General features: G+C 45.2%; 1 protein-coding gene across 2 annotated transcripts; it reads left to right on the top strand.

Moving 5' to 3' along the window:
- The first annotated feature begins 42487 nt into the window (after positions 1 to 42487).
- Positions 42488 to 139288, top strand: ZNF395 (zinc finger protein 395). 2 transcript variants are annotated; one of them, XM_085613067.1, is made up of 10 exons: positions 42488 to 42619; positions 79773 to 80028; positions 81750 to 81982; positions 84511 to 84620; positions 89074 to 89309; positions 89487 to 89587; positions 97050 to 97308; positions 103531 to 103623; positions 104874 to 104977; positions 133001 to 139288. In XM_085613067.1, the coding sequence occupies exons 2-10, from the start codon at positions 79783 to 79785 to the stop codon at positions 133110 to 133112; spliced, it is 1494 nt and encodes a 497-aa protein (XP_085469193.1). In that variant the 5' UTR covers positions 42488 to 42619; positions 79773 to 79782; the 3' UTR covers positions 133113 to 139288. The 2 variants fall into 2 exon arrangements, with proteins under 2 accessions (XP_085469193.1, XP_085469194.1); XM_085613068.1 differs by lacking the exon at positions 42488 to 42619 and adding an exon at positions 42965 to 43089 and having other exon boundaries at positions 133001 to 133413.
- Positions 139289 to 144179: the final 4891 nt, after the last annotated feature.

Genomic DNA, 144179 nt, shown 5'->3' with positions numbered 1-144179 from the left:
GTACCATCCTCTGATCGCTACCGTAACTCTTTGATTGTCCTTTTCAACATTTGTCAATGATCCACACAAATGAACTCCTTGTGTGACTTGTCTTGATCTCAGCGAGGTTCGTCAATGTTGGACAGGCAATCATCAGATTCAAAATTAATTTGCGCAAGGTTTGTCCAATCCAGGCCTGATACTTTTGGGTGACCTTTCTCTGTCTTTTGGTTCCTTTGGAAGTAGTCAAGTCAAGGATTTCATCCACAACGCCAGCTCTGGTTCTTCTAACTTCTAACTTCCCTTATTGTCTCTGATCTTTTTCTAGTTGTCAATAGTCTCTTGGGTTGCTGTAGTCCTTGGCCAGCCTTTCTCAGTCGAGCCTCAATTCTTCTAAGTATTTGAGATTTCTGGTTCTGATGAAGGTGATTCACTTTCAGGGGTGGAACTTCCTTTTACCATGCAACCCTCTGATTCTTGCAATCTTGACTTTGGCAGGTTTGTTTCCCCTTTCCATGAGTTCTTACTATCTTCATGAATGTGTATTCTTAATACAGTGGTTGGTATCACAGAGGTTGCTGGAATGACAATGCATCTACTTGGCTTTTGTTGGAAACTGTTGACCCTCGAGCTGGTCTTCTTCTTCAGAAGCCTAAGAAACTTCAAATCTAGGGTGAATTGAGGAGTTAGTGGATCATCTTCCTCTTCTCGTCCTACCCTCTTGGTGTGGGAGACATGTATCCAGTTTGGCAGACCAGCACACTTGACTGCAGTGATGGTAACCAAGTTTACCTGATAAAGGCCTCTGCAGCCCTCCCATAGACAGGACTTACAAACATGTTTGCTTATAAGAACCCAATCACCAGAGTTCAGATCAAATCCTGGAGATTCTCTGACAGCTGGAGTAGCAGCATTAATCTGATGAGAGATAGAACACTCCACATAAGCCCGTCTCTTGAAGTAATTGAGAACTAGGTCATCTGTGATATTCACACGAACAGCTACAGGAACAGAAGGAATTTGCATCGCTGTCTAATACAACAGCTTGTAAAGAGACAATCCTGTTGGCTTGCATGGGGTACCTCAGATTCTCATCATCACCAAAGGAAGAGTGTTTGGCCATTTAAGTGAAGTGGAGGGACAGGCCTTGCCCAATTTAGCTTTGATTGTTCCATTCAATTTCTCTACAATACCCACCACCTCGGGCCTTTAGCTAGAATGGAATTTCTGGTCGATCCCTTATGCTGTACATAGCAACTGCATCACCTCACTCTTGAATTGAGTACCATGGTCAGATTCAAGATGAATGTCCATCTTGAATCGTGGTATTAACTCCTGCAGCAATAGTTTGGCTACTGTTAGACTGTCACATCTCCTGGTGGAATATGCCTCAACCCATTGTAAGAACAAGCATACGATGACGAGTATATACCTCAATTGATTACATCGGGGCGTCTCCACAAAGTTAATCTGGAGATGGTTGAAAGGACCTTCAGACTTTCGAGTGTGGCTCTTGGTCACCACAATCTTTTTGCCCACATTCTTTTTCTGAATCACAACTTTGACACAAACTATATGCTATTGATAGGAAATAGGGATTCTATCTATAAAACTTGAAAATGGATACCATTCCGTCTCTACCCACATGCGCTGGGCCATGCATGTGCCGTACCATCGCAGGTAAGAATCAGGGAGAACTAGCTTTACATCACTCGATACTCAAATGTCACTGGCATCTTTCAAACATCCCATCTTTTCCCATTTGGCCATCTCTATCTTTGGGGCAGTATGTTGCAGTTCTCTGAGCTCATTGAAGGCATGTACAGTGTTCAGTAGCATGATGGAAATAGTCAATCCCTCTGCATTACATGGTTCACCAGTGTGAACGGTGCTAGACAATTTCATCTGCATAACGATTGCCCCTGGTGACAAAAATCACTGCCACCCCTGTGTGCAGCACACTTCAATACAGCAATTTCCTTTGGCAATTGTAAAGCTTCTAATAGATTTGAGGTATACAGTTCATTTCAAACAGAGGATCCAGCAGATGTCATTAAACCTTGACTGCCCAAAGTCACGCACAACTCCGAACCCATAATAGTTGTCAGTGTAAATGATGACTCATGGGTCTTCTGAAGTACAGCAGGCTATGGTAGGGGCAGTCTGTTCAGCCATGTGTGCAGACATTATATGGCATTGGTAGGACACTTTCACAACCCCACTTAGTGTATATACAACACAAGTGGCTCTTAAAATACTTCATTGGTCTCTCAAACAGGACCCATCAACCAAAAGAGTATGGTCAGATTCAGGAAGGGGTACATCCAATAGGTTGGGTCTCGGTTTCATGCACAACTCGGTGACACTAATGAGAATCTCATTGGAGTGAGGGACCATTACAATAAGGGAGTAAACCCTTCACTGTCACCTTGGTTTGCTGAATGCTAAAGCTCCCCACTGCAGCCATTTTGAGAGAACCTGGCAATGGTGCTGCCACCGGATCAAGAGTAGCTGAGAAGTACCCAGTGGGGTGCTTAGTCTCCCCAGGGTCTTTTGTTAGTACAGACAACGCACACCAGTCTCTTTCATGGCAAAAGAGTACACATTCTTTAGTATAGTCTGGCATTCCAAGAGTGGGTGTATTGCAAAGTAAAGTTTTGAGCTCCTGGAAGGCTTCCATGCTTTCATCATCTCTCGGTACCAGGTCACTGACATGAGTATGCATCAGCCTCAGTAAAGGAAAAGTTTGGGATCTATTGTCAGCAGTAGCCAAACATGCCCAGGAACATTCACACTTCTCTCTCTGTAGTTAGAAAGTTAATTTAAAGGACGGTTTCTGTGCGTTTATGGGATACTCGTCATATTCCCTTCTCTATCTCATTTCCCAGATACATGACTTCCTTCTGACAGTACTTTAATTTCTCAGGAGAAACTTTATGGCTATTCTCAGAAAGGTGGTTGAGCAGAGAAATGGTTTCTTGTTTACAAGCTTCCTTTGTCATTGATGCAATCAAAAAATTGTCAGTGTACCAATTTAAGGTCGAACTGCATGGTAACTGCAGACATTCGAGATTCTTTGTGAGTATCTAGTTGAAATAAGATGGACTTTCAGTATACACTTGTGGAGCGTGACACTACACAAGAGTCTTCTTTTGGATTCCGGAACGCAAACAAAAAGTGTCTCTCTTTGTATAAGGGAACAGAGAAGAGAGCCTAACAAACCAGAAACTGGTGTTGTTCTCTGATGTCTCCTATTTTTACTGGTGAAAACTATAGAATTAGGATGCACACCTTTTATGTTCAGTTTTTTCAAGTTTGTCCAACTCTTCCCAGAATGCGTGCAGGCTGGTATGGTGTCATGCCCAAACGACACCAGGAATACAAGCACGTTACAAAGTGGGGCGTCATCTCGTCCCAACCAGTCGCACTGCTGAATCATGCCATGTTGGCTATTATTATATACATGTTTCCACAGTAATCCATCTAATCCGTTTAATCAAACTCTTTTTCTCCTCACTTCACTTAAATGTTGAGTGTTTTGGGTCACACGCGGATCAATATGCCAATTTTCCAAATTTCTTCTGTTCAAACTGTGCCCATCCGGACCTCTTGTAAGAACGTGATTAATGCAGAGTTCATTAAAAGGCAGTGTTTATTCATTACACCCAATGCATTTCGGGCTGGGAAGCCCTTCGTCAGGGGTCACTACAAATCACAATGAAACAATAGTCAATTGTTACTTATAAGTATTATAAAGTTTCTCATTTAGATGAACATAGCAAATTTTGTATCAAATTACAATGCCAATTGTCCGTTGCAAGTTGTATATCTGTATTCACAATTAACCTCTAAGTCAATGGTATAGTTGAAGCACCCCCATAACATTTACTAAGCACTACATTATCTCGCACCCGAATACCCCAGTGCTATCCCTCTGTGAATTTGGTTCACTTTTAACAAACCCTTCTTTTCACTTGCTACCAATATCAAAATATCACAAGCTGTCATGTATCCCCATTCTCTCCCTTTTTCGTACCCACCTCTCCTTGCACGTAATTTTCGAACCCACTATACTTTCCACAAACGTGTTCTAGAAATCAAGTTCCCTCTTTCTCTCTCCCCCTTCCTCTCCGTTCTTTCGTATACATTCATAATTTCTAACTCACACAAGCCATCATTCACACTTATTAAATTCACACATTTTTTAGCTCAAACATTCGTTACCTCCTTCCCCACCAAATGTCATTCACTCTCTTTACTTTCATTCTGCTCTGAAAAGACGTTCTAATGTTTCCCATACCTGCCGCAAGTTTCCACAACCGTTGATCCTCATCTCCAAAAAGACGAAAGAAGCGTTCGTTTTTCCCATGTTACCTCCCGCTTTTAACTGAATCAAACTTCCATCAAGGCGCCCGATTGGCCCATTTCTTGGCTTTTCCCGCCGTCCAATCTGCAGCCATTTGTGCTAATTAGATGCTAACAACACTCCATCTCCCATGATGCACTGTTTCAGTAAAAACCCACTGGTACAATCACTAAACATATTACTCAGTTTTCTACATTTTTAAAATTAGATAAAATAAAATGTGACTGATTTTGAAGTTCATTTCCTTTGTCATAAACACAGTCTATTTTAATGAACCGGGATGTTTTACGCCGTCCGTGTGAACACATCAACTTCACCTTGCTTTTTCTTCTTACTCCGTTGTCATCTGGCGGGTGCTATCCTGTGTAGGGGCATCATTGTCCAATGAAAACTATAGAATTAGGATGCACACCTTTTATGTTCAGTTTTTTCAAGTTTGTCCAACTCTTCCCAGAATGCGTGCAGGCTGGTATGGTGTCATGCCCAAACGACACCAGGAATACAAGCACGTTACAAAGTGGGGCGTCATCTCGTCCCAACCAGTCGCACTGCTGAATCATGCCATGTTGGCTATTATTATATACATGTTTCCACAGTAATCCATCTAATCCGTTTAATCAAACTCTTTTTCTCCTCACTTCACTTAAATGTTGAGTGTTTTGGGTCACACGCGGATCAATATGCCAATTTTCCAAATTTCTTCTGTTCAAACTGTGCCCATCCGGACCTCTTGTAAGAACGTGATTAATGCAGAGTTCATTAAAAGGCAGTGTTTATTCATTACACCCAATGCATTTCGGGCTGGGAAGCCCTTCGTCAGGGGTCACTACAAATCACAATGAAACAATAGTCAATTGTTACTTATAAGTATTATAAAGTTTCTCATTTAGATGAACATAGCAAATTTTGTATCAAATTACAATGCCAATTGTCCGTTGCAAGTTGTATATCTGTATTCACAATTAACCTCTAAGTCAATGGTATAGTTGAAGCACCCCCATAACATTTACTAAGCACTACATTATCTCGCACCCGAATACCCCAGTGCTATCCCTCTGTGAATTTGGTTCACTTTTAACAAACCCTTCTTTTCACTTGCTACCAATATCAAAATATCACAAGCTGTCATGTATCCCCATTCTCTCCCTTTTTCGTACCCACCTCTCCTTGCACGTAATTTTCGAACCCACTATACTTTCCACAAACGTGTTCTAGAAATCAAGTTCCCTCTTTCTCTCTCCCCCTTCCTCTCCGTTCTTTCGTATACATTCATAATTTCTAACTCACACAAGCCATCATTCACACTTATTAAATTCACACATTTTTTAGCTCAAACATTCGTTACCTCCTTCCCCACCAAATGTCATTCACTCTCTTTACTTTCATTCTGCTCTGAAAAGACGTTCTAATGTTTCCCATACCTGCCGCAAGTTTCCACAACCGTTGATCCTCATCTCCAAAAAGACGAAAGAAGCGTTCGTTTTTCCCATGTTACCTCCCGCTTTTAACTGAATCAAACTTCCATCAAGGCGCCCGATTGGCCCATTTCTTGGCTTTTCCCGCCGTCCAATCTGCAGCCATTTGTGCTAATTAGATGCTAACAACACTCCATCTCCCATGATGCACTGTTTCAGTAAAAACCCACTGGTACAATCACTAAACATATTACTCAGTTTTCTACATTTTTAAAATTAGATAAAATAAAATGTGACTGATTTTGAAGTTCATTTCCTTTGTCATAAACACAGTCTATTTTAATGAACCGGGATGTTTTACGCCGTCCGTGTGAACACATCAACTTCACCTTGCTTTTTCTTCTTACTCCGTTGTCATCTGGCGGGTGCTATCCTGTGTAGGGGCATCATTGTCCAATGAAAACTATAGAATTAGGATGCACACCTTTTATGTTCAGTTTTTTCAAGTTTGTCCAACTCTTCCCAGAATGCGTGCAGGCTGGTATGGTGTCATGCCCAAACGACACCAGGAATACAAGCACGTTACAAAGTGGGGCGTCATCTCGTCCCAACCAGTCGCACTGCTGAATCATGCCATGTTGGCTATTATTATATACATGTTTCCACAGTAATCCATCTAATCCGTTTAATCAAACTCTTTTTCTCCTCACTTCACTTAAATGTTGAGTGTTTTGGGTCACACGCGGATCAATATGCCAATTTTCCAAATTTCTTCTGTTCAAACTGTGCCCATCCGGACCTCTTGTAAGAACGTGATTAATGCAGAGTTCATTAAAAGGCAGTGTTTATTCATTACACCCAATGCATTTCGGGCTGGGAAGCCCTTCGTCAGGGGTCACTACAAATCACAATGAAACAATAGTCAATTGTTACTTATAAGTATTATAAAGTTTCTCATTTAGATGAACATAGCAAATTTTGTATCAAATTACAATGCCAATTGTCCGTTGCAAGTTGTATATCTGTATTCACAATTAACCTCTAAGTCAATGGTATAGTTGAAGCACCCCCATAACATTTACTAAGCACTACATTATCTCGCACCCGAATACCCCAGTGCTATCCCTCTGTGAATTTGGTTCACTTTTAACAAACCCTTCTTTTCACTTGCTACCAATATCAAAATATCACAAGCTGTCATGTATCCCCATTCTCTCCCTTTTTCGTACCCACCTCTCCTTGCACGTAATTTTCGAACCCACTATACTTTCCACAAACGTGTTCTAGAAATCAAGTTCCCTCTTTCTCTCTCCCCCTTCCTCTCCGTTCTTTCGTATACATTCATAATTTCTAACTCACACAAGCCATCATTCACACTTATTAAATTCACACATTTTTTAGCTCAAACATTCGTTACCTCCTTCCCCACCAAATGTCATTCACTCTCTTTACTTTCATTCTGCTCTGAAAAGACGTTCTAATGTTTCCCATACCTGCCGCAAGTTTCCACAACCGTTGATCCTCATCTCCAAAAAGACGAAAGAAGCGTTCGTTTTTCCCATGTTACCTCCCGCTTTTAACTGAATCAAACTTCCATCAAGGCGCCCGATTGGCCCATTTCTTGGCTTTTCCCGCCGTCCAATCTGCAGCCATTTGTGCTAATTAGATGCTAACAACACTCCATCTCCCATGATGCACTGTTTCAGTAAAAACCCACTGGTACAATCACTAAACATATTACTCAGTTTTCTACATTTTTAAAAATTAGATAAAATAAAATGTGACTGATTTTGAAGTTCATTTCCTTTGTCATAAACACAGTCTATTTTAATGAACCGGGATGTTTTACGCCGTCCGTGTGAACACATCAACTTCACCTTGCTTTTTCTTCTTACTCCGTTGTCATCTGGCGGGTGCTATCCTGTGTAGGGGCATCATTGTCCAATGAAAACTATAGAATTAGGATGCACACCTTTTATGTGGGTACGAAAAAGGGAGAGAATGGGGATACATGACAGCTTGTGATATTTTGATATTGGTAGCAAGTGAAAAGAAGGGTTTGTTAAAAGTGAACCAAATTCACAGAGGGATAGCACTGGGGTATTCGGGTGCGAGATAATGTAGTGCTTAGTAAATGTTATGGGGGTGCTTCAACTATACCATTGACTTAGAGGTTAATTGTGAATACAGATATACAACTTGCAACGGACAATTGGCATTGTAATTTGATACAAAATTTGCTATGTTCATCTAAATGAGAAACTTTATAATACTTATAAGTAACAATTGACTATTGTTTCATTGTGATTTGTAGTGACCCCTGACGAAGGGCTTCCCAGCCCGAAATGCATTGGGTGTAATGAATAAACACTGCCTTTTAATGAACTCTGCATTAATCACGTTCTTACAAGAGGTCCGGATGGGCACAGTTTGAACAGAAGAAATTTGGAAAATTGGCATATTGATCCGCGTGTGACCCAAAACACTCAACATTTAAGTGAAGTGAGGAGAAAAAGAGTTTGATTAAACGGATTAGATGGATTACTGTGGAAACATGTATATAATAATAGCCAACATGGCATGATTCAGCAGTGCGACTGGTTGGGACGAGATGACGCCCCACTTTGTAACGTGCTTGTATTCCTGGTGTCGTTTGGGCATGACACCATACCAGCCTGCACGCATTCTGGGAAGAGTTGGACAAACTTGAAAAAACTGAACATAAAAGGTGTGCATCCTAATTCTATAGTTTTCATTGGACAATGATGCCCCTACACAGGATAGCACCCGCCAGATGACAACGGAGTAAGAAGAAAAAGCAAGGTGAAGTTGATGTGTTCACACGGACGGCGTAAAACATCCCGGTTCATTAAAATAGACTGTGTTTATGACAAAGGAAATGAACTTCAAAATCAGTCACATTTTATTTTATCTAATTTTAAAAATGTAGAAAACTGAGTAATATGTTTAGTGATTGTACCAGTGGGTTTTTACTGAAACAGTGCATCATGGGAGATGGAGTGTTGTTAGCATCTAATTAGCACAAATGGCTGCAGATTGGACGGCGGGAAAAGCCAAGAAATGGGCCAATCGGGCGCCTTGATGGAAGTTTGATTCAGTTAAAAGCGGGAGGTAACATGGGAAAAACGAACGCTTCTTTCGTCTTTTTGGAGATGAGGATCAACGGTTGTGGAAACTTGCGGCAGGTATGGGAAACATTAGAACGTCTTTTCAGAGCAGAATGAAAGTAAAGAGAGTGAATGACATTTGGTGGGGAAGGAGGTAACGAATGTTTGAGCTAAAAAATGTGTGAATTTAATAAGTGTGAATGATGGCTTGTGTGAGTTAGAAATTATGAATGTATACGAAAGAACGGAGAGGAAGGGGGAGAGAGAAAGAGGGAACTTGATTTCTAGAACACGTTTGTGGAAAGTATAGTGGGTTCGAAAATTACGTGCAAGGAGAGGTGGGTACGAAAAAGGGAGAGAATGGGGATACATGACAGCTTGTGATATTTTGATATTGGTAGCAAGTGAAAAGAAGGGTTTGTTAAAAGTGAACCAAATTCACAGAGGGATAGCACTGGGGTATTCGGGTGCGAGATAATGTAGTGCTTAGTAAATGTTATGGGGGTGCTTCAACTATACCATTGACTTAGAGGTTAATTGTGAATACAGATATACAACTTGCAACGGACAATTGGCATTGTAATTTGATACAAAATTTGCTATGTTCATCTAAATGAGAAACTTTATAATACTTATAAGTAACAATTGACTATTGTTTCATTGTGATTTGTAGTGACCCCTGACGAAGGGCTTCCCAGCCCGAAATGCATTGGGTGTAATGAATAAACACTGCCTTTTAATGAACTCTGCATTAATCACGTTCTTACAAGAGGTCCGGATGGGCACAGTTTGAACAGAAGAAATTTGGAAAATTGGCATATTGATCCGCGTGTGACCCAAAACACTCAACATTTAAGTGAAGTGAGGAGAAAAAGAGTTTGATTAAACGGATTAGATGGATTACTGTGGAAACATGTATATAATAATAGCCAACATGGCATGATTCAGCAGTGCGACTGGTTGGGACGAGATGACGCCCCACTTTGTAACGTGCTTGTATTCCTGGTGTCGTTTGGGCATGACACCATACCAGCCTGCACGCATTCTGGGAAGAGTTGGACAAACTTGAAAAAACTGAACATAAAAGGTGTGCATCCTAATTCTATAGTTTTCATTGGACAATGATGCCCCTACACAGGATAGCACCCGCCAGATGACAACGGAGTAAGAAGAAAAAGCAAGGTGAAGTTGATGTGTTCACACGGACGGCGTAAAACATCCCGGTTCATTAAAATAGACTGTGTTTATGACAAAGGAAATGAACTTCAAAATCAGTCACATTTTATTTTATCTAATTTTAAAAATGTAGAAAACTGAGTAATATGTTTAGTGATTGTACCAGTGGGTTTTTACTGAAACAGTGCATCATGGGAGATGGAGTGTTGTTAGCATCTAATTAGCACAAATGGCTGCAGATTGGACGGCGGGAAAAGCCAAGAAATGGGCCAATCGGGCGCCTTGATGGAAGTTTGATTCAGTTAAAAGCGGGAGGTAACATGGGAAAAACGAACGCTTCTTTCGTCTTTTTGGAGATGAGGATCAACGGTTGTGGAAACTTGCGGCAGGTATGGGAAACATTAGAACGTCTTTTCAGAGCAGAATGAAAGTAAAGAGAGTGAATGACATTTGGTGGGGAAGGAGGTAACGAATGTTTGAGCTAAAAAATGTGTGAATTTAATAAGTGTGAATGATGGCTTGTGTGAGTTAGAAATTATGAATGTATACGAAAGAACGGAGAGGAAGGGGGAGAGAGAAAGAGGGAACTTGATTTCTAGAACACGTTTGTGGAAAGTATAGTGGGTTCGAAAATTACGTGCAAGGAGAGGTGGGTACGAAAAAGGGAGAGAATGGGGATACATGACAGCTTGTGATATTTTGATATTGGTAGCAAGTGAAAAGAAGGGTTTGTTAAAAGTGAACCAAATTCACAGAGGGATAGCACTGGGGTATTCGGGTGCGAGATAATGTAGTGCTTAGTAAATGTTATGGGGGTGCTTCAACTATACCATTGACTTAGAGGTTAATTGTGAATACAGATATACAACTTGCAACGGACAATTGGCATTGTAATTTGATACAAAATTTGCTATGTTCATCTAAATGAGAAACTTTATAATACTTATAAGTAACAATTGACTATTGTTTCATTGTGATTTGTAGTGACCCCTGACGAAGGGCTTCCCAGCCCGAAATGCATTGGGTGTAATGAATAAACACTGCCTTTTAATGAACTCTGCATTAATCACGTTCTTACAAGAGGTCCGGATGGGCACAGTTTGAACAGAAGAAATTTGGAAAATTGGCATATTGATCCGCGTGTGACCCAAAACACTCAACATTTAAGTGAAGTGAGGAGAAAAAGAGTTTGATTAAACGGATTAGATGGATTACTGTGGAAACATGTATATAATAATAGCCAACATGGCATGATTCAGCAGTGCGACTGGTTGGGACGAGATGACGCCCCACTTTGTAACGTGCTCCTATTTTTACTGGGACAGGGTCAGTAATGTGGTTGGTACGTTGCTGATTACTGATGCCTATAACTTGGACTTCTTTTGCCGAGAGTGGTAGGTTAGGGATCTCAACTGTTTTAACAGTCGAGCGAGTGGCTCCTGTGTCTTTTAGGAAAGATACAAGGTGTTCGCTATGTTCGCCATCCACATACGGTCCACATCCAGGACTTTGCCAAGTACGCATTCCTCCCTCCCCACCCCACCGGCATGTCAATGATCCTGATCAAAATTTGGGGAAGTCTCAAACATCGTAGGGACTGGGCCGGTTTGAGACATAATCGGATTGTAGTGTATATCGTTATTCAGTTGGAAATATGTAATCCGTCTGCATTGGGTTGAGGAATTTTGTGGCATGCCAGACTTTGCGAACTTCAGGGCTGACATAGGGAGCCTATATATCGGGGGAAACTCTCCTTGTACGGCAGGATCCGCAATTTGGGTAGTGGTCATGACTGGATCTGGGTTATAACGACACTCCCACTTCCAGTGCCTCATCATGTTGCAAATGTCGCAAGGGGTAACCTTCTTCACAGCACTTATGCTGGTTCTGACATATTACCTCGACCTCTTACCTTCGCAGGGGCATTCCCTTCATATGCCATGAAAACTCCTTGTATTGTCATCCTGTAACTGGGATCTACTTCAGGCCTTGAGGATGCGCTTTTAATCCCTTTGTCCCTCCACTCTGTGCTAGCTGGGTTTGGGCTATCTTATATTTCTCCTTAAGCCCTCTGGGGGAATTTTCTCCTTTTTATTTACACCCTCCTTTTTTGACAAAGGTTTTCCCATACTGATTAATTCTAAGTCACTCTCAATTATGATCTCTCACACTCTTCGCTCTATTGGGCTCACGATCTGTCCACCAATACGAGCACATCTCTCTCAAAGGTCACCTTATTGCAGCACGGCTATGGCCTCCGCTGGCAAATCCCTACACGGCACCCTGATAACGAAACACGCAAATATTGTCCGGACTCCCTGAACCACTTCTCATTATAATTCTTCATTGTCTGCTTCATCTAAAGAGAAATCTCTACAACAACAAGAGCACTTTCACACAATGGTAGACCTTCGATCTACAGAGTTCAGCGCACTCAGTACGCTCACTTCCGTGCATCAAGGAATAAACCGCCACTTAGTCCAATTAATACAACCATACAAAAGAAAAGTTAAGTCCCTATCTTCGTGTGACTGATAGCGCCTCATAGTATACCTCACCTTAGCAGACAAGTTGAACAGTTCAATACTCTAACTTGAGGTACCTCTGTTCAGCTCTATGTATAACAATTTGTACATTTATTGATTTAAAAAATCAAAGATTTCGAGACCCAAAAAACTCAAGCCAAACACCCCTTCTTTAACCTCTCCAGAGAAGAGTTGGATTGCCTTAAATCACTTGCTTCTTACAAAGATATTGTCATAAAACCAGCTGATAAGGGGAGAGCCAGACTTACCAGGAAGAATTCCTCCGCCAACTGAGTGACACAAAATACTATAGCCCATTGCAGAGAGACCCTAATCTCAGACTATAGAAGACCATCAGTTGTCTGGTGGAAAAAGGTAGGGATGCTGATTGGATCACTAAAGGTGAAGCCAAATTCCTAATTAGTACCCACCGAGGACTCCCTACTTCTATATCCATCAGAAGATTCATAAACCAAGAAGGCCCCCGCAATGAAGACCCATTGTCTCTGGCATTGGCTCTCTTTTAGAACCTCTCCCACAATTCGTTGACCGGTCAATGAGACCAATGGTTATTGAGATGCTCTCATATTTACAGGACACTGAGCATGTACTTACCGTTTCGGCTGATATTTCTTTTGGCCCTAAGATGCACTACCTGGTATCCCGATGTTGAATCACTTAACACGAATATCCCGCAAGATGACAACTTACATACAGTTAAGGAACTACTTGAATACAGGAAGCTGGATTATCTGACCACCACTTTGATTCTTATGAAGTGAGCATCAATTACGGCATTCATGTGAACTTGGACCCTGCCCAAATTATCCGCTTGAATTATGGTCAAGCAATTAGTATGCTAGAGGCACAAGTGGATAGATGGCTGCGGTTACCGTTGTCAATTGCTGGAAGAGTTGCGTTACTTAAGATGGTAGTGCTCCCTACATTTTTATATCTTTTAAACAATATTCCAATACCCCTTACGAACTTTTTTTTTTTACTTTGCATACAGACCTCATCAAGCTGATTTGGGGAGGCAAGGGGGCAAGGGTCACCCTCCCATATGACAGGGGTGATACGGCGTCCCGGATCTACAATTGTACTATCTGGTGGCCCAAAGCTGCTACGCTTATCCATGGTATCATCCAGACTCAAGGATTCCATTTCTTCGTCGTGAGGCAGATTTTGTCCTGCCGGAACGGTTGTCCACTGTCCTGCCCAACGGGATTCCCAGAGACCCCAATGACATACAGACGGTCTCCACCACCAGCTGGGCATGGGATAAACTTAAACGGTTTACTGGCGGCAATGCATTATATTCCTCTGCACTACCCCTCCCAAACGCCACATAGCTACCTATAACGGGTGAAAAACTAGTGCAACGCACCTTAACCAAATTCAATATCACCAAAATAGGGGACCTCTATCCAGAGGGGCACATCTTCTCGGTGACGGACGACGCCCGTTTCCAGGATGTCTCCTTCATGAACAGTTTTATACTGGGCCGTATTCGTTCTGCTCTACGCGCTACACTGCCTAATTATCCCGTGGAACCTGACTTCTTCACGCCGCTCACGTTGATCATCGAAAATGATTCTGGTGCCCATCTAATTTCTAAGCTCTACAAAGCTTGTGCCAGCCTGAAGCCAGTAAACGATGACAAGGTCCGCAAGGCTTGGGAAAGCAATGTATGCCACCCCATTACGGATGAGCAGTGGGCAAAGTGCTGTAAGGTAACTAAGACAGTCTCTCTTAATAGCAGGCATAAACTTCTCCATTTCAAATTTTTATGCCACATTTATTTTACTCCCGCAAAAGCACACAGACTGGACCCAGCCCGACCACATCATTGCCAGAAATGCGCCGCACCGTATGCAGATTGTGCACACCTCGTATGGACATGTCCTAAGCTATAGACATACTGGAAGCAGGTACACAGAACACTGGCTAACTTGTCGCTCATTCCTAAACCAGAAGTGGCTTTACTAGGCTATACAGTTAACTTCCCCAGCTCTCGGATTACTGCTGGCCAAAAGAGAAATAGCTATAGTGTAAGGCCGTAAAGCAGTTCCCACGTTGCAGAGTTGGCTGAATAGCATGGCCTAATGTAATACTAACTGCGAGACGTATGCAAGCATTATGCCTAGCTCATCTCGTCCTAAAGATATATGGGGGCCTTATAGAACATATGTTGAAACCATACAGCAGGCCACAGACTCGCAAACAGAGCGAGGCATTGTCCCAGAAGGAGTGGGGTGACGGGTATCAGTCATTGGGCAACACAAATGTGATTACTTGAAGGACTGCTTGTTATATCTATATGATGTGTCCAGCAATCAAAGGAGGAAGGGAGCGCTAACAAAGGAATAAGGAGGGAACAAGTGCAGACCCGGTGGCTGTGAATACAAATTCATGCAGAATTGGATATTATGAAGTCTATTCTCCTGTTGATAGTAAACTGCTAATTATGCTGCCGCTGTTATGAATCTCATGCTGCTATGTTTGACAGTATCCCACTGTTTCTATGTATATGATATGTGAAAAAATTGAAAATACAGTTTTTTAAAAAAGTGTGCATCAATTGCCATAAAATAAAACTTTTTCTTATTTCAGGACCAGGCAGGCTTTATTGGCAGGTCACTGGTATTTCTATGGACAGTACCTTTGCTACGAGCATGGTAAATCTTTACATGCACAGTTTTGAGACCACTCACATTTACCCAGCTGATAATCCCTTCCAATCAAATCTTAAAGTGTGGAAGAGATATATAGATCCGGGTGATCTGGGAGCAAGACTTCACTTCCATGAATAACTTTTCAGAGTGTCTAAATATGAGGAACAACAATCTCAAATTTACCTATTGAGTATATCAAAGTTGCTTTCCCCTATTTGGATATACCATTATACCCTAAAGATGGTGGTATATGCTCAGGACTGTACAAGAAACCCATGGCCTTCAATTCCCTATTTTATTACATTAGTTTCCATCCATGCACCCTTCGGAACAACCTTCTGGTAGGACAGTTTCTCGGGATCAGGAGTAATTGTACAGAAATTAACACATTTAAAGAACAGTTGGCTACTTAGAGCACTCATCTTGCCCAGAGACAATATCTACAGGCCCTAATCCCAAGAGTGTCAAAACAAGCTAGAAATAATAATTGAGAGGCTCTTCTTCAGACCTATCCCAAATACAGTTCAGACAGACTGGTTTATGTCAGCACATATAGCCACCTAACTGGTACAGTTAAGAAGGCTATTAACAACAATTGGCCCATCCTCAACTCAGGAAAAAACACTACCTAAGCCCCCATTTGCTCTCAAATGGAGCAGGAATATTGGAGACATGATTGTCCATACCAGACCATGCTCTACTCCTCAGACAGTGGTTCAAGACACCTTATGGTCATAGACTTCAGTGAAAGAACACTTTCCACATGGCTCTTGTTCAGTGTGTAACATGACAGAACCAACCACTCAGATTGATGCTGGCCTGAAGACACAGTGCAAATTACTCAACCACATGAATTGCGAAACTGGCGGGATCATCTATCTTATCACCTGCCCCTGGAAACTGATGTATGTAGGTATGACTACCCGCAAAGCCAAAACAAGGATAGATGATCATCAGAGCTCGGTGAGATGCAAAAAATCAAACGCCAAACTCATCAGACACTATTTAATATCTGGACACACCGAGGATGACATTAGGTGGTTGATTATAGACAAACCCCATTTTGCGATGAACATAGGAGCTCTAGAGACAGTGCTCTTCCAGAGGGAACAATGCTGGATTTTTAGACTCAAAAGCCACATACAGGGTCTGAAAGATGGCATTCCATTGACCACTCTGTAACATCTATGGTTCACAGTTCACATAGGAGTCTCCTATAGATGGACTTCGCACTGCCCACAGACGTGTTTCCGGCACATATAATGTATACTCTTATGGGTCTCTCTCCATCCCCGCCTCACCTTTACCTAAAAGAGCCTTTCGATGGTGCATTTACACATTGATAGTGGGCAGTGAGATTGGGTGGCCCTAAAATATATTACTTATGAAGTAGGGTTGTTTCCTGACATGTTTTACGCACATTTAAATTAAGGAACAATCTGGCACATGCATCAACAAAGACTTTTGCGATTCCTTAATAACGATTTTTAAGGAATCGCAATTAAGGAATTGCAAAAGCCTATGCATGTAGGAATCGCTATAAAAATAGCGATTCCTACATATTCCTTAATTGCGACTCGCAAATTGCGAGTCGCAATTAAGGAATGCTGTCCCATTCATTCCTATGGGCCTCCAGGCCCATAGGAATGAATAGGAGATTGCATGAGCAATTTGCGAGTACCAGTAGGTACTCGCAAATTGCTCATGCAATTTCAAGGGTGCAAGGGTGTCAAAATGACACCCTATTGCACCCCTGAAATTGATCTGTGCACATATGTTGCACACACACATGCTCTAAGGGCATGTGTGTGCGCAACATGAAACTTTGAAAAATGCACAAAAGTGCATTTTTCAAAGTTTTAGCAAATTACCATGAAGTTCAACTTCATGGTAATTTGCTCCCCCTATTAGCGAAATCGCTAATTTTTTCACTTTCATGCATTGCATTTAAGGAATCTCAATTTGGGATTCCTTAAATGCAATTGCAATTTAAGGAATCGCAATTTAGAGATTCCTTAAATAGAGATTTTTGCTTTTGGGATGATGCATCCCAAATGCAAAAATACCGGTCGCAAAGGGGCAGATTCTGAGAATCTGCCCGTTTGCGACCGGTTTTTACATTGATACATGTGCCTGAATGTTCCCCACCTTGATACCTTACGCTTGTGCCGCACCCTTGGTTGATTACAATCACATATTCCATGTGTCCTTATGTTTCCCTCCTTCCATTGCCATTAGTATTGCTTTCTTTTGGGGTATTCTTTCATGGCGCGCCCGAAATTACCCATCTACTCCCACCGGATGTGCATAAGCCTTAATAGATGGTTAAACAGTCCCGGCTCGCATGACTCGCAGGTTGGGGGGTAGTTGCGCAGGGGTTAGCACGGGAGGGTGAGGGAGGTGGGGACGTTTAAACTTTTTTTTACAAAACTTACCTTACCGGGTCCCGTGGCACACCGCCTTCACTCGTGGCCGGGTCCCGCGTTCAGCAGCAGCAAAAAGAAGCATGCATATTCCCTCCCCTCATCCAATAACAGCGCTACAATGGCAGCGTTGTGATTGGGGCGGACAGCGCCCAGCCAGGCGCCTGTAAGGAGGCCATTTTCTAGAGAAAATGTAGAGTGCGCATGACTGGTTTGGTCGGCCCCAGAGGACTGACCAAACAGTCAGGGCCCACCACAGTGGGAAGTCACACCTCTTGGACCAGCCCGCCCGCCCCCAACCAGGCATACCCTCCCGCCGGCTCCCAACCATGCATACCCTGCCTTCTGCTTTCTTGCAGCGCAAGAAGCAGAAACATTAAATGGTATTTAAAATACCATTTTATGTTTCTGCTTCTCGCACTGCGAGAAAGCAGTGGGGCAACACTCCTCCGCCCTAATGGAGGAGCCGCCCCTGTGGTTATACATTACTAGAATTGCCTGTAAGTTAGAGCTGTGGGGGTACAAGTCATTTCTGCCTCTATCCCCAGCGTGGGACTCGCTTTGGGACTAAATATACCATGTTAATTCAATTTCCCCACCCCACAGCATTGCAAGCACTGATTGCTGGTTCTTTAAAATTACGTCCCAGGAATCACCTTCTCACTCTTGATGTTGATGTTGATGTTGATGTTATTGGCAGTGGCTTTTAAGGTGTGTGGACTAATGGTGTATGTTATGGTCTGCTTATAAATGCCACTACTGAATAGTTCCTACATTATTCTAAGGATGTGGGGGTGACATACTTTGCATTTAAAATTGGCCTAACGCTGCTAATTCACAGTGGGGTGCCGGTTTGATCTATGGTGGCTGACAGTTTTTCCTTGCCTTCAATAATGATAGCCTAACCTGACTGTGACCCAGATTTCGGAGGTCACACACCGGCTTTCAGTCCTCCCCCCCATGCTTTTCCCCTAATGTTTTTACATTGCAGCCCTCTTAAACAAACACGGCAGGATGTGGCAACGGTATACAGCAATTTACGCCGCTTAACCTGCATGTTAGCATGAGCAACTGGGCACTGAGGTGCTCATGTGTCTTAGTTCACATGTGAGTGCACAGCTGATTGGTCAGGAGCCCGTCCCAGGTTATGACATACATAGTGTGCTTAGGAGCATGGATGCTTTCTGCTAATATCCTCCCCTTAAGATACATGACATGTATGTTGATGGGCTGTGCCCAGTATACTATTTCACATACTAGTTTACACACACTGACATGATACATTATGTTCCAGTCCGGTGGTTTGTAATTAATAGCTATTGTTTTTATAATCCTCTTTGATTCATTGCACTCTTTTCTCCTCTGCTGTAAAGGCATTTTTTTCAGGCTTGAGAGTGCATTGTACCTCTCCATTTCGGGAAAGATGACCCACATTTTCTCACTTAGCACAAGTTTGCTTATCGGTGCTGGGCACTATGCATACTTAACCAATACACATGATATCACAATTGTGTCCTATGTTTTGGTGTAATGTCATTGAACGTGTCTCATCCTTTTTAGGTCTCGCTGAGTCAGCGCACATGCGTTGCTCGAAGAGACTTTAGTAGGTGAGTTTGCTACCCACATGGTTTTGCTGGCTACAAGCTTGAGTGCACGATGGTGTGCACGTGCACAGTTGCCCCCCGCATTCCCCCCTCCCTTCTCACCCAGCCCTTTGATGCTCTGCTCGCATCTCCCTCCTCCCTTTTCGTTAGTTTCATTGTGGCTCCTCTGCTCCTCGCATTCACCCCTCCCTTTTCGCCCAACCCTTTGATGCTCTGCTCGCATCTCCCTCCTCCCTTTTCATCACTTTCATTCTGGCTCCTTTTCGTCAGTTTCATTCTGGCTCCTCGCATTCCCCTCTGCTCCTCGCATTCCACCCCTCCCTTCTCGCCCAGCCCTTTGATGCTCTGCTCGCATTTCCCTCCTCCCTTTTCGCCACTTTCATTCTGGCTCCTTTTCGTCAGTCTCATTCTGGCTCCTCTGCTCCTCGCATTCCCCTCTGCTCCTCGCATTCCCCCCTCCCTTCTCGGCCAGCCCTTTGATGCTTATAACATTGTGTTTCATTTAGGGCATTAAACATAAAGGAGCACTGGCAACGCTGATAATATGGATTCCATTCAGTAGTGACTAAAACTTTTTCCACACACACACAATCACACACACACACAACCACACACACACAACCACAAGCACACACCCACAACCACGCACACACAACCACACACACACACAACCACACAAAATAACACACACACAACCAGACACAATAACACACACACACAATAACACACACACACAACTACAACTACACACACAACCACAACAACCCACAACCACAAGCACACACACAACCACAACCACACACAACCACACACACACAACCACACATTCACAACCACACCCACAACCACACCCACACACAAGCACACACACACAACCACACACACACACCCACAACCACACACAACCACACCTACACCCACACCCACATAGCCACACACACAACCACACACACACACAACCACTCACACAACCACACACACAACCACACCCACACAACCACAAACACACAACCACACACAACCACACACACAGCCACAACCTCAACCACACACACACAACCACAGCCACACACACACACAACCACACACACACACAAACACACAACCACACACATCAACACACACACAACCACACACACACACACAACCACAACTATACACACAACTACACACAAATCAACAACTACACCCACAACCACAAAACACAACCACACAACCACGACCACACACACAACCACAACCACTCACAACCACAACCACACACACAGAACCACACACACACACACCCACAACCACACACAACCACACCCACAACCACACACACAACCACAAGCACACACACACAACCACACACACAACCACACACACAAACACAACCACAAACACACACACAACCACACACACACACCCCCCACACACACAACCACACACAACCAGACACACACAATCACACACACAACCACAAGCACACGCAACCACACACACAACCACACACACAACCACAACTACATATACCAACACACACACAACCACACACACACAACCACAACTATACACACAACCACAACTATACACACAACCACAACTACACACAACAACAACACACAACCACAACCACATGACCACACACACAACCACTCACAACCACACACACAGAACCACACACAGACCCACACACACACAACCACACACACACACACACACACCCACAACCACACCCACAAGCACACACACAACCACACACACACAACCACAACTACACACACAACCACAAACACACACACAACCACACCCTCCCCACAACCCCACACACACAACCACAAAGACGCACACACACACACACCCACACACAACCACACACACACAACGACAATCACACACAATCACCCACAACTACACACACAACCACAACTACACACAACCACAAACACACACACACAACCACAAACACACACACAAAACCACAAACACAACCACAACCACTCACACACACAACCACAGTCACACACAACCACACACACACAACCACACACAACCACACCCACACACAACCAAAAACACACAACCACACACACACACCAACACACACACAACCACACACACACAATAACACAACCACAACTACACACACAACCACAACTACACACACAACCACAACACACAACCACAACAACACACAACCACACACAACCACACACACAACCACACACACACAACCACAGACAACCAGACACACACAACCACACCCACACACCCACAACCACACACACAACCATACACACAACCACAAGCACACACAACCACACACACACAACCACAACTACATACACAACCACAACTAGACACACAACCACAAACACAACCACATACACAACCACACACACTCACAACCACACACAACCACACACAATAACACCCCCACAACCACACACACACACCCCCCACCCCCCCACACACACAATCACACACACAACCACAACCACACACACAACAACCACACACAACACACACAACCACACACACACAACACACACAACTGCACACAATCACACACACACACAACCACACACACACAACCACACACACACACACAACTGCACACACACCCACAAGCGCACACAACCACAAGCACACACAACCACACAAATCCACATACGCAACCACACGCACACACACAAAATAACACACACACAACACACAACCACACACAACCACACACACACAACAGTTGCATAACTAAGCACTTATAAGGTCCCAAAAGCGAGACCTATTGGCTATGCCAATGCTTGTTTATTTTATTTTTTGTAAAACGTTGGTGGACCCTAAGATTCATTGGGCCATCCAGTTTCCACCTGGGTTACCTTGATGAGGCTGGCATTATTGATTTTACTTCCTTTTCAGGGTGACTTCCTTCCTTGTGTCCTGACGAATACCTTGGAACACTTGTTGGGTCAGTGGTAGGCAGAAACATGTTTACCACATAAAGGGAGTATTTTTTTCTGAATCCCCCTGTATCTCGCTTGCTTTTAATCCTATCTCAGAGTGCATTATAATAAAGTCAATTCAGCTCATCTGGAGATGGTTTTACTCTTTCTATCTTTTGCACTCTGCCCCTCATTCTAAATCATTATCTGCTCATCCTACTGAAAAACACCTCAGCTCCTCCCTATAGGGGAGTTGTAGGACACACCAGGTACCTTGTGGTCCTGGTGTGAGGAGGGAACCCAATGATGAAGCATGTCACCCTTGGGTGAGTGAGGGTTCTCGTCTTAAAATAAGTGTTCTTTTCCAGACACCTACTCTTGTGTATTTTTTCTCTTTATTTCTTTTTTTCAGTGACTAGATGAACTTAATGTGTGTTTCAAAAATCAAAGAATATCATCAAGAACACAATAACTATCACTCCCACTAATCCGAAAGCTAGGGACGCATAATAATTAATCTCAAAATGTATCTATTGCATTCCACTACAATGCGCCAACTCCCAACATATACTGCTCCACAGCTTATAATTTTGTGCATGCGTGCAAAGACCAGCCCATTATTAACCTCTTCTGTGCCCATGGCGAGATAGTCTCGTCATGGAGCACGGTCGCGCTGTGCCCATGACTAGACTATCTCGTCATGAAACCCACCCGCGTGGGAAACGCCCGGCACAAGAGGGGGAATGGGCGTGGCACCGAAGGGGTTAATACATTTCTAAGTCTCTACATGATACTCATGTTGTACTCCTTCTTTAGCCTCCTTGTCTTCCAGAACCAGGATCGGATTGGGACTGGGTCAATTTAAATCTATGTGTAAAACTATCTGGACATTTGAAGGTACAGTACTCGGTTCTGTGGCCAATCGGTTTGTCAACTACTAGTTAGATACAATCCAAAGCATCACCTCCGCTGCAAGATCTGCCAGTAAGCGCAAACCTGTCTTAACTGATCATGCCAGAAGCACGCAAATGGCTAGGACAGGGAGCAGTGTTGTTCCGATATGGATTTTAGTGCTGCCCGATTGGACCCGCCACTCTATACCTTTAAGATCTAGTTCAATAATCAAGACTGTAGCATTCTCAATAAGAATGGCAGACACGGGTTATATTGCACTTTGAACACTTGGGACAGTTGGAGGTGCCGTTAGCGCTCCAGTGTTTCTGGGTCTCCGCTATTAAATGAGACCCACTGTGTGGTTGCTCGCTTAGCGTCGCACAGAACCACTTTTCTGGTTGGGAAAGGGAGTTAGAAGCAACTGTTACTCTGTTGTTGAATCTGTGGGGCTAAATATTTTGAGTTTTACTGAGAAAACGATCTGTTCCTATTTATTGCTTTTTAAACTGCCATGATGTACTCTTAACACTTGGAACATTTGGAGGTGCCATTTTGGTTAGCGCTCCAGTGTTTCTGGATCTCCTCTATTAAATGAGACCCACTGTGCGGACCCGCAGTTAGCGTCAAACAGAACCACTTTTCTCGTTGGGAACGGGAGTTAGAAGCAACTGTTACTCTGTGGTTGAATATGTGGCGCTCAATATTTTGAGTTTTCTGAAAAAACGATCTGTTCGTATTTATTGCTTTTTAAACTGCCATATTGCACTTTGAACACTTGGGATATTTGGAGGTGCCATTTTGGTTAGCGCTCCAGTGTTTCTGGGTCTCCTCTAGTAAATAAGACCTTCTGTGAGGACGTGCAGCGGATGCGACGTTGGCACGCCAAAGGTGTGCCAAAGGCAAGCCTGTGTTTGCCTGTCCTTTTTCTATCGGGAACTTTTTTTTTGTATAGAGGAACAAGCTGACGCCATATTTTTAACAGAAACATGGCTCCAGAAGGAGTCTGGCCCCGACCTCGTACAGACCCTGGCCCCTGGTACTATATTCAGCAAAGAGATCGTGGAATTAAGAAGAGTGGAAGCATTGCTTTTATTTTCAATGGCACCTTCAAATGCCTTATTAAACCTGATCTATTCCCTGGCTGTGAAAGTGTTACTTTTGCAATCACACTTTCTCCTACCTGCACCTTCTCAGGGATTTTAATATAAAGACCACCAGGAGCGTCAGGACAATTTCTTAAATCTCTCCCTGAAATAACTGCCAATCCGGCCAGTACCTCATCCAACTTTTCTTTATTAGGGGATTTTTATTTCTCCAGTTTTGGGGTGTCTTTCATAGATTCACATGCTTGAATATTCCCCGTTGTCGAAGTGGGAGTCCCACGGTACATAAAAAGCAATAAGTCTCATGTATCTAGATACATACATAAACCATATAAGAATAAAATACATATCTAAATAAACTTTATACAGTTAAAAATAACATATCAAGTCAAAAGTACCATAGGATAACATTGACACATAGGAAAGCATTGAGAACAAAGAATCACTTTACTGACATATCCATGTCGTTTTTATAGTCCAAACTCTAGCCAATCAGGCGCAAGCACCCTCTAGAACCTTCTCCTCAGAGGCTCAGGCCCTCAGATTTTCTACCGCACGTCGTGTGAAGAGTGTCTCCCTGAGCTCTGCTCAGTTTATTTCTCTGGTTTGGATTTTTCCTCAACTTATCCTCATGTCTTCAAGTAAGAAGTCTCTTTTTCGTCCCTATGCTTCTTGTGGGAAGTTAAGACTTTTTTCTGAGGACCCTCATGAAAAATGTATTTACTGCCTTTACCCCGACCATAAGGTGGGCAACTGTAAAATCTGTAGAACTTTCTCACAGAAGACTCTAAAGGACAGGGAGGGTCGCCTCCTGTTGTGGCTCCAAAAATTGAAGGACGTAGATAATCCTCTCTCTGAGGTCGAAAGTGTGGCTTCTGCTCGCACCGGAGTCTCCTCCAAGCGTAGTAGTGTACAGGACTTGCCCTCTCCCTTTCTAAAAAAGAGAAAGCTTCACCTTTTGGGAGTTTCTAAAGTGCCAGTACATTCTGCTACTACGTCAACGCCCCCGAGATCTCACTCTCACTCTCAGGCGTCTGTGACTCCTTCAGCGCATGTTTCTGCTCAAAAACGTGCCAAACCGTCGACGGGCTCGTCGACGGTCCCTCCGTCGACGAAATCTGCTGCTTCTTCAACCTCGTGATGACGGTTTCAAGCAGATTCCTTATGTCGTCGATGACGGCTTCGTCGACGTACTCTCCGTCGACAGTGGTATGTGTTTCATTGAAGGCTGTCTCGTCGACGATTCCTATATCCTCCTCGTCGACGACGAAGAAGCTGATTATCCCGTCGACGTCCAAATCTTCATCGATGATAAAAAAGAAGAAGTCGTCGTCGTCGATGAATAAATCTTCGTCGACGGCAGCTTTGTCGGCGTTGGCCTCGTCGGCGGTGGCTTCGTCGACGGTGGCCTCGTCGACGGTGGCTTCGTCGGCGTTGGCCTCGTCGACGGCGGCTTCGTCGACGGCGGCTTCGTCGACGGCGGCTTCGTCGGCGGCGGCTTCGTCGACAGCGGCCTCGTCGACGGCGGCCTCGGCGACGGTGTTGTCAACTTTTGCATCTCTGCCTCTGGTGCCATTGTCTACGCCAACATCTGCTCCTGTTGACGAATCCTTACTTCAGCGTCGTCACGCTGTTTTGGACTCCATTCCTATACCACCGGCCACTCAGCCACCGCAACAGTTGTTTCCCTCTGGCAACGAGGATGACTCTGCTTCTGATGAGGACATTCATTCCACTTTCCGGGCTGCTCGCAGTCCATCTGAACTCTTCATCAAATGTCAGGATTTCGAAGATGACGATCTGGATGATCCTTACTATCAGGAAGAGGAACAGGATCCTCCTGCACAGGTTCCTCTGGCACAGCTTCCTTTGTCCCTCATCTCCAACCTCCAATTTATGTTGGAGGATTACAACCGCCGTTTTCCACCTTCATCTCACAGTTCTCCACGTGACGCACCATCGAACTTTCCAACATCTCCAGTGCCGGCGGAGCCAATGCCCTCCGCCCCTTCACTAGTGCCCTCTGCAGAGGGTGACGGTGACGTTCTTCAGGATACGGAAGACGGAGAGCTCCAGGGCGATGACGACGATACCATGGCCGACTGGGATGATTATCAAATAAATTCACCTTCGTCACCTCCGAAGTCGCCAGTGAACTCTCCACCTGTTGACATTGCAGGTTTCCATCAGCTGATGGAAAGAGCGGCGCAGCGATTTAATCTCCCCATGATCGTGAGAGAGGAGGATTGCTTATTGTATGACTTCAAATCACAACCACAGAAACAAGTTCAGGCCGTGCCCATAATTGACTTTATTTGGAATGAAGGGCTTAAGCTAATGAAAACACCAAATTCAATCCCGGCGGTTCTTCCGCGGTTGGAGAAAAAGTACAAGGCCCCGGACTCTTCTCCTGCTTGCTTGGTGTCCCAGCCTAAGCCGGATTCAGTCATCACCCAGGCGGCACAACGTCGCTCGAAGAATCCCTCGTCTCCACTTTCCTCTCCACCTAACCGTGACGGCCGTTGCCTGGACGCCATCGGGAAGAAGTTCTCTACCATGGCTTCCACAACAGTATGGGCGGCGAATTCTTTGGCCATCTTGGGCCGTTACGATCGCCAAATGTGGTCGGACATGGAGGCTTTCGTTAAGCTCATTCCAGAGCCCTCTAGAGCGGACGCCCTCAAGATCTTGCAAGAAGGTGACAGAGCTTCTTCAGTGATTATTGATTGCTCTGTAGACATTGCCTCCACTGGTTTTCGACAGCTGGCTGGAGCAGTTGTTTTAAGGAGGCATGGCTGGCTTCGTTCCACTTCTTTTCGTCAAGAAGTCCAGGCAAAGATTCTCGATATGCCCTTTGATGGGGAGTCCTTGTTTGGACAACATGTGGATGAGGCCCTTCAAACAATCAAGAAGGACACGGAGACGGCTCGTTCCCTCGGCACGCTCCAGTTTAGAAGGCAGCCTTTTCGGGGTGCTCGCGGACGCAGCACCACCTCTTCCTTTCGTGGCAATTCCACTCAGTACCGCTCCTACAGCCAAGGACACCAACGTTTTTCATCCCAAAACCCACAGTCTTACAGACAACAGACTGGTAAATCCTACAGAGGCAAGTCCAACTATAGGGGGAACTCCTCCAAAAAACAATGACTCTCTTTGTTTATGTCCCCCTCCCCTCAGCCCCCCTTCATCCAGAGTTAGAGGACGGATTTCCCAATTCTTTTCAAATTGGTCATTGATCACTTCAGATCGTTGGGTGTTGGATATCGTTTCAAAGGGCCATGCCCTCGAATTCGTCAAGTTCCCTCGCAACACCTCTCCATCCGGTCCTCCTCCCGCTCATCTCAAAGAGCTTTTCCATCACATCAGCATTATGCTCAAGAAAGGGGCCATCGAAGTGGTTCCGAAAACACAGAAGGGGCTAGGCTTCTATTCCCGTTTTTTCCTTGTATTAAAGAAATCTGGAGAGTGGCGCCCTATCCTCGACCTGAGGTCCCTCAACAAGTTTCTGAAAGACCAATCATTCCGCATGCTCACGCTGAGGGACATTCTTCAGTTCCTTTCTCAGGACGACTTCATGACAACAATCGATCTTCAGGACGCTTATTTCCACGTGCCAATTTTACCACGCCACAGGAAATACCTACGCTTCCGTGTAGGCCACAGGGACTTTCAATTCAAAGTTCTGCCCTTCGGGCTTCGCTCAGCTCCTCGAGTCTTCATGAAAGTCCTTGCCCTGGTGGTGGCTCATTTGCGGTTGCGAGGCATCCAAATATTCCCATATTTGGACGATTGTCTCATCAAGTCTCAGTCCTCCCACCAAGCATCCCTAGATACTCAGTATTGTCGGACTCTGTTCCACTCTCTGGGCCTGTCGGTCAACATACAGAAATCTCAGCTCACGCCAGCTCTGCACAGAACGTTCCTCGGCGCTACCATCAATACCTTCATGGCCATGGCTTTCGCCTCCGCCGATCGGCAAACACGGATCCTGCAGCTCGCAGCTTCCATCAGATCAAAGCGGTCCATTTCAGTCCGCATATTGAAGTCCTTTCTGGGGATGGTGTCCTCCTGCATTTCTTCAATCCCACATTGCAGACTGAAGAGTCGTCCCATTCAAGAGGAACTAGACAAGCAATGGCGTCAGGTCTCCGGTTCTTTCAGCGACCGGATCTTCGTGACCGCTCGCATGGCTCAAGCTCTGCACTGGTGGACGCATCCTCGCAACATCTCAGCTGGAACCTCTTTTCTAGCGACAGCCCCGGAACTCGTTCTTACCACGGATGCCTCCCTGGAAGGGTGGGGCGGGCACCTTCAAGATCTGTCCATCAAGGGCAAATGGACTCTGTCTCAACGTTCTTGGCACATCAACAGACTGGAACTGATGGCAATTTTCCTTGCGCTCAAATCCTTCCGGCTCCAGCTTCAAGGGGAGTCAGTGCTCATTCAGACGGACAACACCACCAGCATGCACTACCTGAACAAGCAGGGTGGGACAAGATCTCCACTGATTTCCCAGCTGACTCAGAAGATCTGGGATTGGGCCATACTCCATCGGATCACGCTCACTGCAGTCCACCTGCCCGGCATTTCCAACATTCTCGCAGACGCACTCAGTCGGTTAACGTCATCGACCCACGAGTGGGAGTTGCACCAGCCGACTCTAGACTTTGTCTTCAGCCTTTGGGGTCGCCCGAACCTCGATCTCTTTGCAACTCCACAGAACAGCAAATGCCAGTCTTACGCAATTTGGCTTCCCCACAGAGGGTCGCGCGGAAATGCCTTTTCGATGGACTGGTGCAAGATATTTGCCTACGCTTTTCCGCCGATCCCTCTGATTCCTCGAGTGTTGTGGAAAATGCGGAGACAACCGTGCCACATTCTCCTGATTGCTTCACGGTGGCCTCGGCAGGCATGGTTTTCGGAGCTGCTGCTCCTCTCTCAGTGCGAGGCCCTCCTTCTTCGCCCTCGGCCGGACCTTCTAACAATGAACAACGGTCGGATCTGCCATCCGAATCCCAGTTCACTCAAATTGTCTGCTTGGAACCTGAGCACCTTGAATTTGCTCACTTGAACATTCCACCTGCCTGCAGGGAAGTTCTGGCCAGGGCGCGGGCGCCTTCCATGGTAAAGACCTACAAGCTAAAGTGGAAGCGCTTCTGTCACTGGTGTTCGTCTGTTCACATCCACCCAGTGCACGCCTCCACGGCACAGATTCTGCCTTTCTTTCTGCAGTTGGCACAGTCAGGACTGTCTCACTCCACCTTAAAAGTCTTTCTAGCGGCAATTTCTCGCTTTCGTCAGGACGGCTCTTCCTCTCTCTATTCTTCTAGAGTAATTCAGCAATTCTTTAAAGGTCTGTTCCGGATGTTCCCGCCCATTCGGCGTCCTCCGCCCACGTGGCGTCTTAACATCGTATTGGCGCAGCTTATGAAGGCGCCCTTTGAGCCAATCCATTCAGCGTATTTCACATTTTTAACATGGAAGGTCGCTCTCCTGCTTGCACTGACTTCCTCTCGCAGAGTAAGTGACATTCACGCCTTTACAATCCAACCTCCTTTTCTTCAATTTAAATCGGACGGTGTTATCCTCCGCACTAACCCAGCTTTCATGCCAAAGGTGCCGTCCGATTTTCATCTTAATGAACCCGTAATTTTAAAGACATTTTTTCCTCATCCGCAATCTCCAGCGGAACAGAGTCTACACTCTTTGGACTTAAAGAGGTGTCTCAAGTTTTACATCAGCAGAACGGCACCCTTTCGCAAGTCTGATCAACTGTTCGTTGCCTACAGGCGAACCTGTAAGGGACATTCTGTTACCAAACCAACAATTGCACGTTGGATTTCTTCAGCGATATCTTTCTGCCTTCAGAAGGCTGGCAAGCCTCTTTCTTCTGGAGTGAGGGCGCATTCTACCAGAGCAATGTCCTCTTCCACTGCTTTATTCGCTGGTGTGCCAATCCATCAGATTTGCCAGGCAGCTACATGGTGCAGCAGGCACACTTTCACGAGGCACTACTGCCTGGATGCAATCAATGAGGCGGATACGGCTGTGGGCCAAGCAGTTCTTCGGAATCTTTTCAACTAAGGTGAGCCTCTGTTACTTCCCTCCTCCTTGGGTTGTTATCAGTTGCGTATTTTTATCATGCAATGTCATTGTATTTCATGCAACGTTGATACGGCCTCTTCAGGCTGCAGAGTACTGCTCACTATTCTATTCAAGCATCTGAATATATGAAAGACACCCCAATACTGGAGAAGAACAAATGTTACTTACCTGTAAACTGTGGTTCTCCAGTATTGGTGTCTTTCATAGATTCACATGCGACCCACCCTCCTCCCCTCAGAGGCTCTCTTCTCCTCATTAGACTCTTTTGTCACTCTTGTGCTATGAGACTCTGAGGGCCTGAGCCTCTGAGGAGAAGGTTCTAGAGGGTGCTTGGACTATAAAAACGACATGGATATGTCAGTAAAGTGATTCTTTGTTCTCAATGCTTTCCTATGTGGCAATGTTATCCTATGGTACTATTGACTTGATATGTTATTTTGAACTATATAAAGTTTATTCAGATATAAATTTTATTCTTATATGGTTTATGTATATATCTAGATACATGAGACTTATTGCTTTTTATGTACCGTGGGACTCCCACTTCGACGATGGGGAATATTCAAGCATGTGAATCTATGAAAGACACCAATACTGGAGAACCACAGTGTACAGGTAAGTAACATTTGTTCCTACATCTCGATGAACCATTGAGCCCCCAAGCCTCCGAGCTCCTTCACGATCTATCAGCTATTCAGCTAATACAGAATAGGGCCTACACATTTTAAAGGACACCTACGGGATCCTATCTTTTCTAATGATAATAAATTGAGCGTTTTATGTTCCTATTCCAGTGTGCTGGTTTGATCAATATTTGATCCCAGTTATCTGGGATAGGGAGAATCAACCCTCTCATCTCAGAACCATGAGTAGTTTAGAACGTACTTTGTCTATACTACCACTTGAACAATGGATCCTTGCTCTCAAAGACACTAAGCCTGTCTTAAGTTCTAATCTTACTTTCACCAATGAAAAATTTAATTACTGGATCGAGTCCTCCCTGTAACAAGTTATTCCTAAGAAAATTGCCAACAAGAAAACTAAAAAGAAAGTTACTCCCTGGTGTTCCCCTACGCTTTGTAAGGTCAACCAAAACTATAAAAGAGCTGAAAGGAAATGGAGAAGAGATTATAATGAATCAAGCAAACAGGAATATAGGAAAACCATAAAACTCTATCATGCTGAAGTAAAAAAGCACAAGCGCTTTATTTTGAAGAAAAAATGTATCTTGCAGCTAACTCCACTCTGGAAATCTTTTGAATTGGCGAAATTTTACTTGAGCACCTGTCTCCAGATACTTAATCGGATACCACATTAGCTCGCTGTGATGAACTTGCAGGATTTTTACATAACAAATACAAGATATCTATGATACAATTCCTTACTCTTCTCCTTGAGGTAGCCCTTCTATCAATGCCAACCTTCCATCTTATGCTGTCTATTTGATGGAGGAATTCCCCATTCTGAACTTGGACGAACTAGTGGAAATTTTATTCCAAGTAAAATCAGGCTCCCCCTCCGATCCGATACCTCCTCACTGCTGAAGTAGTGCTCCCAAGCCTACTCAAACTGATAAAATGTCTCTATTTCCACCGGTCAAGTTCCTTTACCGTGGAAATATGCTATGGTGAAAGCTCTATTAAAGAAGCCCAATTTAGATCCAGAGATTCTAGGCAATTACCGTCCCATTTTCCTATCGCTGGGATAAGTAAAATTCTCGAAAAACATGGTAATCTGCCCTTATCGGAGTTCCTAAAAACTCACAATCTACTTCATTCTACCCAAACAGGATTTTGACCTCAACATGGCACGAAACCGCTCTTCTTACTGTGGTTGAGGAATCCAAGAGACTCCTTGAACAAGGAGGATCAGTTGCTATTATTCTTCTTGATCTGAGTTCCGCATTTGATACATTAAACTACGACATTCTTATAAGTAGACTCAGAAATGTTGGAATTGCGGGAAGCGCTATCACCTCAATACAGCCCTTCTTAGAAGGTAGAACCTTGCATGTCTTTGAAGGAGCTAACGTCTTGCAGCTCTGGTGCGGAGTGCTGCAGGGTTCATCACTGAGCCCTACTTTGTTTAATGTATACATGAGGACTCTTGCAGATATTGTTCTACCTTATGGGATCAATATAGTCACTTATGCGCATGAGACCCAACTGATTCTTTCTTTGAATCATTCTCAGAACACTTTATCCTCCCTTGATTTATGCTTAGAAAAAGTGGCAAAATGGATGGAATATTCCTGTCTTAAGCTTAATGAAGACAAAACAGAGCTGATGCTCCTGAGCAATACCCTTACCCCAGAGCTGGGGTTGGCATGGCCACATTGTCTTGGTTCTGTCCCTGCCCCTAAGTCGATGATCAGAAGCCTTGGTATGTGGCTAGATAAATCTTTTAAATTTGACCATCAAGCGATAAAGTTAGCAGCCACATTTTTATTTTTTATTTTTACGGAGTTTTATATAGCGCGAACTTGACCCAAAGGTATTGGGTATCAGATCGCTTTACATAGCACCTGTTGCGTTACATGAGGACACATTCATTTTTGTTAGGCACAGTTAGGATGCTTTGTAAAACTCTACCTTTGCTTCCTCCCACTGGTGGAGACTGATGGTCCAGGCTCTGGTTCTTTCCTATCTGAACTACGGAAACTCCTTCTATCTAGGGGCCCCAAAGACAACCACAAGGAAACTGCAAATAATACAAAATTATACGGCTCGGATGTTGCTTAACATTCCCAGAACCCAATCGGCCAGCCAAGCACTGAATACCCTACATGGGCTGCTGATAACCAAAAGAATAAAGTTCAAATCTCAATGTTTGCTCACAAGACACTCTGGGGCAAAGACCCCTCATTCAATCATTCTCCTATCTCTTTTTATCACCCCAGAAAAAGCTTACAATCAGCCAACTTATTTTTGGCATAAGTACCCCGAATAAAAATGGAAAGATATGGAGGCCGCCCTTTTTCATATAATATCGCCAAGTTCTGGAATGCCCTCCCTCCACATCTGCGCTCACTGACATAACATCTTCCCTTATAGAAGCTACTTAAACCCTGGCTTTTCCAGAATATTGTATGCTAACCATAAGCCATTTTTATTGCTGTTCTGTGTGCAAAACTGCTAGCACTGGGATCCCTTTTGGTAGCCATGCGCTCTAAAAGTGTTTCATAATAGTAATAGTTTTGAAAATGTATATAAAGAATGGAAAAAATACATTAAATATGCCATCAATAAGTTTAGCAGCAAAGCGTACAATTAACAAGTACAAAGAACTCGGTAAAGTTCTATATGAAATCTGGCACAGATTCACCTTCTAAAGGTGAGAAGTAGGGGTGTTCTGGGGTACAGAAAAAGCATGCCCTTTTATAGGACTTTACGCAATGTTTTTCTTATATTAATGCACAGGTACATGGTTCTCAGGATATGCATCAATGAGGAACAACCAGGAGGAAACTAATTTCTACAGAATACATTTGAGGATTCTCTCAGAGTAGTATTGCATTGGATTTAGCCATTTTTACAGTTTATACAAGTATCCTAGTTGATGCATTGTACATTAATAGCATGGGACAGTTGAAACGTCCTTGGTTAGGTATGGTGCTAGAAGTCTCTGGGAACATGCTTTATTTATAAGTGTGAAACTTGCAATTATTTATTTAGAAAAGGAAACAAGAGTACTAGCCATCAATGAATCGATCACTTAGGATTTTAAAGCACAGCTAATCACCTACGAGGGTATTGAGGCGTGGAAGACCTTGCTGCTTCGGGTGGGGACAGTTGAACAGCCAGGTCTTGAGTCCTTTCCTGAATTCCAGAAGAGAGGATGAGGTCTGGAGGTGAAGGAGGAAGTCAATCTAGGACTTAGCAGCGAGGTAGGAGGAGTGTCCTCTATTGTTGCCTCACAAAATGCGGGCGTGTGTGCGTGAGAGGGAGGCAGACCGAAGGTATCTGGAGGGTTGGTGGAAGTTCATGTGGTGGTTAATGTATGTTGGTCCTTGATTGTGATTGGCTTTGTAGGTGTGGGTTAGCATCTTGAATTTACATCTCTTCTGAATGGGGAGCGAGTGGAGCTTCTTAAGGTGGGGCGTGATGTGGGTCTTTTTGGGGAGGTCAAGTATGAGTCTGGCACTTGAGTTTTGAAAGGGCTTCAATATATTCAGGAGGTGAGTAGTGAGTCCTATGCAGAGTACTTTGCCGTTGTCTAGCCGGCTGGTTACAAAGGCTTGAGTGATGTTTCATCTGGAGTTTACAAGGAGCCATTTGAAGATTTTCCAGAGCATGCGAAGAGTAAGGAAGCAGGCGGATGAGGCTGATCGATCTGGCTTTTCATGGTGAGCTAGCTGTTCAGGATAATGCCAAGGTTGAAAGTATGGTCTGTCCGAGTGAGTGAGGGTCCTAGTTTTGAAGGCCACCAGGAGTTGTTTCACGGGGAGTTGTTGTTACCGATGATCAGCACTTCTGTTTTTTCAGTGTTGAGTTTCAGGCAGTTGCTTTTCATGCAGTCGGTGACGCTCGTCATGCACCTGTGGAAGTTGTTGGTGGAGGGGCTTCTGATAGCCAGAGGGTGAGCTGGGTGTTGTGAGCATAGGATATGATGCTTTGTCAATGTGTTCTGACGATGTTGGCCAAGATCGTCATGTAGGTGTTGAACAGTGTGGGGCTGGGTCACGAGCCTTGAGGGACACAGCAGGTGATGTTCTTGTGTTCCGAGGTGAATGGTGGAAGGCGGATCCTTTGAGTTCTTCAAGGTGAGGAAGGAGGAGATCCATTTGAGGGCGTCTCCTTGAATTCCAATCTGATGAAGCCTATTAATATCGCCTGATATATTACGACAGCGAATCAAGAAGAGGACAGTGTAAATACAGTTTATGTTAACGTAATCCCAGTTTCTAATGCATTTAAAGCGAGAAAAGGAAAACAGCTCTGACAGCGATATGTAATCGGAGCATTAAGTGATAGCTCATGCTGTGATATAGTGGTCTTTTAGGTGGTAATGCAATTTGTTCATACAATGAACATGAATGCAGATATGTGTATAATAATAAATTCACAAATGCATGAAGTGATGTGAAAGACGTCTTACATTTAAGTCATACACCAATGTATTCTTGTCATCGAATTATCACTATTTAATGTCACGCCAAGCCCAACGATTCCACCCATTTCAGCCATGTCTGGTGAAGCTCCCTTGACTGTCTCATGTGAGTCTATGCTTGGTAATTCTTTCTGCCCTCTAACTTTTTCTGTGGGTTTGTTGATAGAATTGGGGTTAAGTACAAGCTGTTTGCCGGAATGAGTATATTGTCTGGTCCAGTTATGTTGTTTCCATTGCATTTGGGGAGTTGAAGTTCTGCATTTGTTTTGGGGAAAACCAAGGCTACAAAAGTTAAACCAGGACTTTATACTCTATTCAAGCTTTACATGGAGCAACTCAGTATCTCTGCATCAAAGTTTAATTTACTCTAAGTTCAAAATTATGTAATGTTTTTAATACGCTTCTAATATTTTGAACTCTGAAAAATGGTTACTTTTCACTCACAGGATTTTGTCTTGTACATATTTTTTAGGTCAAGCCTAGGCAACGCGCATGTGCTGTCTGCAATACCTGTTGTATTCAACAAAATGACTTTATTCCCACCTGCTACGTACCATTGGTTCACTCCTGCGTCGCTCTTCTTTGCTGCCCCCTAATTTGTACATGCAGCCGATACCTCACTTCTGGTCAAGGCTAAGATGCCCTGGCCAAGAACAGTTTCCTTACGTGTACTTTCTTTATCTGCTGTTTTAGAGAACTTTTTTTTAAAGGTTGATTTACTCTTGTTGCTGCTTCTGCCCACCCTCTGACACAAATGTAGCGTTTCCCTTAATCAAATGTTCACATACTCTAAATATAAATAAATGTAGTGTTTAATATGTATTGAGATCAATACTTTAATCTAAAGTGGGACTGTAATCTGCTTGAACAAAGCCACTGAATTCATGGTGATTCGCGTTTCCAACATTGCTTATGGGCTTCGTCATTTCACTGATAATGTGCATTTTTGCACCCACCATCATTGGTTTATGAGCTTTGCTTCTTTTGAACTTATTTTCACATTCATTTGTGCTTGTATTGTGGTCTTGCTCATGAAGTCTATGGGGCTTGCTGATGCTCAGTGAGACAGGCTCGGAGATTGTACTCAGATATTGACACCAGTCCAGGTCCAGAGAATCACGGACTCCAGGGCATATTATCAAGCCCATTATTGCCGCTTTAGCGGCCGTTTTCGACCGAAAAGCGGCGATTTAAATATCGCTCTATTATCAAGGACACGCTAACAGGCTTTAGCGCATGTATCCTTGAGATAGTAACTGTTTTTTATCTCATTTTGCATGTCAGCAATATACATCGCTAATGACATGCAAAGTGGGCGTACCTCAGCAAAACTACATGAGAAACACTCGCGAAATCAGCTTCGCGATATTTACAAGGCTACACCGGACCCGCGATGCGGGAATAAAAGGCGCGCTAAGCCCCCATTATCGCAGAATTTTAACTCCTGCTAAAAATCTGACTTAGCCATCTCTTCAATGGCAGGTGGATTGATGGGCTAAGTACACCATTGCGTATCATCAATCATTTCCTTTAGGCTCTTGATTTATCGCAGGTTTTCACCCGCTATTGTGGTTTATCGCCGTCTATCGCTGGAATTCACATCGCCTGTGAGCAGCGCGATGATAATACGCCGCGAACAGGGCGATGTATTCCAGCGATAAGGAAAACAGCGCTATACTCAGTTTGCGATAAATATCACAGATCGTTTCTAATATGCCCCTCCATGTCCCTTAAACGGTAGGAGCGATTAACAGGGTCCAGCATGTACAGCGGGCACTACTGAATCTCTAACCGCCTACATTAGTACATGTCACCGGCAGATAAGCATGAGGCTAGAATAGTCTGTCCACTTCAGTACCTGATGTGATAGCACAAACTTTGTAGTCTTCAGCTCTCTATTTGTTTTCACATGAAGGTCAAAGTCATATTTGCGTGGGTGTGTCTCAAACCATATATTATTCTTTTGCTGATTAAACTACGACAGAAGGTTTGCCGGTGTATTTAGCAGCAGCACCATTTTTGTAAAGCTCAACTGTGTAACTCCCAGGCCCCCGGCCCTCCCTCCTCCCCCCTGGCGTCCTATCTGAAGACTCTCCACGTGTCCGTTCTGCAGCTAAGCCGCCTACTCTGCAGGTTGTATCATTGTTGCAGTTCACTGTCAAATTGTCTCCTCAAATTCATAACATTCAGCGTTATGGCTTTTCAGTTTCTTGCTTTCTAAACAATAGGTATGTCTATGCAAACTAAAAAGCATCACATGTGTGCATGCTGGTATTGAAGCTCTTCTTTAACAGATTTACATGTACATTTTTTGCATTAACACAGGACTGGACCACCCTCACTTTGTGGTTCGCGTATTTAAATATGGCGCCACAGGTTGGCTGTATACAGCCACCTTTTATCTGCTGCTGGCAGCAAATGGCGGCACACAAAGCGTCTGCAGCGTCGGCGGAGGGGTAGTCGTCATCGATCTTGATCTCAGTGATCATGCCTGGTCCCACCCTGGCCACGTATAGCATGCTAGCCCGCTTTTGAGTCTTGTTCCCCTTCTTCAGCTGCACATGGGTATTAGAGGTTAGAAATCCCTTTTTATCGTGTATAGTCAGTCTCAGCTGATCCCTTCAGCATTTCATCCTTCCAGTGTCGAAAAGAGAGGCATTTTTATTTGATTATTCCTCTGACTAACATTAACTTGACTATATTGATTGGTGAAGGTTGTGTTTTTTGTGATGATCCGTTGGCCACACTTTATAGGCACAGGAATATTTACTATTGTTTTGGACCAAATAATATCTATAATGGGTGTTATTTGACTGTATGTTATTCTTTATGTCATTTTATATGGTTGAATTCTGGAAAAATACACCGAGTCTTTACACTGATCTTGACGCTGTGAGTTTATTCCATATTCATTTTATTCAACGCCACGCTAGGCACACAAACATTCGGTTTCTAAATGGGTCTTGTGCTTTCTCCTGTAGGTAATACGCTTTCCAGATGACTTGTCCTGATAAAACCCTGCAAATAGCTCTTTGATCAAAATGTCAACATTAGGATCCCCTGGCCAGTCTTAACATGGATGAAAAATGGAAGTGTGATTTTGAACAGAATTTTACTTATTAGTCTAAAGAGGCCAGAGAATATCACTTAAAGCTGTTTTTTAAAATGTGTTCATTATCACTTTATGAACCTCTCTCTCACTGCATTGCCTGCACTCTTTTACTTTAAATGACAATTGTATGTTCTGTACCTACTTCATGATTGAAATATTGCATAATGAAGGCCCACGCATTGTTTTGATCATAAAATTCAAAATAGACTGTTTAATTCATTGTACCGCCGATTGCGGTAGGACGGTTGCCACTATTTGAAAGAGTCTCACAGGACCCTTAAAATTATTATTATTAATACACCCAGGGCCTGATGGGCTGATTGGGTTCAATCAATCAGGGGGCTAATAAAGCGCGCTACTCACCCGTGAGGGTTTCAAGGCGCTGGGTGGCAGGGGAGGGGGGCAGCTCCAGTTCAGTTGAAGAGCCAGTTCTTGAGGTTCTTCCTAAAGGTGTGCAGGTTCGGGAAGCATCTGATGTTTGCTGGGAGCCCGTTCCAGGTCTTGGCTGTGATGTAGGAGAACGCTCGTCCGCCAGATCTGCTTCTGCGGATCCGGGGGGTCTCTGCCAGGGCGAGGACAGTCGAACAGAGGTTCCTTTTGGGTACGTGGAAGGAGACTCTCTCGTTGAGGTATTTGTAGACGTGGGTGAGGAGTTTGAAGGTCACTCTCTTCTCGACGGGGAGCCAGTGAAGGTCTCGTAGGTGTTAGGTCATGTGTTTGTGTCGTGGTGTCCCTAGGACGAGTCTTGCTGCGGCATTCTGGATGGTTTGGAGCTTGTGCAGCAGAGTTTTGTTGATTCCGGCGTAGAGGACGGTGCCGTAGTCCAGCCTGCTGGTTATGAGTGCGTGGGTGACGGTCTTTCTGCATTCGGGGGGTATCCATTTTAAGGTCTTTCGGAGGATGCGAAGGCAGTTGAAACTGGTGGAGGCAACGGAGTTAATCTGGCGAGTCATGGTGAGGGAGGAGTCCAGGATGATGCCGAGGTTCCTTGCGTGGTCTGTAGGGGTAGGTGGACTCCCGAGGGCAAAGTGCCACCAGGTGTTGTCCCAGGCCGAGTTGGAGGGTCCTAGGATGAGGACCTTGGTCTTCTCCGAGTTGAGCTTCAGGCAGCTGTCTTTCATCCAGCGCGCGACGTCCTTCATTCCTTCCTGGAAGCTGAGTCTGGTGTCTTCAGGGTTCTTCATGAGGGAGAGGATGAGCTGGGTGTCGTCGGCGTATGAGACTATGTTGAGCCCATGCTGTCTGACGATGGGAGTGAGGGGGGCCATATAGATGTTGAAGAGCATGGGGCTTAGCGACGATCCTTGGGGTACTCCGCAGTTGATCTCTTTTGGTTCGGAGAGGAAGGGAGGGAGTCTGATCCTTTGGGTTCTGCCAGAGAGGAATGATCGGATCCAGTTGAGGGCGGTTCCTCGTATCCCCGCGTCGTGAAGTCTGGCTGTGAGCGTGCGGTGAGAGACAGTGTCGAAGGCTGCGGAGAGGTCTAGTAGGATGAGGGCCGTGGTGTGTCCCTGGTCGAGTAGATTGCGGATGTCATCGGTGGCGACGAAGAGGGCGGTCTCGGTGCTGTGGTTGCTGCGGAATCCGGACTGGGAGGAGTCTAGGATGGAGTTCTCTTCGATGAAGGTGGTCAGCTGAGCGAAAAGGAGTAGAGAGATGGGCTGGTAGTTTTTCAGGTCTGTCGGGTCAGCCGTGGGCTTCTTGAGGAGGGGCTTAACTTCCGCCCGTTTCCAGTCGTCTGGGAAGATGCCGTATTTGAAAGAGGCGTCGATGGTCCGTCCTAGTTCGGGTGCGATGGCGGCGGCCCTGTGGTAGATGTGTGGAGGGCAGTGGTCCGTGGGGGCTTCGGAGTGGGTGTTGTTCATGGTCGCGGTGACGGGTTCTACTGTGGTGAGATTCCATGTAGTGACGGTCAGCTGGTTGTTGGTGGTGGGGAGGGGGGTCGTGTCCGGTGTCTGTTCACTGAAGTTGTCGTAGATGGCCTTGATTTTCAGACGGAAGTAGGAGCTGAGCTAGTTGCAGAGTTCCTGGGATGGTGTGACGTCTGTGGCTTTGCTGGGGGGTTTGGTGAATTGCTGCATGAGGTTAAAAAGTTCTTTGGCGTTGGTTGTTGGTGTGGATCTTGTTCTTGATGAAGGTCCGCTTGGTGTTTCTTATTTGCCGGTGGTATTCCTTCTGGGCATTCTTGTGGTTGTTCAGGTCTTCCATGGGTTTACGGTTCTGCCAGGTTTTCTCGAGGCGTCTGCAGGAGCGTCTGGCTTCTTGGAGTTCGGTGGTGAACCAGGCGGCCTTCGGTGGGCGTTGTTCTGCGGGGTGGCCAAAGGGTGCGAGCTTGTCAGCGCAGATGGAGATCCAGCGGTGGAGTCCTTTGGCTGCGGAGTTGGCATCGGTCGTGGCGCTGGGCGGGGGGTCTAGGCAGAGGGTGGTGTTGAGGTGTTCCTCTGTGATCTTGCTCAAGTTCCTTTGTGGCGGGCGCAGGGGGTTTGGGTGCAGTGGTGGTATTGAAGGTGAAGTGTACGCAGGGGTGGTCCATCCAGAGGAGCTGGGTTGTTCTTTGTTATTTTATTTACGTAATGGTTGCAACATAGCATACTTGCTGGCAGAGTTTTTTTTCCTGTTCAAAGCTGCTTTCGCTATGCATCTGAAGACAAACTCTAGAAGAAAAATGTTAACCACAATGGCTGCTGTTTAAATTTGACAGCTCTGCTACAGATGACATTGTGGAGGCCCCCATCACAACACCAGTCGAACCATCAAAGTTCTAATGATTCCCCAAGCATTTAAAGAACAATTTTAAAACAAGGATGGAGCCATCACCAGATTCATTGTCCGCTGTGTCTAATTTTCACTTTCAACGTAAGTCGTAACCATCCCGTTGTCCCATTGCGCACACTTCTCTCTAAACCCTCTTACGCTCTCTCTCACGCACATATCTTGCTCCGGTTTCATGCTCTCTCCTGTCATACATTATCCCCGACCCCTTACAGCAATTCCTTTTCAATTTTTTTAATTCCATTTCTTCATTCCTGTCACTTATTTCCCCCCTACCCTACCTCATAACCTATTTCCCATTTTATGGTTCTTCAGCACCGCGAGGACATACGAATATAATCACTCCGCTGCTAACAAGAAAAAAAAGTAAAACACATTGTCATTTACAACTCCAATATCTTTAACTTTTACAAATGTGAGACCGATTGCATTGCAAATGCTTGTCATTATTGCTTTTCCGCCCCTAAAATATTTCAGGTGCTCCATTTAAAGATTGTCCCTTTTCACTGCACACAAAAGAAGTGGTAATTTCCAACGTAACAATCTACAGAACAAAATGCGACACTTTGTATTTAACTGTCATTCAATTGCAATAATACACCTGCTTGCTTGAAATAAAGCTATACAATACTCCTCCATATCATGGCCGTCTGTATTGCCCGCTGAATGTAAGCCATAAACATAAAAGAAAGATCTCCTCTCCGCGTCGTGTGTTCAATGTGTGTGGCTGGGGGCGTGTATGCAAATAGCAGACGGTCGGCCAATCATTCAGCAGTGGGCGGGGAAAGGGCCAGGGCATGTGGGAAACTTGTTTACAACTAATAGAGAGAGCTTTAACCGGGCCGGCAGCGTCAGCCAGGGGAAGGAGGAGGGACGAAGGAAGCCCAATGAATAGAGATATATTATCACCAGCAGGGGGAAGCAAAACCAGGCACAGGATCGCCTCCAGGAACCGGCTTCAGCAAGAGACACCCGGCTTTTGCACAGGCATGCCCTGTGCAATGGGCACAGCCTGTCTGTGCACGACCAGCAGTGAGGCTGCTGCAAGGCGCCCACCTGCATTTTATGCATGCCACCTGGCTGTGGACTAGGCTTCCTGAGGGCTGCATTCAGCGGGGATCCACGCCTGGTCTGGGCTGCAGCCCTACGTGAGGCTGTGTGTACTTTCCACGGGGAGGCTTTTGGATCTGGAAACAGGGAGCGCGAGCCAAGAGGGGGTGTGTGAGGGGGAGAAAAAAACAATTTCAAAACAAGCTCGGGGGTGTGTTTACATTCTACCGGACCGGAGAGCGAGCGCCGGGGAAAGCAGGTAGGAGGCTTCAGAAAAGCACGGGGAAACGCTGTTTATACAAAAATGAGAGGAGTTGCAATGCTGTTGTGAATGCATGCTTGTTTATGTTTGCACGTTCTGTTGCACCCGGCGCGCGATTGTTTTGCAGCACTCGATGATCAACGACGAAGCGTTCCCTTAAAAGAACAGCTGCGTAGATTTGGGCGCCTTTTCTGTGCAAAACAAGGCGCTTTATTTGCACATATGTGAATTAAGGCAGTAATATTGGGTGGAAGCGCGTGTAATGTTAGCAATGTACGCATGGAAAGGAGGTGCGTGCAGTACGTGACAGCTGCTGCCCGGCACTATCTGACAGGTAGTCTCCAGGAGCCAGCCGAAGCCGGTTTGCACGAGTCGGCCAGAAGGGTCTCTGCATGCGCAGTGGTGACCACCGGCTTGTTTACGCACATTGTGCATGGGCTCTGTGTACGGCAAGGACGTGGGGAACGGTACGTGTGCATTTTATTGCGGTGTCCTACTTTACGTTTTCTGGGGGCGTGCAGCGCCTCGGGGCAGCAGGAGTGGGCGCTGGCATTGCACCGCCCCCTCCTGCCGCCGCCAGTCTTGTTAACCGTGTGCGTGCAGGCGGGCCGGGCGCAGCGCGTGCATATGTTTGGCACCGCTCTCGGCGCTGAGCTGGCTACAAGAGACATTCTTACTTTTTTTTTTTATCGCGGCTTCGGGGGAACCCCCTCCCGTCCGCGTGAAACCCCTCCTTCTGGAGCTGGCGCTTCCGATCGAAGGCGGGCGGGCATGGCCTTAACCGGCGAGCGGCAGACACACCCACCTCCACCGTAGCCAGAGTGCCAACTCCCACTCTGCTGGGTAGACCGGGCTCCTACAGCCCCCAGCGTGGGCAGAGCGGGGGCGAGGATCCTACCCCCGGAAAGAGGGAATGGCATTCTGCACAGGACGGAAACGGGTTGTTAGATGTCCAGGGGTCAATGGGGTGGGTGTAGCTACTATTCGTTGGAAATCCAGTATCTCGGCTAAAAAATAAAACTTGAATAAGCTGTTTAATTTTCCAACATAAACGATCCAGTGGTATCTGTTTTAATGGGAAGTGGACCTACTAAATGTATGCGTTGGCTATCTAAGCAAAATAATGCCTCGAAGCCCCCCATTGTGTTCTAAACGTGTTTGCTTTCCTAGGTGGGTGTGTCGCCTAAGTGTAGTGCCGCTTCTGAGTGACGTGTGCCAATTTTCGCTCTTACATTTAGTGTGTTTGGACGGGGAAAGTAACTGCTTTCGTAAATGGTATTTCACGAAAGGAGAAATGAGGGTGTAAATCTCACCCCACTGGAAATGTTACTTTACCGCTATAGTAAGTGAGGTAGGAACTTCCACCCTCAGACGGGTAGACGCGTGATAAGTCAGTATGGGGGGGGGGGGAGTGGGCCAGATTATGAATTCAGTGTTCCTAAGAAGCCAGGAAGTCGAGGTAGACAGGGGTAATTTCCATACCCGACCCCATCATACACTGCACTCAGCCGGATAAGGCCAAGTAGAGAGGAGCGGGGTTTGCCAGTGTGTAGGTTGTGACCTACCGGTAGTAGTACCAGCTAATTTATGTAAATCACTCCTTGATCTTCGTGTCTTCCCAATAACCAGGTGGAAAAGCAGCACAGGGAGTGGGTGCTTTGCACACCCCACAGTCGGCCACATTGGGTGAAATGCAGACCCCACAGTCTGGCACATTGGGTGCATTGAAGACCCCACAGTCGGGCACATTGGGTGTATTGGAGACCCCACAGTCTGGTGCATTGGGTGCATTGAAGACCCCACAGTCGGGCACATTGGGTGCATTGCAAACCTCACAGTCTGGCACATTGGGTGCATTGCAAGCCTCACAATCTGACACATTGGGTGCATTGCAGACCCCACAGTCTGGCACATTGGGTGCATTGCAGACCCCACAGTCGGGCACATTGGGTGCATTGGAGACTCCACAGTCGGGTGCATTGGAGACCCCACAGTCGGGTGCATTGCAGACCCCACTGTCGGGCACATTGGGTGCAATGCAGACCCCACAGTCGGGCACATTGGGTGCAATGCAGACCCCACAGTCGGGCACATTGGGTGCATTGCAGACCCGACAGTCGGGCACATTGGGTGCATTGAAGACCCCACAGTCGGGCACATTGGGTGCATTGTAGATCCCACAGGTACTTTGGTTGCATTGCAGACCCCACAGTCTGACACATTGGGTGCAATGTAGACCCCAAAGTCAGGCACATTGGGTGCCTTGGAGTCCCTACGGTCGGGTGCATTGGAGACCCCACAGTCGGGCACATTGGGTGCATTGCAGACCACATACTCAGGCACATTGGGTGCCATGCAGCCCCCACTGTCGGGCACACCATGCATATCAGCATGGGACTGGCAAAGAAGAGTGCTAGTCGTAGTTTGGGTATTTTAAGCATTGAATTGATGGTGCTGGATCGGAATCGTAGAGCCTGGTGCCGAAGCAGCCCAGGATTTGATGAAGTGGTGGGTGGGGATGTGTGTCTGTCTGCGTATGTTGGAGTCCTCCTAGTTTGGCGTCCCTTTGGGACCACTAGGGGCATCTGTTGGCTATCCTAATATGCCGAGGTCCAATCTGATAAGTGTTACCCAGTCCTGTCGTAATAGTGGCCACCCCTGGCATTATGCTTTGCATTGTGGTTGGGCTCTTGAAGTCTATTTTTAATGGTAATACATTGCCTATGCCTGTATTTGTAGTTTTAGGTACTTGTTAACATTAACAATCTTGGTCTGAGGGACCAAACGTCAGCTTAGTAAAATTGAAAAGTAGTATTTCGCCTCAATGCTTTGGGGGTTTTCAAAAAATTACAAGATTTTTTTTTCGGCAGTAATTGAGTGTTTACTCGATATTACAATCTAAATCTTGTATTTGGTAACCGAATGTGTATTTTTAGAAAGTGATATGATGATGTTCACAGATAACATTTGGATGATATTTGAATAATTCATGATGAGTTGCTGATTACTTCCTTGTTGACAAAAGTCGCATGAATCATGCGCATTGTGGTGACCACTGATGGTAATCCTGAATTTGGGGGGAGGGAGGCTGTTGAAAAGTTATGTGATGTGCTCACTATTATTACAGTGATGTTAGTAGCTTGGAACGTGTTTCATTGGTAAGAATAAACTCTATTTTGGGAAAAAAATTGTGGTAAGAATAAACTCTATTTTGGGAAAAAAATTGTGAGTCTCCTTGTGAGGAGCCTCAAGCGGAAGAGAACAACTTAATGTTCCCTGCTTGGTCACTGGGTCACAGTTTGGATGCGATTGAACTTATGGGCTCTCCGGAATGAGAATCTTTCTATGTATGAAAGAGGTATTGACACCTACCCTGTGACAGAAGTGCAGCTACTCTAACTGCTACGATTTGTTGTAATACATGCCTACGCGCTTTTTGAAACCTATCCTGCACTTACCAGACAAAGGCTCGCCGTGAGGGGAACGGCATCTTGAGGGGAGAGACGCTCCTCTTTCTCACTCGAACTGGGACGCCGCCGTGAGGCTCCAAGACTACAAACCCCAGCATCCCCAGCTCCGGGCGCCTGCCGCTGACGTCATCAGGCAGCGCCCGGGCTGCTCATAAACCCCCCAGGCACTACGCAGCGCGGGACGCGCGCGGGCAGCGCCCGGGCGAAGCCCGGGCCAAGGGCGGGCCCGTCCTTGCCCGTCTCTGACCGATCCTGACTGGACTGGGCCACATCTCTAACGCTGTTGTGATACTATACCCAAGGTAGAAGGGCGCACTTACTCTTGTTTGGACTTGAAAGTGATTGTTGCATCTCCTTGTTTTGCTTTATAGTCGCTCATCTTGCACAGCTAGTATTTTGTTCTAGTGGAGTTGTATTTTATCTTCTTCTAATTGACCTTGTTTAGGTTAACGACCATATTGGCTCTAGTATTGAATGCTTAGTATAAATGGCGTCCAAAGGTAAACGTACCGGTGGGGGTGGGTCTGTGACCGGTACTCTTGACCATTTTATCACTAGAGCTGTATCAGTTCTAGAGCACGAACTTGCTATAACTGAGCGTCGCTTGTCTGTAGAGCTAGCGCAAGCTAGACGCTCTTCCTTGGGAATTTTGGCAGTGGCCAAATCTCCTTCGAAGATAGCGGTCCAGAATGGGGGCGAACTAGCTCTGCAGGAGAATGTTGGGACAAGTCCTTCCACATCGCAGTCCTGCAGTGTTGTGTGTGATGCTCCTGGGGACTCTGGTGACATTGCGATAGCAACTCGCAGCCCCCCCATCTCTAATAAATTAGCTTTAACCCACCCACAGACTAGGGCTAGTAAAAGAATTGCAAATCCCCCTAATGCCAAGAGGAAACGAGTAGGGGGGTCCAAGGGAGGGAGAAAGGCCAAACACCCTAATGTTATGGGAAAATCTCCAATGGGGGCAACACAGGGCGAAGTTCCCTTATCTCCTAGTGGGAATATTACTTGTCATACAGACCAGCCCCAATCGAGTAATATGGTTCTCGAAATAGAAAAAATGGTCCGTTCTCTGATTCTTCCCGTGTTGGAAAGGGTTAAGCTAGTTAGTGAGAAGGTAGATAGATTAGAACAAACTGTTCTGGATAATTTTTGCTCACTTAAAAATGTTATTAAACTAGCTACCAAGGTAAGGGACAATCCTGTAGGGGTGTCCTCTACCCTTCCTACTCTCCCGCTGGCATCCTCTGCTAATGAAGTAGTGCACGGGGTTGTACCCGAGGTCGCTCTCCCCAAGGCACAGGTCACTGATAATTCTAATTTTATTAACCAATGTACTGATAATTTGGGAGTCAACCTTCCGAGTGTGTCCAGTATTAATGCTGGAAAAAAGTCTATGAACAAAGAAAGGTCCTTGGAACCTGGGGTTAAAAACAGTATATCGCCTAGGGCTCATATTCATCTGCCCCCTGCCTGTACACCTTATGTTGCTGTTCTGACTGGAGTCCCAGAACTAAAGGAAGGTGTTTTGGAATCGTACCAACAACTAAAGAACAAAGTTACGTTTTGGTTAAATAGGAACAGACCGCTTCCTAATCACTTGGATGGAAAGATCCTCTTCACTAGAAGGGTTAGTTGGGTAGGTCCAAGACCCAAAGATGTCCCAGGGGACTCCATTATTGTCAACTTTGGAGATAGTCGTACAGTGCATTATATTTGTGACTCCCGACTGGCTTGCGACCAGTCAAAAATTGGGGTACATGATCTAGGGTTTTTTTACAATTCTTACCCCAATATTCCTGTAGGATTTAGTCCACCTCTGAAAAATTGGGAAGCAAATGATCTGTGCTCCTCAGTAGCTTTTGCCTGACCGACACCTGGGCCGCAGTCATTTACTGCACCTCTTAATCCAAGTATCCCTGTTGGAGGGCCTAAGTTCAACGAACCTCTACGTTACTCCCCTGTTACCGGGGCGGATAAGATAGTAGATGTAGTTGTAACAACCCCTGATCTGTCTATGGAATCACAACGTGGACACGTGCAGTTGTGTGCGCACTCTGCTCATGTCCAGGGCCAAGGAAGAGAGGGGGGGGTCTATGGTCTCCTGGAATATTGCAGGCTTAAAATCAAAAATGGATTCACCGGAATGGCTAGTCTATATAGGCAACTTTGATGTCTGCCTCTTCCAGGAAACCTGGTCCTGCGAGCCTCAGTTCCTACAGGGATTTTTGAACTTCTATGTCCCCGCAATCCTGGGTCTAAGGGGACGTCCAAAGGGAGGACTGGCAATCTGGGTCCGACAGGACATATTTCCTAAGGCTTTTGCAATACCTACTGGGTCCGAAGATATTCAATTAGTCAGGGTGTCACTTGGAACCCTGGGTGATTTGGATATCTACAATCTGTATTTGAGGGACCCCAATAGGACAGGCTCCCAGGTTTTGGCTCTCTTGGTCTCCCTTATTGATCAGCACTCAGGTGGGAGGCGAATAGTTGTAGCTGGGGACTTCAATATCACCTTCGAACCGCTCCTAGACCCTGACTCTGGGTGGGGCAACGAAGCTGTGGAAGACCAATTGTGGGGGGTACCTGCGCTTGACCTCAGTCCAATTAAAAGGTGGACTGAGATTATTGTCCAGACTAATGCTCTCTGTTTTGAGCATGGTTTGAGGGCCCTGAATGGGAGGACGCCAGGTGACAAACAAGGGGCAAAGACATTTGACAATGGTCGACATTCTAGCAGGATTGATTATGTCTTATGTAGCTTGCAACTATGGCAACCAGTTTTAGATATGGTTGTTGAGGTTAGAGTTGAGAGCGACCATAACCCTATCTGTGTAGCGCACAGATGGTGGTTTAGTAATCGCTTAATAGCTGGTGGAATGGTTCCGTGCCTGCCTGAGGTAACTCTAACAAATAACATGCGTAGACTCAAGTGGGGGGAGCTCGAGCATAACATCCTGGCCATTGCCGATATAGATAACAAATTAGTTGATTCTATTGTTGAGCTTGAGGGTATGCTAATCCATGACCCCGGCAATATTGAAGTCGCTGCATGCCATGAGAAGTTGTTTGCTGAAATAGGTTCCTACTTTACGAAGCCCTTGAGGAACACGAATAAGGCTCCAACTAAGAAAAATAGATGGTATGACGGTGCTTGTAGAGAATCTAGGTCCAACCTAGTGAAAGCCCTGTCTAATGGTGGACAGGAGTGTATCCGCTCCGCCAGACTAGCATACAAAAAAGCTGTAAGGATGGCCAAAAAAAACTGGGATGAGCAACACTGGCTTGATTTAAAAAGCGCCTGCCATACCCGAGATTCCCGGCTATTTTGGAACATTCTTAAGTGGGGCAGTGGTGGGCGGCCTGATAGCCCCTCCAACTACGTTTCACAGGCAGAGTGGGTACAATATTTCAAACCTCAATATGCTTGTAACATCTCGTTCAACTTCGCATGGGTGCCAAATTATGTTTTTTACTCCCAAGGTCCCTTTTGCATCCAAGATGCCAGTAGGGCTCTATGCTCAGTTACCAGTGGACGTGCCCCCGGCCAGGACAGGGTTCCTTCGGACGTCTTTCTCCACAATAAGGATAACTGGAGCAAGTATATAACCCTATTGGCTAACGCTGTGGCTGCAGGCGCGCCAGTCCCAAAATCTTGGAGGGGGGCAGTTATTATACCTGTATTCAAGAAAGGCGACAGGACGCTCCCGGGAAACTATAGGCCAATTAGCCTCATCGATTCCATTCAGAAGGTGGTAGGGAGGATGGTCCTGAACCAAATACAAGAATGGATGGATGATAATAACATTTTGTCACCCTTCCAAGCTGGCTTTCGGAAACTAACCAGCACGGTGGACCAAGTCTTTTACTTTGTCCAGCTCCTTTGGAAGTTGGTGACATTGGGGAACGGCAGTCTTTATGTAGCTTTTGTTGACTTAAGGGCTGCCTTTGATCTTGTACCACGACACCGGCTGTGGGCAGTCCTAGAGAGGCTAGGTCTCCCCAAAGAAATTCTGACAATGGTGATGCGTCTGCATGAGTCTAACTATGCTAGGATTCAGTGGGGTGGGGCGGGAGAAGACACATCTGAGTTCCCGGTTGAGCGTGGTGTGAGACAAGGTTGTACTATGGCACCCACGCTCTTCTCACTTTATATTAATGGGATAGTTGAACTTATGCTCTCTGTTAATACCGACGCTCCAAGGTTGGCTGGTGTTTCCATCCCCATATTATTGTTTGCAGATGATACGCTTATCGTATCCAGAACATCTAATGGTCTGCAAAAAGCCCTTCGCCTGTTTGATGAGTTTTGCCTTGATCATGGTTTAGAGGTTAATGTGGCAAAAACGAAGTTTATGGCCTTTAACCCTCATAGCAGCTTCCAAGGGAAAAGAGTGTTCATGAATGGGCAACCCTTAGAATTAGTAACCAATTTTACGTATCTTGGATTGCAAATTTCAAATAATAATAATTGGCGCCGACATCTTGAAATGGCCTCCCTACGATTTAAGCAGATAACTGGTGCTTTGACCAGGGAATTTAGTAGGTCATTCACGAAACCAATAAGCCCGGTTTTGCAAGTTTATGAAGCAAAGGCCCTAAACTCTGTCCTCTATGGGGCGGAACTTTGGGGCTTTGATCAGCTAGCGACTTTGATAAACGTGGAGCACAAATTCCTGCGTAGGATTACTGGTCTTCCCCAGAGCACCCCTCTGATCCCACTTAGGTATGATCTGGGCAGGAGGTCCATTAAGGATATTGCAAGACTCTGTCCGGTTTTATACTGGCGGAGGCTTTGGACTACTCCTGAACTTTCCCACTGTGCCAAGGGCCTGAATGACATTATAAAATCTGATGTTTTTCACAAAATTGAGTGGCTGAAGAACTTACATGCGTCTTTAAAAGACATGGGTATGGAAGGGATGTGGACTGACCCAGCTTCTGCCCAGTTTCCATCAAAAAGTTCTCTTAAAATAGCATACTGGGAAATAATTGATTCCCAGGTACTGAGTAAAGCATCAGGGATGTCTGGGAACTTTTTGGAGTTCAAAGATTCCCCCAATCTTGAACAATACTGGGATGTGGTGACTAATGTGGGCGACAGGAAACTCTATTTCCAGTTTAGAGCTGGTTCTTTGCCTCTTAGATTTTTGACTGGAAGGTGGGCCAGGAACTCGGAACTGCAGTGCCCTGCATGTGGGGCTGCGATTGAAACATCTCCCCACTTTCTGTTTGTCTGCCCGGCATTTGCCATTCCAAGGCGTGTTTGGCTTACACCAATGTGTAAATCTCTCGGCACAAGGAGCAGCGCTGTAGCTTTACGCATTTTGCGCACTAGCTCTTTGACATTAGTCTCTGTCGCATTGGCAAAATACCTGGGCTGGGCATGGGCATTGCGGAGAAAATCAATCAAGCGCACCCTTGATGGTCTCTAATGAATTCAGTGTTTGGGTTTTCCCTATTTTTAAGCTGCACCAGGGACAATTTTAATCCAAAAATCTTTTTATTACTATATGTCAGTCCATTGAAGTGTTTAATGTTTTTTTAACAAGGCTCTTTTAATAAGGTATTTTAATGTATTTATTGAAATGTATGTTTTTAGGTACTATGTTTGTGTCTTTTATGATTGTATTTTTAAATCGAATAAAGACTGATTGAAGGTAACATGCCTACCTAACTGTAGTACAGTTTGTCAGCTTTGTGCATACTGCTGTAGACAACATCATTACAAATGTGTTCTGTTTCTTGGCAACACTTATCACCTCTGCTCCCCTCCAGGTCAAAGGCGAGCATCTAGACTTGTGTCACCCACAGACTATCAGCAGCTTTGACGGTGGGTCATTAAGCGGATTGTTTCATACTCGGTCCTTCATTGCCGAAAGTTCTCTGTGTCAATGCCTTGTGGGATTTCCATAATGGAGAGTCATAGTTAGCAGGGGAGATCCTGAAAAAGTGTTGCAGGAGGGCTTGGAAAGCTTCTCATCACTAACTTCAGACCCAGGATTAAAATATAGAAAGGTGTTGATAGCTCCACCATCAAGCATAGCCTCCACTGAGAGCTGCATGCTCCATCTGCCTCTGGAAGGAACACGCATTCAACTGAACAGTTTATCTCCAAAGCTTTCACCCTAACTACTTAGGCCACGTGGACAATACATAACTCATAACAAGAAGCTCAGTACTTGGGCAATAGCTTCTTGCAGAGTTTTTTTTTTTTACAGTTTTTTTTTCTTCTCTTAAAAGATCTAATTCAGGTAGTGGAGAGAAGACCAATCTCTCCATTATTCAACCCAATTCTCCCTCCTTGAAGATATCAGAAGCATGCATTTAGATTTGTAATTGCAAATACCAAGCTGGGATGAGAAATGGTTTCCTGAGGTAAGGAGTGATCTGGATGGGCACCCGTTACTGTCTTCCCCAGTGGTGTAAAGGATCAAGGCATGCGGTTTTGAATACCACCTCCGCATTGGGGTTTGAGGGTTTAGTAGCGCTGACGTAGGCATATAGGGGAGCAATTGTCCCTTCACCAGCAAATGCGTATGACCACCTTTCACTTCCATCTGGAGACCTAACGTTCCAGTGGTCCCTGAAGAATGATCTGACATCTTTGCAGTGTCCTGTTGGCGCAATAGCGAAGAAGTGAATGCCTCTCGAAGACTGAATGCTCCAACCCCCGAGTGCCAAGAAACAAGCAAGCTAAACTGTCTTTTGCTGTGAATAAGCATGGATACATCTTCTACGCCCTCCAATACAGAGAGAGGGTGACTGGGTCTTTTTTCAAAATGGGTGATGGCTTTCTGATCTTTCACAAGGATCATACCAACACACAAAGTAGATTCCATCAGTGACAGGGACTACTTTGGCAATGTGCGCTTTCTAAGACTAAGAATACTTTTGCTTTTAACCAATTTTTTGTTATTATATTGGCAAGGGCCCAGCAGCTCCTCCCAACTATCAAGTTTTACAAAACATGTGAAAACAAAGTATGTATCAAAGGGAGTGCAAAGGCTGGAAGCCACTGTAGACACATCAGCTTGGGCAGTGTTGTTTGTTTTTTGGGTCATGGTTGGAATTTGCACTATATTCAAGATCCATGGCCTTTCTTTTACTTGAAGGCGCCTAAAAAACCTCTTTTAAGATCGGCTTCAAGAGCGGCTCCAGACGTAGAGTTCACACAGCAGGTACTATCTACACAGAGTCCACAACATCAATGTCCTACTACATAGATGCCACTAAATGGAAATTACTACTACTGAGAATACCACTGTCTCAAAAGTGGTAAGACGTTTGCGTTCTAAGTAGTGGTAATTTCAATCCAGTGGATTCTGTGGTATCTAGATATAATTGTATTTTATGTAGGCACATTCAGTGCTTTCAGTCGGTCTAAAGTGCTCATGGTTTTATTTCCTGTGTGCTTTTTAAAAAAAAAAAATGTTTTATTGGAGGTGTTTACGTTGAATTTCAGGAAAAGGAAACAATATATGAAATTACCGAATACATGCAAGTGACCTACCTCTGCCTCGACAGAGTCTTGGCCTCAGAATATAGCAGCGCCTGATTTTAAGTTTATTCGTTTTAGTGTTTGTGTCCTCTACTTTTGCTTCTCTGTACCGTGTCCCATACCCTCCCTGCCATAATCAAGGAGAACATTGCATAAGGCACGGCGGGCTGCAAGGACGGGGCTAATGTCGTGTTTTCTGTTCTATTTAAGGCCATGCCGTGGTGTCCGCATGGCGAAGAACAACTTTCCAAGTCATTCTTGCTGTATGACTTCCCAGCAATAGTGGGATAAACTGTGTCCGATACTTAAGCAGTCTATTTAGCACAATGCATTTCATTTCTCCTGCAATGCCCTGCAAACAGACAGCTCTGTGTGTGGCCTCTGTCTGACCCATGCAGCTTTGTGGCCAGAACGTGGGTTTCCAACGTAGGTCCAGAAGAGTCACTTCCGCGCAAGATTCTTATGGTAACAACTGTGCAATTCCCAGGAGGGCTATAAGTTCCAGGATCGGCCTCAGTTTGAGAATGTCACCATAGTGGGACTGTTTCTTCTGCACAACCTATATTCTTTATATATCGAAAGTCCTGTTTTGTTTTGTAATCCCCTGCTCTACTGGTGAGTAAGCATTATCACCGAGGCCGTTGAAGACGCGAGAGTTGAGGGGCCCGGTGTTCCAGTGTCCCTAGCTCGGCTTAACGCTAGCTTATTTGATTTCGAGTTTCTTTTTCCTTGTTAGCCAGAAAACAACGCCGGGTCCCCTGCAGGAAATGCAGCCGGCTTAAAGTTCTCTCATGCGCGCCGCGGCGCTCCTCTGACACGGATCCGGTGTCCGCGCTGTGCTCGAAGCCTGTGGTTTACAATTCCAGCGTTTTATGTACACAGCACCCAAGCCTGAGAAAGGCTGTCGCCGGCTCGGCTGGGGCAGGCCACGCGCCTCAGCCGTGGCTCTGGGCTGGGAGACCACACCCCGCTCACGTGCTGAGTATAGAATGCTGAATGTCCACCGTCTGATACGGTAGCCCGGCTTTCACAATAAACAAACTAACAAAAAAAGAATCCTCTGCATGGTTGATTCGAGTTTTAAGCGGTGTGTATTAGATACTAAAACAGCCGACCGCCTGTCTCTATCTTCTCTCTCCAAACCTAGTGCCACCCAGATGGGCTTTGCAGCAGGTTTATGTCGACTTTTTCTCTGTATAATCTTAAATCGTACTCGTATATGGCTATAGCTTTATCTAATATTTGGACTGAAATTACTTTATTTAACCTCTATCATTGCTCTCTGCCATTTTGTGCGGTTTCTCTTTAGAACCCTAGGACCCTATTTAGAGTATGGCGGTCTTCACTGTCTTTCAAGGTGGCAGAGGACATTCTGTCCACCACCCTGTCCGTCAGAAGACCGCCATATTCAGAGAGCATCAGCCGCCCAGCAGTGATCTCGGTGCCTTCAGAGTCTCGGCGTGTCCTGTGAAGGGACCAAACCTTTGTGTGATTCAGACACAAACTCCCAAAGCACGAGTTATTTGAAAAACAGAAAACTGCTGATCCCCCCCCCCCTCCCCACACCCTGGGAGTTTGCTCCAAAGGTGCAAGGGTCTTTTTTTTTTTCTCAAGACTACCAGGGTTTTTCTACCTGTTGGGGACGGATAGAAAAAAATGAATTGGACCGTCCACACTATATAGGGCTGATGGTGTGGAGTCCTTACTCCAATGGCCCCTACCCGTTGGGCAGTGGGAGTAATGTTTCCAACAGCAGAGCTCCTCTGTCAGATAGAGGACTGTCCTCCCACTTATGAGAGAGCAGGCGTACCGAGGGTTTGATTGGATAGGGTACTCCGCCATTGTTTTGGGGAGTACCATGTCTTCCAAACTCTAAATCTGGCCCTTATTCCTTTTATCTTAGGTTTTCCAGGTACTCCTCACGTACTAATCACCCAACATCCATCCTTTTGTGTTCTTCCTCACCCACTGTAGCATGCACAGACCACGCAAATTGTTTTGACGAGGAATGTATTTTCTTAAGCTTCAAGAAGATGGAAAACAGGTACCACATGGGTAGCAACAGTAGACAGCAGTACAGCTTGGGCAGGGCAATAATCCATCCTTCCCTTCTTCACAAAGAAGAGGAATAGCTCGGGTAACAGCAGTGCATGCACAGCACGTGCAGTAGCAGCACAGTCCATCCCACACACATGCCTTCAACCATTTTCCACTAATCCAACAACATGGGCAGCAACAGTTCATTATTTCCTCCCATTAGCACCAGGTACAACACACACAGCAGCAGAGCAAGCTTTTTTAAATGCACAGAGACCAGCATACTGTGTTCTTTAGCATCATTTATTTCTCATATTGAGTATCCTTAAAGTGGGGTAACAACATGAAGTATAAACAGACACTGGAATCCAATGAAAGCAGCAGCGAAGAGCTAGTTTGTAGAAATCCTTAGTTTAATATGGGAGACAGGTTTACAAAGTGTACCCCCAATGGCCAGGAAGCAACTGATCACAAAACCTGCATCTTCCCATCACAAAACAGCATTCAATGTTGATGCAGGGCTGTATTGTGATGCACAAGCTCATCATAAAACACTCCAGTCGTCACACACACCTTCTACATTTACAAACTGTAAACCGATAAATGCAAAAAAAAAGATGCACAGCCTCTGATGAACTAATCGGAACATAGGTTATTGACAACTTGAATAAACCAAATAAGGGTAGTTGAAGTGTGCCATGAAAAAAAATGGTCTGATATTTAGTCTAGGAGTTTTTGGAGCGAAACCTGAGGTCTTAAGCTATGATGAAGTGACCAGCTTCCATGTCACTTCTTGAAGAACCCTGCAGAAAAAAATTCCTTGGGACTTTAACCATCCTCCTAACTTGACACCATTGTCCATCCTCCACCATGACAGCATGTTCTGTTGTCCCCATTGCAATTTTGAGAAAGTGATCTATCTTTGGAATCATAAGCTAGTATCCAGTTAGGATTCTGTTTCCAGTCAGGCTTCTTCTCATGCACCAAGTGAAAAATCAGATCTACCATGGATAAAACCATCCCCAATCCTTAAGCAATCACGTCGACAATGATGTGGCTCATTAGCCTCTCCGCAGATCCCCACAAAGGGCTGTAAAGCAGGATATTCTTAGATCACTGTATCTTAGTGAAAGTCCAGTCATGTTTCACTCCATTTAAAGATAGTGTTTCTCTCAAACAAGTGTGTAAACCTCTGTTAGGTTTGCAAAATCCTTGATACATTTTGAGTAAAACTCACACATTCCTTAAATGCCATAATTACTTATTCTTTTTGATGGAGGACCATTCACAATGCAGTCAACCAATCCAGGATTTGGTTTGACTCATTCACTAGTCTGCATGTGACTCACGCATTCTCCTTCATTGGTCCCAAAGTTACACGTTATGCCTTTGTCAAGTAAAACTTTCAGAACATTTTAAATCATTATGTAGTTGCACTGTCACTATAATCAAGATGTCATCCTGAGAAGCTACTGTGTTTGGATTGTTTTTGAACATCCCAGAAAGCATCCTTTAGAAGGCAGAAATAGCAGACGCCAAACCAAATGACATGCAACAATATTGGTAGGTCCTTCTTGGTGTAGAAAAGACTGCTCAGCTGCAGGTTCTAAGACAATTTGATGACGGGCTTCCTTGAGGCCGAATTTTTAAAAAAACAAACAAATTTTATTGTGTCAATTTAGCCATCACCATGCAGAGCCCTGTAATCCAGAGACATCTGCCATATCCTTCATACATGTACATACTGGCAACAGACAACTGTATATTCAAAAACCCTCAACTACCCTTCCCGAATTCCCCCCTCCCCCCCCAACACCCTGTGATCGCACTTCCTCCACCTAGTCCTGCCCTCCCACTTCCATCCATCACGCTCTCCCCTTGCATCGTTCGCACCCCCGCGTTGCCCCCCCCATGGCCACTGACTTCCATGTACAGCTACCCCTATGGGTTGATCTCCCTCTCTACCGGGGGCTCCAGCCAAATTCCCCGATAATCTGCCCACCGTTTCCAGATCTTATAATGCTTGCGTGGGCACCCCCTGGCCACAAAGACGGGCTGCTCTAGCCCCATACAAAAATCCATACCGTTCTTCCATCTTAAATATGGCCGATCTCCCATACAAAGTCAAGGGCATATGAGAGCAGATTTTAATGTCTGAGCGGACGCGCTCCCACACCGGAGCCACATTCCGCTCCCAGGAGACCGCCGGCACATCCGTCAAGAACACCCCCAGGTACTTCAGTCGCCCCACCGCCGACTGAACTGAGGAAGCCCACGCACCCACTCTCGTGCGCTCTCCCAGCGCCCACAAGGTGGACTTGCGAGGGTTCATATACAACCCTGACGTTTCCCCAAAAACTTGCATGATGCGCAGAAGCCGCGGCCCCGTCCTGTCCACATCCGTAAGAAAAAGTAGAACATCGTCTGCATATAGCGCAATCCGATCGGACAGACCCGTGGCCCATTCAAATTCCCGGACCAGCGCATCCATGCGTATCCACCTAGCCAACGGCTCCATAGCCAGAGCGAAGAGATACGGAGACAAGGGGCACCCCTGCCTCGTACCGCGTCCCAAGGAGAAGGTAAGAGAGGACGCCCCAGCCACCGGCACCGCCGCCGTGAGCTCCGTGTAGAGGAGCGTTATGTATGAGAGAAAGCGAGGACCCAGATTAATTCTACGTAGCAATGCGAATAGGTAAACCCAGCTGAGGGAATCGAATGCCCTATCCATATCAGCTAGTAGCAAAGCCGCCGGCTGTCCCGTCCTCTGTACGGCTGCCACTGCCACCTGCGCCCTCCGTATGTTGTGTCTAGTTGTCCGCTGGGGCATGAATCCCGCCTGGTCTGGGTGCACCAAGGTGGTGATATGTGGCAAAAGACGATTTGCCAATGCTTTCGCCAATATTTTAGCCTCCACATTTAATAGGGAAATGGAGCGATAGGAGGCATGTTGATCCGGGGGTCGACCTGGCTTATAAAAAAACACCACTTCGGCGTGCCTCCTGACCGCCGGGAGCACCCCCCTTTCCCTGGCCTCCTCCACGACTACCCGATAATACGGGGCCACTGGCGTACTGTATCGGCGGAAGAATTCGCTAGGAAACCCATTGGGTCCCGGTGCCTTGCTCGAATTGAGCTTCCCCAATGCCACACCCAGCTCCTCGTCTGTCAAGGGGGCCTCCAACTGGTCCCTCACCTCATCCGACACCCCGATAGGAGGCAAGTCCGCAAGAAACTTATCTATGGTGGCACCCGGTAAACATTCCCGTGGGGCGTACAAGTCTGCAAAGTAGGCAGCAAAGCTCTCAGCTAAAGCCGAGGGATCTGTAATCGGCCTCCCTGCCGAGTCCCGTATGCCCGGTAGTTCCTGGGCATGGAAGGTACCCTGACAGAGACGGTGCAGCATTTTACTGGACTTGTCCCCCCATTGATATACTCGGGTGCACGTCGCCAGCCAGATCTGCCGTGCCTCATCCAACAACAGGGCAGCCGATGTCTGCTGCGCATATAGCAATTGCCGCACGTTTCGCTCCCTCCCAGCCCCATGACACCGATGTTCGAGTGCCTCCACTGTCGCCTCTGCTTGAACCAGTTCCTCCCTACGCTTTCTACGAGCCGCCGCGCACCAAGATATATCTACCCCCCGCAGGGTGGGCTTCATAGCTTCCCACAAGCTCGCAGCACTAGTGACCGATCCCTCGTTGTCCTACAGATACCGAGCAATCGCCTCGCTCATGTGGGCCCCATATTCTGCGTTTTGCAGGTTCCATGTGGATAATCTCCAGCGAAACTGTTGCCTCTCCCTACCGATACATATCTCAATGGATATCGGAGAGTGATCCGACAGGCCACGAGGCAAAATTTCTGCTGCCACCACCCTATCTACTTCCGCCCGAGGGACAAAAATGTAGTCGATCCGAGATAGCGAGTGATGAACCGCCGAGAGGTATGTGTATCCCCGCTGATCACCATGTTTTCACCTCCATACGTCTATCCAATCCATTCCCATAACTAGTGAGTGTAGTTTCGTGGGAGTACCACTCCCGGGGTTACCCCCAGTTCTAGTCCTGTCTTTGGCCATATCCATCACATCGTTCCAGTCCCCACCCACTACGGATATTCCATCCGGCAAATCTGCGCGCAGAGTGAGCAGTTTCTCAACCAGGTTCCACTGTAGCGGAGGGGGAGCATAGACACTACCCAGGGTTAGCAGATCCTCCCCAATTCTGCCCCTGATAAACAGATACCGCCCCTGTGGATCGCCCCACTGTCGTATGTGTGTATATGGAACCCTGCGGTGTATCAGGATCGCCACCCCTCTCGAGCCCCTTGTGAAGCCAGCATGGAAAACCTGCCGAAAGCCATACCTCTGCAAGCATAAGGCCTTTGTTCCCAGTAGGTGCGTTTCTTGTAGCAGTAAGACGTCCGCCCCTGCCCTTTTCGCCTGATGAAGTATCGCCCCACGCTTGATTTTATCCAGGGCCCCCCGCACATTCCAACTAATAATCCGTAGACAGCCCTGTTTTAGGTGGCTATCCTGTGGCGTGCCTGTCATGATAATACATAGACCTCTGCCCAGCAAGCTGAGAATCGCGACGGTGCAATGGTAAGGTACTAGTGTCCATCTGAAGTGCAATCTGAAAACTAAAACAACCCCTCCCCAACAAACCCCCCACCCCATACCTCAAAGAACAATGAAGTATCTGTCGCAGCGGGACCAGGCCCCATCCCCAACAGGGGAATGCAGCCCGCCCCGACCAATTAATCCCCAACTCACAGCCCATATCCGCTATGTAAGTCCCCCACCCCCATTGTCGTGGCTGGGAGACCCACCCATATCGTGTCTCCCCGTATGTAAACAGCCACCACGTCCCCACAATGCCCCATCAACAGCCTATATTAGGGTTCAAGAGTCGGGCGCCCTGATACAGAGCCACCCCGAGAGGCGACACCGCCGGACTGGGAGCGCCTCCGGGATCTGGATCGTCTGTTGCGTTTCTGGTGAAGCCCCTGAGGGCCCTTCCTAGCCTTCCCGCTCGATGACGAGTCGGACTCCCCTCCCGGCGGGGAATGCGGTCTCACCCGCACCGTCTCGTCTGTCCATCTAAACACCTCCTCCGGGGTGTCGAAGAAGTGGGTGCGGGAGCGGAATACCACCCGGAGGCGCGCCGGATAAAGCAGGGCATATGGGAGCTTAAGGTCCCGCAGGCGGGCCTTCGCCGCCGTGAAAGATTGGCGCTGCTGCTGAACCAGCCTTGTGTAGTCCGGAAATATCAGAATGCGGGCATTGTTATAGTGTAAGGATTCCTGCGCCCTAGCGTGCTTCAGGATAGCGTCCCGGTCTAGGTAGTTTAATAACTTGGCTATGATAGGCCGCGGACGAGCCCCCACTGGCGGCTTCTGCACTAGCGCTCTATGAGCCCGCTCCACCACAAAACATCGGGACAAGGCCTCGGGGGGAAGCCAGCTCTCCAGCCATTGCGACAAAACTCGTTCTGTGTTGCCCTCTTCGCTGCCCTCCGGAAAGCCAACAAACCGGAGGTTGTTGCGTCGTGCCCTTCCTTCTGCATCCTCCACACGAAGTGCAAGACCCTTCTGGACTGTCTCCAGTTTAGCGACCCTCTGCTTCAACGTAGTAACGTCGTCCTCCACCCCGGAGATCCGGGATTCAGCCTCCATGATGCGGGTCACCGCCGAGCGCAGGTCCTGCCTTAACACCATAACGTCCGCACCAACCGCCCCAATCTTCGCGTCCAGCATATCCCTTGACTGGGTGATGGCCGCCAGAAGGGCTGCATTGTCTGGAACGGTGGAGCCCCCGGAGGCCCCCGCTACCGCCCCCGGGCCCGTGAACTTGTCTATGGGGCCTTGCCTGCCTGATCCGCTCCCCCCTTTGTCTCTCGTCATGGTGGCGCTCGAGGTCCCACTCCGCACCAGGAAGGGTCAGACTGGGCACTGGCGCGGACACCACTAGCTCCCGCGGCCCGACTTTGCCGCCGAAAGGCAGCCGCCCGCAACCACGTCCGCTCCCCCCCTATCCAACCGCTCTCTGAAGGGCTCCTCCTCTCCGGTAGCCCCCCACCGCTATACGACTGTGGATCCACTACCAGCGCTCGGACTCTATGGACAGTGGGGAAGGGCTCGCCGATAGTCCCGCCATATGGCACCCAAGCGTCGCTGAGGCCCAACCGGAGCCCACACTGCTCCCCTCCAGAGAGGATAGAGAACCCACGTTGAGGATTGATCTGCAGACCCCCTGTGCCTCTCAACGTCGCCTCCAGACCTCCACCTCCAGAACCACTCAGGGGCCCAGGGCCACCAATGCCTCGTATAGCCCAGCGCAGCGGGGGGGGGGGGAAAGCTGCCTCTCAGCTCAACCAGCCTGATCCCTGCCCCCGCGGCCCGCCTCAGCCGCCGATCCCCCACCAGATCTCCAGAAGACCGAGGGTGCCACCAAATCTGCAGGCGAGATCCCTGCGGTCCGCCCGACCGCCGATATGGTAGTCGCGTCGAGCCCCACTCCGCCCCGATGAGGGGAAGAAAGCACCTGTCCCCCCTCTCGCGGGCCGACTGCACTGCCGCAATTAGGTGTTCCGAAGGGGAGGGGGGGGGAATATAGTGGGGGTCCACAACACAAGACTTCGATCCAAGAGGCAGGCCTCAGTGCAACCGGGCCCCCGTTCAGTCACAGAGTCTCTCAAGCGCTATCCCCCCCGCGGGCCGACTGCTCCGCCGGACCCCCACACAAGTGAAGCGATGCCTGCTAAGGGGGGGTGGGGGGGGGGGGAAAAGCACACCTCCAGGCCCGGGCCCACAAGCCGGAGCGACCAGCGCCAATAAAGCCTGCCACCCGCACCGTCACAGGGCCCAGTTGCAGCTCCCCGACTGCTCCTTACCCGCGCTGCCCGATCTGACCGCCGAAGCCCTGCTGCCGTCTGTGTCCCGGGCTGACGCCGATGCACAGGGCCACCCTTAGCTCGCGCTCCGGCCCACCCGGGCCTCCGCTGCTGTCCAGGCGACTCGGCGTTGTCATGCGGTAATGGGTGGGCCCCGCCGGCCGCGCGCCCCTCGGCCGGCTCCGGTTGAACCAGCTACAGCGCCCCGGCTCCACTTCTCCCAACTAGGCCGCTCCCGGGCGCCACGCCCTCGGTCCCTTCGGGATATCGCAGGCTCCCCAACAATTCTCGGGACGATCGTAGGGACGACGCGACTGTAAATTATCCGCTGCTCATCAACGCCATGTACGGGGAAAGAAGGATAACTGCCGGATTATCGGTGGGCTGGACGGAGCTCACTCAGCACGCGTCCGCCATGTCTGGCTGCCAAGCCACGCCCCCCCTTGAGGCCGAATTTTGAAAACCATTTAGCGTGACCTACAAATCTCGAATCATTGGAAGAGGGAAGCTTTCTACCTTTATGATTTTGTTTAATTTTTTTAGATCGATGGTCATGCTTCTGTCACCTGTTTTCTTCCATGCTTAAACCAGTAGGGACAACCATAGGAAGGCATTAGCGGTTTCAGTTCTGCCCTTTTTATTTTTTACATATCTTCAGCCTCCGTGTTAAGAACACTGAAGGGTACATTGTGTAGCATAGGCTTAACAGAAGAGTGATAACTTTTAAAAACATCTCTGTAACTTTTGATGGTGTTAGGTTTATCGCAGGAAACCATTGTATTTATCAATCCTTAATTTCACCTTTTTGTTATTCACCAATGAAATCTCAACTTTTTCTCATAAGTACTATCTTAAAATCTGCCTTGTACCACCATCCCAAAACATTCTGCCCTTTTTTGCTGTGTTAACTTTGCCTTTGATGGAACGCTCTTTAATAGTAATGTCTGCCCAAAAGTATCCAGATAAATCTATCCTGCTTCCCTGAAATGACAAGTGGTGGAAAATGAACTTTCTAGCTCCAATCCTGTTCATAGTTTTTAATAGATAAAACAGTAGTTCTTGCCCTTTGTTGGCAAGTAAGTCAATCAATTGTTGTCAATAAACACTTGAATACATAGCGCATCACATCTCTTCGTGGTTTTTACTACACCAGTTTTCCTTTTTTATTAACAAACAAACTCAAGCATTTTATGTTCTAAATCATTATTCTCAGCATTGATTTCTTCCTTTACCACACATTGTACCTCAGCTTTCACTTCTTCTGCAAACATTGCTAAAATAGCCAGTTGTACTGCACTTTTAACAAAGATTACCAATTGTGGGGCATATAGGGAAATTTGCTATATGGTAGAATGATTCATATTTGTAACATGCAGAGGATTTGACAGCTTGTTATTTGAAACAATACCTAGATTTGGTGTTTTGCCCTACAGGCATTTTCATTTTGTAGTAAGTGATATTGTCCCCAATTCACAAACTGCATTTTGTTGTAAGTAAAGTAGTACTACTTACTACAAAATGCAATTCACAAACCTGATAGTAGAGCTCTTCTCTTCTGTCTTTTTTCTGTGGGGAGAAACCACACATGTAAGTTTACTACGTGATAGTAAATGTGGGAGGGACGGGCTAGGGGTGAACATGGGGAATAACTACAGCAAGAACGTAAAGAAGGGGTTTGGGGGACAGGCTACTTCAGTCACCCACATAAGAGTAAGCCCACTGCTGTTTAGAAACTACACATCTAAAGTTACTACAGTCCTAAAGATGGAAAAGCAGTACTAAATGTACTCCGACCCAGCCTTGTAGTAAGTCAGATACCACACATGCCATTCAAAGGTATTGTTGCACACTCAGATAGAAATTATCAGCGGCTGGGACTTAAAATAACACCCAAATAATGTTAACTAGAAAAAATGAATTTGATTTTTAAAATGTATGTATATTTTGTTTAATGTTAAACAATTCTAATTATTTATTAGTTTGAAATGTAATAACAAACATTATTTTAAAATAAAATTAAACTTTTGTTAAAAAATATATACATTCAACACACATTTTAATATACATTAAATAAAGCAATTCCTGTGCATAGGATGTTTTCAAAATATATATATTTAAAATATTTATACATTAAGTACATTTAAATTAACTAATAGACATTTAATTAAATGAGTTAATGTACTGTATATTTTATTAGTTCTACGTTAATAAATATTTGACGCAATTTTTCATTTGTATCTTGCAATAAAATGTTTTAAAGACTAATAAACTTTAACAATTTCCCCTATACTTTCCTGCAGGGGCATCTCTGCCATTGTGGCAAAGATCTACACCTACGTGTGAAAAGTTACTAAAAGTAACTTTAAACTCGTAAATTCAGTTTTAGAAATTAGGCTTCGAGACATGCAAGTCGAGATGTCAGTGTAAATCTACACTTAAAAGTGGTGAATCCCCCCCCAAAAGTGTAGGTGCAGGAGTAATTTAATCATGAGTACATTTAACCATTTAAATTTATCTTTCTGAATGGTCCCTGTTGTTTCTCATGGCACATATCATAGAATGGATACAATCTGGCTGTCATGGGCACGAGAGTGGGTGTTTAGTAACTTCCAGAGTTCCAGAAGATCTAGTAGCTTGAGAATAGCTGCTGTATGCTTATCAATAACTTTGTAACTTCTTGGAATCATGCTTTCAAGAGCTTGGTCAAGTGTGGGATTTTTACATGACAATAGCCATTCTTGGACGTTCTTGCAAGTACCCATTAACTGGTCAGTGATTAGTTGTGAGGCAAAATCTTCAAATTCACAGTCTTTGGCATGTACTTTTAAAGTTGTGACAAAAGCGCTCTGTGCACTAGTAAAGATATTGTCACGATACACAGGTACATTCTATTGGTCTCAAAATACTTCTCTAATTGCTTTGCAATTGTTTAGACCTCATCTAAATCTTCTCCTGCTTGAGGTGTATAAGGCAGCAGATTATCATTGCCCCTCGTGCCTAAATAATATAATACATATTTTTCTCCTCTGGCCTAAATCTGTGGCCATCAATAGCGCCAGATATTCATTAAATTTGCAAACCATGTATTCCATTTGGTGGGAGGATTACAGGTGGATGTGTTGCATTAAGTCCATTAGTGATGCTCAGTGTCCTATAATACACCACGCAAGAGGTCAAAGACTATGTGAAATCTGCAAAATAAAATCTAAAAAACAAATGTTGTGGAATATTCCACTTTAAAATGATTTATTTTTATATGTATATACAGATCTGACAAAGTTTGGAAATACTGAAGTGAGCAATCAGCTTTGTGAAGGAAGTGTGGGAATCACTGACCATGTAATTGCAGAATAGTTTCCTCTCTCAGTGTGCGGGTAACTACAGAAGCCTTTAGTAGATATTGTCATTGTAGGCCGAACACAAGTGGCACATTGGAGAATTCAACAATAAAACATACAGACAAAAAGGTGGCGTTGTCTGTCAGCCGGAAATAAACTCAAGATTAGTGGATATCAAGAGGCAGCTGGTGGCACTGTTTTGAAGCCGGAAGTGACGTCTCCAGAAATGATCCTTCTGACCGCCAGCCCTTAAGTACACATGAATAGGGGTTGGGGTTGCTGTGAGGTGTGATAATTGGTGAAAAGAAAACAGTTTGTGGAGGTAACGCTCCGATGCACTCGAGGACTGCGAACATCATGAGGAGAGTCCAGTGCATGCCACAAATGGCAATATTCACCCAAGAAAGTGTGCACACATAAGCACTTCAGGCCACCAGAGAAGATAACAGGATGGAGGTTGCAAGAGATGTGCCTTCTACAGGTTCCTTTAACTTAAGGATTACTAATTGAATGTCAAATTGCAAAATAAGGAATAGCTAACCTTAACGGTTACTTGATGTCCACACTCTGTTGACATGTAATGGCGAATGTTTCAAAGCCGGATAGATTGGTCCCAGGCATAAACTACTCTGTGTCTTCTGTACCACCTAGGGACGCATTGTAATGCTCGGGTCTAAATCTAAAATAGTTACAAGCGCAGGGATCCCATGAAGGCATCAGACAGTAGTTTTAGTTGAAATCTGTAGGTTTTGAGGCACAACAGGTTTACAAAGCATACCGCCATCAGCTGGGGAACCCAGTGACTACAAAACCGGTATCTGCCAATCCCAAGATTGTGATCTGCGATGATGCAGCGGTGTTCTCTGATGTGTGAGAGCCTCACATGACACTTAAGTCACCACAAAATGTGACAAATGCACTGGTGGTGATATATCCAGCAGAAGAAAGTTGTTTTACCACAATACGTTGTACTCATCACTTGTAAGGGCTGACAACAGTATCTTCCTCAGTTCTTAGGCCTCACCTGGTTTGTTGTGCTCAGTCCCGGATAGCCCATTTTCGGAATTACTGTCTATTTCTGGATACTTCAAAAGGAATATTATGTCATGTGTCCAAAGGTGCATCTGGAAAATTGTGTCTAGTTCTTGACACCTCCCACACTTGCAGAATCGCTGCTGCATTTAGAGGCAACATCCGGCTGTGACTTCCATTCTGGATGCCACATCCGAAGTGGTGTATCCCATTCTGGGGCCACTTTAGAGTATTATTTTTAATTGTGAAAGCCACCTCTGACGTTGAGGCCTCATTTGTGTTGTAGCAAGTTCTGAGGACTACTTCTTGTATATTGTTAGAGGCCACATCTAGCGTTATCAAGTTCTGGAGCCAGTTCAGGTGTATTGTGTACACTTCTCAATGTTGTAGCTGAAATATTTGTTTATTTGGGATGGAAGGTTGGTTATGTTGAATGGATGAGTGATTGGATGCATGAAAGAAGGTTGAAAGATTAGTCGGTCAATGTGAATATTGTTGGATAGGTTGGATATTGAGGGGATTGAAGGGATGGATACGTTGGGTGGATGAGGTGATCGGGTCAGTAGATGCCTCTTTCAGTATGTGACTTGAGAGTTGAATGGGTGGGTGAATTGGAGGAGCGAGAGATGAGGTACACAAAGTCATTCAGATAAAAGTTATGCATCTGTGCACTTTACACTGTAGCAACTCAGCAATAGGATGTGCATGGAAACGTACCACGGGCTCAGCGAAATCCCACAGGAATCAAAGTGATGTGCAGAAGAGCTTTTCAGGTATACCATAGCAGGTACTGAAATTCAGTATACCATTTGAGAGGCTTTCTGAATATAACGAGCTGTAGGCACGTCATGTCCCCTTTGTACTACGTTTGTATATCCCATAGACCAAGGAAGGTAGAAATTTCATAAATGGTACATCACAATAAGATGCACATCATGTTGTGGTACCTGCAGTGGATTACTTTGAACGGGCAAAAGCCAGACAACTTCAGTGCCCCCATGTCAGGTGCATCTGCCTAAAGCCAGACAACTTCAGTGCCCCCATGTCAGGTGCATCTGCCTGATCCTAATATTGACCCACAAAGATGCTCTCAAAACAAGGCACCTCTCTGAATATGAATACAAATAAAAAATAACTTGGGTGGTGTGTCTACTGGATTTAGAACGTGTTCTCTGTAATCGGGCCAAAAAGTGCCTCCTCATTTCATTTTAGACAGCAGGGTATAGACCGTCACAAGAGAGATCGAAAAACAAACCTCCTGCATTCTGGCCAAACTCTCAATACTCTCATGAAAGAAGCTGTTTCAAAGCCATTAGTTAGGTCTTTTCTTTATAATACAACTGCAGAGCTGTTGGTTTTGTCAGTGTTTGTAAAGTATTGTTTAAAAAGCTAAAAGGGGAAAACTAATCGGAATACTGAAGGAAAAACATACATATCTTACAGTATCTCAAAACTGTACCTTGAATTAAATTCAGTGTTTCTCAATTTTATAAATGGCATCGTTTATTTTTTCAAATACTTTTCACTCAGGATACCGATCCGAATTAAAAAAGAATAAAGGAGTGTCAGAATGTAAAGCAAAGCATTTGCCAAGGCCAAATTTATTTTCCACAGGATTTCGACATCTACTCCCCTGTGGTAGCCCCAGAAGCTAATTTATGGCCTCCCTAGGAGAAGTGTCATGCTAAGTATAACGTCTATCTCGGATGCCAGCTGAGTGTGTGCAGCAGACGCCCCCTTCGCAAGAGCCATAAAAGCTTTTGTGTGACAAAGTTTGTGCTTTCGGCCATACCATCGCAAAAGTATACATGTCTATGCTTTTACAGACAAACTGGGAGGAGTAGGGGCAACACAGCGCTGGAGGGCAAGCAGCTCACAAGGGCGAAAGCTAAAAAGCAGGTGCGCACTCTCATACAGTGCTAAATGAAAAAGAAAAAAGTAGATTCCTAAATGCAAGCAGTGGAAGGATACAAGTAAGCCAATCAAAAGGATAATGAAGAAGCCATGCGCCCTCTGCGGGCAAAACACAAGTAGAAGGCAAGGCATCAAATAAGAAGCAAGTAAATGAAAGTGACAATACATCCAACCAATCCTAAGCAGTGGGCGGGCTGCAGGCCCACAGCTTGCTCTGTCTGGTATACTCAAATTAAAAATACACCAGATACAGTGGATTTCCACTGACCTATTTCTTTGTTTACCATTTCAATTTCCATTGCAAGTCCCAGTGGCTTTTAGAAGCCCAACATCTGTGACATTTTCAGATAGAGATTCAGTCAGTTACTTTTACATAAAAACACGATCCTGGTAAAACGGTGCAGGAGGATGTAGGATTTCTTATTGTCCTTTCTGCCAGCACACCAAGAGCCCTACAAGGCCTATTGCCCGAGCACAGACACCATCTGCCTGTGGATTGAGTGTGCAGCTTGAAGCACCCCTTCCTGCTCAACTCAGAGAAGACAGAGGTCCTCATCCTCAGACTCTCTCCCACCGCATGGGACAACACCTGGTGGCCCAACGCCCTCGGCAAACCGCCCACCTCCAGGGACCACACCCAGAACCTGTGCATCGTACTCGACTCCTCCCTCTCCATGACCCGACAAGTCAACGCCGTCACCTCCACCTGCGTCAACACATTCCGCGTCCTTCGCAAGACCTTCAAATGGACCCCCCTCACCCTCCCGAATCAAAAAAGACCGGCACCCAGGCACTCATAGCAGCAGACTAGACTGCGGAAATGCCCTCTACGCCGGAATCAACAAGTCCCTGCTTTGCAAACTCCAGACCATACAGAACACCACAGCCTGACTCGTCCTCAGCATCCCTTGACAAGAACACATCTCCCAACACCTGCGAGACCTCCACTGGCTCCCCATCGATAGAGAGTAACTTTCAAGATACTCACCCACGTCTACAAATGCCTCCACAACACCGAACCCCAATACCTCAACAAAAGAATATCCTTCCCGTACCCAAGAGAAACCTCCGATCCGCAGAGCTCGCCAAAACCCCACAATTCTGCAGAGCCAGAACGGGTGGAAGAGCCTTCTCCTACATCGCAGCCAAGACCTTGAATGAGCTCCCGGTTGACATCAAACGCGCCCCCTCTCTGCACATCTTCAGGAAGACCCACAAGACCTGGCGCTTCGATTTTAATGGAGCTGCTTAACCTCACCCCCCCCCCCACCCCTCCCAGCACCTTGAGACCCTCACGGGTGAGTAGTGCGCTTAACAATTCCCTGATTGATCGATTGATGTTGATGGTCCTCAGCAGTTTGATGCAAACAACTGCTTCATCTTGTGTTCAGCAGTGCTGCAGCACACATTCTTGGATTGTGAAGGAACCATTTGTATGAAGAGCATTAGTACACCTACTGAATGCTTCACCATGCACGCCAAGCAAAAGAAACACTCCTTTACCAAAGGAAGGAACTGTTAGACGTCCGTCTACTTTCTCCTGTGTAATCTATTTCTCATTATACCACTCCTGTGTTTTTCCCTAACAAAAATTGTTCTTACACGCCACGAGACATTTTTCTTTATCTCTGTCGTTAGTACCTTTAAATGACCAATTTCAGTATCGATAAATAACAAATACTATTTTTATATCATATGTTGAAGAGGGAACTTACTATTTGCACAAGCTCTTTTTGCAAGCACACTGTATTTTGAAATCGGGAGCAGATCCAGGCTACGTTTTCCTCATACCCACTCGAACAGAACTTGGACATTTTGATAATTCCTGATATCTTAAAATGGGTTGAAATATCTGTGTTTTTGCCACATTGGGAATTACCCAGAGCACAAATCAAATTAGCAGCTACCAGTCTATAATAATAGAGGAAGCCAAACTCCTCCAGATAGGCATATTTTAGTGGGGATTGCGAATGAGAAAACAGTGAAGTGAAAAATAAAGTTCACCCCTTAAGTATCTCTGATTTTACTCGTTAGGATATTCGGACTTTCATATAATCTTAAACTAGTAACGTAAAGTAAATGAGTCTAACCTCGTGTAACAAAGCGTACAGGTTTCACCTTGACAACAAATTGTAGTCTTTTGTGACTCAGTGCACCCATACTACTTTCATATCCGTAAGAAGGTAAATACAATTGGTTACTGCTAAATAAGTGAATGGGATTACTTCATCAGCAGGATTTATCTTGGTTATAGATCCCACTTGCACTTTAGCTATTATTTTAGTGGTCATGTGGAGTTACTCTTGGTTGACATTGCCTGGTGCAAGGTCCCTGCAGGCAGTTGTTAATGGGGTGCTCTCTATCCGTCTCGTTTGATATGGTTGCTACTGCAACAATGATAATAGGTTAGCAGCCTGTGTTCTCCTTAGGGAAAGCGTTCGAGACTCCCGGTATGATCATTCAGGGATGATTTTGATTGGTCAGATGAATCTCGCATTACCGATCAAATCATTTATTTCTAAGAAATACATTCTTACAGAAATATAGCATTAAGTTTCCAATTCATCAGCACATAACATTTGAATATATCATAAAACTCCAGTAAATAGACTAAATAACGTTATGACAGGACGGCACAATAACACAAACAAGCAAAAATCCATAATTAAAATACATTTTCAAAATGTACAAGTTAGAGGAATGTACTATAAATCCAATTAATTGACATGCTTCTAATGTTCGGAAGGTACACAAATTTTGCCCTATTAAAGTTTAAATCAGCAAATAGTTTCAATCACTTTTGTAAAAATATAAAGTGCATTGCACAGGACGGAGTTTGAAGAAAACCTCTGAAACAGGTACGGCCAGACTAAAAAGCCCCAATTACCCAGTTTCGTAGATCGCTATTGAGTACAAATCAAGTTCTCCTATCTTGGACTACATGTTCTCAATTTGTTCGGGAATCATCCTTATGCCCCACCGCACGGTGTAAAGTTACTATTCAGGAGCGACTGGAGGAAGATTTCCTAACATAAGGTAACAAAATTCTTCATAAGTATTGGCCAATACTAATGGCTACATCCTGATGTATCATACGACACAACAGTTTAGGCCCATTTCTATAGACAAAATCCCATATGTTTTAAAGATTGATAGCAACATCTTCTCCCTTTCCTCTTAAACAAATGCACAGTGCACTAATAGATGACACGCCAAGTACCCTGAACCCAGCTGACAAGGACACTGGCCTCTATTCTCCGCTATCTGTGCTTTTAAACCTGGTGCCCGCCACCCAGGGCCGATTCTTACCCTCAAACGCAGTATTTCGTTCCGCAAGTGTCTACCTGATATTCTATAGAGCTACTGGAAGAGATCGGGGCCCTCCTGAGTTAATAAAAAGGGGGCAATTGAACTCCTATTCCCCAAATACAATATATCTTCATTCCAACTGGTTTCCTCAGCACAATGCCTGAGTGCTCTTTATTTGGCCAATTTCTCTCGATTCAACCCCTTCGAGCTGCATATTTGAAATGCCTAAGCATTCCGTAATGATTTCCACTGTGTTCCTCTTACCAGGAAAGGTTGCCATTATTACCTCAGGGAGGATTTGCCCAGATGGTTTATCACAGGAATAGTATCTCAAGGCCCTTGCATCCGTCAAAAGACCCCAAGCACAGATTTCAGCTCACGCCTTATGGCTTCAATGATTGCATTTTTTGGTAAATCAAGCAATGGTTTACAGAATACTGCGTTCTAGCATGTCCCATGCCACCGGTCCTCTGTCCCTGGCAAGCACCTCTGCTCCGTACAGAGCCTGAGTAATTATCTTGCCCAATATAACTTTACTAAAAAGCTCAAAGATGTAGCTACCATATTTATGATCAAACCTCTTCAGACCATTGACTTCGGCCATCAATGCAACCCTTCAACTGGCCAGGTGCTTGTCCCATTTTAAGTTATCTGAGAATACCATCCCCAAGTATTTGTAAGCTCGCTCTTACTCCAACTGCATATTGTCTAGGAATCAAGGAAAACTCCTCTTCCACTTTGCAAATAGCAAAGTTTTTATCTTGTCAATATTAATCGACAACTTGTTCTCTAGACAATGTAATGCGTTTCACTTGCATGGGAGCCCAATGGGCATAAGATCCCTCACCACCAGCTCATCCGCATACATTAGAAGGCCTGTATGCTTGCCCCCAGTCTTAGGGGAAAAACTATATGTAGCACTTAATTCAAGAGGGAGATCCGCAATGAATGAGCTAAATAACAGGGGTGCCAAAACGGAGCAGTGCCATAACTTATTCTCCACTGGGGTGTTCATTAAAAAGGCTGCCAGCCCCATCCAGATCGGCCTGAACCCAGTTATTACTATGGAGTTCAATCAAGAAACATAGCAGGCCCTCAAGGATATTCCACTGTTGGAGCTAAAGCCACAAAGTGCCTCTGTTCAGCCTGACGAAGGCTGTCCAGAAGTCAACAAAGACAACCTACCAACTCCATATTACCTCCTTAATACCCACACAAGCCCCCCTTGCCGCGCCAGAGGCATACGACCTGCTCCAAATGCTCAGGCAGCTAAATGATTTAATAAAGTCCGGGCAAATAACTTCGTGGTGATATCCAATAATGATATCAAGCAATAAGTGGCCGGTGAGTCGGATTTACTTTTTTTGTGTGGATCCAGGATGATATCCGTAATTGTTACCCACTTAAAGAACCTACTTAGAAGACCATCTTGGCCACCAGCTCTGGAGGATTTCATATTGCCAGCTGCGGCCCGCGCAGGTAAGAGCGGTGGGGCCAGCTGGGGGGGATTTCGGTGGACGAAGCCGAGGGAAAAATAATTTTCCCTCGTCATCGTCCGTCAAAATACCTCTCATCCCCACCCGGCCCCACTGTTCTTACCTGCACGGGCCGCGGCTGCATATTGCACATGATTTCTGAAAGTACCACCGTTGTTTTGGGGATTTGATATAACCTGTTTGTCAGATTGCAAAACACCCGAGACCATCACCAAATTTTCAGGATTTCCTTCCCTATAAAGGGAATGAATGAAGGTTTACCAGTCTTCCGAGGCTGTCTGCGCCTCCAAGGGGGGTGGTGATATAAAGGTGATGGAATTTACCATTCTCCAGAAGTGCTTCCTGCCTTTCCCTGCAATGACAGCTAACATTGTTACCCAATTTGCTATATAAATGTTCCTTTCTTATAGGCACATAAAGTGTGATATGCTTTTTGAGGCCTCCATTGCCTCTCTTAGGCATATGCTATTTTGTTATTGCTGAGGCACTGGCGGCACTTATTCAGTTCTTCTTCCCTCCCGACAATCTTTCATCAAACCAGTTACTCTCCAATTCTCTGCGGCCACAGATTAACTCTGGTCCAACCTTTCCCAATTTAAAATGGGCTAACAGTTGCTTCATTAGTGTGTCATACATACCATCCAGTCCCATTGTCCCCTTTTGCCACATCTGGGAGCTCAAATTCAATTGAGGACAGAGCCTGTAGCGATTCTTCTGCAATCATGACCCAAATTCTTCGATGGTTTACTCCCTCTGGAACCAGAACTCCATTTTCTTGGGACTCTCAAGCTTCTTTAAGCTCTAAACTGAGTACATTATGATCACTAGGGCCTAAATCAAGAACCGTAGAATTTTGTACCCAATGAAACTGATGTCCTGGAGCAAACACATAATGGGCATACAGCTATTGCCTTATTTATAGGTACTGGCTGCAGGTATGTCATCATTACAACGCCCATTAACATTAATCAGATTCTGCTGAACTAAACTGGACAAAACCTTTGCTTCCCCTTTTGGGGCTCTTGACATGAAAGTACCCTCAGCGACATCAACTGGTCCTTGAAAGAGACATCAGGCACTTTGAATGATGATTTTTCGGTAAAAATCCCATCTGCAATAAAAAGAGCATCTGGGTAGTCCTAGTACAGTTTTTGCAAATCATCCGTAAATTTCAAAAGCTCACTCTTCGGAATGGAGCACACTGGTGGAACATATATATTGAAACAAACCGTTTCTTTCAACACCGCCACTTCATTGAACAAATCAATTACGCAAGCGAGCACCCAGGCGTAGGTGGTTTGCAGCTCCGTTACTTTCCTCTCACAGAGACACCAAAATGAATAGCCTACCTGCAGCTCTTCCTCTAGCTGAGGGTTTGGCATTTTGCACAGTGGGAACAAAACCCTCAACTAGCGGGCAATCTATTATCCACGTTTCCCGGAGGAACAATAACGGGTAATTATTCAATATCTCTTTATAATTTCCTGCTTTCGTAAAGGCTTTAACCCATATATGTTCCACACCAAGACACAACCCGGCAATCAATGCCCTGGCTCCTACCAATCAATGTTATCAGCTCCTCTGTCGCTCCAGGATATGGTATGACCACCTTGTGTGAGTTGGAGAAAAGGACTTACAACCCTCCAAAGTTTTTATGGTTGTAGATAAGGACCTTCATCCCTCCAAGGATTGGGTGGGGGTTTTGGCCATGTCAGAGTGGTGGGACATATCTTGATTCCCTCTAATTTGGACTGTATCATTTTTAACGGTATCGGTCACTATTCTATCCTGCGACCCATTCCGTTCCCACCTGCTCCTCCCAAAGCCAGCTTTCTGTCCTGCTCCGAGGCACCTTGTTGTAACTACCTGGTTGTGTTTTAAACTGCTGTGTTTGTCTAGGAATGGAGCTCGTCCATAATGACCACCTCCCCCCGACCGCTGGTTGACACTCTCCCAATCTACCTGCCCGCTGCTCTGTAAGTATATACCTTGGGCTTCCAGAGCAGTCTCTGAGGCTTCAACTAAACACTTCACCTCTTCGGAGGCAAATAATACACGTTAGCTCCGCATCTGCTACAGTCTGAAACCCCACAAGAACCAAATCCTTTGAAGAAAGACTCCGGGAAAGCCGCTCCTTCCTCTTAGATAGAGCCCATACCCTGATATCTTTTCCTACCTGGACTAACTGGAGTTTTTTTTCGGAACATCTTTAGCTTCTCCCTTACCAGTACTAATGGGAGGCAGGATTTTAGTTGGGGGTCCCCCTGGAACTTCTCCTATTGTACCCCCCCCCTCACACCCACCCCACCATCCCTGCTTGTTTCACCCCTGGTGATAGTTTAGTCTGCCCTCCTGTACCTATCCTAGAGGTTCTTTCCTTAGGGATTAATACAGGGCTTCTCCATGCACAAACAGCTTTCCACCAAGTTTTACATTCCTTCTTCTGCTAGTAACACTCCTTTTCCCTCCCAGTCTTAAGGACAAGCTGATTGTATATTTTGACAGTACTCCTCTATTCCCATAGGTGCTCCCTATTTTGACGTCCTGCTAAGGGCCCTTTGATACAAAGGTGCCACATACAGTATGGGTGGTAGTTTCGATACTCTCATGGGACCTAAGTGGATCTCCTGTCACTGGACTGCAACCCTTTGTTTCCCCTCCGTGGGTGGAGTCCTTAGTCCTTTCCTTTAGCGTCCTTCTAATATTTCCTAGGCGCTGAATCCGCTTGACATTTTGGGTGTTACCCAGTTCTAGGGCTTTTGACATTCCTTGGAGTGTTACTTGCACAAGGGATCAGAGGTTCAGCATTGTAGATCTTGCGCAAACTCAGACACATTTGCCTGAGAATTGCCCTCAGCTATAAATTCATAGTCCTCACCTGCAACCCCTTCCTTAATCCTTGACCCGGCGGCTCCTCCAGCTCAGTAGTGAGTATCCCCTCAGTTTTGATGTTACCGGGTGGCTTGTCCAGGAGTGGGTGTACCCTGCCTTCCTTTGATAATATTGGTGAAAATTATAATTTAGGGGGTCTTACCCCCATAATACCTTCCCGCAACATTTGACACCCCTACACCAGGTTGGATAATCCGGATAACTCCAACTCTTCTAACTCCAGATGGGCACTACCAATAGGAGGATGGGCAACTCCAACATCTGCCCTTTCTACAACAACAGCCCTGAGGTCAACCACAGATAACTTACTATTTAAATGGTTATCAACAGTAAGAAGGCCACCCCCACTCTGGGGTACTTCATCAGAGTAGTAAATAGGTCCTACAAGTTTTCACCTCATAATATCCTCAGATAGAGGAGGGATGTCTGAATGAACATTTCCCATTCCACTCATCAATGCTACAATCCATATTGGGGGGATGGGTTGCCAGTGACTAAACTGGTATGGTAGTCTCCATAATAGTTGTAGTTTGACTCCTGCTTTCTGTTCCATTAATGTAGATGCCATGATATCCTTGTCTAATGCCTTGATTGAGTGACCCCTTGCTTTAAAATGCTTACACACCAAGTCCTGCCAGGACTCGGCAGTCCTGCTACCGACCTAACTGACTTGAGCTACTGTTGCTGCTTCCCCTTGGGCATTGGTAAATGGAAAATGGAAGCAGCTGGTTTTGCTGACTTTAGTACCGGCTCCAATGAAGGCTTTGATAAAGGTTCCATCGCACCCTCCTCCTCATCTTCATTTAGTCCATGTCTTGAAGAGGCAGAAATTAATCGTACTGAGGGTTTTTCTTGTACCACATTACATATAAAACACATCCTGGGCGGGAATTTGACTCACTTAGCTGAGGACCGGCCAATCTGTGTTTGTCTACATAGGTAAATACACTGCATGGAGCACAAATTTCCCCCGGGTGGCACTTATAGATGAGTGGAATATATAGGAAACGGGGATACTGAGGGAGTAGGTTGTACTAATGGTCACACAGCACTTTTTGGTACACGTTTCTCATCTCTACGCCCTTTCACACCTTCTCCCCCACCCATTTTACCCCTGGGTCAAAGCAAGTTCTCAAACATCTTTGTTAGTACCAAGCTCAAAACAAGCGCAAGAAGAGTTGATAACAGTGTCTATAGGTTTTCCTCCAAGACCGCAGGATACCTCTTCTAAAACTCTTATCTCTTACCGCCTCGTAGCACTCCTGATCCCGGAACTGGTCACACTGCAGGAGCCACTGAAGTTGCAGTGCGGAGCGGATAGGCTCAAGATGAGGCTAATAGTGGGCAAATTTGCTAGTCAAATTACAATTGCAGAACAAATTACTACTTTGGTTGTAGGTTTTGGGGGCGTCTGGCGATAGCTGGTGAGTGGAACACACAAGCTCACAAATCACACCCTACCTAGTCAGGCCGCTTCTGCAGGCTGGGTTATCCCTCTAGTCTGCGTCAACTAGACAAACAGAACCTGCACATGAGCTATCTTGCTGCTGGCCGCATTAAATGCCCCCTCCTTACTATACCACTGTACACAGCTTGCTGCGAACTGCCAACCTTTGTCTGCTTGCCACGGTCTCCTGTAACTTCCATATTTCCCATGTGGTCTTCTACTGCAGATCATATTATTTTTACTCCTTTTCCGGGCGACCCTCCAGAGGCTGCCAAATCCCGTTCACCAGGCTCGCCCCCTCAATGGTCAATGCTCAAATGCTCCCGATAGCCACCACCAGCACAATCGTCAGCCGCCATCCCAGCCGGACCACCTCAGCTTTACTGAATGAAGTCATCAAGCAAGTGTTGCTGTGAGCATTTATGTTGTGCTAACAGTTTGTTACTTCGTGGCCCAGACCACAGCAGCAGCAAACCATGAACTGTCACAGTGCAGCCTTCAAAGAAGCTGCTGTGGTATTACTTTGCTCATCTGTCAACATGTATTCATTGGATACCTACTCCTTTTGGAAAGATCCACTTGGTCAAAGAGACCTACATGTCTATTTCAATGATCTGCCATTCTTCAAGTGAGACTTGTAGAATTCCTTGCCCATTCCTTGAAGCCAGTGGTGCTGTATTGCCTTTCAGCTAGGATGTTATCTTAACCTTAAACAACATTTCTTTATTATGAATCTTTTTATGGGTTCAAATGAAAATCAGTCAGGTTTAGTTCTTCCTGCACCAGAAAGGAAAATAAGATAGTGCTGTACCGTGGGCCTCGCCTCCTCTAGATTCATCGGTATCTTTAGTTTTGCAGCGACATTGATGTTCTTCGATTAAAAAAAGTTGAATGCCTAAGTCGTATGCTGACGCAGTTATTGTACCCTTGGACTTTAAAATCTTATAGTAGAGACTTTTGTTGCAGGCAAGTAACTTATCCAGTTCTTCACTACATGGTTTTAACGCTTGGGGAAGGTGCTCAGGAGACTAGGAAAGGAACCAATGTTGCAGCAACTATATTTTTAAAGAGGTTTAATTGTGGTTGTCCAGTGAGTGTGTGCAGCTACTGTTCACAGTTGTTCTGGGACACATTCCAAGGATTCAGAAATGGAGAGAACTATTCTAGAGAACCTGCAGTGAGCATCACTTTTGATGCAGTGCTCTTTTGTGCAGCGGTTAAAGGAGTTTTTTATGCAAACATGTTACTGATCTAATATGAATGTCCTTGTGGACCAATTCAGACAGTACAAAGCAGCACAGTTGAGGTGTCTAGTCTCATCATAAGTGCACAATCTGTGACGCAGACTTGTTGATGAGCTTCCCTTGTGTGCCAACAGCTCTTACTTTATTCTGCTTCTGCCTGTTCTAATTCTTCATATGGAATTTTAACCTTTAGTGGACTGTCTGATTTAGCTTTATAAAAAGGGGCGCCGGATCAACCGGAATCTGGTTGTCCAGAACCACGGCTACTCCTCAGTACTCGGTGCAGATTCCAGGCACCTTTCCCAGTTACAACACAAATAGGATCTAATGTAAAATAGGACATTACCCCACATTTATACTTGAACGTATAGTAGCAGATATCTTGTGGGTTAATAGTCACTGTAATAGAATGAAGTAGCCTCTATTAGACGAAAGAAAATTGAAAGCATCTTGAGGAAAATAATCTATTCCTGTGACGTTCAAATGGCAAGATTGTATGTGGTACTTTTTTTTACTTTTTGTTCAGTGGAAGAAATGCAGAATCGACTACATTTTCTCGTTCTCTCTGCAGCACGTTCATTATGGCCAGCATGCTGTCGAAGCGACTTGGGAAGCGGTCCCTGATGGGAGCCAGGGTGTGCGTCCCAAGCACCGTGGGAGATGGGACACTGATGGCTGGACACTATCCCACCTTACAGGCCGTGCTCGGCGGGGAGGCTCCGCTACTTGCCTGCGAGGACGGCTACTGCAAGGAGTGTCCAGAAGAGGGCGTCAGAGGGCCCGAAAACCTGACTCTGAACCGTTACAAACTATATCCGGGGCAAAAGGTGAAACCGGGGCTGTCAACATTTGTTACTTTCTAGTCTACATACTCTCACAATGGCACGGAGTGTAACAAGTATAGGTCTCTGTAAAAATTCTGGTTCTTGAGTATCACGTTTTTGGAAATAGCAGTTATGTTTAATTATTTTGTGCACTTCTACTGATTTAGTCTTCACTGTGGCTCAGGAGTCAAATTTATCTGGAAGTCCCAAAAATGTGCCTATTTGCTTGCCAGTATTCATTCTTATTAAGCATGCTGGAGATGCAAAATGGCGTTAAATGTAGCTATTTTAAATACTGTACGCTAATAGCTGGTTGAAGCACGAACGCTAAGCATTTGGAGGTGCCTCTGAAATAGGAAGGAAGGTCCAAGAATGCCCTTTTGCACTGTACCTTTCCTCACAGTTACTGATTTATGAGTTGTTGTTGGATTTACTAATGTAAATAAACATACATTTATTTTTCGACCAATGCTACTCTTTTCTTTGATACCCGTTGTTAAATAACGGCCATCGCTATAGCTAGAATTGGTCTTGAGTCTTGGCTCTGACTCCTAGAATGGAAACCCAGATGTGGACTTCTAAAATTGTAGTTTTCTTTCTATACTGTTTGCCAAGCATCTGCTTTTATTAGGTTCAGTTATGGTTATGTCTCCTTGAATCAGTTTTTTCTCAAGGGATTTCATATCCATGGAGAATATTTTTCAATAATATTGTATGTTGATTCACTGATACAGAGAGTACCTTGAGGTCTTAAAAGACCACCACACGCCAGTCTTGCTGGGTACTATTAAATCTAGTAAGTGATCAAAACCACCTTGGAGCAGAACCCAACAATTTCTCTAGTCTGTGACGAATGCCACCAGCCTGGTGCAGAAGATCTTGCTGGATCTATTACTGTTTATAAATTGTCGATTAATCCCTTCATTACTCTCGATTAGAAAATACAAATGTGGTTTGTTTTGAAGATGCGTTTGATCCAGGTCATGATAGCGCACTAACGACAATAGTGAAAATGTGCTCTTCGGCATGCATTGTTTGATCTGTATGTTTCAACAGCGGAGGGGTATACTCTGCACTTGTTTGTAATCACCTGCAGTACAATGACCAGGAACTAGGGCATTGCCTATTGACATTACAGTCCTTCTGCTCTGACCTGGTGTATGTAGCCCGCAAACAATGCTTCAGAAAGCTTTATGCTTGAGGTTTTATGTACATCTTTTCTTTCTACTTTCATTTGTAGAATGATATACCTGTTTAAGGATGATCTATTACTTATTTCCTTAAACTGCAAGGTTTTCTTTGTTGTAGCTTGACCAAGGTTCGAGAATCTTGGAGTGGTATTCAATTTGTGACTGGTTTGGCTATGTTCATCCATTCACTGATCAGCTAATCATTAAAACCCTTTCAAACACTTCACAGCATGGCTGCAACAATGTGTATTCTCTTTAAGCAACATCTGTTTAGAAGTATGTTTATCAGAACTGAAGGATCAAATTATTAGATTGTAGTCTAATCATGAAATTGGCTACTCAAGTCAGCCATTCAGTCTTATAACTTTCGTTTTACTGTTTGGGCTTCCTATTTTTTCACCATGAGTTGGTAAACACGGAGAGACTAGGGAATAAGTCGTTTATTTTGCATGTGTGCATGTTTATGGAGACGCAGACAAAACTGTTTTGATCTGAGGCCCTTCTGACAGAAGACCACCACCTTTGTTTTTGCAGGTGTTGGTAACCCATGATCGGCGCGAATGTGTGGCTTTTGTCGAACAGCATAATCATGTAGATGAGGAGGTGAAGGTATTCATCCCTGAAGAGAAACTGTACATCTCCAGGAAAACGGAGGATGTACGCTTGCCGGAAGTGCAGCTACACCAGGCCAATGAGCAAGGTCTATCCATAGCCTCTACAGAGGCGGCGCCAAGATCCGTGTCCAGGAGCATTGATGTCCCTAAAAGGTAGGTGCCGGCAGTGTTGGGGGGGGGGGGGTGGAGAGATCTTTTTAATGGTAGCTTGTGCACCTACTTCTTTAGACGCCCATCTCAAACTCAAGAAGCCTGCAGTTACGCTGAGTGGTGCTGAGAAATAGCTCCTGTACTTGCGAATGTTTTTTGTTCAATGTCCCGCATACTACCCCTGCACACTGAAGGCTGGCTTTTTGCTCGCCTTGGGCCATGCTCGTGCATGCCCTGGTCTGTGCTCCTCTTGGGACACATTCAGCCCCCCCGCCGCAATAACACAATTGCAGTTGCACTTCGTTCGGAGCAGTGGGGACTTATTTCACTGTGGGGCACTATCTTTTTTGTTTGCAAGAGTTTTCGCTCAATCCTCTGTCTTCAGTGCCCAGATTGGTCACAAAGCCAACGAGTGCTGCCACCTCTTCACTCCCTGATGCTTCGTGGGTAAGGACCGGACGTAGGTATGCTCTTTAATAAGAGACCCTCAAGCATCCCTATTCCTACATCTACCTTCCCATCTTCTTTTTAATACCACCGACGTCACTCTTTACCTGATTCAAAGAAAAATACTTAAGATCTAACCCTATTAGCATATTTTGACATTTCTTTGATCAGTTGGAAAATCTTCTTGTTTTACTTGCATCCACTGTTCGAGTCATCCTTCTTGGCAATTTCATTGCGACACTCGACAATAAACAAACCCTGTTTTCCCGGCTTCTGCCCCGTGGATCTTCATTAGAGTCATAAACACTGAATAATCATGTGCTGCCTGCCTGTACCCCAAAAATAGGTCCAATAATGAACATGTCCACTCTAGGCAGCTGGCAGGGATTGGCAGATATGATACTCTGAGGAGCATAAGAAATCCAGGTCTTAACCCTGTTCTAACCAATCTTCACCAAATACAGGTGTAAGAACCAAGCCATGTCATGACGAAGGTTGTTTCTACATGGTGTTGTACCAGAAGGGATGGTTTGGCCCAATTGTAATGTTGCCAAGCCTGAGTCAACTGTGTCAGTAAGTTCAACTGCTTGGGGTCTTGGTAGGCCTTATGCTTTAAGAGTACAGATATATTTTCCTAGGTGTGTTTGTGTAATTCGTATTGTGGAGTGTTCAGGCTGGATTCATAGCTGAGAGAGTTTACGTTAATTCTGGTGTCCCGCTACTAGCTTTGTGATTTCTGTGATCGTACGGTAAGGGATTTAATTTGCTGTGTATATCGGTCCTCTGTCTAGTTGTGATTCTCTCAGTGTATTACTATCCGATAGATCAAACTCTTGCTGTGTCCTCAGTCCCCATGAACCAGTGTGTTTATCGTGTTGTCAATGGTCACCCTTCTCAAGAACTTATTTGTTTCCTGACATGTTCGGTATATTTGTACAGCACAATGATCACTACTTAATTGACCTATTTTTTAACAATTTTATTTATTGGTATACATGGAATTCCCATTGACAGAACAGGGGATAGCATTGAAGGTGAATTATGCAAAGGCAGTTAACACTTCCCTTACACAATTGATCTGTGAGGATGGTATAATATTACATGTACCTTTTTAATATTTAATATAATGAAATCACAACATTAACCCCTACCCTCCCTTCACCCACGGTGCAAGATAAAGCAGTGATGAATTGAATGTCCCGTCCTCCTGATCCTAGGCGAAGGGTTGCGCAGTCTCCAGGGGTCCACCAGGCTCATATTATTGGGGCACACAGCAATAGACCCATGTAGACCGGTGAGATGTATTATATGTGAACCGACTGTCCCGCTTCCAAGAAAGGAATTATAAGTCCTTTGCACGGCGGGCGAAAGTCGTCCTTTGTGACATTCTGACATTACTGAAGAAGCTGATCCCATGCATCCGAGATAAAATATTTCTGTAAGCCTGCCTGCTCCTACCTATCTAGGAAAGTACTCTGCGCTCGACCCCTTTTGTGCATTGCCTTCGTATATGTTGGGACTGTCAGTGTGTTATTATGTTTACCAATTACGTGGCCTCTTGGTGCCATTCATGGGCAGGTTGTACATTTACCTGACAGAGTTCCTTTGGGTATGTAGGGGTAAAGGGAATATATTGAAGGCATAATGCTTCTTTCATTGTAGAGAAAGCCCATGAGCACCATCTGCGAGACCTGCAGTGGTACTGCTTGATGTCCCTCCTTACATTGATTGCTCCTCTTTGCATGAGATGAAGGCACGCCATTACAGCGTATGTGTAAAGCCATTGCATTACTACTTGCTGATGGGCTGGTATTCGTACCATATAGTCCACACAAGGCTTTTTATGTGATGGTCATTAAAAAGGGAGATGAGATTCACAGTGATTTTGTTTGAAGACTTTTTTTTAGTAGAACTTGCACAGTTAAACGCTGCGTTACAGAGATTGGTTTGAAAGCTTGGCAAACTAGAAGCGACACTGGTTTGATTCTCTTCAGGGTTGGCTCAGTGTCTCGCTTCTATGTGCTGTGTCTTCCCACAAATCCATGTTTCCCCTTTTGAAACTCTTTCTCCATATTGTGCTGCAGGAGGTCGGATGCAGTAGAGATGGACGAGATGATGGCGGCTCTGGTCTTGAGCAGTTTGTCTGGCAGCCCTCTCCTGCAGAGCCCTCCAAGCACCGACAGCAAAGTTCCAGGTGAGTGGATATTATCAAGGCTATATCCTCCTTGATGAGACCGAGCTGAATTTTTGTATTCGATTACAGATAGCGATGTTTACCCCCACATTCTCAAATACACCAAGGTCTCGTGCATCTCGTTACTTCACACCAAGAATATATATTTTTTGCTGGTGCTTTTGCTAGAACAGTCTTTTAGGGAAAGGGGAGGGGAGAGTGTGTTGCTGGTAAGTGCTATAATCCATGTCTTGCGAGTTGTGCCAAACATTAATATATTTGTGGTTGCACAAAGGTGATTGTGCAGTTCATTAAATAAGTGGTGACTACTAATTGTTTGGGAACATTTGAATAGGGTGCTATACTGTGCTGTAAGAGTTGCTAACCGTTACTTATTAGTAGTTTGTACCAGGAGACCTACTATACCTCTCTGTGCAACTCTGAGATCTGCAACTCTGGTGGATGAATCCATGAATATTTGTAAGGGGCAAACACCTACCCAAGGGAGCTAAAAGGCAATTAAAATTGAACCAAAGGGAATAACTATCCCTGATTAAAAATCCATATTTCCAGGTTTTTTTTAAACTCCTGAAAGTAAATTCCAGTATTTGGTAGACAGGAAAGAAATGTGTGCCCTCCCTTTCTGGCCCTTCAAATCCAGAGTACTGTGAGAAGCAGAGTGCCGGTAGATCCTAATGTTCTCCTTGGATAGTGCAACTTGCAGCATCTTTGGGCATAGATAGGCCCTGCCTTATTCACAGCCTGATAAGTAAGGATCAGGGTCTTACGTAGCACTCTCTTATGAATAGGGAGCCAATGCAATCCATGCAGACTGTTTCAAACTGATTCATGTCTCTGAAGCTTGAGTACAGGACGGGCTGACTTATTCTGAACTATCTGAATTCGGTGCACAGAGTTTTTAGGCAGATGCAAATAAAGTGAATTGCCATTGCCCAATCTTGAGGATAATTAAGACTGTGGGCCTCATGTACGTAGCCGAATACCGGTCGGTAACGGCCGATTTTCGGTAATTTTACCGTTACCGACCGGTATTTAGGCTTGTGACATGTAGGGGGCTCATTTCTGTATTCGGTAATTTACCAATTCGGTAAAATTACCGAATCGGTAATTTTACCGATTCGGTAAATTCCGAATACAGAAATGAGATGTAGGGGGAGTGTGTGGGTGTTGTTTGGAGTCGGTATTTACCACCAACTAATAGTTGGTGGTAAATAATGTATGGATGTGGAAATGCATTTCAGAGCGCCTAGACGTGTGCAATGTGGCAGACATACATGCCCTTAGGGCATGTATGTGTGCCACATGTGCACACATGGCCGTTTCAGGGGTGCAACAGGGTGTCAATGTGACACCCTGCCACCCTTGCATGTGTTCCCCCCATTACCGAATCGGTATTTACCGATTCGGTAATGAGGCATACCTTCCCATCAATGGGAAGGTATGCCTCATTACCGAATCGGTAAATACCGATTCGGTAATTACCGACTCACTCCGATTCGGTAACATTTACCGAATTTTTACCTACATACACTTTACCGATTCTAAAATACCGATTCGGTATGATTCGGTATTTTAGAATCGGTAAAGTGTATGCCACCTACATGAGGCCCTTAGTGAGGGACATCGCTCAAGAGAAGCGCCTGAGGAACAAATTGAAAGAAAAGTCCTAACCTCATCCATGGAGATTGTAGTGAAAGGCCACCCCGTATGGGACGAGACGTTGACCTCACGCTCTTCTTAGAAATTAGCTGAAGATGCAAATTCCTTAGTATAGTAGGAAGCACGTGCAAGCGTTCAGAGATGTATGATCTACGATTTATGGCTTGTTTATAAGTAGCATTCACCATTGGTTCTTGGACACTCTCCACTTACTTTCTAAGACTTTGCATTTAGGTTTTTAGTCTGCCAGAGCCGATGGAAACCAAGGAGCAGATGGAGTGCTCTGCTTAGATACTCTAGCCCCAACGGGAGAAGTGGTATCTAGGGCTGTGGAGTCCAGGAACTAAATCAAAGGGCACCCTCCTCTGTCTTACATGTCCAGCATGGGGGCTCGCTCCTACCTCCAACTCCACATTTTCTTTTGTCACCATAAACCAGGTTCTAGGCCTGGTTTCCAACTTCTTTGGGGGTGCAATGCCTTGGGGAAGACTCAGATGTCAGGGACATGCAAAATTATCAGTTCATGGCAAAGGTATTGGCTTTCCAGCCAAGAGAGACTCATTGGTGTAAAAAATTAAGTACAACACATGATCCCCTGTATGACGGGTGAGCACGCCAATATGCCTGCGCATAGTTATGGAGCAACCTGTTCATTAATCTGTTATTGAACCTTACGCAACTTGGGGAGCAGCAAAGAACATGCAGAACAGTGGGCTCACCGTCTCTGAGATGCAGAGGAACACTCATTTTTTTCCTTCTCTTTCTCCGAGTGTTCCTGCTCAATGTATCTGCTTCTTATTTTGGGAAATTCTACATCTTGTCAGTCTTGCAAGAAATGTGCTCAGACAACCGCTTGAAATTTGTTGTTTGGCTCATGAGATGTAAAGAATGACTTCTGCCAATGGAAAAACATGCCCGCATGGCAAGAAGCATTGCTGAATTGTTCTTTTCTTATATATTGTCCTTAAGGTAGAATAGTAGATCTCCTTGTTCTGAGGAAGCTTCTGTTGAGTTTCTTGTATGCATTAAGCAGGAGTGCATAAACATACATTGTATTTTACAAAGTTGTGTGGTGCTCCATGCATGGTACTACTCTTGGAGGAGAGTTGGATGCATACAGAGCTTCAGAAGATCACAAACTATGACCTCATCGACTTACAAGCGTAAAATGTTCACCAAGTGTGAAACCAAAGGCATCTTTGCTTCTATCTCAGATGGTGGTAGCAATGAAAGATGAGTTTTCATGTTTGTTGGCTCCATAATCTGGCAACATCTAATGCTGGTGGTGGCCAACACATTGCTACATTTCATGCACACTAGTTACCCAGGCTCCATGTGTTCTTTCAGTGGTGCATCATTGTTTTCATTTACTGATTGAGTTTCCTCTAATTTTACCACCACCCCAATATCTTAACTCCAATGCTCTCCTAAAAGTGATGGGGAGATTTGGAGAGTTAGATGTGATTCTTCAGGGATTCTACCAGTTGGTTTCAGAAACTGGGCATGACAACAGCAGGAGTGCACATTCGTCCAGAACATCACCTCAGGACGATGATCCCCTCACACACACACACTCCATGCCACAGGGCCTTGCTGAGCACCTGGGGTATTTAGGATTAGAAAGCAAAATGTCAATTGAAGGGCTGTGTAGTTTCCTTTAAGGAGAGAAAGGTATGGACTCCTATCGGACGCCTTACAACAGTAATCCTAGTTCTTTGGTTACATTTTTAACCACTTTTTCACTTTAAAGTGTTAAATTGTCATTGGTACACTTCAAAGGCATGTCCAGCCTAGCGTTTTAGAAGTGCAAGCCCTTGGCTGTGACTTCTCAGTTCACACGGCATAGAAATAACTATTTTTAAATCTGAAACGTGCGATAATTGCCGAAAAAATGCTTCTCAAATAGGGAGGGCACAGCTCTTCCCCCTGATTCACTGTTTTAAGAGGATCTCTTTAGCTGACTTGCAGTAACTTGAAAAGCTGCTTTTGTATTTGCGCTTTTTGATGTGGTCACATAGAAGGTTCACATACTTCCATTTGCGCATGTACACAAAAAGACGGTCAATTACTTTAAGTTCAGCAAGAATAATCGAGGACTTTCGAAACAGCTGGGACATGAAAAAAATCAGTATAAATAATCAGATAAATCAGGATCAGTTTGCTGACATCAGAATCAGTTTGCTGACATCAGATTGAGTTTTCTTGCTTTTATTCAACATTACCTGTATTCGCCTTGTTAAATAAGATCCGACATTTACTGCTTTGTTAAAAGATGGAAGTAGCACTTACATCTGCTGGCAAAAATCCTCATCCAGCCTTTTGTATTTATTAGAATCATGCATTTTTAGCATGTTCCGACATGATACTTTTTTCCCATTTTCAAGCACTACAAACAGGTGTTCCTGTTGCCTATCAAAAGACTTATCAATGCATCAAATGAAAGGCTGCCATAGTTCAATATTTTTACCTGCAAGTCACAAATAGACGTCTGCAGGAAGCATTTACTGGGCCATCTTGTCCGCATCATTTCTGCCACTTTTGCATGGTGGGGTGTATAATGGAGGCAGCTTGATTTTAAAGAGCTTTTGGGGGTTCAGTAAATGTTTCTTGCAAAGTGTTATACAAATACAATCTACAGGCTGAAATTAAGTTCCACATTTCTTGTTACCTGGTTGTGACCCTCATGGCTCAAGTATCCCACTTAACCCAACCTAGAAAGTAGTCTGCAGAAAGTGGTAGCGGTTCTTCTAGTTTGCTGAAGCAAGTTCTGCGTTTTTCTCTTTCCGTTCTGCAGCCCCTCAAACAGCCTGCGACTCCTGGAAGGAGAGCGGTGATGTTTCCGACAGTGGCAGCAGTACTACCAGTGGGCACTGGAGTGGAAGCAGTAGCACTTCCACACCTTCACCCCCACACCCTGAAGCCAGCCCCAAGTACTCAAGCGAGGCTTTCGGCCCTTCCCAGGTGGATGAAGGATTCGAGACTGATCCAGATCCATTTCTTCTGGATGAGCCGGCTCCACGGAAGAGAAAGGTGATGAAACATATGGCACTCTGCAGTTGGGATAAATGTTTGTTTTTTTCGCAGAAGAAGGGAACAGATTACATAAGTTCACTTACTAGTTATTAACAGCCCTGATTATCAGACACATTGATCTGAGCTATCTTTATTGTGCGAAAGATCTAACTCACGTATAATTTATTTTTATAGAACTCTGTCAAAGCTATGTACAAATGCCTTTGGCCAAGTTGCGGAAAACTCTTGCGCTCCATTGTTGGCATCAAGCGGCATGTTAAAACTCAACACCTAGGGTAAGTTGTAGTTTTAAAAGTTTGTCTAATCGGCTGTGAATGATCTTAAATAATGTATGTTCAACATTTGACCACTCTTAATTACAGCTGTAAAATGGGAAAAGTGGATTTTAAAACCCATGTGTTTCACCTAGTAATCCAGAGTCACAGATAAAAGGCAGACAAATATGTCAGTTAGTCCTATTCCTTGACGTCAATTCTTGAAGCAATACATTTACTCCTTTCAAACCAGAAGACTTGTGAAAAGTAAAGCAAAAAAATACAGGTTTTTGTTTGGGGGAATTGTTTGCCAGCTTTGTGTTTAACTTAGCATATCAGCTATGTGCTTTAGCACCAGCTGAGTTTAGCATAGGTTTATCTGCTTAATTTAACCTTTGTAGTGGCAACAGAGGAGGATGCTGAACATTGTTAATTTAGTGGTTAAAACTTAAAAATTGCTGGGTGCAACTGTCTCCTTTCGAGGTTGTCAAAATATAGACATTAATGACCATCTTGGAATGTCCACTTTCTTTTTCTATGAACTGAGCATACCATGTTTCTGGCAAGTGTGAAGCATGTAAGGCTCAAGACGAGTTCAGAAGACTTACAGGCTTAACAGCGTCATGGCATAGATATATGTGGGAAAGGGCCCCTTTTTGAATGCTCATCTCAAATGTTTGTTTAATTTTATTGCTAGTTTTGAGACTTTGCACACAGGGGCACTGCTGTCCAGTACCCCTATATGTGCTCTGGCCCCTAAAACATGGCGTAATTGGCTAATCTCGGATGGGGGTATTTTACTTTTTTGTAAGTCGATAGAATATGGTGCGTAAATACACACATGGCATGAAAGGGTTAACTGTCACCTGTGGATTGCCGCACTTATTGTGCCATCTACTAGTGTGACAGAAGAAAACATGGCATCAGACCTACCGTTGTAGTGTGACTGCTGCATTGTAAAAACTGCAGTGCAACCTGTTAAAATAACCCTTTTTGACAGGTTAAAATCTCAATTTTTAATATTAGTAATTCATCCCTATCGGGCCTTGTAGCCCCCAAGGTAGGGTGCATGTTTCTAAAAAGTGTAGAAAATGAGGCGGAGATGTGAAATATCTCCCAGGAGCACACAATAGACTGACTTGAATGGGCAGAGATGACTCCTCTGAGCTCAGTAGAATATATGGGGTGGAGGCTGGCCCCGCCGGTTGAATCTGCAGTGCAAGTGCCGCATGACATATTTGTATGAAGTACATGTAAAAGTTTTGCGCCCTTCAAAGGGTGCAAACAGGATGCCATGACAAATCTTTTGTATCCCGTCTGGCTGCTAAAGGACACTGCCTTTGTGATACCAGACTTCTGTCTCTGGGTTTGTTGTGGGTACAGTGCCCGCCTAAAACTAGAGTTCGATGTGGGAAGACACTAGGATTACTGTAATGCCGTCCCCACTCACACCCCAGCCTCAGAGCCTAAGTTTAATGTTTCCAAAGACCTTTGCCATCTTGGATTTGCCCTGACACATTATAGTTTGGGCTTTTTTAGCATAAAGCAAACATGAACTACTTCAAAAGTAGGTAGCCAGGGAACCTTTACTCCATTGATCAGAGTGGTAGAAGGAGTGTGTTATGGTCTCCCCCATCCAAAGTCTGCAAAGCTGGGTGGGTCCTTGCCCAGTCTTTCCCAGAACACTGTTGGATTTGCAAAAGGATACTAGGCATACTGAATCTTCTGCACTTGGCATCTGTGACGAAGACCTGAAGAGGGTGTACGCTCTTACACTTAAAATTCAAGGACAGAAAGATCTCCTAGGATCATAAGGCTATTCCCCCCCAGGTGGCTCCAATAAAACAGGACATTCCTGTGAAGAATACCAGCTAACCACTGGCATTGGACCTGGACTGAACTTTGCTCTTCTGCTCTGCCTGACACCCTGAGAGTCTCCAAGCACGACCTTTGATGCCCTGATTGCTTAGAAGTGTACTCTTGTGGTTTTTCGGGCACCAACAAAAGTAATGGAATCTTTTTAAAACGTTTGCTCCAGAGCTTCAACAGGACTAACATGAAAAGTATCCAACTTGCAGTTCCACAGTATCATATTGAATTTCAGGTTTGTCCTGTGCAGAGAAGTTTTTCCTCAGAAACACGACAAAGTCCCTTTTCAGGTTGGGGCATGTTAGAACTTACCTACTTCCAGGCTCTAACCAGGCAAAGCTACTTTGTGTAACTGAACCGTACATCATCGTATTCCACCTCAAATCACACCTATGTCCCAGTCTACGGTGATCATTGACTACCATTGGCACTTTACTTTTTGGTGCTATTTGCTCTTAATTGTTTCTAAAAAATCATATATCGAGTTTCCCTTGTTGGATTTTGGTTTGTTTGGTGTCATTTAATTAACTATTTTTTCTCTTTTTATAATTTAGAGTGGGATTTTTATTGAGTTGTGTTTCCAAATTATTTCTGTTTTCCTACGTAGAAATGTGCTACACATTGTCCCTAATTTAGGCCTGTCTCCTCTGTGCCATAGCTACCAGGGTTGTTAAGCTCAGGTTTAAATTACTGAAACCTTTGACTGGACCTAACAAGTTAGTGACTTTATTACTTGTGGTAGACTTCTAACCACCCCAATTAATAATTCTCCTTTTCACAGTCCACAATAGGAGTCTGTTGGTCCAAACTCTTACCCAAAAAAGCAATCACAAGAATGTAGCTGTTTGTCACCAGAACGCTATCTTAAAATAAAACAACTCTAGCTGTTGAACCTACTGACATGTTTACGTGACATGATATTTTGCTGAACATTTAATGACAGGATGGGAATCTTGTGAATAAAACACTGTGACTTTGTCAGAGAAAGTGATATTTCTAAAGCCCTTAATCCCAAAATATCACTTGGTTTGTTGCCTTGCTGTCATTGACAGATTTTTTGTAATTCTGTTTCTCCACACCTTCAAGTATTCATATCATTAATGGGAGCCGGAATTCTGCTTTAGCTCTAAATGGGAGATTTTGAGGAGAAGCCATTGCCTAAAGAGTCAAATAGTCACATTTATACTCTACGCAGGAGAGTATAAATGTGGCTTTAGATCATTGTATTTTAAGCAAGAGCAAATGCTTACTTGAATTAAAATGATACTTGGATGTTGTGTGCGCTTCTGAAACGGTCATTTAGAGGTTGATAAGGCTGTACTCTGTAATGGCAAGGCAGTTTAAGCTTGTACTCTGCTGGCCTGGTCTCTACAGCCTGCCATATTCTCCTGGCAGAGATTTCTGTGCCTTCAGAGGAGCCGCTGTCATAGTGATTTCCCTGAAGGCACTGTAAGCAACTGCCTTGCTTCATACGGTCGCTCTGCAAACTATTTTGTTTTTCAGAAACAAACTGCCTAAGCGGCACTTTGTTTTTGAAAATCAAAAAACTGATGGGCCGACATGGTAGGGCTTTTCTCTCAGGGCATGTGGGTCATTTTGATTTTTTTTTTTCTGTTCATTACCATCAGGCTTTTCCTGGAGGCGCGAACAGGAACAACCGTACACCGTAAATAGGGCAGAGGGTCGTAGGTGCGTAGACCAATGGCCTGATGTCCGTGGGGGCCATCTGATTAACGTTTTCTCTGGCATAGCCAGGGTTACTCTGCCTGCAGAATCACAACAGTTTGACTGACTCTAAATTGAGCGGGTGGTCCGTCAGTTTGGGAGACCGGGTACTCCGCCATAATTGTGACAGAATATAATGGTGGCGGAATGCTAACAAGCCTCCGTAATTCCGTTAAAAACTGCCCAAAAAGATCTGCCAATCCACATTAAAATACCTGTACAAACATACATTTCCATTCAAATCTAGTACAGTTGTTATATTTTAAACATTTTCCTCATAAGCTAGTCTCTGGACGTTAACCTGTGACTGGACCAGTTCTTCAACTACTTAGCTTGCTGTGATGCATATCCATGTCATTCGAAAGGCAAAATGCTGTGAAAATCACATCCCTAGTTCAACAAGCATGCACATTGACAAAATGCTGCGGACGATATTTTTATTATATTTTTTTACCAAGTCAAGATAGATCTGTTTGTAGCACAAAAGCTAGGGGGGAGGAGGGAGCACGCAAGTGCAATACTCAGTGCTGGGGAGAAGCACACGTGCGAGAGATGGCAACACTGAGCATGACGGAGGGCAAATAAGTATATTAGGAAGCCAGCTGGAAAACACATGCACCCTCATGGTGTGCTTAACCAAAAAGAAAAAAGTATTGCCTGAAGAGTAAGTGCTAGAAGACACAGGTAATGAGCCATGTTTCATGTAAGTGACAAATACAAGAAAAGGAGAGAAAGCCCACATACGCTAACAGTAAAAACCAAGCAAATTAGCGTGATATTTAAGGCAAACCATGTTAAGAACTGGACGGGCACTAAGCCCATTGTAAGCTGACAATAAGTCTTTTTGCAAACCGACATCTTGTGCTGTCTTGTAGGTGAGATCTAATAATGCCTTTTCAACTTGGTCAGCCATTAGCTCCTTTTTTATGGTCTTGCTAGACGCAGACTTTGCTGTCTGTCACAGATAACATTGTAACCAACACGTTAGCATCTAAATAGAGTGGGCTTTGGCTTTGCCTCTCACTCATGATTTGATAGCTTTTCTGCCGATTTCAATTCCCTGCTCCTTATAAATGGATTTCCTCCCTTTTCTTGTGTTTGTCCCACCCATGGAGCATTTAGGCTTTGTCCTGCTTTTTAGGTATGGCTCAATTCTCAAAATTACACTGAGCCATCACACTTTCAATTCTTCATCCCATAGATGTATATAGCAAATAGTTGTAATTTTCTTCCACTGTTGCAGTCTTCTTTAATGTTTAAGTTTAGTTGAATGTTTTAGGTGTGACCCAAAGTGCATGGTAGACCTGTTGGCTTTGCCCATGCCTGCTTTTATTGACTGAGTGTATCCTTTCACTGCGGTCATCTTTGAACCATGTGGTTTTTTTTTGGCCTTTTGTCTATGCCTGTTCGTTTTAGCACCAGATGAGAGTGCATGTCTCACTCTCTTTCTGCTCCACACGTTCATTTCTCTCTCTTTCTCTCTCCCCCTCCCCCTCTCTCCCTCCCTCCCGTAGCAGCTCTTGAGTCATTGTTCCCTTGGTTAAAACTCCCCCACTGCCACCATATTGGTTTCTCAGATCCTTAGTGCAGCTGAAGCTTAGTGCCTCTCTCACTACCCCCTACCCGCCTCTTTCTTCCTCCCTTATGCTCGCTGTAGTTGGATTTATCAATGGCTCTGCACTTGTCCTGGCATTAGTGATGAGTAGCGTAGGCCGGCCATCTTGAATAGTTGCTTTCAATACTTTCCAGATGGCGCACACTTTGCATGTAGATGGCACCATGTTGGCCATCTTGGAAGGATAGAATGTAACACTGCAAGATGGCCGGCCTCTTCTATTGAGTTTGCTAGTACTTGTGATGCCATTTTAGGCACATCAGCAAAGCTGATAACTGTGGCCGGACATCTCCGAAGTTTATTTTCTATACTTCTAAGTTGGCTGTCTTAGTGCATCTAAATGCACCGTGGTGGCCATCTTGGCAGTATAGAAAAAAGCGCAATGCTATCTTGGAAAATTATTCTCTATACTTGCAAGATGGCCACTACATTTGACTTGTATAATAATAATTCAAGATAGCTGTTTGCTGCTAAAGGCTTTGCCGGTGCTTTTTTACCATTGGTAGAGCCAAAACTGGCAAACAACAAGTACTAAATTATACACACAAACAAGAACTGGGGGTCTAGTAACAGACAGCACAGAAGAAAGAGAAGGAAGTTGGTGCATAGGATCAATCCCAAACAGTTCTAGAGCAGAACATGGATTACCATCAATCTCACTCATAGGATGGAGCATGGAATTGGAACATACTAGCTCTCTTGATCGTTCATTTCATTTGGTCATCCAACTAAAAACGGAGGTATGTCTCTTGAACATCGAGACTGCCTCACTAGTTAGAAGCTCTATTGCTCATTTGGGCTGATGGATATTGACCACACAAGAAAAGATTGTTATGTCCAGGATGAATAATCCTGTATAGTGCAGTGCGAAGAAAACAGTGAAAACTAAAAAAGGTTGTGTAGAGAGAAAAATCTTGAATATTCCATTCACTCCGCACACCTTGACTAAAAAAGTGTAACAAAATTATAGCAGTACTTCCTAGTGACTGCTATATGTAGGTCAACATGTTTCAGCCATCCGGGTATACTACCCACGGCTTTCTTCAGGACCTGTATCTATCTAAAACATGCTACTGCAATCAATTAACACACTGCCAATAGTGAAGCGTGACCACACAAATCCAAGAAATGTGAATAATAAACAAGGCTGGAATTCATACAACCTCAGTAAATCCTAATCCTCTGGATCACAGGGTGCAAACGTCACCCAACGTGATCTGGGATTGCACCTCACCTACCCTGGAACCTGTCTCAGGTGAAGGAGGCCCCGCTCTGTCTGTCGTTGCCCCAAGTCTATCTGAGCAGGGTGGGAGGCCTGTACTGACAGAGCAAGACAAATCCTTATTTTTAAATATTCAGTGAACCCCGTAGGACAAGTTTCTTAGTACTAGTGCTAATATGAATGCCTAGCAGATGGATAACTTGAGGCAGAAGAACAAGGTTTTCAAGATTCTTCAGAAACGGATATGAGGTAAGTACTAGTGCTAATATGAATGCCTAGCAGATGGATAACTTGGGGCAGAGGCAGAAGAACAAGGTTTTCAAGATTCTTCAGAAACGGATATGAGGTAAGTGAGACTAGTGTTTAGGAGAAGAGTTCTAGAGTAGTGGTGTCTACTGAATAATTTTGTTATGCAATTTAAAGACCAGACAAAGCAACTCTTGGATTACCTTTGGATCCATTCTTTGACACCCTTCTTGCTTACATATTCAGTGCTGGGTAGTGTATGATGCTATCTCTAGAATATCATATGCTGAATAAAGAAACCATTCCTAGCCTTTAAAAAATAAATAAAAAATAAAAAAAAGCCCATCCTGTATCCTTAGTTGGTTTACAGCTTTGCTTACCAGCCTTTTCCTTCTCTAAATCACAATCCAAGTTGGCTCAATAGAGATGAATTTACCATCTGCAGCGTAAGAAATACTCACCACCTGCTTGGTGAATTACTCCTCAAATAGGGGACTTAGTAAAATGCAAAAATCGGAGTACTATTTTACTTGTCTGTAACGTTTTCTGACAAACTGTCTTGAATTGTTAGACTTTCTCATTATGAAATCTTCACTTCAATCCCAGTTTCCTTTTTATGTCAATTTAAGTTACAACCCTTTTCAATAGGGCTTCCAAAATATTATTTGGTGAACTGAAATTTAAAGTCTATCTTCTGGAAATATATTATGCACTGAATATATGAAGTTCGCTCTTCTGAATCTTCCATTGGCCTTTCAGTCTCTTTGCTCACTCTGTTTCCTCTCCCATCCTGTGTCCCACCTTAGAGATGCCACTGATTCCGATCAACATAAGCGGGAGGAAGACTTCTACTACACAGAAATTCAGATGAAGGATGAGCCGGAGAGTGAACCAGTTACCAGCCCAACGCCGGCGATCCCTGTTCCTTCTGTCATTCAGAGAACCCTTGTGAATCCAGAGATTCTCCCTCTGGATCTGCTGTCGCCGGAGACTCCCCTTGCCAGTGCCCTGAGTCAGTCTGCTCCTGGGTCCTTCTGGCACATCCAAGCAGATCATGCCTACCAGGTAAGCCTCCCTCGGGTACTGTGTTTAAAATTCTGAGTGATTTTGCTTGGGGACATTTTGTATTGTTTAAGTTTCTACTGGATATAACTTTAAAATCTGCAAGCCCCCTTCTCATTAACTTTGAACCAGACCCTACCCTTTTAACATCTTTTCCTAAATGCCTCATTCCTTCAGGCCCTCCGGCATGTATTTGTCTCAATAGCCTAGTTTGTTCTCTCATGGCAGTTTTGGTTACCTCCAATGGCTAATGATCTTTCAGATCCTCCCTGAAAACTGGCCAGTTGGAAGCTCCTGTAAGAATACAATCTCTGCTGTAATTGAAAGTAAATGTCACCTATTCAAAGTACATTATTGAGGATATTTCTTGACAGAGGAAAACTTTCATGGTCTTTGACATCTTGTCATGTTTAGAATAATACTGAAAAGCATTTGCCCATCAGCATCAGCATTTGCCCATTTGCATCAGCCAAGCTCATAACCTGGAACAGCTGTGCCCTCTTGGGTGCTAAAATATATTTTGTGATCTTTTGTGGGGTTTTCAGTCAGTTTCTTAACTGCAGTTTACTGTCGTAAATCTGGAGCACCAGTCTTCTGGAGTTCTGTTCTATTACGTTGCATCTTTTGGCTCCATATTCGCAGAATGCAGTGCAAGGATAAAGTGAACCTAGGCTTTTGCATCCTTTCTACCTTTTTCACAGCTGACAATCAAATGACCTTGAAAACAGTGTTCTGAGTTCACTGGCTGTTTTTGCTCTTCTGTCACTGTATTAGTCGATGTAGGGTGCATTGTTAATAATACTTTTTTTAAGTCCCTGTTTGTTTGGCTGTGACTGCAAGTACTATATCCATTCTCTTTGAATACCCTGCTTATAACGGTAATAGGCTTATGGAAGGATGAACTGACTTGCCCTCACCAGTGCTACAGGCCAAGACGTCAAGTGTCTCTCTTGCAACAAGCTCAGCTGAGGCTCCTTTTTGCTGTTAATTTGTAGCTTGAATTTGAAGCTAGTAGCACTAGGGATTTCTACGTTGTGGGCTCTCCCTTCATCAAGGACCTGGGGTTTAGGGCTTACAATCTCCTTCCTTAATATGGGGTGACGCTGTGCAGTCTTTAAAGAAGCGTGGAAAGACTAATTCACCTCTTCATCAGGGCCAATAACTTCATATGACATAGGATCTTTCTCAAGGTTTGGACTGCCCCATACCTGAGGGTCATCGTCCTATAGGCAGGCAGGCTCTTGCACCAGGTGAAGGAGCATCTCCTAGAAGCAGCAGAGGCTGCATCAGAGAAAGGACCTTACAACTACTGCTCCATTGAAGATGGAGCAGGTACTCAACTGTGTCTCCTTCAATAAGGCTTTAACAGAACAGAGAGTAACCCTTTGTCTGTAGAACTCGGTGGATATTATCTTTGAAACCTTTGCCCTCGCGCCCACTTTAGATCTTCTGATCCTGTTAATAATAGGACTTATAGAACAACTATGGAATGTATTTTTGTGAACAAAACCAGGTCTTCTGAAACAAAACAAAAAAATACAAATCTAGCCATTAGATTTCAGAAATAATTAATCATAGGACTTCAGCCTGTCCATGTCAGGAAATGTATTAGTTGTTCCCTATGCTGGTCCAGAAGGAGAAATATGAGGTGGGCACCATGAATACTGCAGACCAAGAGAGAAAAAAGGAATGTACAACACTTCAGCATTAATCATTGGAAGAGGTTTAATCAAATCTTAAAGTAGAACTCTGCACCACCAACAGATGAAGCTCTAGTTTCCAATAGAAATGATGCTTTCTACCAAAGGAAAACCCAACTCAGCCGCTCATAGGAAGTTGTTGCAGGGATTCTGCTTGGAAGAACTGTGCCTTGGGAGAACAGGACTTCACAATGTAGGGGCTGAGACTGTCTACTAGTCAGTACCTGTAGGCCCAAATCAGACTAAATCACAGTTCCTCACCTGAACTCCTAACCTTTCCAGAATAGCAGGTGATTTTGGCAAACCTAGAACATAAACCTCTAGTCCCCAAGGGAACTGTCGAAACAGATTATCACTTTTAGTTTCTCACTTATGCATGTCCATAGTAAGCAAAAGAAAGACACAAATGAAGTTTACAATATATTTATTGAAACTATCATAGTCTATTTTGAAGCAAGTGTGCTGCAATAAGTAAACAAATACAACTGAGCAACATAATCAACATTGCTAGCAGGCTATATACAATGAACAACCCAACCATGGCAACTAATATATCCAAACCTACCCTCACTAAGTGAGCACAGGGATATATTAGTGATCCCTTGGATTAACAACTGACCACATAGCTGGGGTGTGCAGTTAGGTGGTCCGTATCATAGATGTAAACTGAGTTTACGCAAAGCTGCTGCCTTTGTTCCAGGACCTGTCTCTCTGCTGGAATTCTGCTCTACCTCTCTGCTGGAGTTCTCCTCTCTGCCCCCCAAGGGGGTGTGACACGGTTTATATGATAAGAACTACTGTATTAGAAAACTGCAGCTGTGCTACTTTGGTATGTCTAAAAACGCTGGGAGATGTTGCTGTCCGGGCACAAGGAAACAGTGCACCTTGTTTGACCTTGTACAAGATATTCAGACTGAATACCAAGAAGAGTCACTGAATAACCAATAACACGCAGCGTATTTCTAAAATAATATGCCATAAAATCAAATGTATTCTATGTGTCTGTGCAAAGCAGTGGCAGACTAAGACAGCAGTCAACAAGTTTAGGAGTTAGGCGAGGAAGCCGAGTTGTGGACGGTAAATGCATTGTGATGTAGTGTTCTTTAAAGAGGCGAGTCTTCAAACATTTCCTAAATTCCTGCAGCGTTGGGTCGGTCCTGATGGATACAGGGATGTTGTTCTAGATCCTGGTTGCATAGATAGAAAAGCCCTGTTGTCTCCCATAAAAACGTAACGGCATTCAGAAAATGGGGGGGGGGGTGCAATACGCATCTAAGATCATTTTGCCAAAGGTCCACCCCACACTCGTTTTCCAAATGTATGGACTTGACAGCAGCGCTGTCTGAATATAGAACATATTGGGTTACTTTTATCTGAGCAACTGAATGCAAAATCACTACAGTCATGGAAAATTTCTGACGAACTTTAACTTCTTAAAGAATGTGGGGGCCTCAGATAAACCCCTTTTTAGAGGTTTCATATCTGGGAGTCATTGCTCACACAAAAATGCAAAGACCAATGACGTTGCAGGTATGATTTCCACTACACCTCTCTATCTGTCTGATACACAAGGGCCTGTGGATAGAAGCCGTTTTATCATGTAAATGATCTTTCTTAGCCACTGCTTATTGGGAGTCACACTTTCTGTCCTACCAACTGGAGCTTAGTTGCAGGGGCATATCTTTGAGCGCTGGTAGAAAATAATAACCATGGGTAATTAATAATGCACGTAGATCACTCAAAGTTGAAGTGTCATAAATGCTCTTCGGGGAAATGCAGCTAATAATAAGAGCCTTCTTTTACCGGAAGTATATTAACTCGGGTGGTTTTCGAAAAAAATCGGCCCTATCCAGGGTCTGGAATTATGCGGATAAAAAGGAACACTGACTGAAGGAACGTTTTACCTGTAACCCAGTTCCTGATTAAACAGAGCCATCTTGTGGTCGGTAGAAGAAGTTCAGTTGTTTTTCTCAAATATCGTCGAGTTCGCTGTAGACATGTTGTAGGTTGTGCTGTGCTGGGCGGAGAGGTGGTTCTGTCGCGCTGTCGTGTATTTGGACGAGCTGTGTTTGGGTTTAGGGCGGCAAGAGTTGCTGATCCCCGAAAGACGTGCAGCTTCAATCCCCATCATCCTCTATGGAGGCTTAAACCATCGGAAGAAAGTGAGAGTCTTGTGTAGAGGAAGTAAGCAGGACAGTCTAAAGAACCCCAAAACAGAAAGAAAAGCAAGCTGTAGCCTTGTGTTATTGAGAGCAGAGCTCCGAGTGCATGCTTTCTTATTCGAGGCCATGTCGCTACAGATTTCTGAAATATTAGAGGGACAAGCATCAACCCGTGATATCTAGGTCCAGATGTTGGCCCTGCGGTGGGTGGGTGGATCGGGTGGGCTGCTGGAATAAAATGCAGTGACGTTCCTATCACATTCTTAATCAGACGCTCAGAAATGCTCCCCAAGGGTGGGATCGCAAATGGTTATAATGTACTTTGCTTTATGGATACATATATTCGCAGCAGATTTTATGCTCAGCCCTCCACGTTTGTAGGTGGGTTGAATGTGAGCCTTTTATCCAAAGACTGCACTGATGGTGTCAACTGGTGTTGATAGTAGGCGCAACCTTTCCTCAATTTAGAGAAGGACTTGCACTTTCACTTCTCTTGGCTGTGTCCAGGTGTTAGTAGATGAGGTTTGAGAGTGCGTTCTTCATAAAAAGTGATAAAGCAGCACCATATGTCTCTTTATATTACATGCATTAACGCTGTTAGCAATTCTAGGTATTTATTTAGGCCTCGCCTAGAAGTAGTTACGTTTTGCAGTGTTGGCCGCAGAATGAGCATCACTGGTATTTTATTTTTGAGCAGGTTCCTTTATCAGTCTGTTAAATAAGTCTGCAGTTCCTTCCCCTCTCTCACCCGTGTTCCTCTGCTTCACTTCTGCAATACCTTTACAGCCAATGGGAATTGTACCGAAGTTCGTTCTGTCTCTTCCCCTCATTCATTAAGTATAAGGTTGTTTATGCGCAGCACACAGTGCAGACACCCATTCCACCTGAAGCCTCATGGAACACTTGGTGTGTTCAAGTACAACCTTTGCGTTGATGTATTTACTTGGGCATCATTCGCTGTCCCTGCCGCACCTAAGGCGAGAGCTGCGCGCGACGCAACTCGATGCTCTGCTGCTTGCCAGTGGCCACTGTGCGAGCCACTTATCAGTCAAGAGGGCTTGTAGACTGTTTCAGGATCATTCCTTTCCTCTACAAAGTAGTGACCAGTTTTTGGGAAAATGTCCCCTGCAGTACGGTCCTGTTTATCTTTTTGGCAGAATCAGATTTTTATTTTATGACCTAACTCAGACAGTTTTGTGATCCCATGGAATTCTTCGATTCGGTGAAGATCTTCTTCAAGGCCAAGAGGAGGCGCTCCTCCCTCTGTTTTTGAGCATTCGGTGTTGGCGCCTGGGCATGTAGGATAATGCTCTCTTGAATGTACCACAGGAGCACTTGTAAGGCATTGAAAGGCAAGAGAGTGTGACCCCGGAAGCAGTAATGCAGCAAGGAGCTAGGTACTGCGCTCTCGAGAAGGGGATCGATCCCCTGGCTAACCTTGTCAACTGACCGCATGCTTTCTATTTCTGTACTATGTGTACTGGGTATGAGGAGCAAGAATCCACCTCTAAACTTAGAGACAGATTCAAACACTTCCTGCCCCAGGCCATGAGCTCAGGAGACACTTTGAAGCACTTTTATTGGTTTTTATTTTCTTCTCAATCCCGATATGGTGCTTCATGCATTAAGCGGAAGCTTTTAGATCACGTGGCAGCTTCAGTTATACAGCATCTTTTTGTTTCCATGTCTTCTCATAAAAAAGGCCCTCCCTCATGAGTGGAGGAGTTTCACCTGGAGCTCTAACTCCTGGTGTAAATCTGACCCTCGTGATTACAAGTGTCTCTGAAGTGCACAGAATTATTGGCCCCGAATGCTCCTGACCCGATGGCGCCGCTGCCCTCTTATGCCCAGTAGACATATGTCTCACTTCCTTGGGAAGCAACTAAAAATGCACTGTGAGTCACACGAACCTTTTGTGACTTAGTACATGTCCGATATGAGAACGTTTTAATTTTTCCGGTATTCACTGGAGACATTTTTTAGGCCTGGAAAATCACAAACGTGCATAGGAGAGAAAGCAGATTTTTGGGGGGGGTTTGTGTGTGGGTGGGGGATTTTTGGCCTCATTTCTATACACACATTAATCTTTACCATTGTACAGTGCTTATGTAAAATTCTGATCAATAAGAAACAGAAACTGCATTGCCCAAATTATTAGGATCCTCTGGTGCCGAGTATAATCCGCCATTGCCCCAAAAGACCAAAAAAACGACTGGACTGAAACACTCAATGGATTTACTTGCTGTGATTCCAGCTAGATGTTGGCCTAAGTGAACCCCCCCCCCACAGTGACATTACAGCTTGTTGTAGAGGCGCCACTTGCTGTATGGTTGAATCTGACCACATACTTGTTTTACTTCTAGGCTATGCCATCCATCCAGATTCCAGTTTCTCCACACATATTTACCAGCATCAGCTGGGCGGCTTCACCACCCAGCATTCCTTCCCTCTCTCCGGTGAGTTATTCTTTATTGATCATTTTTGTGTGTGTCTGTTTTGCTTCTTCATTTTTTTTAAATGATCTCTTATTTGAAGACAAGTTAATGAATACACAGTAACAACATGTATTTGTGCTTAGTTCATCCCGGGGTGCACAGTAATGGAGCTTCTAGATTCATGGGCCTTTAATGCGGGGGCCAGAAGAGGATGACATTACTATACAGTCTCAGAAGCTTCAAGGGCAGGGAAGTAGAAAGGGAAGGGTGCTGCCCTGGGGATCATGAGTAGACTACTTTAGGTGGAAATGTGGGTGGTCTTGAAGTGGAATCGCTTCCAATACGGTCTGGCATCGGGGTGGGTACCCTGTGACATGGTGGTACTTTGTGAAAGTGGAGAAGGAATGGAGCCGGACAGATCTGGCTTGAGTTGGCATTAGATGGAATTACTCCAATGGGGAAAGAAATCTTATTAAAATTATTACAATGTTGCATCTGAAAAATGAATGATAGTGTTAGAAGTGTTAACAGATCTCACAAATAGCATTTAATCCCTTAAAACACATTGTGTTGATCTGCTTTTTGTATCCTGCATAGCATCCCAAAGGAAAACCATTCAAAGTCGTTTGAAGATTTTGTGTAGTCACAATGCATTAGACAAAACTGATAATGTTTCTTTACCCCAAGTAGTCCACACATTTGAATGCCTTTTTGTAGTAATTCATAACTGGCCAAGTCTAAAATAATTTGACATGGTACTGAAACTGTGTATGACCTTAAAAGCAGTTTGTTGCACCGCGATTCCTCCTTTTGAAACCCCCTGCTTTTTTTTAACCTACATTGTTTTGTCACTGAAATCTTAAGGTGAGCCAAATTAATATTATATATTTTCAATCTTGGGGCTTAAGTTAGGTTCCAACGTCCTACGGATTATCAATTTGAAAATATATCAATTTAAATGACATTTTATTCTTTTTTGTGCCAGTCCTCTATATCAACCCCTTTTCCACAAGTAGTTGATTTTTCAACGTTTCGCATTTACAGACTAGCTTTTGGCATCTCATTCATTTTTTAAAGTTGCAAGAATGCTTGCAGAATTTTTATAGCAGTCCTATCTATTGCTCAGTATTGAAATTATGATTTCCGTCTGTCGCATTCTTTGCGTAATGAAGGAGCGGTGCAATTCTTAATCATGCCTATCGAACAAATAAAAAAACAGCAGAATCGCCTCTTTTTCTGTTTCTAACGTTCTAAATTCTTTCCAACTTCAGATTCGAAGCCGATCATTCAGTTTCAGTGACCATCAGCAACCGACTGCTCCTTTGAAGTCCCAGTTGATCGTCGCCTCTCCTCCTAGGGCACACAGTGGAACCAGGTAAGGGAATCAAAGAAAAATGTGGTGGTAGTATACAAGAAATATGTATGTCATTATTGGTGATGGAGTTTCATAGTGCAGCCATCAAACAGACCCATTGCCTACAAGGTACATAAAGTGGGCTTTGAGTCTTCCACTTTCAAACGTCAGCTTTTCTTTGATCAGCTTCTTTCAGCCATTGGCTGGGGACTTTGTCAGTCACATCCTGGTGCAGCCTAGTGGAGTATTCATATTTCCCCTAATGCTATTGGCTGTTTAGGTGTAATGTTCCGCCTCCCCTGCAGTGCTGGCATTGAACTGCATGACGAATTATTTTACAACTACTGTCTGTTTCCCCTTCTGCTGGCTCTCTCTCAGTCGACCCGCTCTAATGTGCAGATGGGGCATGCTTGAGCATAATAAACCCAGACCTGTTTGCTTTGCCAGTGCTTGTTTCTTACACCTCCCTTTTCGAGCCTTTTTGAATTTTACCCACCGTAAAAAGGTTATTATGATGGATCATGTAATGTATTTGATGCTTGCTGCCAGGGCTTTCTGTTAGCTCCACATTGCTAGCAATTGATAAAAATGGTGAACATTCTGCACGTGTTGTTACATTTAAAAAAATCTAAATATAAAAATATTTTTCAGTCCATTACGCTATAATTAAAAAAAAATTGTTATAAATCATTATTTTCCAATTTTCTCATAATCACGCATTACAAAAATGGTGGTTCATTGTTATACAAAGTTACATATCAGCATTTGAGGTAGTCACTATCACAATGATCTGTTATCACGCCTTTGATATTGGAGCATCCGAGTCAGCGTCTGCTTAGCGTCCTAGTCACAGCTTCTTATTCATGTCTCAGTTGTATACCCATAGCTATTGAGTCCCTCCATCTTATGCCCTCCATCAACATATTTGTGATATACCCATCGACGTGTAATGGCGTGTTCCTGGTGAGCAATCCTAAAGTCATGTATCTCCCAGCCTAGCGTCCTTGTTCCATCACCCCACACCCACCGGGACCAAGCCACTTGCCAGTTGTGAATTTGTGCCCTGTCTTTGAGATTCCACATATGCCTGATATGGCCCCATATGCCCTTGGGGTGCGACGAACTCGGCATGATGCTGGCATAAACCTCGCAATTTATGTTACAGTATGCCAAGCTACGTAGCCATCCCTGCAGAGTAGGAACCTCCCTGCTGCCCCACACTAATGCTATTTCTCTTTTGGGTAGTAATAGACACAGGAACGCAAACCTTCTGACTTTCTTGGGGAAATTCACAGTGTATCCTAACAACGCCACTTCCAGCTTGGGGATTAGGGTTAGATTAATCATGGTTCCCAGTACAGAGTGTGTTTGTTCCCAATAGGTCTGCAATCTAGGACAGCTCCATGTTAGGTGCGAAAACTCCGCGTGAGGGGCGTTGCATTTCTGACAGTTATGTGGTCTGAAGGGATCTAACCGGTGTGTTTTGGCCGGAGTGCAATAAATGCGGCTTAAAAATTTGAAATGCAGCAGCTTGTGTCTGCTGTTGAGAGAGACTTTCCGTGTTACCGTGCAGCATTTGGCCCATTGCTCATCGGTAATGTCTCGACCCAGGTCCTCTTCCCATTCCTTGCGTACCTTATCATCGCTTACCGGACGGAGGCCTGCGCACTCTTTTTGTATAGTTTCGAGATAACGTGTGCACCTGTCTCTCCCTCAATGTTAGTGGCGTGAAAGAGTCATGCTCTATAGGGTAGGAGGGTAGAGTGGCTCGTAGGGCTGAACGAAATCGCCCCCAATGAAATTGTCTATGAAAGGGACGTTGTGGAATCGGGCGTCTTCTGCCACTGTGAAGACATGACCATCCTGATATAGGTTTCCCACCTTCTTGATGTCGTACTTGGCTAAGGTGTGTTGTACCAACTTATCTCCTGTAATAGGCAATCAGGGGGATTAGGGAGGGGAAGGGCCGGCGAATAAAATGTAGAGGCACTAGAAAGCCGCAGCAGCTTATTTTCATGCCCAGCTAGTAGTGGATACTGTCTGTATGTCCTTTGGGTCTCTGGGGACCCCCTTCGGCAGCACCATGGCCAGCTTCTCGGGTAGTACACGGTCTGCCTCTGGGCGCAGATACGGAATCCGGGCGTCAGTATGGAATCAGGCATATGCGTAGCAGCATTGGGCCACTAAATAGTACAAGTGTAAGTCTGGGACCCCAAACCCCCCTCTCTCATATGGGAGGGTCAGAACCTGCCAGCGAACCAGCGCCCGTTTCCCCCATACCAGTTTGATGAGGTGTATACGTAGTGTTAAAAAAAAACGTTAGTGAGGGGTATATGAATATTGTTAAAAGGGTACAAAAATGTGGGTAGTACTACCATTTTGAGGAGCGCGACCCTGCCTGCCATAGAGAGTGGTAAACGCAGCGAACGTTCCACCTGTGTCTCCAAGGCACATACTGCACATCCGTAGTTCAGGCTGATAATCTGGGCAGTGTCCTGATGGATGTGTATGCCCAAATATTTAACAGAGACTTTGCACCACTCAAGAGGGAATCCGCAGTTCTCCAGTATTGGGGTGACTTACATAGATTCACATGCTTGAATATTCCCCGTCGTCGAAGTGGGAGTCCCACGGTACATAAAAAAAGCAATAAGCCTGATGTATATAGATACATATATAATATATAAGAATAAAATACATATATAAATAAACATTATATATTTTAAGATAACATACCAAGTCAAAAATACCATAGGATAACATTGACACATAGGAAAGCATTGAGAAAGGAATCACTTTACTGACATATCCATGTCGTTTTATAGTCCAAACTTTAGCCAATCAGGCGCAAGCACCCTCTAGAACCTTCTCCTCACAGGCTCAGGCCCTTAGATTTTCTACCGCACGTCGTGTGAAGGGAGTCTCCCTGAGCTCTGCTCAGTTCTCTTGTCTTCTAGTAAGAAATCTCTTTTCCGTCCTTGTGCTTCTTGTGGAAAGTTAAGACTTTTTTCTGAGGACCCTCACGAAAAATGTATATACTGCCTTTACCCTGACCATAAGGTGGGCAACTGTAAAATCTGCAGGACTTTTTCACAGAAGACTCTAAAGGATAGAGAGGGTCGACTTCTTCTGTGGCACCAGAAGTTGAAGGACGCCGATAATCCTCTCTCTGACGTCGAAAGTGTGGCTTCTGCTCGCACTGGAGCCTCTTCCAAGCGTAGTAGTGTACAGGATTTGCCCTCTCCTTTCCTTAAAAAGAGAAAGCTTCACCTTTCGGGAGTTTCTGAGGTGCCAGTACACTCTGTTACTACGCCAACGCCCCCGAGATCTCACTCTCAGGCGTCTGTGGCTCTTTCAGCGCATGTTTCCACTCAAAAACGTGCCAGACCGTCGACTGGCTCGTCGACGGTCAGTCCGTCGACGAAATCTGCTGCTTCGACAACCTCGTCGACGACGGTGACGACGGTTTCCAGCAGGTGTCGACGTTCTCTCCGTCGACAGTGGTTTGTGTCTCCTTAAAAGCGGTCTCGTCGACGATTCCAATATCCTCCTCGTCGTCGACGACGAAGAAGCTGGCTATCCCGTCGACGTCATAATCTTCATCGACGATCAAGAAAAAGAAATCCTCGTCGTCTATGACTAAAGCTTCGTCGACGGTGGCTTCGTCGACGGTGGCTTCGTCGACGGTGGCTTTGTCGACGGTGGCTTCGTCGACGGTGATGGCAAGTCTTTCATCCTCAACAAGTTTTGCATCTCTAACACTGGTGCAGATTCCTACGCTAACGTCTGCTCCTGTCGACGATTCCCTACTTCAGCGTTGTCACGGTGTTCTGGAATCCATTGCAATGCCACCGGCCATTCAACCACCGCAACAACTGTTTCCCTCTGGCAATGAGGATGACTCTGCTTCTGATGATGACTTTTTCATTCTACATTCCGGACTGCTCGCAGTCCATCAGATCTTTTCATAAAATGTCAAGATTTCGGAGATGATGACCAGGAGGATAATTTTTATCAAGAGGAAGAGCAGGACCCTCCTGCGCAGATTCCAATGGCACAGCTGCCATTATCCCTCATCTCTAATCTTCAATTTATGCTGGAGGATTACAATTGCTGTTTTCCACCTTCTTCTCACGGCTCTCCACGTGACACACCACCGAACATACCAATTCCTCCTCAAGCGCCGGCGGAGACAACGCCATCCGCACCTTTCCTAGTACCCCCTACAGAGGGTGACGCTGACGTTCTTCCAGATACTGAAGACGGAGAACTCCAGGGCGATGACGATGACACTATGGCCGACTGGGACGATTGTCAGATTAATTCGCCGTCTTCTCCTCCGAGGTCACCAGTTAACTCTCCACCTGTTGACATCACAGGTTTCCATCAGTTGATGGAAAAGGCGGCACAGCGATTTCATCTCCCCATGGTTGTGAGAGAGGAGGATTGTTTCCTATATGATTTTAAGTCGCAGCCACAGAAACCGATTCGGGCCGTGCCCATAATGGACTTCATTTGGAATGACGGTATTAAACCGATGAAGACACCAAATTCGATCCCGGCAGTTCTCCTGCGGTTGGAGAAAAAGTATAAAGCTCCGGACTCTTCTCCTGCTTGCCTAGTATCCCAGCCTAAGCCGGATTCCGTCATCACCCAAGCGGCACAACGTCGCTCGAAGAATCCCTCGTTTCCGCTTTCCTCTCCACCTGACTGTGATGGGCGTCGCCTGGATGCCATTGGGAAGAAATTTTCGACCATGGCCTCTACAACGGTCAGGGCACTGAATTTCCTGGGCATCTTGGGCCGTTAAGATCGCCAAATGTGGTTGGACATGGCGGCTTTCATTAAGCTCATCCCAGAACCCTCTAGAGCGGACGGTCTCAAAATTTTACATGAGGGAGAAAGAGCATCTTCAGAGATTATTGATTGCTCTGTGGATATCGCTTCAACTGGTTTTCGCCAGCTAGCTGGGGCAGCTGTTTTGAGGAGGCAAGGCTGGCTTCGTTCTACTTCTTTTCGTCAGGAAGTCCAGGCGAAGATCCTTGATATGCCCTTTTATTGGGAGTCGTTGTTTGGACAGCACGTGGATGACGCGCTTCAAACAATAAAGAAGGACACAGAGACAGCTCGTTCCGTTGGCACACTGCAGTTTAAGAGGCAGCCTTTTTGGGGTGCTCGCGCACGCAGCTCCACCTCCTCCTTTCGTGGCGGATCAACACAATACCGCTCATACAGCCAAGGACACCCAACGTTTTTCCTCCCAAAACCCAAAGTATTACAGACAACAGACTAGCAAATCCTACCGAGGAAAGTCCAACTATAGGGGGAACTCTTCCAAAAAACAATGACTCTATTTGTTTACACCCCCCTCAAGGCCCCCCTGTCCGAGTTGGAGGACGAATCTCAAAATTCTTTTCAAATTGGTCATTGATAACTTCAGACCGTTGGGTGTTGGACATTGTATCCAAAGGTCATGCTCTAGAATTCGTGAAATTCCCTCGGAACAACGCCCCAACCAGTCCTCCTCCTGCTCATCTCAAAGAGCTTTTCCATCGGATCAAAATCATGCTCAAGTAAGGAGCCATCAAAGTGGTTCCAAAATCTCAGAAGGGGCTGGGTTTCTATTCCCGTTTTTTCCTCGTATTAAAGAAGTCTGGGGAGTGGCGCCCTATCCTCGACCTGAGGTCTCAACAAATTTCTAAAAGACCAGTCATTCCGCATGCTCACACTGAGGGACATTCTTCAGTTCCTTTCTCGAGACGACTTCATGTCGACTATCGATCTTCAGGATGCCTATTTCTACGTGCCGATTCTACCACGCCACAGGAAATATCTACGCTTCCGTGTAGGCCAGAGAGACTTTCAATTCAAAGTCCTGCCCTTTGGGCTCTGCTCCGCTCCCCGGGTCTTCACGAAGGTCCTTGCCCCAGGGGTGGCCTATTTGCGGTTGCGAGGCATTCAAATATTCCCCTATTTGGACGATTGTCTCATCAAGTCTCAGTCCTACCACCAAGCATCAAGATACCCAGTTTTGTCGGACTCTGTTCCACTCTCTAGGACTGTCAGTCAACATACAAAAATCTCAGTTCACACCAGCTCTTCACAGAGCGTTCCTAGGCGCTACTCTCAATACCTCCATGGCCATGGCTGTTGTTTCCGACGACTGGCAGAAACGGATCCTAGGAGCTAGCAGCTCACATCAGGTCAAAGCGGTCCGTTTCAGTCCGCATCTTGAAGTCTTTTCTGGAGATGGCGTCCTCTTGCATTTCTTTGATCCCACATTGCAGACTGAAGAGTCGTCCAATTCAAGAAGAACTGGACAAACAGTGGCGTCAGGTCTCCGGTTCGTTCAGCGACCGGATCTTCGTAACCGCTCGCATGGCACGAGCTCTGCGCTGGTGGACGCAATCTCACAACATCGCAGCCGGCACTTCATTCTTGGCAAAAGCCCCAGAACTCGTCCTTACCACGGACGCCTCCCTGGAAGGGTGGGGCGGACACCTTCAAGATCTGTCCATCAAGGGCAAATGGACCCTGTCCCAACGTTCTTGGCACATCAACAGGCTAGAATTGCTGGCGATCTTCCTTGCACTCAAATCTTTCCGACTCCAGCTTCAAGGGGAATCAGTGCTCATTCAAACGGACAACACCACCAGCATGCACTACCTAAACAAGCAGGGCGGTACCAAATCTCCACTGCTTTCCCAGCTGGCTGAGAAGATCTGGGATTGGGCCATACTTCATCAGATCACGCTCACAGCAGTCCACCTACCAGGCATTTCCAACATTTTAGCAGATTCTCTCAGTCGGTCAGCGTCATCGACCCACGAGTGGGAGTTGCATCAGCCGACTCTGGACTTTGTCTTCAGCCTTTGGGGTCACCCGAGCCTGGATCTCTTTGCAATTCCACGGCACAGCAAATGCCAGTCTTACGCAAGTTGGCTTCCCCACAGGGGGTCGTGCGGGAATGCCCTTTCGATGGACTGGTGCAAGATATTTGCCTACGCTTTTCCGCCAATCCCGCTGAGACCTCGGGTGTGGTGGAAAATGCGGAGACAACCATGCCACATTCTCCTGATTGCTCCCCGTTGGCCTCTGCAGGCATGGTTCTCGGAGTTACTGCTCCTCTCTCAATGTGAGCCCATCCTTCTTCGCCCCCGGCCGGACCTTCTAACAATGAACAGCGGTCGGATATGTCATCCGAATCCCAGTTCGCTCAAATTGTCCGCCTGGAACCTGAGCTCCTTGAATATGCTCACTTGAATATTTCGCCTGCCTGCAGATGGGTTCTTGCCAGGGCGCGGGCGCCTTCCACGGTAAAGACCTACAAACTAAAGTGGAAACGCTTCTGTCATTGGTGTTCATCTGTCAACATTCACCCAGTGCACGCCTCTCCGGCACAGATTCTGCCATTCTTTTTGCACTTAGCCCAGTCAGGACTGTCTCATTCCACTTTAAAAGTCTTTTTGGCAGCAATTTCTCGTTTTCGTCAGGACGGCTCTTCCTCCCTCTACTCATCTAGAGTGATTCAGCAATTCTTTAAAGGGTTGTTCCGGATGTTTCCACCCATTCGGCGCCCTCCGCCCACATGGCGTCTTAACATCGTATTGGCGCAACTTATGAGGGCGCCTTTTGAGCCAATCCACTCAGCGGATTTAACATTTTTGTCCTGGAAGGTCGCCCTCCTGTTGGCTCTAACTTCCTCTCGCCGAGTAAGTGACATTCACGCTTTCACAATACAGCCTCCTTTTCTCCAATTTAAGTCGGACTGTCTTATCCTTCGCACAAATCCAGATTTCATGCCCAAGATGCCGTCTGACTTTCATCTTAATTAACCCGTGATTTTAAAAACATTCTTTCCTAATCCGCAATCTCCTGCGGAACAAAGTCTACATTCTTTGGACTTAAAAAGGTGCCTCAAGTTTTATATCAGCAGAACGGCACCCTTTCGTCAATCGGATCGACTGTTCGTTGCTTAAGGGCAAACCTGTAAAGGACATTCCGTTACTAAACCAACAATTGCACGTTGGATTTCTTCAGCAATATCTTTTTGCCATCAGAAGGCTGGCAAGCCTCTTCCTTCCGGAAAAAGGGCACATTCTACAAGGGCGATGTCCTCCTCTATTGCCTTATTCGCTGGTGTGCCCATTCACCAGATCTGCCGGGCAGCTACGTGGTCCAGCAGGCACACTTTCACGAGGCACTACTGCCTGGAGGCTATCAACGAAGCCGATACAGCAGTGGGCCAAGCAGTTCTTCGCAATCTCTTCAAATAAGGAGAGCCTCTGTTACTTCCCTCCTCCTTGGGTTGTTATCAATTTTGTGATTTCTTCATGCAATGTCATTGTATATCATGCAACGTTGATAAGGCCTCTTCAGGCGGCAGAGTACTGCTCACTATTCTATTCAAGCATGTGAATCTATGAAAGACACCCCAATACTGGAGAAGAACAAATGTTACTTACCTGTAAACTGTGGTTCTCCAGTATTGGTGTCTTTCATAGATTCACATGCGACCCACCCTCCTCCCCTCAGAAGCTCTCTTCTCCTCATTAGACTCTTTTGTCACTCTTGTGCTACGAAAATCTGAGGGCCTGAGCCTCTGAGGAGAAGGTTCTAGAGGGTGCTTGCGCCTGATTGGCTAAAGTTTGGACTATAAAACGACATGGATATGTCAGTAAAGTGATTCCTTTCTCAATGCTTTCCTATGTGTCAATGTTATCCTATGGTACTTTTGACTTGGTATGTTATCTTAAAATATATAATGTTTATTTATATATGTATTTTATTCTTATATATAATATATGTATCTATATACATTAGGCTTATTGCTTTTTTTATGTACCGTGGGACTCCCACTTCGACGGGGAATGTTCAAGCATGTGAATCTATGAAAGACACCAATACTGGAGAACCACAGTTTACAGGTAAGTAACATTTGTTCTTCCATGGAATTGTGATGGTACTTAAGGGGAAGATCACCGATTTGTGCCAGTTAATGCCTAGCCCGAGAAGCGTCCGAACCTAAATATCTATCTCATTAATGGTTCTAAGTTTTCCTGAGGTTCTCTACCATAGAGGATGGTGTCATCTGCATAGAGGGAGACTAGCAGGGGACCAGTATTAAACTGCTGACCCCTATGCAAATGTCTCTCCTGAAAATAGCGAATTAAAAGATCCATGGCTAGGATAAAGAAGAGAGGGGATAGCGGGCTGCCCTGCCGGGTACTGTGAGAAAGGTCTGGGCAGGATTACACTATAATTATTCATATAATCATTACAATTACAGTATGCTATTAAAGTCATTTAGTTTAATGTGATATCCCCATTAATTTAGTATATTTTTGGGACTTTTTGACCAACTTATCAACTGAATGCTAAAGGTTTGCAAACAATTTATGCCAGTGTTTTTACAGAAATTGATTCCAGTTCGGAAAACGCTTGGAATCAATTCACAAGCTTTGTGTGCAATTGAGTAGACATGGCTGGTGAGTGAGTGGAGGGGTTGTTTGGTGAGCAAGTAACTGGATTCTAAATACCGCATCCTGGATCTCAGAATCTGAGAAAAGTGCCATTTTAGGATATGAATTGGTATATACAGGGGGTGGGAGAGGGATGTAAAAATCTGTCACTCTGGCAATTTTTCACCTAGATGTTTATGAGCAGGTGTGTCAGGCGAGTCACCATTATACAGTGCATTCCAGAAAGCCACAGGTTTAAAGGTTTTTAGGGTCAGAAGGGCATGCCCTCATCCTTCAAGGGAATGTTCTGGAACAGTTGTCAGTCTATGAGTTTGCAGTGTATTTTGCTTTGGGATTGCTCCAGCGGAAAGGGCAAATTTACATATCCTCCCTGCGTCACAGACCCGTCATCACACTAACTCATTCATACATGCATTCATCGGTGGGTCCCATAACACCAACACTCATACGTCTTACTCCGAATCTGCACACAGGAGGAAAGAAGCGCTGGACATGTGTGTGAGGGGGGGGGGTGCCTTATTACCTATAGGGGAAAAATCTTTACATTAAATAAATTATGTACATCTGCATCTATAGAATCCTAACTTTAACATCAAGGCACTCCACCACTTGGTCGACGGACCAATTAGTTGGACTGGTTGATGGTGATTTAGAACCCGCCAAAACACTTTTAAAGCTTCGGAACCTTCAATCAATACCTTATTAAAAGAATCACAAACTCATTTTCTGTTAATCAATTATCAATTATCTAATTAACTCGCTTTCATTTGCATAATTGGTATTTTAATCAACACAGAATTTTCAAATTGAATATTTGGCACAAATTAGCATGACAATTATATTTACCTAAATCTGGATATTGGTGACCATTTCTCAAACCCTGTTAGCCCTGCATAAATCAAATCCCTTCGGGTGAAATCATCCAATCGAATGCAGGCTAATACCCAAATAAGTCCGGGGAAAAAGTTATTTTCGCTCGGCACGACACAGTCCCAAAGATATCAAAAGGACCAGGCAATCGTGCAAGCAAATCGATCAAAAGCCACCAACGTGAATTCAGGACGCACTTTGGAACGCACATTACTCTACCCTCTTCTAAGGTTCCCCTTTTATAGTAAATTCTAAAATAATCGGCAACATTCTCTAAGAATCTAAGCATTCTGATTGGCTAAACTCCTAAAATTTGAAATATTGGACGTTGTTCCCAGGTTCTTTTGATTCTCAGGGAATCAAATATGTCATCTTTTAGTTTGTACAGTTCTCATGCGAAAAGTTCCAAAGTATCAACATGTAGACCTCTGGATACAGGTCACTTATTGTCTTTTCAGTCATTCACAGTAGCTGAGTTCTGGCAATCCTCCACGTTCCTATCCTTGACAAGGAACACAGTGCCCACTTCGTAGGTCGCCTGGAGATCTTCAGAGCCAAACGAGTCTGCGCAGTAGACATCGCGCTCACACGATGGTGGCCACTTCCGAACTCCATTTTGAATGTCACGGCCTAGTAGGCCCGAATGCCAACTTATGCAAAGCAAACATAAAACATCATTAATATACGGAAATTAAGATTCTAATGTTTAAACCCACACTAATCCCAATATATATTAGTAGTTTCCTAGCTTATAGCAACATTTAAAGCAATAATACTCACCATTCCGCCATACCAGGAACGCAAACCATTACGAAAGCAACATAAATCATGCAATTTCTATAAAAACACGTCCTACGGTTAATATGCGTACCACAGTTTAATCATTAGAATTATTAGCCATGCAATTTGCATTTTAGTACCGCGTGTATCTTGTGTTTATCAAGGTGTAAAGTTGATTAATAGTAACACCTCAAACAGTTAATAAAGTAAATATCTGGAATAGTTACGTAATTAGTATTTTATCATGCAAATAGAGAAGGTATACAACATTTTTTGCTTTACCTGCTCCACCAGGATGACTGCTAGAAAACGTAGACATTTGCAATTTATCTTGAGTTTATCCATATTTAATACAAAAGAATTGTTAAGCAAAACATATGCTGCACTTAATGTGGTTTTTGCTACATAAATCTTTTCTGTATTCACATGCTGTGCATTATTCACTCATCCAGTGATTGGGTCCGCAATACTTCTCTTTTGTCTTCTTTTTCTTTTTTATATATTGGCCTTTGTCAGTCCCCATCCGGTGGTATGTCCGTCTCGTTGTGATGTCTGTTTGTGCATCCCCGAAGCCCCTGTTCGTGGTCGGCAGATTATTTTTTCTACCGCTTGGTCTGCATCAGAAGCTGTAGCTTTACCGATGCAGAAAAAGTTTTGAAAAAAACCGACAGATCATCAAACTGAACTGCGGAGAAACAGTGAAGAAGCAAGCATAGAAGAAATAAAAATCAAAGATGACGGTGAAGCACCAAAGAACATGGAGAAAAGAGGATGCACAATGTTGATGACCACCGCGCTGTTGAAGAGTGTACGGCTGGGTGGCTAGAATTGTCAAGGGTGATGGAGAAACATCCTTTAGATTGTGTCTGAAGTTTTACCACAAATTAGCCCAAAAAGGCTAGCAGGAAAGGACCAGGAAAGGGAGGCTGTCATCGAACCGTCAACTTGCACATCCATTAAACTAATGATGGAGAAAGAGTATAAGTACTACTCTAAGGATCCTTTTATACTTTACAGACAACACAATGGTGGGCTAGTTAGCATGTGGCAGAAAGAGCGCCAATTTCCCTACATCAGTGGGACCACGACTTTAAAATAAGAGCAGAAAGGTAGAGATGATGGGCCACGAGTTCGAAAGAGCAGCCGCCCCGCAGTGGATTTTTGCAAATTCAAATACCCTGATGAACCGATGTGCACACCAGCAGTTGAAAGAAATTGGAAAACTAATAAGACACCTCTCTGCACAGTAAGCAACCTCTGTTAAAGAGGAAATCGGAACAATTGCCAAAATATGCCTTAAATCCACTTTGGATGCCACGATATGGCAAGTAAGCAGCTCTGCGCCTGCTAAGACCCTTAGAAGGCACATCTAACTTCAGGTCTCCTTCTTTGAGCATTAACTGGAGGCAAATATCATTAACACTGTTCACACGAGGCCACCTTCTGGGGCAGTGGTCAGTGAGGCATTCCAATATATCAAAAAAGATAGCAATACAGCAGAAAATATAGAGGCACTGCAATTCTGCGTACAGAGACAAAGAGGAGCTTCTTCCACGAGAATACCATAAGGAAGGGGAATTTTTCAAACCTGTACCCTGCAGTTATCATACCAGAATGGGGCCATTGAGCTCTTGAAATTCCCTTCAAGCATGAAACCAAAGAAAAGATCACGTACAGAATTAAAGATACTGTGTCTTTAGCAGGAGACGGAGAAGCTGCTGTAAAAACAAACAATAGGAAAGGTACCAAGATCAGAGCTGAAACAGGGAATCTACTCAGTATTCTGGAACCAGAACTGGGAAAGACACTTAAACCTATTTTGGACTGTTGTTTTCTACGCAAATTCATAAAAACACAAACTTTCAAGAGAACAACACTTCAAGGGCTCATTTATTGGCTGCAGGAAAGGGACTGTATGGCAACAATAGACCTCAAAGACACCTACATACATGTGAACGGGAAGCGAACAAGATTTCTTCACTTTTTCATGTAACAAATACACTACCAATTCAAGGTGCTCCAGTTTGGTATAAACTCAGCACTGATGGTATTTACGAAATATTTGGCTGCAGTAGCAGCTCACCTGAGAAGGCAGGGGATACACATATGCCCTTTCTTAGACGATTGTTTAATAAAAGCAAGCTGGTTCACTCAATACTAAAGGAGCATAAAGATAATCGTGCATTGCACTTGGCTGCACAGAGCAGGTATCTCAGTAACTCTTGAAAACAATAAGTTGGGGAAAAAAGCATTCCTTGCAAGCACGAGGATCATGGCATTAATAGAGCAAGGTCACCTTTACCAGAAGGGACCGTGAGGACAGTGGGAGAAATTATGGACACAATGTCCTCCTGCATTCCACTGATCCCATATGCCAGGTTACGTATGAGACCAATCCAAAAATGGCTGAAGAATCAGTGGTCACAACCAACAGAGATTTGGGACGATCGAATGGTTATTGCACATAGTGTACAGAAGGAAAGTACCTGGTGGAACTTGAACAACAAAGCAGTAGGTAGGGCATTTCTACAACCAAATCCAATAATGACCGTTACCACAGGTGCATGCCACAGAGGATGGGGAGCACACATGGGGAATCTGAATATCAGGGAAGCAGTTTAACAAATACATGTGTTATAGCTAAAGACTGTTTCTTAGCTTTAAAGGACTTCAAAACACAAGTAAGACAAAGGATGATACAAATCCAAACGGACAACTCCACTATAGTGTTTTACCTCAAAAGGCAAGGAGAGGCAAGGTCATATACACTGTCAAAACTAGCCCAAGACATTTGGAAACAGACCACCCAAAAAACAGATAACCGCGATAGGAATACACCTCCCAGGCTACATGAAATAGAGGCAGACTGGCTATGCAGACACACATTCCTCTCTTATGAGTGGAAGTTAAAACAACAGGTTTTGGTAAGGGTATATTCCAAGAATGGACAGCACCAGAAAACACAAAATACCAACATTTTGCATCTAGGCACTCACACTACCTGGTAGCCCCACAAGTTAGCTAGGAAATTGTGGCTTTCAGACCTAATGGAGATGTCCCGAGACAAATAACGAAGCTGCATGCCTTGTAAGACCTGCTTTGTGTGCAGAAAGGCAGGGTTTATCATACAGAGCCCACCAGCCTCAGTCAAGCAGCTTGGCTTCTGAAGGCTTAGAATTTAGACCTTCCCAAAGAGAACTATGGACATTCTAAGGGAAGCTAAAAGGGAAAGCACAACATAATGTTATGCAGCAAAATTGGATAGGTCTTGTGGTGCACCAGAGAGGATCTGTTTTACACAGGACACCACAGTCATCAGATACCTACCATAACTGCTAGACAAGAATTTAACTTGCACTTCACTCAAAGTCTACTTGTCAGCTATTTTAGCCCACATGTGAAGACACTTGGGTCGAATTGTTTTTTAGTACACCATCAATCATCAGAATATTCCTAGGAGTGGAAAGGATAGCGCCACCCAGATGTGCACCGACCCCTATATGTTAATCTGGTGCTCACACAGTTAATGACGAAACCCTTTGAGCCACTCCATAAAGGGAACCAAAGTTCATAATGCTAAAAAGTGCATTCCTAATTGGAATTACATCACAGCACAAGAATTGTACTTACACATCCACAATGACGGAGTGGTCATGCGAACGAATCAACATTACCTACCAAAAGTCATGTCGCATTTCCTCGTAGGTCATGCTATCCAACTGAAGGAGTTTTTCCAGCAAGCAAAGACACGTGTAGAAAAGGCCCCCATACTCTGGACATCTGTAGAGGAGTCGTGTATTATCTGGAAAGGACAAAAGAAATCCTAAAAGCAAAGCAATTCGTCTGTTTCACAAGTAAACAAGGGCTCACCAGTATAAATAAAAGCCACCATTGCACAATGTATAGTACAAACTGGTGAACAGTTAAAAGGAAAGCCTGGAATCCATTCCACAAGGAAACAAGCATTGGCCAATATGGCTGGCTTTAAAAGAACGTTGTATAGTAATGTGAAGTATTACAAGTAAATAGCATGGGAATGACTATGCAGTTGTGTGGTTGCAATAAACTGTAGAAAAATATTTGTGCATGTTAGAAGACCTAGAAATCCATATGTTAATTACTGCCCTCCTTCCATCTGTTCTACTGTCGGAGAAAACCAGCATAGATTATCTACATACTTTATTAGCATTTCAATTTAATGTGTGTGTCTTGAAAATTCAAGCTCAGGCAGCTGGATAAATAAACGAAAGGATCACAGCTGTGTGTAGGGCAAGCAAATTTTCTTTGAAAGCTCACAACTTCTGCCCAGTCAAAGCATGTACCCTAGCTCCCAACATGTGGGTGGAGCCAGAGTCCTGTTTATTAATGCTCACCTGTTAAATGAGGCCATAAAAGGTGTCTATCTGGTTTCTTAACAAACTTCTCTCTCAACAGTTACATGTACGGCAGCCACTTTGACATCTATGCACACATTCACAGAACAATATTGAATGGACTTCACATTAATGAAGTGCTAGTTGCTTAAAAAGTACTAAAGCATCTGTTTGCAAGCACAAGCTCATTTCAACCCAACCGCAAAAAAAAGAAAGTGTATAGCAATGTGAGTCCAAAAAAGATTCACGTTGCAAAACAAAATAGTTACTTAACCAGTAGGTGTAGTTGGCAGCTTGAAGAATTTTCTGGATTCACATGTGACCCATTCAACTCCCAGAGAAATGAGATGCGTTGCAAAGTTTAAAGGAGAACAAAGGAGTTAAGCATTTAAAGAACAGTAAGCCACAGAAAAACATGGACAAAAAGGGTCACCAAAGGTAAAGAATCTAAGGATGGTGACAATACATAGGGGCCTCCAGGTGGCATGTCTGACGTCACGAGGTAACAGATATACCGCCACCAAATGAGGTCCAATGACTCCCAAAAAAGAGATACAATAGTGTTTGAGGCATATGAGCTGTAGATCGCATACTTTTGCATAGATCGCCATCTGGTGTTGGGCTCGAATGTTTGCACGTTGTTATTGTAGAAGTCTTTGTTGTCACAAGATAGGTGACTCCTCCTTTGGTTAGTAGTGTGCATGGGCATCGACTCCATCTCCAGATTGATTTTTTTTTCCGCCATCGGGTTCGGTTGGGATTTGCTGCGCTCCGGGTCGGTGTCGTTTCGATTTCCCTTCGACACGCAAAGCTCTCACCGCTCGATGGTATTGTTTTGATCGCGATCTCTCAATGCATCTACTTTCCAAAGAGATTCTCGAGTCCGGTCGGACTCCATTTAAAAAAATGCAACTGTGGGGCTAAATTCCCACACACAGATCTCCACGAGGTCTGCAACCTCTGTCTCTCTCCATAACACAAGAGTTGACACTGCCAGGCCTGTGATTCTTTCAGGTCCAAGAAGACTATATGTGATCGCCGGGCTCGACATCACGAAATGTCCATCTCAACAGTCTCGGCACCGTAAGACATCTTCGAGGCAGGCCCCGACGATCAGGAACCGGAGACAGGAGATGAACAAGCCAGCGTCTCCGAGGCAGACGACTCAGACGACCAGTCGATTACTATAGGTCAACGAACCGTGAGTACTGACGTCGACACCCCGGCCCTGAAAAAGCACAAGGCTCCAGTAACACCTTCACCTTCGGGTCTGGGTCGACACTGTGATACTGCTTCAGAAGCCCCGCCTCCAGGCCCAGCTCCGAAGCCCACTAAGCCTTCAGGCAGCTCGGGATTGAGCCAGCCACATCACGGTGCCAAAAAACCCTCTTCGGCACCGAAACATAAGCCCAATGTACCGTCAACTCCAGACTCTTCGGCACCGAAACCCAAAATAGCAGAAACTTCGGCACTGAAGCAAACTCCATCCAAAACTTCGTATACGAAAAAACATCTGAAATCTTCGGAGTCGAAAACACCACCTAAGCAGAAGGACACAAAAACTCCTCCTAAAGCTAAGGAAGATGGGCCAAAACACCACTCGGAGCCTAAGTCCTCGGCGCTGAAAAAAGACAGTTTATCCAAGGAACATTCCCACCCAGATCCACTGGATCCTAAGCAAAAGACACTGCATATTGACCCCATTACTGGGCAAGTCACCTCTATACCACCTAAAAAGAGGAAATTGGACTTCTCAGAAACACCTGAGATACCCTCAAAGAAAAAAGACTCATCCACCTCACCTATGAGGCCTTCTTCACCACCTCCACAGCTTCCAGCCATTATACTTTCTCCAGCCCACTCTCCAATATCTTCTCTATCACTTGCAACACAAGATGACGATGAGGATTTAGGGGGTGGGGATGAAGACATAGACCCACCACATCATGATACAAATACTGATGATGACACCCACAGTATTCCACCTTATGACTCTTGGGAAGATTAGAATGTCCCAGATGTACCTGAGCCAGATTTATACCCCTCCAGACCATCCCCTCCAGATGACAACGTAGGATTTGCGCAACTAATAAAAAAAGCTGAACAATACCATGGAGTTCAACTCCATTCAAACCCCCTGGAAGAGGATTTTTTATTAGAGACATTTTCACAGCTGCAAAAAACAACAAACACTGTCCCTATGCTTAAAGGGATGATTAAACATGCCACTGAGGTTTTTAAAGACCCTATCAGAGCTATGGTACTCAATCCTAGAATTGAGAAAAAATACAAAGCAGCTCCAAGTGATACAGTTTACATAAAGAGTCAACTTCCTCTGGACTCATTGGTCGTGGCGAATGCCCGTAAACGGGCAAATTCCCAAACCACAGGTGATGCACCTCCCCCAGACAAAGAGTCTGAACTACTGTACGCATCAGGTAAAAAAGTTTCGTCCCAGGTGGCAAACTTCTGGCGAATCGCCAACACACAAGCCTTACTAGGAAGGTATGACAGGGCTCACTACGATGAGCTTGAAAAGCTCATGCAGTATGTCCCAGACCAATATAAGACCAAGGCAAACGATCTTATGCAAGAAGGGAAATTAATTACAAACACCTCAATTAAATGCGCCCTAGATGTGTGGCAACGTATATCTGGTTTCAAACAAGAGGTACAGTCTGCCATCCTCAATCAACCCTTGGATCAGGAACACTTGTTTGAACCTACTGTGGACACATCTTTAGAAAAGATGAAAAAGGACACAGAAACCGCCAAATCCTTGGGGGCTCTACAAGCAACAACTAGTAGAGGTTCCTTTCGTCGCTCCTCTTATAGGGGCGCCTCCAAAACAACTGGCACAGAAAACACCTCTTTAACATACAAAAGACCCGCTCAAACTTCCCCTAGCAGAGGATATTTTAGAGGGACTTACAGAGGCAATAACAACAGAGGCAGAGGACGTGGTTCTAATACCCGCAACTCCCCCACCACAAAACAGTGACTTCCCTCCACTCTTCCCAGATCACTCCACTCTGGTCGGGGGAAGACTATCACAGTTCCTGCCTGTCTGGAACTCCATCACCACAGACAAGTGGGTAAGACAAATTATCCAGTATGGTTACTGCCTGGAACTTACTTCTATGCCCCCTCCCCCACATACGTCCAAAACAACGTCCAATGTTCACAGAACATCTAACGCTTCTCAAGCAGGAGGTTCTCTCTCTCTCGCAAAAACATGCAATAGAACCGGTTCCCGTACACCAGCAAGGTACAGGATTCTCTCAGGCCAATATTAGACCTCAGACCGTTAAACCTGTACATACAATCTGACCACTTCCACATGGTCACGCTACAACAGGTCCTCCCACTGCTCCAACAAGGCGATTTCCTTACCACTTTAGATCTCAAGGACGCCTACTTCCACATTCCTATTCACCCTGCACACAGGAGGTACCTACGGGGTCACAACAGCACCCAGAGTCTTCACAAAATGTCTCGCAGTGGTAGCAGCCCACTTAAGAAGACAACGTATTCATGTGTTTCCTTATCTAGACGACTGGCTCATAAAAGCCAAGTCACGCAGCAATTGTGTACAACAAACACACAACACGATCCAGCTGCTACACAACTTAGGATTCACAATAAACCTCACCAAGTCACATCTCCAACCGTCCCACACCCTAGATGCAATAGATACTTCATTGCATACCCCAATCTAGCCAGGATAGCCAGTATGCAAGCCCTCATAACACAATTTCAACCGCAACACTCACTACCAGCTCGAGTGTTCATGCAGTTAATAGGGATGATGGCCTCTTGCATCTTAATTGTCCTTTACGCAAGACTCTAAATGTGTCCATTCCAAGAATGTCTAGCACAACAGTGGAACCAAGCTCAGGGTCATCTTACAGATCTGGTGTTGGTGGACAGCTGCACATATCGCTCTTTGCAATAGTGGAGCACACAAAATCTTTCCAAAGGGCGGCCGTTCTTAGACCCTGTTCCACAAGTAGTACTAACAGCGGATGCATCGCTCACCGGCTGGGAAGCTCATCTCTTAAACCACGCCATTCAGGGTATGTGGGCCCCACAACAGAAACTCACCTAGTGTCACTGGCCATATTTCTAGTCCTAAAGTCATTTCAGAAACATATCCTAGGCAAAACTGTCCTCGTTCGGACGGACAACATGACAGCAATGTACTATATACAAAAACCGGGGGGACACTCTGCAGCTTTCACGCTTAGCACAGTGCATTTGGAGATGGGCCATTCCTCAAAAGATATACCTCTATCAGAGCATCTACCTGGGATACACAATCAATTTGCGGATCTCCCCTGTCGTCAACAACAGCAGATTCACGAATGGGAACTTCATCCGCAAGTTCTTCATCCGTTTTTTTTCAAATGTGGGGCCACCCACACATAGATCTGTTTGCCACACATTTAAACACAAAATACCCAAACTTCGCCTCCAGGTATCCACACCCGTTGTCCAAAGGCAATGCGATATGGATGAACTGGTCAGGCAGATTTGCGTTCGCTTTTCCGCCTCTCCGGCTCATTCCGTTACTGGTGCGCAAGCTCAAACAACAGTCTCTCCACAATGATCCTAGTTGCTCCAACATGGGCACGACAACCATGGTTCACGACACTGCTGGAACTCTCAGTAGTTCTACACCAAAAGCTGCACCTTTCCCAAAGCTTCTCACACAGAACCATGGAGAGATGAGACATCCAGAACCAGCTCAACTGAACCTAGCGATCTGGCTCCTGATGTCTTAGAGTTTGGTTACCTCAGTCTCCCACCAGACTGTATGAACGTCATTAAAGAAGCTAGAAGTCCTACCACTAGAGCATGCTATGCAGCTAAATGGAAAAGATTTGTTATATACTGCAATAACCACACAATCAATCCACTAGATACTTCAACTCAAAATATTATCTACAAGGATGTAATCTGGCATATACATCCATACGATTACATCTTGCAGCTATAGCAGCTTACTTACAAAACAGACAACACTTTTCATTATTTAGGGTACCTTCCATCAAAGCATTCATGGAAGGTCTTAAAAGAATAATTCCTCCCAGAATTCCACCCTCTCCAGTATGGAATCTAAGCATTGTTCTTACTAGGCTCATGGGTCCCCCATTTGAACATTTACATAAATGTGAGTTACAGTTCCTCACATGGAAAGTAGCTTTCCTTGTGGCCATCACATCTCTCAGAAAGTAAGTGAACTCCAGGCATTAACCATACAAGAAACATTTTTGCAAATACATCACAACAAAGTGGTTCTTAGGACAAACCCTAAATTCTTACCTAAAGTAGTTTCAGCTTTCCATCTTAACCAGTCTGTTTGGCTCCCAGTAGCTGAATGAGCTCTTCATACGCTTGACGTCAAAAAAACTATTCTTTACTAAATTGAAAGGACAAAAAGTTTCAGGAAAACTAAACATCTTTTCATAGCTTTCTCACCGCCACACAAGGGCAATCCTATATCAAAAGCTGGAATTGCCAGGTGGATCATTAAATGCATTCAAATATGCTACCAAAAAGCAAAGCATGCATTATCCATTCCCCTGGAGAACATTCCACACGCAAAATAGGGGCATCCATGGCATTCATAGGAAACATCCCCATGGATGACGTTTGCAAAGCCGCAACATGGTCTACACCGCACACTTTCACAAAACACTACTGTGTAGATGTGCAGGCAAAACAACAAGCTAGTGTGGGCCAGGATGTACTAAGAACACTTTTTCAAACTACTGCAACACATACGGGTAGCCACCACTAACGGGGTAACTGCTGATTAGTCTATGCAAAAGTATGTGATCTACAGCTCATATGCCTCAAACAGAAAATGCTACTTACCAGTATGCATCTGATCTGAAAGAAACACGTTAGATAGATTCCTCACCTTAGAATATCCCCAGGCGTCAGACTGGATCCGGAAGATTTTTCGTCCGCAATACCCCTTGCGCGTCGCTAGGCGTCGTCTGCGGCTCCGTGTCCGTCGTCGGCGTCGTGCGCCGGAATGACGTCGTCGGAGTACTTAGACGCCGCCCTCGCGCGCTGACGTCAGTTCTTCTTTTTTCCGCGCCAGTAAGCGCAGATCGGGAGAGCTACCCCTTTAGTCAATTTTTGACTAACTTTTTTGATCCTTTTTGATCTTGTCTCGACTCCGGTGCCGATAGGATGCCTGGTTTTAAAGCCTGTGCTGACTGTGACCGCTTGATGTCGGTTACAGACCATCACCGCCGGTGCCTTTACTGCTTGGGCCTCGATCACGACGCTGAGTCGTGCTCGGACTGCAAGGCCCTGACCTCGAAGGCTAGACGGGAGCGGTCCCGTAAGCTTCTCGAGATTCGCCACTCGGCTCCGCGCGCCTCTCGATCCCGGTCCAGGAGGAGGTCCAAGGATCGGTCGTGGAGCCGCAGCCGACGTCACCATCGGTCGTCGGGATCCAAGTCTTCGGGTAAGTCGAAGCATTCCAAGAAGTCCAAGAGGCGACACCGCTCTTCGGACTCCCCTCGCTGGTCGCGCGACTCGGCCGAGGGTCAGGGTGGTTCCACCCCCGCGGCTCCGGCGGAGTCCCCATACCCTCCGGTCCCTGGGACTGACGCGACGCCGGCGGAGGTCAGTGCCTTCCTCTCGGCCATGAGGAACCTGGCTCCGCGGACCCGACTGGGCTGCCTTGCCTGCCGGTGGCTCCGGCCCCGGCGCAGCAAGCGCCCGAGGGACCCGTTCCCGAGTCCCCGCCGACGCCGGTCGACCTCGTCACGCCTCCTCCGCCGGCGTCGACACCGGTACCACCCCCGACGCCGACGTCGACTCCGCTCGACGTCGAGCCCCAGGTTCAGTCCCACTCCGGGCCCGGCGCCGGTACGGCGTCGATGGTCGCCGCGTTCGGCGCCGCTAGAGACACATTATGTCTATCGCCCGGCTCCGTTACTTTCTCCTGTATACCAGGAATCGGATGATGGGGACAACTGGGAGGGATCCGAGGATCCTATGGCCGTTCAGGCTCAACTGTCCCAGGACTGGGCAGATGAACTGGGGGAGGCCAGTGGCCTGGATACCTCTCCAGACACTGGATTTGTCTCTCCTCCGACTGTGGCTTCGGAGGAGGGCGCTGCTTTCTCTGTGGTGCTGCGCAAGGCGGCCGCAGCCCTTGGGCTCGAGCTGCCTGCCGTGGCTGTGAGGACTAACGTCCTTACTGAGGTGCTTCAGTCTGCAGCAAGCTCCACTGAGCCTCTGCTGCAATTCAATGAGGCCCTCATTGACGTTCTGCAGGGCACCTGGTCCAAGCCCTCCACAGTTCCTCCTGTGGACAGGAATGTCGCCAGGCACCACCACCCTGCTCCGGGCGACCCCAGTTTTCTCTCCCAACACCCTACCCCTGAGAGCCTGGTTATCCAGGCCTCTACCTCCCAATCCTCTTTCCCGACCGCCCCGCCGGACCGGGGTTCCAAGAGACTGGAACAGTTTGGCAAGAAGCTGTTCTCCTCCCTTAGTTTGGGCCTGCGGTCTTTGAACACCGCTTGTCTCTTGGACCGTTATTCCCACACTCTGTGGGATGCGGTGGAGGACGTGCTGCCCCTGTGTCCGGAGGAGGTCCGGACACGACTTACCCAGGCTCTGGCCGATGGGAGGGATGCCGCGCGACATGCTATACGATGTGGGCTTGACACCACGGACTCGCTGGGTAGGGCCATTTCTACCACAGTGGCGCTTAGACGTCACGCCTGGCTGCGGTCCACGTCATTTTCGGGCGATGTCCAGAGCACTCTCATGGACATGCCCTTTGATGGCACTCGCCTTTTTGGCGAGAAAGCGGACAGTGCGCTGAATCGCTTTAAGGACTCCTGGTCTACGGCCAAGTCCTTGGGCCTCTCGGCCCCGCGGTCGCAAACTTCCGCCTTTCGCCCCTTTCGTGGCCAAGGAAGGGGTGCCTCCTCACGTGCGCCTAGCCACCAGCCGCAGAACCAACCTGCGCGCGGTCGCGGACGTGGTTTCCGCCGAGGCGGTTCTGGAGGACGACGAGGTCAGCCCACATCCACCCCGGCAGCATCCGCCTCAAAGCCTTCCTAGTCCGAGCTTTCAGGCCCATTCCACGGCAGTGGGCGGCAGAGTTCGCCATCACCTGCTCCACTGGCGGTCCATCACATCGGACAGGTGGGTGCTGCAAATCGTCCGAAGGGGCTACTCCCTCCCCTTCGAGACGACCCCTCCAGCCATGCCACCGCAGCACCACTGTATCTCGGGGGATCATTTGAATCTTCTCCACAAGGAAGTTTCGGCCCTCTTGGCCAAGGGGGCCGTCGAGCGCGTTCCGAGCCCAGAAGTAGGTCGTGGTTGTTATTCCCACTACTTTTTGGTTCCCAAGAAGGGCAAAGGGGGCCTACGCCCTATCTTGGACCTCCGGAACGTCAAAGCCTTCCTCCGGAAGGAAAGGTTCAAGATGTTAACTTTGGCTCAGGTTCTAGCTGCCCTAGACCCCGGAGACTGGATGGTAGCGTTGGACTTGCAGGACGCATATTTCCACATCCCCGTCCTGCCGGGCCACCGGCGTTACCTGCGGTTCACGGTGGGCCAAGAGCACTTTCAGTTTACCGTGCTCCCCTTCGGCCTCACCAGTGCCCCTCGGGTGTTCACGAAAGTGATGGCGGTGGTCGCAGCTCATCTGCGGAGATCAGGGGTTCCAGTCTTCCCCTATCTCGACGACTGGTTGTTGAAGGCGGGCTCGCCCCAGACAGTCGTCTCCCACCTCCAGACTACGGCGGATCTCCTGCATTTGCTGGGATTTTCCATCAACGTGCCGAAGTCACACCTGAGTCCCTCTCAGAAGCTCCTCTTCATCGGAGCGGTTCTCGATTCGGCGCAGTTCCGGGTCCATCCATCGGAACAGCGGGTCCGGGATATACAGGCCCTGATTCCCATCTTTCGGCCTCTATCCTGGGTTTCGGTCAGGCTAGTGTTGCGGCTTCTGGGGCTGTTGGCCTCCTGCATCCTACTAGTGCATCACGCCAGGCGGCGCATGCGGGCTCTGCAGTGGGACCTGAAGTTTCAGTGGGCCCAGCATCACGGCAACCTGTCCGACCATGTCTTGATCTCGGAGGGCACAGCAGTTGCAGTGGTGGCTCACGGACCGCGATTGGGTCAAGGGCAAGAGCCTCTTCCTTCCCCAACCGGAGCATGTCGTAGTGACGGATGCGTCCCTCCTGGGATGGGGTGGCCATATGGTAGAGGCGGAGATCAGAGGCCTCTGGTCTCCGGCGGAGTCTCGTCTCCACATCAACCTGTTGGAGTTGAGAGCGATCCGACTTGCACTGAAGGCCTTCCTTCCCTCTGTCAGGGGAAGTGTCGTGCAGGTGTTCACGTACAACACCACCGCCATGTGGTATTGCAACAAACAGGGCGGGGTGGGGTCGTGGACCCTTTGTCAGGAGGCTCTGCGCCTCTGGACATGGCTGGAACACCAGGGCGTCACCCTAGTGGTTCAACATCTGGCAGGCTCTCTGAACGCCAGAGCAGACTAACTTAGCCGCCGGTGCATGATGGATCACGAATGGCGTCTGAACTCCGAAGTGGCGCAAGGTCTCTTTCAGCAGTGGGGAGAGCCTTGGTTAGATCTATTCGCCACCGAAGAGAACGCGCAATGTCAGCGGTTCTGCGCGTTGGAATTTCCAAGGCGGCACTCGCTCGGCGACGCTTTTCGTCACGAGTGGAGTTGCGGTCTGTTGTACGCCTTTCCGCCTATACCACTTCTGCCCAGAGTGCTGAAGAAGATCAGGCACGACCGGGCCCAAGTCATCTTGGTGGCTCCGGATTGGGCACGAAGGTACTGGTATCCCGAGCTACTCAGTATGTTGACCGATCCTCCGATACGTCTGCCCCTTCGGGAGGATCTTCTGTCGCAGCAGCAGGGGACGGTCCTCCACCCGAACCTGTCCAGCCTCCACCTCCATGCGTGGAGATTGAGCAGCGGCAGTTGATGCCATTTGACTTGCCTCCTGAAGTCTGTGATATCATTCTGGCAGCCAGGCGTCCCTCCACAAAGACGGTATACGGCTGCCGGTGGAACAAATTTGTGGCATGGTGCACAGCAAAGGCTGTGGATCCCCTTTCCGCCCCTCTTTCTGAGGTTCTACTGTTTCTTCTTTCTTTGGCCCGGCAGGGCTCAGCCCTGGGCACCCTGAAAGGTTATCTTGCTGCCATCTCTGCCTTCTTGCGGCTTCCTGATCAGCCTTCTCTTTTCAAGTCCCCTGTAGTTACACGCTTTCTAAAAGGCATTACTCACACGTTCCCTCCTGTCCCTTTTGTAATGCCTCAGTGGGACTTGAATCTTGTTCTCACATTTCTAATGTGTGCTCCCTTTGAGCCTCTTCATAATTGTCCTCTTCGTCTGCTGACGCTTAAGACTGCTTTTCTGGTAGCCATCACCTCGGCTAGACGGGTGAGTGAGCTCCAGGCTTTATCTTCAAAGCCTCCTTTTCTCTCTGTTCATCCGGACAAGGTTGTCCTTCGGCCTCGTCCCTCCTTTCTTCCGAAAGTGGTGACTCCATTTCATCTTGGGCAGTCTGTCACCTTGCCCACCTTCTTTCCGCCTCCGCATCCTTCCAAAGAGGAGGAGAGGCTCCACCGTCTGGACCCAAAACGTGCGCTCTCCTTTTATTTGGACCGCACAAAGCAGTTCCGGGTGGACGACCAACTTTTCGTTGGATACGTGGGTGCTAAGAAGGGGAAAGCCGTGCACAAACGGACCATCTCTCGGTGGGTCGTTTTGTGCATCAAAATTTGTTACTCCTTGGCAAAAAAGGACCCTCCTGTTGGGCTGCGCGCCCATTCTACTCGGGCCACAGCGGCTACTACTGCTTTGGGACGGGGTGTCCCTTTGCAGGACATCTGTCAGGCGGCAACGTGGGCTTCGCTACACACGTTTGCCAGGCATTATTGCCTTGACAGCCAAGTCCGGAGGGATGGCTTCTTTGGCCGTTCTGTCCTCCAGGACTTTCTGGTGTGATCTTGGTTCGCAGACCCACCACCGGGGATGGTATTGCTTGGGTATCTATTCTAAGGTGAGGAATCTAACTAACGTGTTTCTTTCAGATGAACAAGTTACTTACCTTCGGTAACGATGTATCTGTAAGAAACATTAGTTAGTTAGATTCCTCACCGACCCACCCATCCTCCCCGTTCTGCGAACTGACATCTAGGGTTAAGGTTATCCTTTTCAGGCCCCTAGATTTTATTTTTGGCACCAGTGTCGGTCTTTGCATGGCTCTGCGTTCCTGGCGCGGAAAGCTATGTACAAGAACTGACGTCAGCGCGCGAGGGCGGCGTCTAAGTACTCCGACGACGTCATTCCGGCACACGACGCCGACGACGGACGCGGAGCCGCAGACGACGCCTAGCGACGCGCAAGGGGTATTGCTGACGAAAAATCTTCCGGATCCAGTCTGACGCCTGGGGATATTCTAAGGTGAGGAATCTAACTAACTAATGTTTCTTACAGATACATCGTTACCGAAGGTAAGTAACTTGTTCTTCTTGGCATGTAGAGCTGTAGATCCTCATACGCCTCCCCAGACACCTAAATGTGTTGCAGTACTATCTTACTTAGATACATTACACATGGACATCTTTTCTAGTTCTAACTAACTCCATCATCACCCTTTATGGCGAAAACAATCTGGAGATGGAGTTGATGCCCATGCGCACTACTAACCAAAGGAGGAGTCACCTGTCTCGTGACTACAAAGACTTCTACAATAACAAAGTGCAAACATCCGAGCCCAACACCAGATGGCGATCTATGCAAAAGGATGCAGTTCTACAGCTCTACATGCCAAGAACAGATGCATACTGGTAAGTAGCATTTTCCTTTCCAAACACAACCTCTAGATGGCGGAATAATGCACAACATGTGAATCCAGAAGATTTTTCAAACTCCAAAACGACACATTCTGATAAATAACCATTTCTATTCTTCTCCTCTGCAGTGCCATTGTGCATGGAATAAATATGCAAAATAAAACTTGCAGAGAACAATTCTGCTACTTGTGTTCCAGTGTATGGTTATGACATAAAAATGCAAATAACATGAATCTCACTTCCCAGGTCATGTTTGACTTGACTGGATTAAGCAGAGCGAAAACTTTGCAGAGGTAGCGGAAAACCAGGAAATTATTTGAATTGTGAAAACCAGGGAGGAAAAAAAGTTCTGCCGGGTGCACTGTCCAAAAAACTAAGTATCCAGGAGCAGTCTTGGAAATCTATCTACTTTTGTGAATTGCAGAAAACTAGCAATTGTACAAACTGCAATTGATCTTCTTGACTTAAATCTGCTGTTTTAGAATGAAAATAATCGTGTGCACTGTCCGTCTCAAATTCAGTGTAGAACATCATTGTTAAAATGTATACTCTAGGCAATCCTTTACACTGTGCATAGATGATCAAATACTGGATATTCTGAAATGCTTCTTGCATCAGTGTTTGACCTTAGCTTTTTTCTCTTTTTAAACCTGCAGGAAAGTTCGTGGTGAAGCAAAAAAGTGTCGCAAAGTTTATGGGATTGAGCACCGAAACCAGTGGTGCACAGCCTGCAGGTGGAAGAAAGCGTGTCAGCGATTCTTGGACTGAGTGATTGTGTCAAAGTGCACACCCCTTCCTCCGCCCTCTGCACACCAAGGCTCCTCATTCTAACTCTACTGCGCCAAGTTCCATGGAGCCTTTATTGGACGCTTTTCACATGTGGGCGGAGAGGAGAACTTTTCAGATGTAAATTCTAAAATCTTTGTTATGTTTTATGTTTGCCATTTTTTAACCTTTTATATAGTTAGCTGATCAGAAAAAAGTTGGTATGCTGGCGGGATTTCCTTTTAGTAATGTGTTTTGTGGTGGCACAGGGACCAAAGTTTTTTAAAAGAGTTTTATCCATTGACCTACTGTCCTGACACAAGTTTGTGAAACTGGGTTTCAGTACCAGGTATGAAAGTGGCAGGTGTGTTGGAGTTTGATTGAGTGGGGAAGTGCACAGAACAAGGAAACCACCAGGCTATAGTGCAGTTTTTCTCTCCAGCTCGAAGTCGGAGTGGCTCCTAAAAAATTCTCGCACAATCCAAGTGCAATGATGTAAACCCGAAGTTAATCGTGTTAAATAATTTTTCAGATGTAGGTCCTTTTAAATTCGTAGGCTATTTCAATATCAGACAAATTGTGTACTTCATAAAAAGTTTTAACTTGTCTGCTCTGCTTATATATAATTTGGCAAAGCCGGAATGCTGCATTATTGTGGGCACTGAGATTTTCACTGACCCCAGAAGTGGGGGCCCAGTGTCGCAGATCTAGGAAAGCATACGCTGTTCGATGAATTATTTTGAACTCTGTTCACAGTTCGCCTGATCTCCCGGGGGAACGATTTGGTTAAATCACTAACTTTAATATTCTTTTAAAATCTGCATCACTTTTAACTTGGTAAGAGTAAATGAATAAACACACTTGTGTGATTGGGTGGCGTGATGGGCAGAACATGGCAGAAGGGCGGATTATACTTGAAAGAACATCTAATGTAAAAATATTGAGTACCATTTTAGAACATGTTGGTCACATAGTGGATCATCTTATGAACCATGCAGTTTACTTCTGTTGTTCAACCACACTTCATCAAAGCCTTCCTTTGCTTGGTGCCTCTTCGATCGCGGAGATAAATGAATACGTAGTGACTCACGACTGGTTTAGTGTCGCAGTTTTATCACTTTCATTCTTTTGCTCATCGAAGATTGGGACAAAGGGACTTGAGGAATGGGAGTGAAGTTCTCTGCCGCCTAAGTCTATGGTATTAAATGACTTCCGTGACATGGGTGAGGCCTATCTAACATCTCCTTTCTCCTCCTTTGGCTGCTGCCTCTGCAGAACACAGCGATCTTGATCAGAAATGAGCTCAAAGCAGTGGGGAGAAACCCCAATTCCAGGTGATGAAGAAAGCCAGCTGACATAATGATTGCAGGAATACACCTCTCTTTCGTGCCTTTTAAGGCATCGACAGTGCAGACAAGTTGAGATGTTAATAATAATCCTGGATTTCATTTCCTAAGGATCTCAACCGATGAGATTACAGTTCAGCAGTGCTCCATGGCATCAGAGTGTGCACTACTGGATTGGCATTTCAGCTGGCAGTTTGTTTTATTTTGACACAGCGCACAAGAATGGGTCACTTTAATAAGCATCACACACTGGAGTTGCAGGACTTGGGACGGGCTGGGATCTTTTCCTTCTCCCTAATTTTGCGCTTGACATCTCAGACATCCACCTGGTGTGTGAGGAGACCACATCACTTTTGCATAGGACCATCAGTTTGGAGGTATGGGTGCATATCCAGCCATTGCTGTGACCTGCCCCACACTCCTGCAAGCCTGACTTTTTTCAAGCAACCCACCCCCTATCTGTGGTTGGTGAAGTGGCCCTGCACCTACACATCTCGGGTGTGCCTTGACTGGCATGAATTATTCTTTAGTTTCTCCTTGTAGATCCTCCTTACCGGTTTCTTCCTTTGCTGTCTCTTAAGCTACAGGCCACCGGGGTCAAAGAATGCTGATCCTCCCTCCCACAGTTAACAAGACACTGTTTAGATGCCTTTTGCTGGGTAGTCGCTTGAATTGCCCAATACAGATTAATTCTGCGTGTCCCTCTCGTTTACTGGTTATTTGAAACCTGGACACCAAGTGCACCCAGATTCTACCTGTAAGTGTTACAGCTAGGTCTTTGATGTAGACCTCTTTGGCCCATGTCCTCCAACAGAGTTCCAGGATTTAGTTGAAGAGCTGAAGAAAAAGTAAGCACACTTTTTCACAGGGACTTATTTCTAGAAACCTGCTTTTCCTAGCCAGCTCTTTTTGTTCTGGGAAGAGTCTGCATGTAGAAGGCAGACCTCTGGACTCAACACTTTCATTCTAGGGTTGATTAATCTGTTGAAAACAGAGCCTGGTTCCATTTGTGTTTCTTCCTGAGGAACCTATTCAGCCTAAAACTTCTCTACCAAAAGCTCTTGGTACTGAACACCAGACGCACTTTCAGTTGTGTCCCAAAGTTACTTTATTCTAGCTCTGATATGGTTAGTGTAAATTAATAAACACATGCCTGAGTACCGGAAGTCATCTAAAGGTTTTGTTTTTTTCCTGTTCCATGAGAACAAAGCATAACTGACCGCATTGCACCAGTACTAAGAGAACACACCGTCCTCGTTGCAAATTGTCTACAGTTTGAGGAGGGAGCCCTTCACCAGCAATGCAAGGCGCTGCCTTTCCTTCCTTCAACACTTGGCCAGTTGAGATGCATAGCTTCAGTAGTGAAAGTCTCATTCAAAAGCAGTGCTGCCCACAGGCCAAGGAGTCAGTCTTCTTCTACTCTTCGAAGCTGCAATTACATTTTATCAGTCTCTTCTCAATTTGTATACTGCTGCTTGAGGACCGCATCTTGTTTGAGGTATGGATTGTGTCATTGTTGCCTCATAAGCCTTTTCATCCCTTTTATCGTTTTACCATAAACTGGCAGCTTAGAAATCATTAGCTAAGAATAAGTGAGATTTTATTCATCTACTTTGATGAACCCTATAAAGTGTCTCATAAGGAGAAAATGGTTCTCACAACTCGAGCTACATTTCTTTTTCCAATGGTGCTATCCTACTTCCATGTTAAGTAGGTAATATTCTTCCTGAGGATTTTTGAAATCCTCTAATGGCAAAGGGATCTTAAACCATCTAGACATTAGTGGACGTCCTTGGGTTATATCTGGTTGGTGCGAGAGCTTTTGGATTTGTTGTCAACACTTACCGTCACATAAGGTGACCCTAACGCTGGGAAACACGCCTGATGCCTCAGTTTTCTGTCTGCGTGGACAGTGTGGTATAGGAAGAGAAATTTCTTTTTGCTTACGCTGTGCTAATGTACTCCTACCTGTGCTTGTACCGGGCACACATCCCTTAAATGTGGGAAGGACGCTGCAGAAATAGGAGTGCAGGGAGCCACCCTGTGAGACATTGGTTCTTTGCCTATTATTACAAACATATTGAAAATCTAACTGTTGTCATATTTTTTATTTTCAAAAATCCTGGTGCTTTTTAAACTGCTTTTACTGCCTGCTCCAGCACTGGTGCTAACATCTTTAATGGGCCTTTTGGTTTGTATATTGGTACATACGTCGCTTCCTACAAATAAATGAACATATGGTGCAACGCAATATGCAAGAAGGGCAAATAGGAAATTATCTGTGCAGCACAGGTTGTCACGGAACAAATTGTTTGTTCGGGGTTGATTCAATTAGCTACCGAGCTGAACATATCTGAAATTTCAATAGTGACAATCACATCTACGTCATATAGAGAGCTAATGTGTATTTGGTTGCCTAGGTATACCAGATGACCACTGCTTGGGCACAGTGCATCGGATAAGAATACGCTTTTAAGTTTGTACATATCTTTAATACTTTAATTAAACCTGTCCTTCACCTTCTCTAGTATAGAACTGTTTATAAAATTGTTTAACGCATGTAGTTGGATACAAAGAGGATAAGTAACACTACGTTATCAATGTAAAATATTTTGTTTTGTTAGTAATTTTGCTATGCCAACATTTAAATTCATAGGGTTGTAGTCAGACCATAGTTTCCTTGGACAATTTACCAGCTGATTTCTCCCTACACACTTCTCTCTCTAAACTTCACATGGCTTTTGCCCAGTAGTTGCTTGTATTTCCCAATGCAAATAAAGTATGTGCAATTCTATATTGAAAAGAATTACTTCCCATTCCAGGTGACATGGATTCATTTTAATTTGCATACAAATAGGAAAATTCATGGAAAATGCTGTATGTAAACAAGGTGCTCTACAGTTGGCCGCTCTGCAATTTTCATAGTGTCTGCTCACTGGCAGAAAATGGCCGACAATTTTGCATAAGAACTTTAAGCCACTGAACGTATTTAGGAGATTGTTCTTTGTTTGCTCTCACTTTTTGCACTTTGAGCAAAAGTGACTTGGCTGTTTTATGTTAAAAAAATCTGAATTAGGATTTTTGATTTGAATTTAACAAACTATTGCAGACAATGAAATTTCTTTCACAATGTGAACAACGCCGCCAACTGCTGGAGCGGTTAAACGTTTACGCGCAGTTTCAAGTTTGTCTGAATTCATGTTTTTTGTCAGGCATTTTATTACGCGCCAGGTTTTGAAATTTGTTCTTAGCCAAGTGTATATTTCTATAAGTATTTGGTAAGGTTAATATGTTTTTACAAACTAAATGGGGCTGCAGCCTACTTGCGACATTATTCCCTAAAAATGTATGCTTCCGATTCATGGTAATTTAACAAATACTTCTATTAATTAAAAGCGAAATGCTAATGGCAAAAACCCATCTTACCCTCAAACTTAAACAGGAATACACCTGTGCAGCAGGCGACTCTCAAAGGTTTGACATCTGTATGTTAAAGAAATTAGATCATCTTGATGTTTTGGGGGGAGGTGGCTGCTGAATGTGTATATGATCAGTGCGAGCCTGTGATCAACTATTTAGGGCAGGTAGTCTGAGTGGTAAGGAAGTGGCAACATTATTATTCTTTCAAGCCCAGTAGTTTGCAACTGAAAGCTTTTTTTTACGGAGCCACATGACATGTGATTTTGTCTGAGGGTGGGGGGAAGTTCTGCTTTAAGGGGAAAGGGAGGGCACAGGGAATAAACATCAGCCTATAAAGGACTTTTGTAACATTTGTAAATATTGTACAATTTCTGACCCAATTTGTGATTCCCGTTGGGCATGCACATTAATATACATGTGCAAATATGAAAATGTTGACCTTTTCTTAGTTGTGTCTCGTATTGAACTAAAGAGGGTGAAGGTGCAGCATGAGAGGACGAAGGTTGCGTGTAGTATCTTTCTGGTTCCCAGGGAAATGGAACATAGTCAAATATGGCTAGTAGAGGTGGGTAGGAAAAAAACACCTTCTGCTAGTTTTAGGGCTTCTCTGTCTTAAATAAAAGTTCCCGTCCACTCCGCTTTCATGAAGTTTGATGGAGGTTTCATAGATATATGTAGCGACCAATCTTCTGCCTCTTTAGATATCCCAACTCGAGTTGCCGCATCAGTTTTCATTCAACAATATAGTTTTTAGTTCTCAAATTCCAGCTGACCACCTGCAAGTGAAAGATGAAGTTGACAAATGGGTCGCATGTGTGAAATGTTATGGGTTGAAGTTCAACTTCGTAGTATGCCAAATTAAAAACAAAAATGGAAGTTGGGAGCTACTCTCACACAGTGTATGAATTTTTCATACTATAGGGATGAATTGATACTGCTTATTCTTCTTTGTGCCCCTGTTCCTCTCCACGCCCTTCATGTTATCACCCTTCACATCCATGGTGTGGGCCCAAGAGCCTGCCAAGAACATCTTAAGAAGCACTCCAGTGCAAAAGGATTCATGGCCCGATCAACACATTCTTCTTTTCTAGAGGTTGTAAAAAGCCAACACACGAAAAGGTGACATTTTCATGGACAACTTCGTCGATTTGAATATATTGGGTTAAAAATGCTTTTCTTGCTTTTTGTAAAGTAAAAGGAATTCCAGAAACATTTATTATGTAAAAATGTCCCTGGAGTAGCAGTGATGTACAAGTGCATGTGATTTTTTTCTTCTCTATGTCTTGCTGGAGATTTGTTTATTCCAGTTGTCTTCCAAGTATTATTTTTATTGTAATACAAAAATGTGAAATTGTATGTTTTTACAGCAATCTGAGATATATTTTATACAAAATAAATTGCGGGGGAAAAAGAGTGCTGGTGGAAATTTCAATTGCTTGAGCAAAGATGATAGTTTTACAGATTTTAGCCTTGCTTATGAGGGGCATAGTGTTTTTCTGACTCCTGCGTGCACCCATGCTTGCGCAGAAATCGGAATTCTAAGTAAAGTGTGGTATTTTACCATCTAGGAATTACTGGGTCCGATGAAGTCTGCATTTTTGTCACATTTCAACAGGTCCAATCTGCGAGATTTCAAAGAGTTTTTAATGTGACATGTGGATATTGGTGCTCTAAATCTGCAAGCTGTTCCCCAGATACTCAGAATAGGTGTAGTTTATAGCACTAGATAATCCCAAACCCTGGGTAGTCCGATTTTAATCAGTTACAATAACCAGCACTGACTCCTGTGGGGCACTTGTATTCTGGGTTTTAATATTTGAATCTGCAGAGTATTACTCTGGTTTAGCATTTAGCAGCCATACCCCTTCATAGGCAGAGGCACAGAAATCATTCCCCTTGTCTTCTTGGTTGCTTTTATTTAGTGTTTACTCTTTAAGGCAGTAATAGGCGTTCAAAGCAAAACATCATAATGCCTAAAGAAAAATACTAGTAAAGTGCATTCAAAATGAGACTCTTCACTTACTTCATTAATGTTCATAAACTCGAAGATCTACTGCAGGAAACATCAGGTAGCCATCAGTAGAAGCTAACTTAAGGCAATGTAGGGTATTTAGAGTTACTTGCTAGAGCTGCAGAATATCACGGGGTGCAACTACACAAAGAATCACTAGAAGAAGATTTCTTGATTGAAACTTTGAGTAGTACACATAGTTCCAGTCAGACTCTCCCTATGCTCAAAGGCATGATGAGACTTGCACCCTGTTCGTGCTCGTATTCTCACTCCCATAATATACAAAATATATAAGCCTGCTCTGTCTGATTCAGTCTTTATTAGGGATCAGTTACCTCTAGACTCACTGGTTGTCTCTAATGCCCGTAAACGAGCCAATTCACAAACCTCGGGGATGCCCCTTCCCCCTCTGGACAAAGAGTTAAAATTATTGGATGCTTTTGGTAAACGAGTAGCCGCCCAGGCAACGAATCACTGGCGCATTGCCAACACCCAGACCCTATTAGCCAGATATGATAGAGCACACTGGGACGAAATGGAGCAATTGCTCCGATATCTCCAGATGAGCACAAAGCTAAAGCTCAGTATTTAGTACAAGAAGGAAAGCTCATCTCCAATTCCTCTATTAGACGTGCTTTAGATGCTGCTGACACGCAGCTCGAGAAATTAACACTAGTGTATTACTCAGGAGGTTAAGTATTTCCGGGTTTAAACCTGAAATCTTAAATACTCCATTTGATAAAAAGCATCTCTTCAGGCCCGAAGTAGATCAGGCATTGGAGAAAACGAAAAAAGACAGGGGGTAGCTAAATCAATGGGAGCTCTACAGTCTCCTTGAAATCGTGGCTCCTTTAGTCGTTCCTTCTACTGTGGGGGGTCCAAGACCACATCCTCAGACAATAATGCTGCCTCGTACAAAGGAAACAATCAATCCTCCTACAGAGGGAACAATGGCAAAGGTAGGGGCAAGGGTTCCACACCACGTAATTCCCCTTCCCCTAGCAAGCAGTGACTTACCTATCCTTCCCTCCGATCATTTAACACCTGTCGGGGGACGTCTTCTACAATTCTTTACCATTTGGCAATCCATAACTACAGACAAATGGGTGTTCGGAATTATCCAACAAGGTTATTGCCTGGAGCTTACCACCAATCCTCCAAACATTTCACCTCTTTCTGACAAAATGTTACCAGAACATTTACACCTGCTACAGCAGGAAGTTCGGACTCTCTTGCTGAAAGGAGCCATAGAGCCTGTACCGTTACAATATCAAGGGTCAGGTGTGTACTCCCTGTATTTTCTAATTCGCCAAAAAGATGGCTCATTGAGACCTATTCTGGAACTCAGAGAACTAAACCACTACACACAGTCAGAACATTTCCACTTGGTGACACTTCAACAAGTACTCCACTTCTACAGCAGTGCACCTTTATGTCTACTCTATACTTAAAGGATGCATATTTCCACATTCCAATTAACCCCGCTCATTGCATATATCTCAGATTTGTGCTAGCCGGTCGACGTCACCAATTCAAAGTACTACCATTTGGAGTCACCCCTGCTCCCAGAGTATTTACCAAATGACTGGCAGTAGTCACAGGTCATCTAAGAAGATAGCACATCCATGTCTTCCCATACCTGGACAACTGGCTCATCAAAGCCAGCACTTAGCAGAAGTGCCTCAAACACACTCAAGCCACAATCCATCTACTACACCAACTAGGGTTGAATGCGTTGAAGTCCCATCTGCAGCCTTCCAACATACAGACTTATCTGGGAGCTACCGTCGATACTGAAAGAGCTCTAGCCTCTCCCAATGCAGCGAGAATTCTCAATATTCAGTCTCTTCTCAGTTTCAGCCCAACCGATTATTACCGGCAAAAGTCTTCATGCAACAGCTAGGAATGATGGCATCTTGCATCATGATCATTCCCAATGCAAGACTTACCATGCATCCCCTTCAAGAATGCTTAGCAAGTCAGTGGAACCAGTCGCATGGTCAGTTGACCGATCTAGTGTTGGTAGATGGCGGCACCCATCGCTCTCTGCAGTGGTGGAACCCACAAAATGTATCCAAGGGGCGGCCCTTCATCGACCCTCTTCAACAGACGGTGCTAACAGCAGATGCATCGCTCACTGGTTGAGTTGCTCACTTAGACGATTAAACAATCCTAGGATTGTAGAGTCTAAAGCACAAACGCCTCTATAAAATTCACCTAGAACTACTAGCAGTGTCTCTTGTGCTCAGAGCCTTTCAAATTCACCTCATAGGCAAAGCTGTCGTAGTCTACACGGACAACATAACAGCTATGTACTATATATAAAAACTCTCTCTCCAAATGTCACGCCTAGCATAAGCCATTTGGAAATGAGCTATACACCACAAGATTTATCTACTGGCAGAACATCTTCAAGGAGTAAACAATCCGATTGCAGACCTTCTCATCAGACAGACCCAGCAAATCCTCAAGTGGGAACTTCATCTGCAGGTTCTCCTACCCTACTTTCAGGAATGAGGATTTACTCACATAGACCTGTTCGCTACAGCGCAAAACGCAAAATACCCAAGCTTTGCCTCCAGGTTCCCACACCTGCTCTCCAAAGGCAATGCCCTATGGATGAACTGTTAAGGAATATTTGCTTACGCTTTTCCACCTCTCCCACTCATTCTGTTGGTAGTTGGGAAGCTCAGGCAAACATCTCTCACACTGATTCTCATAGCTCCCACATGGGCATGTCAACCTTGGTTCTCCAACCTGCTGGAGCTGTCAGTAGTACCACACCAAAAGCTGCATCTCACCCCAGTCTCCTCACTCAAAGCCATGCAGAAATCAGGCATCCAAATCCCAAAGAGCTCAACCTATTGATCTGGCTCCTGAAGTCATGGAGTTTGGTTATTTACAATTGCCACCAGACTGTATGAATATCCTAAAACTACTACTAGCGCATGTTATGCTGCAAAATAGAAACGGTTGGTTATCTGTTGTAACAATAACAATATCAATCCTCTTGGTGCTTCTGTGCAGAACAACATCTGTTATCTGTTACAGCAAACTGGACTAGCCTACACATCCATTCACCTACATCTAGCAGCAGTAGCTTCATACTTACAAAACAGACAACACTTATCTCTATTCATAGTACCAGTGATTAAAGCCTTTATGGAAAGATTAAAAAGAGTGATACCTCCAAGACTCCCACATGCACTAGTATGGAACTTGAGAATAGCCCTTACAAGGCTAATGGATCCACCATTTGAACCAATGCACAGATGTCAATTACAATTCCTCTCATGGAAGGTTACTTTTCTCATCGCAATAACTTCACTAAGGAGAGTTGGTGAACTCCAGGCATTAACTGTACAAGAGCCCTTCTTTCAGCTTTACAAAGATGGAGTGGTTCTTCGAACCAATACTACATTTCTTCTTAAAGTAGTTTCTGCCTTTCATATCAATCAATCAGTTGAGTTACCCGTGTTCTTTTCTCAACCTGATTCTGTAGCAGAACTAGCTCTTCACCCACTTGATGTTAGAAGAGCTCTGCTATATTATGTGGAAAGAACAAAATAATTTTGCAAAACAAAGCAGCTTTTTGTTGCTTTTTCACTACCACACAAAGGCAATCTCCTATCTAAATCAGGCATTGCAAGATGGATCGTGAAATGTATCCAGACGTGTTATGTGAAAGCAAAAATAACTTTGCTAATACCCCCTAGAGTGCATTCCACTCGCAAACAAGGGTCTACTGTGGCCTTCTTAGAGAATATTCCCCTAGCTGACATCTGTAAGGTAGCAACATGGCCCACACCGCACACATTCACCAAACAGTATTGTGTAGATGTGGTAGCGCGGCAACAAGCTAATGTAGGCCAGGCAGTACTTAAAACACCGTTTCAAACAACTACAGGCTAGCCACTGCTTCGGGAGTATGCTGCTGTATAGTCTATGCAAAGCATGTGATCTACAGCTCACATGCCTCAAACAGATAATGTTACTTACCCAGTAAGCACCTATTCTAGGCATGTAGAGCTGTAGATTCACATGTGCCCACCCACCTCCCCGGTCTCCTGTAGTTGCAGTTCTGAGTTTACATACTGTCTTGCTTCGCCTTTCAGATAATACAGTGTTCTACAAATTCCACTCCCACACGGTGGCTCAAACACAGCGAAACAGGAGACCTGAAACACAACACCTAGAAAAGGGTTTTACTTTACAAAATGCAAAGACTCTCTTTTTAGAATAAGGCTTGGGGTATTTATGTAATGCTCTCTAAGAGAAAGGCTTTCCCAGATG

The sequence above is a fragment of the Triturus cristatus genome, chromosome 6 (assembly GCF_964204655.1).
Source record: "Triturus cristatus chromosome 6, aTriCri1.1, whole genome shotgun sequence".
Classification (NCBI taxonomy): domain Eukaryota; kingdom Metazoa; phylum Chordata; class Amphibia; order Caudata; family Salamandridae; genus Triturus; species Triturus cristatus.
The sequence above is the reverse complement of the archived record's forward strand: the minus strand, read 5'-3'. Positions and strand labels throughout refer to the sequence as shown.

Excerpts from the sequence above, each read along its gene's own strand:
- ZNF395 (XM_085613067.1), top strand. The coding sequence starts at position 79,783 with ATGGCCAGCATGCTGTCGAAGCGACTTGGGAAGCGGTCCCTGATGGGA. Across the intron at positions 89,588-97,049 it reads GTTAAAACTCAACACCTAGG|AGATGCCACTGATTCCGATC; the intron begins GTAAGTTGTAGT and ends GTCCCACCTTAG. Across the intron at positions 97,309-103,530 it reads AAGCAGATCATGCCTACCAG|GCTATGCCATCCATCCAGAT; the intron begins GTAAGCCTCCCT and ends TTTTACTTCTAG.